Here is a 104,383-nt window from a genome sequence, read left to right as displayed (position 1 = left end):
TGCAGCAGGCAGCGTGCCAACAGTGGCAAGGGCAGCGCAGAGTCGCGCAGCCGTGTGTCGCGGCCGAAGGCCAGTGGTCGTTCCCCATTCATTCAAAGGAAGACGACCCCAGTTTGGGGGGCAGGAGTACTGCTACCATCGTGAGCTCCATGTGTTGGTTTTGTGATGAAGTTCTGAGGTAGGATAATTTGGGGCTTTACCTGCCAGCCTGCCCAAGTGCCACGTGCTGCTTGTCTGCAGATGTTTGTTCATCACTCTAAGCTCCCTCTGCAACTCAACCGCCTACAAGCTGAGGTGTGTTAGACCTGCCACAGGCTTAACTAACCTCTTGCGGCACTTCCAAGCATGTTAGTGGTGTTATCAAACAGGCAACAGAGAAACATCCAGGGCTTTCTGAGGGTTGCTGCCTGCCTCAAGTCTGCTGGTAGCTGGAGCAGCTCCCAGGATCACCTTGGGGAGATCTTGGTAGCTCTTCCATGCCTTGGTTCTTCTGCTCACTGCTCCCAGGATGAAATGTAGGCACACGCTCATGGAGCAGGGAAAGGTGGCATTGCACAGAGTGTCCTGGAGGAGTCACACACATACCATTTTCTCTTCTTGTAGGCCTTTGATGCATTAGGCCCTTCCCAGCACTAACAGAGGGACTGTACAATGCAGCTTGAGGCCAAATGCTCTGCACTCCTCATTTCTGGGCTGGCTTTCTGGGGAACTGCCATCTCCGTTATTTCAGACAGGGAGAAGCTCTTGCCTTCCCCTCCTTCCTTGCAAGGCCACATGGCTCATACGTGCTGAAAGCAAAGAGTGGGGCTGCAAGTAAAAACTGGGGGCTGCAAATTCCCAGCCCCTTCCCTCACTTCTAAACTGCTCGACGTGCTTTCTGGAACAGGGCAAATTAAAATTGAATACTTTACTGCCAGAAAAGGGCTGCACACTATATGCAACACCTTAGACCTTGGAGAAACCCAATCTGCCGCTACTCATGTGATGTTGACTTAAACAGGAGTTTGTTACAAGTCCACATGTTCATGTGTCAAAATGAGGTGCCATCCTCTTACAAGGTGTATAGGATCTTGCTGTAAATGTTATTTTGGTGGCTTATTTTTCTTACCATCTGTAAACTGTGACACCTCTGTTGGTTTCAGAAGGGGATCTGAGCCCCTCCTGTTTCAAACAGAGAAAGACAGTGGTATTTAAATTCAATGTTTAAGCTCTCCTCAGCCCTCATCTCTAAGTGTTTTTCACGATGATTTCTCAGGGGATAGGTCACACTTCATTTTGCTTTTGGTGTCTGCAAATCAGCATGAGGTGGCATCTGAAGAGAAGCCTGCCTCATATCTGACTCTGTCCTTAGACAAATAACTCCATTCTCAGGTTTCTTCCTCTCCTGCCCAGCCCATCACTGTATTTTATAGCTAATTTTCTGCTGCGTAGCCCTGAGTGTGCGTGATGCATCATGATTATACTGACTTTGAACACCTGCCCTACAGGTTAGCAGGTGAAAAGTCTTTTCCCTGTGTTACCTGCTATGGAAAGGAGGATGCAGATACGTTAATGAATGAACTCAGATCAAATCCTGCCACTCCCAAAACAAGTGAACAGTGACAGAAAGCTGTCTCCCAGGTTCATGACCTCTCTGATATTCACACAGAAGGCACCATTTCATTTTCCTGCATTGCCAGCCTGCATTTTCGGGAACGTCATAGGAGTAATGACATGTTTCCAGTTACAGGTCTGGCTCATCTGTCTTCCCTCCCATCATCAAAGAGAAAGAGGACCAAACTGCAGCTGCTTGAGATAGTGCTTCAGGCTCTGCTTTGCACCCGCGGCAGCAGAATCCTTTACCCGAGGCCTTCCCAGAAGCTTTTAAGCTTCCTCCTGTCGTGTCTTTCTGATAATGTAATATTTCCTTTGTTCCTGCCTTGAATTTTTTCCTCTCTGCTAGACTGGTTTTCCAGACAGCACCTGGAAGTCAGTAATTATATTGCAAAGTCAGTCTCAAGCACGCAGGGTCTGCTGTGAGGTCCAGACTCTGGACTGGCTGCCAGGTGACCCTCTAAATCGTGTTGGGGGAGCAGAGGGCGTGCGAGATGGATGGGCAGACTGGCACCCAGCAGGCACCCGCTCATCAATACTATCCCTGTCTGATGCCATGAACTGCTCCTGAGGGTGAAAGCTGCCTACCATGAATTAGAAATATGAAGCAACAGGCAGAATCAGGAACTAATTTTGGACCCTGTGAGAGCTGGGGAAGTACCAGAGCACAGGACCTTTCTCCACAGATTAGCTGGAGCAATTCCACTGAAGTCAACAGTTTAATTGGGGATTAATGCACATACCATGTATGAATGGAAGTATGCAGTATATTGATAAATTAAACCTCTCCCCTCCTGCACACACAGCCTAAGGTAGCTGTTCTCAAGGTGCATTTGTAACCTGTGACACCTCGTAGTGTCAGAGCCAGTCTTCATTTAGGGCAGGCTTTCAAACTGCGCCAAGTTCTGCTGCTCTGTGCAAGAAGCCAGAGATACATGTTTCTGTGTCAAGAAATTTCAGATTCTCAGCACTTCTTTTCAAGGTAAGGTCTAAGTGAACAAGCCCTCTTGCAAAGAGATCTCGCAGTGTCCTTAGAAGATCTCTCTCACCCAGCTGGATGTGGCTCCTCTTGTATTCACTGTGAGGGCTGTAATGTGATTGTGCTGGTTAGCCTAGATCAGTCGGAGATTTCCAATCTTGTAGGCAGCCACCAAGAAGCTTATCTTGGGCAAGTGCTTATCTTCCTGCAGTAACAAGTACTGCATTCCTTTAGCCAGATTATTGTGACTAAAACAAATTCTCAGCATTGTTCATTGAGAGCACATGGCTTCCTCTGATAGTGCTCCACGTGGGTGTTACACCTAGCATCTTCCATGGTCCAGTCATAAAAGGCTACTAGATTTTTTTTTTCGAGGTGAAAGTGCTTCTCATTCCTTTTCCTCTCTGGTGAACATTTTTGACAATAGCCTTGTGCTTGATGGTTCTTCATGCTCCAGCAAAAAAGGAGATTGGAACTCTTGAGATATTTAAGTAGATTTGTGACAACAGAGTGCTTTGAGTGACGAGATGTTGTTGGACCCGGTGTTATAGCAAGCAGGTGGCCAAGCAGCAGGTTCTGCAAGGTAAATAACATAGTGGGAGTATCCTGCCCAAGAGGGAAGCAAGCAGTGGTGCTGCATCATGTGCCAGTGAAACCCGGGTTGTGTCCAAAGTACTGCACTACAACATGGGCCAGTTAGACGTTTATGTGAAATTTATTGTCTGGAAGCCTTTGAAGTAGGTCCATGCCACTTGTTTAACCAAACGTCCACAAAGGAAGGAATTAACCTGAAGAAGCTGCAGGGGGATGAGTAAGGGATGAGGCACTAAATCACGCTGTGGCAGAAGCAGCCAGGTTTAGGTGCAGCTTAGAGAACTCTTAGAATCCTGTTTTTAGGATGCCAGAGAAGTGGCTAGGCTACATCTAGGCAGGTAGAAAAAAAGAGAGAGAGAGAGAGAGAGAGAGAGAGAGATGGCCATTTTTTTGCGGTTCCAGACATCCATGACTCAGTATGTTGGCCCCACTGCTCGGGTACAGAGTGTCTGCGTTTCTCTTGCCCAGTGACTGCGCACCCGGAGATGTGGGTTTCAGGGAGCCGCGCGTCGGGACCAGAGGGACGCGGCTGTGAAGCGAAGCCACGATCCGCAGCAGCATCCCGGATCCCAAGGAAGGAGGCACGGGACCGGGGGCGGGAGTGGTGCCCCACGGCACTGCCCCACAGCTCAGCAAGGGCCAACATGGCCCCCGCTGCCCTGACGGGGGGCTGAGGAGAGCCGTGCCGTGGGCCCCAGGCCGAGGAGAGGCCACCGGCCAGGCCTGGCGGACACCGCGGGGGCCGGGGCAGCTCGCAGCAGGGCTTGGGGCTGGGCGGGGGCCCCTGTCAGGGCTCGGCGGTGATGTGGGGCCTGAGAGAGTCCTGTCGCGGCTGGAGGGCGGCGCAGGGCCGGGGGCCCCCAACGCGATCGCCGCGCCCGGCCGGCGCCTCACGCCCTGAGGGGGCGAGAGCCGGGGCCGGGGCCGGGGCCGGGGCCGGGGCGTCCCCGCCCCCGGGCCCGCCCCGGAGGGAAGGAGCCGGCTTCGCCGGGCGCGGGGCGGCCGGGGCTGTGCGCGCCGCCGCCGCGGCCATGGACGCTTTCTGCGGGTCCCGCTTCTGGGTAGGTGCCGCCGCCGCCGGCTCTGCCCCGCCGCGCCGGGCGGGCCGGGCCGGGCCGGGCCGGGCCGGGCGGGCTTGCGCGGAGGCGCCGGAGCGCGGGGCCGCCTCAGGGCTCGGCTCCGCGGGGCCTCGGCGCCGCGCCGGGAAGCGAAACTTGCCCGCAGCGAGCGCGAGGCAGCGCCGCGGCCCCGGCCCCTTCCCCGGCCCCGGCCCCGGCCCGCAGCTCTGCGCGCCCGCGGGCCGCCGCGCAGCCGGCGCTCGCAGCCTGCCCGGGAGCGGGGCCGGGGGCGGCAGCAACTTTCTCTCTTGGGGGTTCTGCGAATTCGCTCCAGAGTCACCCCCCGCGAGCGCCGGGCCGTGGCAGAGCTCCGGCGCTTAGCGAGGACGCGCGTGCTGCTCCCCTGGCCCCTCGGGAGCAGCCTCGCCGCCCTCGGGCTCCACAGCGGCGGCCCCCGACGCGGGGTGCCGCTCCCTCCGGAGCGGGTGCCGGCGGAGTGAATGGCTGAGCGTTGCTGCTGCTCTTCGGGCTCTGTGTCTGTGAAAGCGCTCCGTACCGCTGCTGCTGAAGAGGAACGGGCTCGGGGCGGCTCGGGGTGGCCACGGGCGTGAGGGGATTGCGGTGACCTAAGTTAGCGTGTGGAGCCGTCAGCCTTGCGGAAGGGCTGCCTGCCGCAGGCACTGGGATCGTACCCGGGAAAGTTTGGAGGTTGCTGCTCTAGTGTGCTCTGATGGCTAAGCCTGTAAACGCGCATCGTTGCAATACAGCGACCCGGCGCAGGATTTCCCCGGAGTGCCTGGTCGGAGCATGCTGTTGCTTCTCCCTGTTCCATGTATGCAGACACTTTACATCATAGGAGGTCACGGGGATTTGAGCGTGTGTGGTTCACTTGGAACTGCCCGCTAATAAATCACGATTTGTGCGTGTTGACTTGATGTCTGGGTTGTGTTCTCTTAGAACATACTGCTTTTACTCAGAAAAGAGTTTTCCAAGAAGAGAATAGCGGGAATGAAAAGGAATGTGTGAAGACAGACCACTTAGGAAATGCTAGAAAGCCATGAAAGTACAACACAAGCAAAGGGCTGTGAGGACTTAGCTGAGCTGCATCTTTATGTGACTAATTATCGATCAAAATCTGTCTCTACATCACTTTCTAAAAAGGACTTAGGTGTCTAAGCACCTTCCTTCCTTTCCTTGTTCTGTCTCAGATTTGATTTCCAAGCACTCTGCACACTCTGTTACAACAGTTGGTGGATAAGCTTGCTCAAACAAGTATTTTCACCTCCTATTGCTATTACAAACACTTACAGAACAGGAACAAGCACAAACAGATCAACGCTGCGTGCTAGTTACTGAGTGCAGAGGTCTTTTTGCTGTGTTGTGTCTGTTGTACACTGTCCTCATGATACTTCTTATTCTATGGCTTTTCAAGCCAGGATTTGTAGGAAGTAACGGTAATTCAGAAAAGGATTTTGATTGATAAAAGTTTATTTCCAGCCTAAATGATGATGAGTTCTAATTGTGTTTAGCAAAACATATACAATAATATACTTTCAGCCTTGCGAGGAATAGTCATGCAAATGTTGTTAATTCCAGCTGTTGGCTGAAACATGGTAGTCTGGGTTAGTGGATGAATGCATTTTTTTATCCAAGTCTGTGAAGGAAGATGTCATGCATATGTTACAGGGATCTCCAGACTTTTTTTATTATTTGTGTACATATTACATCCTTACACCTCAGCATTAAATATCGCTAAAGAATAAATAGAAATTGATTGAAAAGAGCTAAGCACTGTTTCTTAAGCAAGCAGACAGAAGAACCTCCCTCATTTTTGAGGAATGTTATCCACCTGAATGTGGAAACCATCCCTTTATCACTTGCTGCAGGAGCGGGGCCATGGATTATTAGATCAGTGTTGCGCTTTTCCTTTAGATCTCAAGGCTGTCTGGGATCATTCTGAGTAAGTCCGTGTAATGATTCCTGTATCAAGCCCAGCAGTGTGAGATGTGTTGTGTTCCTGCGATAAGAGACTCTGGTGGCTGCTTCCCGGTACTGCTATGCAAGTCACTGTGGTTTCATGCAGTGCTTGGAGACGTGGTCCTTTGTCCCTGGAGAGCATCCTCTGCGGTGATATGAACTTGTTTGTCAGAACCTCTCTTCGGGTTCCCGTCATCTCATTCCATGTATCTTTTGGATGAGGAGAGAGTTTTGGTGGAAAGAGTCTTTTTTTTCTTGTTGTTATCCTGTACCAATAGCCTCTGATATTAAGTATGAGATGGTAAGGCAGTGATGAATAATGGGCAAACTAAGTTCTTAATAAACATAGACCAGTTCTGTTTATTTGGGCTTATTTACTTTGAGAACAACTTTCTGCTTAATCATGTTAAAAATGGTACTTAGTAACTTGATGAAATAGGTATGTGACCACATGGCCAACAGAGTGGGCTTGGTGCCCCGAGAGGCCTGGAGCTCATTTTCAGTAGCCAGTGGTACTTTGTGTGTTAACAGGAGTGTATGCGATGATCAGGTTTTACGAGAGGGATTTTAAGTGATGACCATGAAGATGACAGTGCTGTCGCCTTGGAATGATTTGCTCTGCAAATACACTGTTCTGTAAGAAAACATGGGTAGAGGTTTCTTTCTGAAATATGTTCACAGACACTGGGGTTCCTCTCTCTGCTGCTTTTAGCACTGTAGCATTTAAGTATCCTTGAAGAGGAGAAGGGACCAAGGTGAAAGGCAGTTAAGTGGTCGATGCATGCAGACTAATGGTGTTCAGCCTTGCAACTCAGATCAAGAACTTGATAAAATGCGAACTAGTTTTAATAATCTTCTTCTCATAGCGGATCAACTTAGACTCTTTCCTCATATTTTGTCAAAAAAAAAGCTGAATATTTTTGGAAGCCGGACAACATGTTAGTGTCTATTTTAAAGTTGTTTAGAGGAAAAATAGTGTTCCTTTCAACAGGAAAAATTATATTCCAATTTAAACAATTCTTTGCTTTCGCATTCAAACAAACTATAATACTTTTCTGTTAAAAGATCAGAGTTGAAACAAAACACTTCAGAATTATCACATGAAAATGTTTTCATTTAGCTAAATCAACCTTAAAAAAAATGATTGCTTTAGCTGGGATTTTTTTTTTTTTTTTTTTTTTTTTAGTTTATCAAAAGTTTTAATATTTCAGCTCTTCACCCTGATGCAGAATGGGGAATTTTGCTGGAAATGTCGAAGGGTTGGGTTTTCTGTGTTTGTGCAGAGGCAAGATCGTTTCCTGCTGAGCCTATTTTAGAAGTAAGAAACTAAAGGAAATGCTGTAGGGCACTTTAGAAATTTATAAAAGCCTCTGGCTTCCAGCTCCTGCTTTACCTGTTGAATGTGCTGTCAGCAAATTGTTAGCACAAATCTCAGATGTTTATATGCACATATATATACATATAAAATATATACTATGCACATATGTATACGTGTGTGTGTATGCAACTGGAACATGATTTTTCAAAACACAGTGTGAGTAAGGTAAAAACCTGAATGCTTGGAAATACACAGTTGACTTCACTTGTGAATTAGGAACTAATTATTAATATCTCTTAGCAGCATATCAGTGCTAATTGTCTTCTGGGGAAAGATGAGGTGATAGCATGTACTGGTACAATGCAGTCCCTGGCTGTGTTACTTGCTATTGCCTGCAATTATCTACTGTTTTATCGCGTCGTCTATCTACTACTGGAAGAGTGAGCCAGGTGACGTGATCCACAGGCAGTATACTTAAGAAGCGGACACTACTGTGACGTTGTCTGTGTCTTCTACTGTAGTAAAACAGCTTCCCCAAAGGTGATTAGACCCTCTGCTGGGAGGATCTTCGCTGCAGAACCGCGTTCTGGCCAAGCAGCTGAAGAGCCCAGAAGCCCCAATTGCCTTTGTCTTTCTGGGGCTCAGGTGTTCTGGGCGAGAAGAGGCTGTAGTGAGAATAAAACATGAAGCAGGCAGCAGTACTCGAGTACTGTGACGATGGGTCAGATAAACACCTTAGAAGGACTGTAAGAGTCTCAAGAGGCTTAAGCAGCAGTTTCAGGTTTTTTATCAGCATAAATAGGAAGTGGGACAACAAATGATACAGTGCTTTGAATGAGAGACTGCGGCTTTTAGTCGTTTATAGATGAGATCCAGGCTTGCTCCTTTTGATCTTATTTAGCCCACAGCGCTCGATTTCTTCAGCTGCCCTGTGTCTAGGGATGTTGACAAATGTCCCCTTTTTCCATTGCGTTTGGAGTGCTGATCCATTTTTCATCCAGGGGCTCTTGAGTAATTCAGCAAGAAGTTGCAGCAACTTGCAGAAGGAGTAACACCTCCGTCTTGTCTTCAGCGTAGCCTCATATATAAAAACACACACAAGTAACCTTTTAACCTTTAGATCTGCTAATAGTCCCTCACTTTGAGTTATTCTGTGAAATTTTGGTTGAGTTGAAATAGAGGTCATGCTGCTCTCCAGAAATGCAGCTTCCTGCTTTATTGGCCCAAAGTGCCGCCCTTCTCCCCTCTGTATAATTTTCCATCTTGGTTTCTCATGTATCATGCTTGAATCTTACTTTCAGTTCAAGGTAGCTGTGGGAAGGAAGAAAAGCTTATGTCAGTGAAGATGACAGTGTACTTCTTGTAATGCTTCTACAAGGTTATCTAAAAAAAAAGTAGGTATTTTGGCTTTAAATTAATAATGAAGTATAGAATTTAAATTATTTTGTTACATTTTGAACTAAACTAGTTCCAGCAGAGGAAGAATGAAGAGCAAGGTGGGAGCAGGTCATTTTAAAGTAGAGATTTAGCAGCCGGGCAGTGTTGTCCAGACTGGCCGTTCTTTATATATTAGCTTCCCTTTTCACTGATAAACACAGAATGCTCCATATTCGTAGATACTTACAGATGATACAGATTTCCACATAATCTCTTTTAACTGCATCCACTTTCAGATAACCAGTTCCCACTTCTATAAAGCTCTTCACAATTGTAGAGGAGGAGAATTGTTCTTTTTTTCACAAGCGCACTGCTGCTTTGCGGGAGATGCTTCACAGAGGCTTTTGCCTCAAGAGACCATATAGGTGAACACGGACATGAAAGCTGGCTTGTCCCTCTTTTCCGTGTGCTTTCCTGGGGAAGAGATAGTAACCCTGAGGTTACCTTCAGGTGGAGCAGATGGCATGGGAGCCTCTTGTAGGGAAGCAAGATCCCACACCTACCTTGCCTTAACTGAGGTTTAAAATTCTCCAGGGAGACTCTTTTCCATAGCAAAACTCAAGGTCAAACATGTTCTTCAGCTTTCAACATGACTGTCTCCCTGGTCAAAGTGCTGACTTTTCAGCTTAAGTGGCACAGCTAGTGGGTGTAAAAGCTGAAGTATCTGGGACATAGAAATTCTTTCAACGGTGCCTCCTGCATGAAACAAAATTTGAAAGCAAATAGGAGTCATTTGAGGAGCTCCTTAAGATAGAGCTTATCTAATCACTGCAGGTAAGAATATAGAGCGTTTCAGGGTGAGCCTAAACTACGTGGTAGGCAAGTACCACTGGGGAAATAGCTATTTCCTTTTCATGTGCTTTAATTTATAATATATTAAAATGAAGAGATTCTTACTGGTTAAAATGTAATTTAAGAAAAAATTCATTTGAGAAACATGGTAAATGAGGTCTCTGGGTGTTTTTTTTTTTCTTTTTTTTCCCCCAGTAAACTGAAGTTCCGTTTGTCTCCTGGTAACTGCTGTGGTTGTGATGGGCCTTTACTCAGTCGCGTGTTCTCTGATTGAGCTAAAGGACAAGCCAGCAGGCAAGCAGCCAGAGATCTTCCAAGGACCATATTTGTTGTAGAGCTGATAAAGCCCTGATTCAGTGCTGGGCCTGTGCGGGCTGCCACCTGTCCCCACGCTGAGCTTGCGGCAGCGTGGGGGCCAAAGTCGACATAATAAAACCTGTCACCTTTACCATAATGTCACGTACTGCTGTCATAAAGTTTCAGAACAGAATAAAAACCAGAGGAGGGGTAGAAGAAGAAAAATTATTTCAGAAGGGATGATTCAAATATAAAAGTTGTTTTGTTTCAGATATAAAGCTTTTTTTTTTCCTCTTTCCAAATTTTTGAGAATGCCAAAATACCTCTGACATTTGTGCAGTTTAAAAAATGCTTAATTCTCATTCCTTGCTTACTGTATCTCCATTCCCCGCCCCACAGTTGTATGCGTTAAAAGAAATATCAAGTGGAAAATCGTGGCTCGCAGTAATCTTCATGTGTAGCATTACTGTTCTGGGTCTGGTATTTTCCCTGTTTTTTCCTCCTGCGACGGTGTGGAATCGGTCCCTCTTGTTTATGTGTTGGTGAGCTGCAAAAGTTCTCTTTTCCATATCTACGTCTCTTTGTGGTGAAGTGTGAAAGTGCTGCCTCATTTGGATATTTCAAGCATCATTATTTTAAGCATTTTTGTAACTGGGCCTTTGCTTTCTCATAGAAATTCAGTTGTGATGGCCCTCTGCTCTGTAAACGAGCACGAGCTGAGCAGATCCAGTTGCAGGGTGTGTTTACAGCTCGTAGTGAAATGTGATTCTTTTAGAAATGTGGGGTTTGTGGGGGTTGAAAATCAAGTTTTCAGCTTTCCGTTCACATTGCCTAGTTGGTGTTGTACAAGCTGTGCGTGCAGTTTGCTTGGGGAGAAACAATGTGCCTGCGCTTCCAGAAGCGCTCTGCCTTTGCTCTGTTTTCTGTGATAAGCATATTGCTTTCACAGGCACTCCATCCCATCTGTTTTTTTAAAAATCTCTGAAGTTTTTTGGCTTCCCAACAGTGCAGGCCAACCTTTTGCTTTAGAAGAGGCGAAAGGAAGGGAGAATAGTTGAAAGCATAAGGGAGGGCATAGGAGCCGACGTTTCTTGATTGTGATACCCGTAGCGGTGCTTTGCAAGCTGCTCTTCTCTCTGAAACTACTTTTGTGGATTAGGGCCAGCCTGTGGAGTTTCATCTTCTTTCTGGAAAAAAAAAAAAAAAAAAAGACTGAAATAAGTGGGTTGAAGACAGGTGGGTGAGGTTTGAGCAAAGAGCCCTGAGAACATAGCTAGAGTGTAATGCTCGTCTGCGTTAAGGTGAGCTTGGGGCAATTCTGTGGGTGATAAACCAGGCATAGTCTTGGCATTAATGGTTGCTGAACCCAGAGCCTGTCCTCTTGCCCTGACCTTCTGCTGGATGCGATGGCTCACAGGACTCAGCACTCCTTGATTAACTGCCACTGATCCTGTTTCATTTTTCTCTTAATCCTGCTTTTGATTTGCAAGTGTTATTGTCTCTAGTTTTGCTGTGCCTTCTCTGCAAGTCAATAAATGTCCTTCTATCCCAATGAGAAGATACACTGCTATTAGAACAGTCAAAGTAGTTGGACTTTATTTTTCCTTTAGGTACATGTTTTCTTACATGCAGATGTTTTGTTTTGTGAATTGCTATTTCACTATGTGTTCTTTTTGCTGCTTTTCTGATAGCCCAAGTTCCCAGGATCGTGTGATTCTGGCAGAATGAGAACTTAATTTTTTCCATCCTGCGTCCTTTTTGCTCATGGTGGCGGGGAGGCTCTGAGCTTGTAATCTTAAAATTTAAGAGCTAGAAGGAAAGGAAAGAGAAACTTAACTGTTTTATATAACATCAGTCTCTAAACTCATACCTTGATGTTTTTTTGGAGATCTGGTCCACAGCTGTCAAGTTCATTGTGTCATCAGCACCATTTGTACCATGGAAATTCAACTCAAGCAAAAACCTGTGACTGATTACTCCAAAACCATAAGCTATCTTCTATAGGCCATGAAGTCATGCAAGGTCTTTTTGATCCATTAAAATGAACTACTAAAGATGCTTTTAGTGTTGGAGAAGAAAGTTCAGTGACCTACATGGTGTCCTTCACTGATGTAGGTAATTATTGAGGTGGATTTTGTAAACAGAAAAATACATTTTCTTGTAATCATTTGTGTGGGTCATGCAGTGATATAAACACTCATGTTCTTTCAGCCCCACCTTTTTCTAAGGAATATTGCTACGATGTTGCAGTAGACAGTGTCATTGTCTCTTGCCCTCCTTAAAAAAAAAAAAAAAAAGAAAAGAAAAAAGTGAAATTGGGTGAAGGAATAGAGTTGTGCAACTGTTGCTGTGGGTTAATGAAGCATCTTACTCCTTCTGTGTGTAAGGGTGAAATTGTTCCTCTGGAAACACAAATGAATGATCTTGCTCTGGAAGGGCTACTGGAAGTTAGCAGCCTTCTGGAGCACTTGAGCAGAGCTTAATCTTTTCTTTTTTTTTCTTTTTTAACTTTTAAAAATGATTACTAGAGTTTGTGCTGAAGAGTTTGTTGTGCTGGAGAGGCAGAGAAGGAGGATTTGCAAAACAACTGAGAGAAGACCATCATCATTTTGTTGCCAGGCTGTGCAGTGAAATTTATTGTCAAGATATCTCCCAGCTCTAGAAACAGAAGAAGGGTGGGAAGACTTCTCCTCAGTGTATAAATTCTCACAGTCAAGTTCTTTCACAAGAGAGGCTGTTTCCTTGTGTATATACTGCGGGGAGGAGTTGCTGCTTTCATTTATTCACTTCCCCTGGCTTTTACTCTTCCTGTGGACTTCCCCTGTCTGCTTTCCAGTTTCTTTTAATCTCATATAACCTGTCAGCTGGTGATAATGGGCAGAGAATTAATGGTACGGTATATATTAACTTTGGCTACTGGGTGAACGGCACTTGCGCAGTGGCCTTCACATCCCTGGCAGATAAAGAATGAATTTGTATTTCCTTTGACTTTCACAATTCTTTACACTACTGTATTCTTAGAGGGAAACAGATATTAAGGCATCCATTCAATGAAGATATTGCCCAAGACTGTAGAAGATATTACTAGCCCTCCCCAGGGTTTGGAAGCCCCTTTTCTAGGCTGTACAAGGGAGCAGTTTTGCAGTATCGGCTGTATGCCAAGTGAAAACAGCGTGAGGCACTTTTATTCTGAACTTTTGCAGGAGATGAGGGTTTGGTTAAGATTAAAATCAAAACCAGGACCACAACTGATCTTTCCCAGAGGGGTCTCTTAACATCATCCTTGGGATTTGGGAAAGGGATAGATAGGAATTTCCCTGCTACTGTTTTGCAGCCTGGCTTTGGGTTTGTTTGTTCCTGTTTCTTTGAAGATGTAAGGGATGATGTGCAAGAAACTCGAGTTATATTGTGTTGTCCTCGTTTCCTTTATGGGCATCATCAGTTTTAAGCATGGCTTTTTCAAAGCAGTTTTCTTTTCCACAGGGGAAAGTGTGACATAAAGTCACATCTATTGAATACCTCCCCTTAAATTAAGGTCATGCATTTAAATCTGGTCGTCTAAGCATAAGTCCTACTGCACCCGATGGGTCCTTGCTAGGAGGGCTGTCTTTATCCAAGGATTGGGACTAGAAAGATGGGTATGATTCAAAACTGCTGCAAGGGGCAATGTCAACAATGCTCTGAAATGGTCAGCAGAAATCCCCACTAATCCATAGGCTTCAGTCTCCAGGGGATCCTTGTTCTGTTGTGAAGCTGTAACAAACACTTCTTGTCTCTTTTTCCATGGATGTTTTCATTGCATTTGGGTACTATTCCAAGGCTGAGTAAATCTTGCAGCAGCCTCCCCCATTGCCTGGGTCGCTGCACCCAAAGAGATTCTGCTGTTCATGGATGTTGCCGTGAGCTCTCCTAGCAGTTGGGAGGTGCCAAGAAGCTCAGTGGAGGCCTGGGCTGGGGAGAGGACACAGGGCTTTCTAGCAGGCTCTTGGAGCACCTCTGCAAAAGGCAGCTGTTAATTATCACTCTCTAGACTTCTTTGCTTGCGGGGAAGCAAGCTGTCACTGATGTGGCGAGCCCAAAGAAAACTCTCAAAGGCAGACCAGCCAAGGTCCATGTGTTCATCCTCAGTCACAATGGGATACAGGAAGCATTTAAACCTGTTCTGCCTGCCAGAACCGAATTCAGAGTTTGGGAAGGCAAAGACAGATCAAGCAGGAGCTTTAGAGATATGAATCAAAGAGCTTGGTAGCCCCCGACTATCGCTTCTTGTGTGTGCTCTCAGGGATGGAATTTCATTGCTTTACTGCTGAGTTGAAGGCGATTTAGTAACACTTAACAATGTTGGCTTGGTCCAAAGAGATTGCACTCAGACTTTGCGACGTATCATGACTCAAAATGAGTTATTTAGAATTGGAGCAGATGTTGGAATGTATGTTGTTAATGTGGTGAGCTATAAATGCTGTGAATTGGAACTGCCAGCTCCCTGCAGATAGATCGAGTTCAGTAAAAATGTGATAAGAAACAGCTTTCAGGTTCCCAGATGCAAATTTTGTAGCATAGTTCTTGATACTTGGTGAATGGCACAGAAGCATTGTTCACTGTGGTATCATGGAGAGGTTTTGGGGAGAGAATAGTTTGTATGGAATTACAGTACTAAAAGCCTTAGGCACTGTGCCTTCCAACAGAAGGAGTTTGCTCTCAGAAAACACTGTTGCATTGAAAAGGGACCTTTTTGGAGGAAGGGATTTGTTCCAGGAAAACTTGTTTATCTGGTCCAGGATGGACCTGGACCTGAGAAGACTACCAAAATAGTCAGATCTGTTGCCTTGGGTGTGAGATCTGAGTGCAAGTGTCTGCTTCAGTCCGGACCCCGTTTCCCATGCGGCGTGTGAGTGCCAAAGCAGTGGGCTGTTGTTGGTTGTCAAATGGGTGCCGCTTCTTACACTTTTGCATAATTTTGGAAACATTCCACGTTTATTCTCAGGGATAATTCAGCCATGTTTCAAAATGTTTTTGTGCTTTTGGGGACAAAATTTTTGTTTTCTGGCCAGCTGTATTTGTAAGTAAGTTCAAAACGCAAGTCCTTTGCCTTGTTTAAAAAGAGTTAATGAAAACTTTTAAATGGCTTGGCAGCCGCACAGTCTGCGTTTTGGATACAATAGTCAGCTTGTGTTCGGTCTGAAGTGAATGGACATCTGGGGCAGTCTCTAGGTGGCTGTCAGACAGAAAGCCATTTCTGAACATTTTGGTCTTACAATCATAGGAAAAGTTTAAATTTGGAGTGCTTTTTTCCCATAAGTTAAACAGAATACTCTTATTTTGTGCCTAGTTTTTGCTATTTTTCCTCACCTTTTCCTTTCCCAGTGTTTTCTCCAGCAAGCAAAAGGAGCAGGTGTGTAAACAGGCTCAAGATATCGCTTAACCACATGGAAGGTAAAGAGAAATTGAGCATTTTGTTGAGTAAGTGACAGTAGATAAGTTCCTGCTTTGGAGCTAATGGACTCCACAGCTCCAAATGTCTAGATGGTGTCTCCTGTCCCCAGTAGGGTGGTTGCTGAGGAAGCTGGTCAAGTTGGAGATATTGAAATGTTTTGATGACTAGCCAAGAGTGGGTGCTCTTTAAATATTATCTTCCTTTCAGCTGCCTGAGACATCCTCATTGGAAGAAAACACAGAAATAGTTTGAAAATGAGATTGGCTTAATGTTGATCTTGTACTCAAATTGCAGTGTAATTGCCTTAATACCGTTGATTCATGACTGAAGTTGCCCCTACGTATGGAGAAACCAGTTTAAATCAATGGAGATGTTTTTATCCCCTTGTCCAACACTGCTTGCTAGTGTCATACCTCAAATGGAGGGAGCCTTTTCTCAGCTGGCTGGGTATGAACTCTGTGGCATTAAAGGCTCAGATACAGCTTATGGGCTTGTGCCACCCTTCACCACTTCCAAAGGTCTCTGCCATCCATGTGTCATTTGTGCCACAGCAGGGTGACAGAATTGCTCAGCCAAACCAGATTGCAACTTGCCAAGTCTCTTAGTTTCATTTTACTTCAGAGCAGTGTTGTGTCTTACACAGGCCAGTTCTGTGATGTTTGTCCTTTCTGACAGGTCATAGCTGAGATCAAAAGACTGTAAGTGGATTGTAGCTCCTCAGTTCTCTTAAAATCAACTGTTATTTTCAGCACCCAGTCTTTTAGTCACATTTTCATAAATGCAAAGAAATACTTCTCAAGAATTTCATGTTTAGATGAGTAATCATTAATTTATAAGAGGTGGGGATAAGTGGTCTGGCATAACTGAAACATACTTCTATTGAGAGCTCACATCCAAAAATAATTAGATTCAAGTAAATGATTCTAGTACAGAGATAAAGTATCTGTGGTTCAGCTATGCCGTAGTTTTATCATGTTTGTTAATAATTGTACAACAAGATAATTTTACATTTCCTGCAAGTAAGTACTTATCTGCCACATTTGAGATGACACATCAGATGGTGACATGTAAGTTTTGAATTTCCAGTAGATGTGATAAAAAAAGGCCCCCTTAACTATAATGAAATTTCTATTTTAGTCTGAATTGTGTAACCATATGTTTGCACATGTTGCAGTCAAATCCTTGTGTAGAAGTTGCATGTGAAAGTCCTGGTGTCCAGGGTCGCAGATGGAAAGCATTGCTTGGAATGTTTGCAAAAAAAGCCGTGTTCTTCCGTGCGTGTAAAATGCATTCCTTTAACCTTTGTTTAGAGTAAGGGAGTAATTACAGTTGGGTGCATGTGAGTAAGAAGGTCAAAAATCTTAGTCATAAATGCACTTTTTTTTTTCCAGGTCAACAGATGGTTGATCTAAATCTGATTGTTTTCTCCAATGTTTGACATGGTTGCTGGAGGAGTTCTCAAGTCTAGGATTTTGCCTCGAGAGCTTTGTTTAGCAATTGTACTCCAGGCTGGGAATGTCTGAGAAATGCTGGAGTATCACTGGCTGCAGCTCAGCCCTAGCAAAGACTCAGAAGCAGAATGGGTTCGTCTGCTACAATATGTAGGTCCAGCTCTGAGATATGGGAGTGCAGAAGTCTATTTTAGGTTTTAGGCTTTTGCCCAGTATTTTTTAACTATTCTTAGACCTTTTGTGTTAGCAGGTTAACCACAAGTGGTCAGCATAGGTATTTTCGGTAAGCCCTTACTAAGGCTGAGCAATACTTGCTAACTTCAGCAGAACCTGGATATAACTTCTTCAGGCAGATGTTCCAACTGGCAAAGTTGCTGCCTCTCTACTAATAAATATGTGTCTCATCTCTTTTCCAGGATTCTAATATTTCGATATACACTGATAATCCAGACCTGACGCCATGTTTCCAGAATACCATCCTAGCGTGGATCCCCAGCATTTATTTATGGACTGCCTTACCCTTTTATCTTCTCTATCTAAAGCGCTATAAAAGAGGATACATCATACTTTCTATGCTGAGCAGGTTCAAGACGGTAAGATCTTTCTGCAATTCACAAATAATGTGTAGTTTTGAGTTCATGGATGTTAGTTCAATAGCAAAGCAAGTGCTACACTAGGGGTTAAATGAAATTCCCTCTGGTTTCTGAGGAACTGGAGAGCTTGCTTATAGGGAAGAACAAATGTACATAAAGATTTCTGAAGTACCAAAGGATAGCTCATGTCTCAGGAAATCCATCCTCATTCCGCCAGAACTCGGGTTGATGGGCTTCTTGAACATGCTGTTTTCCTATGATAACAGATATATGTAGCGGTTGAAAGTGTAATGCAAAGGGTAGGGCAGTATGACTTCCCTACAAATTTTCAAAACAATCCTTTCCCTCTTAGTCTGTAATTTTGGAAACAAAGCTGCTGTTAGGAATTTGAAGGCTAGTAGTTAAATCAAGCAATGTTAGAAAACTCATTTAATACGAAATACGATAATGTGCTGGTTAAGTAGCTTTTAATTGAACACTTTGCATACAGATGAGAAACTGCCTTCTGAGCTCCATTAAACCCAATAAGCCCCATCTATCATTTTCCTCTCCTTCTTGTGATAAATATAGGTATTGCCAGCTGTTACTTTCCCTCCTCTTTTGTGTCCCCAACACACACACATGGAGTTTGCATTATGATTTGATACACAAAAGAAGGAAAGGAAAGTAAGAAACAACTGGTGGAGAGAGATTAAGACTTGTGGAAAGCCAGTGCAATGTCAATGATACTGTTATTTTTATGAGTGAGATTGCCACCATTTTTTTGCAATACTTGAGACTGGCAAGGTGCAAAAGACCATACAACCACTCCTCTGCCCCTCAAACAGCAGCTTCCTGTAGGACTGCCTTGAAAATGGTCAGATTTTGGTTTTAATCCTAACAGTTTTATGATTATTTTTACCCATCTCCTTGTTCCGAAGATACTGATGGGTCATACTTCTCAAGCTTTTCTTCTGCAACCACAAAGACTGGGAACATTAAAAGGGATTTTAAACCTGCTGGAATTCTCATGTATTTGAGATGACTTGTGATGCAAAGAAAACCAGATGATGTCAGGAAACTTGCAGTAAATTTTTCTTGATTTGTAAGCACACCTTTCTGGCTCAAGAAAGGAGTTTATTGTTTTGCAGAAGGAAATCTAGCCCTCTTTCAAGCCTATGTCACCCTTAGTTAAGCTTTGGACCACTTAAATCTGCAAAACATAGACTATAAGCTAGCTCTAGTGAGACTTCCATCTCTTTGTAAAAGTAAGCACAGGAAGGTATTTTTTCCAAACCATTCTACTCACCTAATAGCTGTGAGGTTTTATCCCTGTCTTGTCCCTAAGAGATAGTTGGCTCTGGTGTCTAAAAGGATACAGCTGAAGAAAGCAAACAAATCACTTGCTACAGGCCATGAGAGATCTGGCATTATCCTGGAGCAAAATTCCAGGCTTTCACTTCAGAGCATGTCTATCTTTAATCTAGATGCCATCTGTGTTTCAAATTAAAACTCAATAGCATGGAAAAAATGATAGATTGGTCTTTCTCCTGGTTGTGTTTGCAACTCCTTTGCAAAGCAGTCGAGACTTGATCGTTGGTTTGAGAGCAGTGGAATAGTTCCACTAGCCCAAATTCAGATTAATGTAGCAGTGTTGTTCTATTTACACAACTTTGTCTGGCTGGAAATCTGTGAATTGTAACTGTTTCGCTAGCTCTGGTTGCCCTGGAGATGAGTTCACCAAATGCTTTTTCTGTATAACTCCATTCTCAGGTGTTGGGTGTCCTGCTGTGGGGTGTGAGCTGGGCAGATCTCTTCTACTCTTTCCATGAGGTCCTGCAAAGCAGAGCTGTGCCACCAGTCTACTTCATAACTCCCCTGATGGTTGGCATCACAGTGGTTAGTAGCTGTTTCTGTTTATTATGACTAATAGGAATAGCTCTTACTTACATGGGTAAAGGGGGAAACCCACTTCTCTTGCACTCGCTGCTTTATCCTGTACTCTTTTAACTGAATGGTTTGTACTTGGAGAACTGAAACAGATTTTTCTTACTGAAGAGGTCTCAATTAAAAATGTGTCTCTCATGTAGCTTTAGTTATGTAGGTTTTATATTTTTAGGGGTTGTTCTGCCTTCCAACTTACTACTATCCATTTCTCCAGGCTTGTGACCCAGGTGTGGAGAGAATTTGGGTATGGCTTTGCCTAAGCTGGGAGATAGGGTAGAGCACAGCTTGTGCATTGTTCGGTGTTGCACGGGACTTTGTCAAACAGCATCTCTTATCTAGCTGTTGTTCCTCTGTAAAGCAGAAACAAAATTTGCTTTGCCGAAGATGCCAAACAGGCTCAGGGCTGTTGTATGAAAAATTAAATATTAAAACTTGCCCGTTGAGCTTTTATTTCTCTATGTAAGAGTTGTATTTTTTATGCTATTTTCTAGATAACTTGTAATTGTCCATCTGGACAAGAGAACCATCACGTGCTAAAGTCGTTTAAAATGCTTGTAGCTAATATGTCCTGGGAACAAAGTCTGATTTAAAAATGAGTTTCCAAAGCAGATGCTGTGAAAACAGTAAAAACAAATTACCTGCTAAAGCTGTTCCCTGCCTCTCTTAGACAGGAAGTTTTACCATTAGCTTTTGTGAAGGTATGATGGGGCCTTATTTCAAGGTGCTCCTGCTATCAGTGATGACTGTAGCAGCTGCCGATGGAAAGCACGAGTAAGGGGGGCAGCGAGATGGAATTTTGTACATGTGTTCCTGTATTTACTCTCTGCAGCTCTTAGCTACCTTACTTATTCAGTACGAAAGGCTGAGAGGAGTGCAGTCCTCTGGAGTGCTCATTATCTTCTGGTTTTTGTCTGTGCTCTGCGCCGTGGGGCCTCTCCGGTCCAAGATCATGACTACCGCAACACAGGTAACCTCCCATCCCTGTTAGTGTTTGGAGAGCAGGAAATGTAGCATTAACATGACTCTGAAGGGACTGAATCACCCAGTTTGGGGCCAGGTCTGAACTTGGCTTTTGCTGGAGAGAAGGCAAAGCGTGACTACCTTGCCTTGACTCAGACTTGTTTAACTTGAAAGGAGCTGGGATTTCTCATGCAGTGTATAAAAACAGATTTTGCTTAGCCCAAGGCTATACTGAAAACCTGATAGATATCTGAAGGCTTGTAGCAAGGCCATGTAGTAGGATGGACTCCTCAGCTTCCCTTGCTTTGGCTGTCTCCTTCCTACCATGCTTAAATAAAGATGGGCAGTGATCAGAGACAACGTGACCCCTTTCTACCTCAGGTGGATGACCACGTTATACAACTCCGTGGACTCTCCTTAGTCAGTGCCTGATGTGGTGAGGACAGTATTTTGACTCCCACTGGGGCTGTAAATAGAGGAAAGAAAGGTTAGAGGGAGAGAAAATAAACCTGGATGTTTTGATTTCTGTTTGAGAACATGGCAAGTTCTCCCACAGTGAGAAAGCTGTTATGTTTTTCACTGAAAGAAATTTTGCTATTACAAAGTAGGGCAAAGCAAGTTGCTTCACTGATTAGTTCATCAAAGGCTGGGAGTGAAAAACAGTATTTGAAAAACATTAAGGTGATAGCTTTGCATCAGTGAAATCAGTTGGTGATTGCTTTTTAGTTTTTTGGTAACTATTAGCAGCATTATCCTTTTACCACAGATCTTGCTATGCCAGGCTGTTATAAAGGTTCCGACAGAGCCTGAATTAAACCCTAAATGACAGTCTGTGCAGTGCTCCTTCAGAAAATAGCTGCAATCATAATGAGATTGTCTTGTACACTATTTGATGTCAATTTAAAGTACACTAGCAATGAATAAGTACTGATATTATGCTATCAATGATTGAATCCTAAAATAACTTAAAATTACAAGCACAGAGCCTTAGGTCAGGTATGAGCAACACTGTTTTTGCTTTTGCAACTTCCAAGGACCAAATACATTTTCTCCTGCTCGTAAGGATTAAACATTTTTTGTCACCAAAGACAGCATTCACAAATGCATTAGAGTATAAAAGAACCATATAAGGGACACACTCTTCACAGCAAGAAGCTTTAAGTCAACCACAGGCTTAGACAAGTGGGAAAGGAAATCTCTCTAGAGCAGGTTGTACTGTAGTTATACAATGCAATGTTTTCTTGCAGCTTTTTCTGGAAGCATTTCACACTGACTGCTGTCAGTGACAAAGATACTAAACCAAATGGATGTTCTCTGATCTGAGTTGACAATTCCTATGCTAAAGATATGATTTTGCAAGAACCCCTGGAGGTGATTTGAAAGGATGTCATGTAGCCCTGATTCCGGAGGGTGTCTATGTGCAGCAAAGATGCATAAGTGCTTTGATGTTGACAGAATTTAATCAAAAGCTTGGAGATGTTCTTAGGCACTTTACTGAGTACGTGCCTCCATTTGTAAGGTAATTCCAGCTAGCAGCTACTATGCAGTATTGAACTGTAGAGGAAGAAAGGAATTGCCAAAAGGAAGCTGAAAACATCAGAGTGCAGAGGAAGGAAAAAAAAAGAATTATAAAACCAGCCATTTACTCTGTGTATATGTGTGTGTATGTTTTGTTTTTTCTCTCCCCACCCCAGGGCCAGGTAAATGACAGGTTCAGGTTCACCACGTTTTACATCTACTTTGCCTTGATAATCATTGAGTTGATCCTTTCGTGTTTTAAAGAAAAGCCTCCATTTTTTTCTCCAGTTAATACAGATCCTGTGAGTATTTTTACTTTATTTGCATTTTACAGACTTGCCATGTTTTGAGAGCTCTACTGAGAATACCCAACAGTGAAACTAGCTTTGGACTGTCACTGAGACTGCAGCTGTGACAGTGATCCCATTAAGAAACACTGGGGTATGGGGACTAATATTTGGATTTGGAGCCTTTTTGCAATATACGTGCCATCAGCAATGACTGAAAGCTGTGTATTAAAAGCAGCTCTCCTACTTGCTGCTTCACAGCAATTTAAATTGCATTTGTGAAAATTAAAGTGTAATATTAATTATTCCGAGAGTGGTTTTTGGAGGAGGTGGCCTTCTACTTCCTTAACATTCACTTGAAGTTGGCTGAAGTCTGTCAGGGCAGACTCAATAAACCATCCTATCTGTATTGAGAGTAGATATGGAAAAACATTAATAACAGAAGATATCAGTGGTGCCACAATTTAAATTTCTTCTCCAGTTTGTAAAATGATCTTTGTAATTGAATTTATATTTGAATTAGGCTGGGAGAGAAGTCGAGTTCATTTCTTAAATGAGCATTTCAGAAACTTTAGAATGACATTTCACTTTATGTAAGTATGATTTAAAGGCAATATGTGCAGCGATTGTTAAAGAGTAAAGACGGTTCTGTGTGAGATGGGAAATGAAGGAAAAATGTTATGTGCTGTTAGGACACAGGTGCATACATTACTCTCAGTACTATACCCATATGGTCAAAGTAGGCTGTGTTCTTATTAAAGCAATAGTAAATCTCTTGCTCTAAATAATACGTATTTTTCTTCTATCTTTGCCATAGAATCCATGTCCAGAGTTAACTTCAGGCTTTCTCTCAAGATTGACGTTTTGGTGGTTTACAAGGTGAGCTTCCCTTTTCAGGCTGTTGGGCCGCCGACGGTGGGGTACGCGTTGTGCAGGGTTACCGAGACGCGGCGTCTTTCCCTGCGGGTAGTCGATGCTGGATGCTCTTTCGCCCGCAGAGGTGTCAGCACTGTTAGCAGGGGCGTTTTCACAGGCCGCTTTCAGAGCGCTCGTACCACCCAAACTGCCTCTCAGAAAAGTAGTGGCAGCACCTGTGGCAGGACTACCAGGATGTGCAGCCTGGTGGTGCTTGCCGTGGGCTGGAAGATAACCTAAACCCCGATGTAAGAGCGTGCTGCAGAACGAGGTTAATAGTGGCAACCTTTCACCCGCCTGGGGATGCATTTTGTTTCCTGTTGAGGTTTCCTGGGTGAGTGCTTTTTATAAAGAGCTTTTCTGTGCACAGGGCAAAGTGAATTGGATCATTTGGGCAAGTGGTTACCACCACTATTGCGCAGTGCTATTGTACGGTACGTGTATTAAAGTTGTAAGCTTGATAGTGGGTTTTCTTTCACTCTGAAGAAGTGGGACAGCTGTGAAAGGTCATGTTAAGTCTCATTTTTTTTCCCATAATTGTTGAGGGTTTTGAGATCTTCATTCTTGCATCCATGTAACTTTATTACCGTGCTAATAACCCCGTAAAGATCTTTGCAGTGAAAGAGTGAGATTTGCCTGTGCTCCAGTGGTTTTGAATGTTCAGTTTCCACATAGAGACTAATGGCAACTAAGTCTTTGTGTCCCTTGGCAAAATTTCATTTCCTGTTGAGGAATGATAGTTTTCATTTATTTGGGGAGAGAAATCTGCTTTTCCTTTAACCTCTGTGAACTTCATTTTTGTATTTTGTTCAGCTCTGACAATTAGTTCAGATTGGCCTGCTTTCACTTCTAAACACCTCACTGTTTTCATGTAACAACATAGTTTCATTCAAACACTTCTGGAATTTGTTTTTATTGTCCTTTTTTCTTAAGTGATGTTTTCAATAAAATGCATGCAATCTAAACTACATGGCATCTTTTCCTTAATTCCAAACTTGAAGATAAGGAACAAAGAGAAATGGAGATGTAATTATTGTTCTTTCTGTAGAGATGTATGTAATTACTTTTTTTTCTGTAGAGATGTATCTTCTTGCTTTTGTTAGCTAAATAGTTCCAGAGTTACTAGTAGTGCCTTAAGTGCTATTAGCCAAACTGAACTGTGCTATTTTTTTCTGTATGCAGCATGGCAATTCTTGGTTACAAGAGGCCCCTTGAAGATAAAGATTTATGGTCGCTGAATGAAGATGATACTTCAAAAATTATTGTGCAGCAACTGAATAAGGAGTGGAACAGAGAAAAAGCAGAGAGGAAACTGTAAGTGTGTGAACAGCGCAGCAAACAGTGCTTGATCTCCTAGTCGTTTCAACACTAACGAGCTGTTCTTCCCTGAAAATGAGCCAGCTAAAAATGGCACCTACCTCTTTAACCCATCTGTTTTTCATTAGTATTAACAGTTAGATTTGCTTAGTTTAATATGTCTAGGCAGAGACGAGCAGGAGCCCCGTGGGTCTTGTGTACCACCTGCATGCTTTTAGTTAGGTGACGACGGCTTGTCTGCATGGGCAGCTAGTGCCCTTTGCCATGTGCAGAAGGGCTAAAGATGCGGAAACGGAAGGGAATGAGTTGGTTGGGTGGGGGAAAACAAACAGCTTTCACCACTAAGCTGGTAAATGTCTAACCCTGTAGCTGCATACCGCCTGGGCATGTTCAAACACAGCTGTTAGGCTCCGTAAGAAACAAGAAGGAATTCCTGATCATTCCCATCATGAGGTTTTGGCCTGACACTAATTTTAGCTATAAGGTTCTTCGTGTTGAGCAATTCTTCACTTCCTTGCAATAAGGATATGAAACTTCCACCAACGCAGGGGGAGGAGGGGAAAAAAAATTAAGATCATCCAAGTTTAAGAGCTGAGATCTTACTCCTTTGGCCTGGAAGTTTGCAGCAAAATTGCCATAGTCTCCAGTGGGATCTAGGATCAGGGTCAGAATTAGCGTATAGTTAGCGTGCCGGAGAGGATATCCTTTTGATTGTATGTTCTGTCCTAATCTAATCTTAAAAAGTATCTATTGTGCAACTGCATTTCCTCCTCCCACTGGGGAGTGTCCAACACATTTCCAAACAAATAGATACACTAATAGTGCGTTCAAGTGAGAAATGTCCATAAGAAGGAGGCTTGCACTTCTATTTCCTTTCATTGTGGAGAAATTTCTTCTCCATGTGGAGGCTTTCCTCCATTCTATTCTGCACATATCCTTGCCAAATTGGAAAGACCTTATTATTTGATACTGCTAAGAGAGAGTTGTAATGTCTTGGCAAGGCTAAATGTGGAGTGAGTCCCACTTTGCAGCTAAAATCTGAAAGTTTTCCAGCACTAACACCAGCAGCTTGTGCACTAGCTTTGTGTGTGTGTTGTGGTTTTGCTTTGGGTTTTTCTTTATGTTTTCATAATGTCTCTATTTTTGTGGGGTGGAGTAACATGCGTTGTCTGGGTTCTGGTCTTTTGGTGCACAGACATTAATCTTACTCCCTGTGGCATTTATATAATAAGAGCAGAGCCGTTGTGCGGAAGTGTCTGGGGTCCAGGAAAACTTTTGCTAGGAAACCAGAAACTGCATCTGGGGTTTTGTCATGGGCTTCATTGCATTTTGGAAATCATTCATACAGACTGGGGCCCCCGGCAATGTATTTAACCATGAATTCTGGCTTGTGTTAGACCCAGGTAAAACTCTGTGGTGACAGTATTAGTGATTGCGGGAGAGGGGTGAAGCAAAAACAAAGCAAACTGCTGTACTGCAAATTGGTGGGTTTCGTGTATCTCTAAAAGCAATTAATGCTACGTGGTTCTGCTTATTCTGCCGTTATTAGGAGGTACTTTCAGTTACTCTCTGTCAAATAACACCAGTGGTAGTTGCCTGGGAGCCACTGTAAATGCTCTTTTCTTTTTTTTTTTCCCCCCTTTTTTCCTCCCCCTCCCCAGCTCTGTTGATCTGATATGCTCTGAGCAAGCTTTAATGACACTATCTTAAAAATGCCCTGTCAAGCTGTACGTGTGTTTACAGTGACACAGAAAATGTCCCCAGTGTACACAGTGGTGACGGATTTTACCAATCAATAATTTGCGATTCTGGCTTTATTAAAGCTTCAGACATATTTCTTGTAATGAATAACACATTCTTCTTCCTAAACCTGCAGAATTTTTGCATTTTGCCTCACAGCTCTCTCTCTCGAAGCATACTTGTGAGTTACAGTTCAATAATTGATAAGGATTCATTAGCTACAAAGGAATTACAGGAGGAGCAGTGTGGATTTAAGGCAGAGCATTGAAAATAATAATAATAAAGAGCACACAAATCATATTTTCTCCTTTACTTCTGGTCTCTGACTGTGTGAGTGAAGTCCCTGCTCGCTTCTGTGGAAGCTAGAATGATGCAGGCCGGCTGGATGAGCGAGAGCTGGCATCTCTTTCACCCGATCTGTAGCTAGCTTCTAGTTTTTAGACCTTTGCTAATGAAAACGAATTGAAGACGCAGCCTTGTCATCATCAGTGAGGAAGCTATGTGTTTTCCCCAGAAATTATCAGCATTTGTTATCTACCTTACTGTAAATAATGGAAATGGGAACTTGCTTTTTGCTTTGAGAGAAAACTGGGTGTGATGAACCCCGCGCGCTGCTGAAGTCTTGATCTCACCCAGCAACATGTAGTAAACACTAGAAATGTGTTTGATCCCTTTGGAATTTTGCTGCGAGAGAGCTACTGCACTGCTGTTTGCTCAGTAATAAACATTTTTAATAGCACAAAGCCAGGGGCAAGTCGTCTTGTTGCTTCAAATCCTTCACTGAGTTTAACGGCGTAGTAGGCAGAAAATAAAGCTTTGCTCATAAACTGGCCAGGTGTGATCTGGAAGGACAAAGGCAAGGTTGTTTGTTCTCATCTGAAACAATTTTTGTCTGGTTTAGGTTCTTTTCTCCCAGCCCCCAAACTTTACCCCAAAGAAATTGGGATTTTTCACATGTGGATGTGAACAAGTTCCTACCTGTGGACGGATTGCCACAGTGATCATTTGGAATAGCCGTAGGCTGTTGGAGTTATTGGCTTCCACAGCCAGCCAGCTCCAAAGAGTCTGCACAGTCTTTATGAAGAATCATAAATCCAACCCTACTTGGTATTACTTGTAAGACAGCACTGGAAAAATAACTTGTAAGTCTTCACTGTTTCTAGGGTCTCTTTTCCATCTGTCCTTTCTTATAAGGCTTATGTGTCCCAGACTCCAATTTCCTTCCCTCTGCCCCCTCCATACTTTGCCTTCTTGGCTGACATTCAGAGGATTATTCTATAGGTCTCATAGCCCCAAAGAATCAATAGTGAATCAGTGCTTGCTGATAGAAAAGCTACCAGGCTGCTCTCTTAGAGGAATTCATGGAGGAAATAGTTTCTCAGAGCAGCCACTCTTTATTTAAAGGCAACAGAAGTTGGACACCTAAACCCAAGAGGTCCTTCTAGAAAACCCACTGAGAGCCCTGGAGAGTAGCACATATCTGCTGGGGGCAATTTTCATCAGTCAGTCTCAAAGAAGTTTACAGAAGAGGTCATTTTCATTGGCTTATTTTCCAGGTGGAAAAGCAGAAGCATAAAGTAAGAAGGGCTGCAGCCAGACAGGATTTAGCTGCTTAAATTGTGATTTGAGTAAAATTCAGGCACCTAAACCCAAATTTGCTACTCTGGCAGAACTTCAGTCAGCTGCTGTGCAGATCTCAGAGATGGTTCAGCTTTGGTAGTATTACAGCTATGCTCTTTCAAGTCCCCAGGAATGCAAAGCTCTAGCTTTTGAGGGCTCTATCCACTTCCTATCTTAGCCCAGTTGGGAGCCAGAAGGTAGGTGTTATATTGCCTGTCTGTCCTGAGGGATTCAGACTTCTGCTCTGAAAGCAGATATGCTATGAGATAAGGCTAAAGTTTAGTAGGGCTGCTATCTGAGCAACAAATACAATCTCAGAAGGAGTAGGTGAAAGTGCCTTCCGTAATAGCAGGTGATAGGAAATCGGAGATTCAAGTTCAAGTCTGTCCTCTGCCAAAAGGAGTCAAGCCTTCATCTCCTACTCCTTTGGGCCATGCGCTTGTTCCCAGACTATTGGTTTTCTGGGCTATGGGGATGCATCTCATCATTTTGAGTGAAGTATTCAAAAAAAGGGGGGGAAAGGAAAGGAGACTTACCGTGAGAGTGACCCATCCCTGACTTCATTTAGATCTTGTCCAAAATCTTGCTGTTGGTTTAGTAGCAGAGTAAAGAGAAGAGCTGGGCTTTTGGGTGTTACTGTGGTGCCCTACACATAAGGCACTGTCGGTTCTGTCTAATTACTTGGTTCATTTTCCTAGGAAAGAAGATGTGACGTATATGAAGAAATCTAACCATGTGCTGAACCATGTTGGTAATGGCCCAGAGGAAGCAGAAGTTCTGATTAGGGACAAGAAGCACAGTAGAAAGCCCTCCTTTCTCAAAGCGTTGTTGAGGACCTTTGTGCCATACTTCTTAATTGGCTCCTTCTTCAAGCTGATACAAGACCTACTTTCTTTCGTCAACCCTCAGCTGTTAAGGTTGGTTTATAGTATGAGTAGTCTCTATGTGTGGTCCCTGTAGAGGCTTGGCTTTGGCAAGGAGAATTTATTTATCTTTTAAATATTTAACTAGTTTCCTCACAATGCTGCATGTGTAAATCCCTCTGCCTTCCACTCAAATGCCATAAGACAGGCATTCTTTATTGTGGAATAAGCTGTAAATTGAGCAAGCTTCATTTAAATGAAAGACTCATAAATTGCCCATCACCAACAGACAGTTTTGGATTACAAATTACCTATTGCTCCTCAGAGTAGTCCAAAGCAATTTTTCCCCAGTTGTAAAGAATCATTTATGAAATCAGAGCAGAGCACTGCTTGCTCAATTTGGTTGTCTCTGTACATCTGATGCCCACCTGTGTGGGTGATGGCAGCTGTAGCGTGACTCAGTATACAAATGAAGCATGATGCTCAAGTATGTGATGCTTTGGCCGTGCAGCTGTCATCTGGGATAGATTTTGGAGTCTTCAGCTGAGTTGATGCATTCTCAGTGCATAGTGATGAGAATATATGTGGCATGGTTGTAATAAACCTCCATCTGAAAGAAAATAATGGTTATAAATAAAAGCAAGATCTTGACAAAAGTGATATGTCTCAAATTCTCCCTGTATGAGGAAAAAGCTGTGGTACCTTCTGTCTCTCAGAGGACCAGTTGTTCAGCCTAATCCATAAAGGAGTCTGTGTGATGCCCACAGTTTTGTCACTTCTAGGACTTTTAGACCTGCTTCTTTGGGGAAGATACCCCAGGCAGAAGAAGCACTTGGGCTGCTTGAGGAGGACTTGGATAGGGAGCTGGTTTCACCTGCTTTATTGCACCTAGTCTGTCCCGTCATTCACTCCTTGCCACGGGAGGGTGTCTGACAGAGCCCAGGCAGTAAGCCATGCATTTAAAGGCTGATCTCAGGGGAAATGCAGAGTTTCTTGTCATATTTCATTTTCTACAAGCTCATTTGTAAATGGACTTTTTTGCTTGCAAAACCTAAGACTCTGTGTTTTTGCAATGTCGTTTGCCTAAAGTCATAACTCAACTTGTGTCCTGGAGAGGTGTTTGCTTTTTGTGGTTAGAGAGAGGATGTGGCACAGGGCCATGGCTGAGGGAAGCTGCCTTATGTCCCATTAAACTCACTGCATGTTTTTTTCTTTTTTTCTTTTTCCCTTTTGCTCCCCTAATCTTCTGAAAAACAGTGTATTAATCAACTTCATTAAGAGCAAAGATGCCCCAACCTGGTGGGGATTTTTGATTGCAGCGTTGATGTTTGTGTGTGCTGTGCTGCAGACCCTCGTGCTTCACCAGCATTTCCAGTACTGCTTTGTTACAGGGATGAGGCTGAGAACTGGGATCACTGGAATGATATACAGAAAGGTAAGAGGGGAAGCATTTCATGGGCCAGAACATCAGCCTGTAGCCAAGCAAGTGGCCTTAGTCCTTACATATTCAGGGAAGAGCAAACATATTGGAGAAGAATAGCCTCCTGGAAAACAAAAGATGAATTTTTAATGAGTGTTTTAAAGTACCTCTATTATACTTTACAGAATTTTATAGAAATTAGGAACTTTAGTGTGGATATGATAGTTGGTCACCAGACGTATCACAGGCAAATATTGATTTAATTTAAATATTCAAAACAATGGGATCTGGGTGAACACAGAGTGTTTGTGCTAAGAGCTGATGAGAGCAAAATGGGTTTTCTTCAAAAACAAATGCTGCATCCTGCTCAAAATAGAGGTGCTCAGAAGCTAGCCATTTTATAAGGTCTTATTCTTTGGGATTAAGGATTACTGCAGGTGTATGTTATTCTGCTCTTGTGGGTGAAGCACATTCTTGGAGTATCTTGGAAATTTCCTCTCTATGTTTCTCTGTATGTGCCAAGATTGGGGATCTCTAGACTGTCTCTTATTTCTTAGTCCTTAGTCATCACAAACTCAGCAAAGCGCTCATCTACTGTTGGAGAAATTGTCAACCTGATGTCAGTGGATGCCCAGCGTTTCATGGATCTGATGACCTTCCTGAACATGTTGTGGTCTGCACCACTCCAGATATTTCTAGCTTTGTACTTCCTCTGGCAGGTACAGACATTGTCACATTTTTCGGAGTTTAAGTGATGTGTGAGCTTGTTACTTTTTTGTTTGTTTGACCTACCGCTACTTTTTTAGAAACTTGCCGTTCTGTATTGTGATAAAACAACTTTTACCATTGTACAAAATCAATTAATTTCACAGTTATTTTGTCCAGCTAGCAGCCAAGAGATGGCATTTGAAGGAGAAAATAGCATTTATGCCTCCTTTGTCCCTACTATACTTTTGATAGGCGCAGTCTTGGTCTCCTAGTTGTTGATACAAATGAGAGCTTGAAAATAATTGTAAAAAATAATAATCTAGACAAAGGAAGTGTAAGCATTTTTTAAAGATTAGACTATGCCATATAATGAATTTTTGTGCAAGTCAGTATGGAGCAAGTCTCACCTGGAATAAACATATCCTTTCCTTTGCTTCAGTGAAGTTGTTTCTCGTTTATTCCAAGTTCAGTTTGAGCACTGACGTTCATCTTTAAAACATCTCTATGCAACTACTCTGTTTTAGTGTGTCATACAGTAGCACCAAACATAACGCTCGAGCCATTAAGTTACAGCCACTTGTTGATACTGCTGCTGAGTTACTGCCCTGCTGATAAGCTGAACTCCAGTAGCTAGCTGAGTTTTTTTTTGTTGTTGGTGGTATTTTTTTACTTTTACCCACGGTGAGGGTGCTGGATTAGTTGTTGAGTAATTGCAGTTCCTTAGGTCAGAGAGAAGTCAACGGAAAATCCCTCTCTGCAGCTAATCTGTTCCCTTTCTACATTTACTCAATAGCTCTGTATCTGCATTAGTTCAAACTTACTTTCCCCTCCCTCTGGGAACCACTGAAGCTGAATCACAAGCCCTTCGCCATCACTGATACTAGTGTAACCGTTCAAGGTGGATGCCCTCGTATTTTTCTGTCTGCTTGTATAGCAGTTCTGTAGGATCAGAATACTTCGCTGGGAGATGTTCGCCTTGTCTAAGTAAAATACTCACTAGTGAGCCAGTAAGTTTCTGTTTCTGTAGCCTACTGTGGTTTTAGTGCTCACCACAGGAGATTTGCAGCATTCAGGCAACAACTTACTTTTTGTTTGTTTGTTTGTTTTTCTTCCCTTTTTCACTCAAGACTTTAGGGCCTTCTGTGTTGGCAGGAGTTGCTGTGATGGTTTTACTTATCCCATTCAATGCTGCAATAGCAATGAAAACCAGAGCATTCCAGGTAAGATACCAGCTGATAAGGTGGTGGTATCTCAATTGGTAGTTGTGCAATGAAAAATGAAGACACCGTGGATCTCTTGGCCTTTGATAAGGCGCAATGTGCACTGACGTATTTATGAGTAAGATTGTACTAACATCTTTCATATACAGACATCCTCTTAAATATTTGTTCTCTAGTGACTTGAACATCTTTTTTCGGGTGTGATGCAGAGTCAGTAGCTCCTCATACTGTTGGAGCAGCTTCTGGGATTAGCAAGAATTTTCTTTGTCTCCATATCCCCTTACCTGGTAGCTTTTTCCAGGAGTGTCTAGGGAAAGGGCAGATATGCTGTTTCTTCAGCTACAGATGAATATTTTCAGAGATGAGAACTGAAAAACTGCAGTCTGACAGCTTGTTTCTTATGTTAATCATCAATGGAATATGTTCACTTTCATTGCTACCAACCTGGCCTAAATCTGAATTATTATCTTAAGGTAAATTAATCTCTCATTCCTTCTTTTTCTTTTTTCTCTCATTTCAGCCTTAGTCATTTCTAGTCATGAAGGCTGAAAAACCAATATAATAGTGCCCTCTGGCTTTACGCTAGAAAAAATCTAGTAAGTGGTTTGTGCTGTGTAACAAGATATAGAGGCAACCCATCAGTGACTGTTTGGATTTAAAAAAAACAATCCAACCACTGAGATGAAAAGCAAGTATAAATGATGACTCTTTAAGCATAGAGTTAGTAAAAGGATGGTATTATTACATGCCTTAAAGAGCTGAGACATAAAGACTTCCCATTAAATCAACTGGACGCTAACATGTTAGCATTAACATTCCTTTTCTCCCTTGCCATTATAAGGTGGACAGAGCTGCATAACTTGGTGTGCCTATGTGCGTGAATGCAGTTTTTCATTTTTCTCTGTACCGCTGAGCAGGGATTTGATTTTTGAAGTTTCTGAATGAGACACTGTATTCTAGTGTATAGACGAAAAATAAACTAAAAGTTACCACAACTTTCAAGGGATGCTGTAAGAAATACAGCTATACTAATCAGGGAAGAAGATCTGAAGAAATCGAAGGAAGAAATAGGGCAGTATTTTTCTGAAGTGCCTGAATCTTTCTTAAAGCTTGTTTTGAAAATGTAACCCCTAGCAGTAAAACTGAGTAAGAAAGCTTTTCTATACTGCTTTTCAGCCATCTGCTTTGGTTTCTGGTTTCTTTGGGGGTACAGCCTTAGTAACTTGCCAATAATAGGCAAGCTTTGGTTAATGACCTTGTGCATCCTCTTTAGAAACAGCCCAAGGACCATCGCAGCTGTGGGACAACCTGTCTAAACCTCTGTTCTCGTCCTCCGTGTGACACACTGTCTCCTGTATTTACCAATAATCTAGGTGGAACAAATGCGGCATAAAGACTCTCGCATTAAACTAATGAATGAGATTCTGAGTGGCATAAAGGTACTGAAGCTGTATGCTTGGGAACCATCGTTTTCAGCCAAAGTCTTGGAGATACGAAAGAATGAGCTCCGGGTTCTGAAAAAATCTGCCTACCTCAATTCGCTGTCTACCTTTGCGTGGGTCAGCGCACCATTCCTGGTAAATTGAATTTGCATTGCTTTCTAAGTTCTGCAAGTACGTTCTTGAAGGATAAGTGTGAAGTTCTTAAACGGGCTTTCTACTTGCCAACTGTACATAGGAATAAAATGCAAATACTTAAAAAAATACTCATACACTTGGAAGCAATGTTGCTTGTTCTCTAGAGCCCTGTTGTTAACCACTATCAAAGTATTTCTTGATAAAGTCTGCCAGTAGAAGCTGGGTATAGCTGTCCCAAGAGAATTTCCAACTACTTCAAGATATTTCCCATAACAAATTGAGACTAGAATTTGAAACCTCAGTTATTCGTGAATAGCAGTCCTCTCCAAAAGAATGTGAATCAACTCAGTCAAAACAGTGTCTGTCTTAAGTCTTCATATCTACCGTTCTTATTACAGCACTTTGCTTGCTTTAGCGGGTAGAGGGGAGGTGTTAAAGTGCTCTGCAACCTAAAAAAAATTATTGTTAATGTCAAAAATAAAGCCAAAATGACACATTGACAATTCTGAAAAGGTTTTTCCTTGATTTTCTCTTTCTCTCTGTTTTTCACTTTATTGAACTGTGGTGCATAAAGAGTTCTGGTGTGGGTCAGAAATATTCCCAGCCAACTCTACTTGAAATCTAAGGCCAAACCCTGCAAAAATGTTGTAAACTCCCTCAAGGTTCGGCTTCTTTCCTGTTTCCTTCAAGTTTAGCCTAAATGTGCATTCCATGCCTGTTCCCCAGTAGTGCACAACAGAGGACAGTATCTGCGTGGTGTCCCTGTCAGACAATGAATCAGCAAATATCTTGGGTTTTACTCACTCTCCTATTGATCAGTGAGTTTTGTTTGCTGAGCTTGCCCTTTACAATGGGGAAACTCAGTTGGGTGGAGTTGGAAATGGAGCCAAACTCCAGCCAGATAACTGCTTCTCACTTCTATTTACCGGAGCTCTATAGTTAACCATTTTAATTTCCTAGTTCAAATAAATGTCGCTATTAGTAATCAGAAAATTATGCTTTTCTGCATGCTTCTTTTTGTATCTACTTGTTCATACAGTTTGTCATTCTTGAAGCACGTTGAAAAGGTCAGAAGCAGCAGTCAGTTTGCCTGTATCTTGATACTGCTGCCCAGTCGTTGATGGTTTTATTTTAAATATGCCTATCAGACTAGGCTGCTTTTAAAATGTCAATATATTACATACATCTCATGGTAAAATCACTTTCTGGCTTTCAGGTAGCATTGACGACGTTTGCTGTGTACGTCTTAGTGGATGAGAAGAATGTTCTGGATGCAGAAAAGGCTTTTGTCTCCCTCTCCTTGTTTAATATCTTAAGATTTCCCCTCAACATGCTTCCACAAGTCATTAGCAACATTGCACAGGTAAGGAAGTGCCTGAGTTGCTTCAAACCCAAAAGAAGCCCAGGTGTCTCTTCGAGCTCTAAAACGCAGAGGTCCCATGCCTCTGCCTGTAGCTGGTTTCCTTTCTCATGTCCTTTCCTAATGCCTGTGCTGTATTAGAAAGCCAGACATCTTCTGAGAAAGTCTCTCTGTGTGGCGTTTCACACCTGTGAATTTTGCTTCACTTAGGTGAACTTACCTTGATTTAATAAATTTCCCAGCTAACAGCTTGAATTTCAGCATAAGACTGACTGTGGGGAAAGAATGAGTCACTGATCAGGAAGCCCCTGGGGGGAAAGCTTAAGCCATCCTGCCTGCTTTCCTTTTCAGCAGTAAGAGCATTAAGTCCCTATTAAAAGAATGATAGAATAAAGCTGCATTCTTCTCCTAGACGAGCGTCTCCCTAAAGAGAATTGAGCAGTTCCTGTGTCATGATGAGCTTGATCCAAACTGTGTGGAAACAAAAGTGATTGCACCAGGTAAAGAAGTCAGTGTTTTTCTAAACTACACTACTGTGATTAATATCTTACATTTTGTTTTGAACTGTTTGGGTTGCTAAAAAAAAATAAAAATAAAATGACAAAAATAATCTTCAAAAAAAGAAAATTGGAAAGGACGGTTTCTTCCGTAAAAAGTATGTGTCTGTCCTTCAGACCATGTGAAGTTTCTGATTATATTTTTGAGCTTTGCACTGAGTTTGCATTTGCAATGTACTGGATGCTAACAGCACTGAATGCTGCAGTGCATCCTCTGACTCTCACTGGGGTCAGGAAGACTCATGCCTTTTGCTCAGCAGAAATGCTTAGAGGCATATTATAAAGAAAACTTTGATTTTTTAAAAAATTATTTTTGCTTTAGAAACACAGTGTCCCAAAATGGGTGGGCAAACCAGGTGATCTTAAAGCACTCTCTGTGTTTTCTCATACAATGCACTTTGGAGATACCGTGATTCAGAAGCTGTCTAGTGTGCGATGCTGTAGACAGGAGGAGGAGGGATGGCCGGGGGGGGGTCTCTGCAATCGCTGTTACACACCGCTTCACTAGGAGGTGAAGAAAGCCTGGGGATCTGTAACTTATTAGCGTGGCAAGCAAAAAGCGGTGCAGAGGCAGATCTAATCTGATACAGCAGAGTCAGCAGCGTGCTGGTGGTCTCTTACTGCCTCAAAAGGGGTTTCTCGAGTGAGGTTGCGTGAACTGTTGAGATCTGCTCTGAGCTGTTAGAGTCCCACCAGGGCAAGGTGGAGCAGGACGGCTTTTCTGACCTTCTGCAAGCTCACTGTCTATAGTTTAAGTTGCAACTGGTTATTTTCGTGCTGAAGAGCTCTGTCCCGTGACCCCACGCGATCACGAGACCATGCTTCCCGCGCCGGGAGGAAAGGGAACTGCAGCGTACGTGGAACACCCACAGACTCTCCTCCAGCTGCCTGCCTCCGAGGCACGCTCCTCTGTTCGTACTTCTCTGACCGTCTCTCCCGTTGTGTTTTTGTCGTACAGGCTATGCCATCACTGTAAGAAACGGGACGTTCAGCTGGGGAAAGGAGCTCAAGCCGTCTCTGAAAGAGTAAGATTTCTGTGTGCAATTGTGATAGAGCATCTACCTGTTTGCTGGAGACTGTTCGAAAGATATCTAGTAATGTCTGCAGGCCCACTTTAGAAAAGCTTGTTGTTCCACATCCCAGGTGCGTGTCTCTTCTGTATTTAAAGCACCCAGCTAATCTGCACTTCTCGTATAGGTGGCGTTACAGAGCAGTGCTGTAAAGCCTCAACTACACAGCGACTGGCATAAAATAAAAATAATATTCTTAAGTAGATGAACCGAAGCTGCGGACAAATCAAATTGATTTAATGGATGGTGAAGATTAATAGAGATGCGTGGATTTGGACTTGATAATTTTAGCACATAGACATGCAAGCAGCGCTCCGTTCTTTTAAGGTTCTCGTGGCAGGCTCATCCCTGTGGCTGTGAATGGGCCATTTCTGGTGTATGTTTCACTCATACATTAGCAAAGCGGTTTGACAGTTTTTAGATGGTATGTATTCACTCATCTCTTCAGTATGGTAGCTCTTGGTTTTAAAACGAAAAACCAAGAATCAAGAACCTTATCTGCCTCCAAAATGCTTGTTAACCCTGTCTGACTCACTGGCTCAGCTGACATGACACAGAAAAGGGTCTTACAAGCTTGTGATCTTACTGATTTAACAACTGAGAGACTAGATTCATGCTGGGGAACGTTGCTCTAGTTTTTCATGTGCTCCTACCATTGTGGTTGTGGTTGGCTGTACAGAAGAAAGTAGGGAGGAGGAAACCAGTGACCAAGCTGTGCTTACGGTATCCCTCTGCAAGGGCTGCTTGGGTTGAGTTCGGGCTGATTTGTCACTGTGTAGTTCAGCCCTGGTTTAAAGACCCATCATGTCTTTAGCAAACTAATGTTTAATTAATTTCCAGCCTGTTTCCTCCACAGTATAAATCTGTTGGTCCCCAGTGGTTCTTTGGTTGCCATCGTTGGCCATGTTGGCTGTGGGAAGTCTTCCTTGGTGTCCGCTCTCCTGGGTGAAATGGAAAAGCTGGAAGGAGAAGTGGCGGTGAAGGTTGGTTTTGTTTATGGTGCCACTTAACGACCGCGTGGGAATACGCCTCTCCTGCCTGCGTTGCTGTGAGGCACAGCAGGCTGGAAAGGCAACGCTGTTTCTTCCTATGCCAGCTTGTCTGCATGTTTGTTGGGTTTTGCCCACACCTGTTTAATCGTGTTTCACATGAAATGGCTTTCCTGATTCTATCAACTATACCTCAGCAATTAACACATACGTACACATAATGTGAATGTGTATGTAACAGGAGCTATACAGGGGTTGCAGTTTTTAGTCTTAGTAATGAGCATGAATTCCTGCTTATTGCAAGCCATAGGTTTCCTTTCTCCATCCCTGTTGCAGGGTTCTGTTGCTTATGTGCCTCAGCAAGCCTGGATCCAGAATGCCACGCTGAAAGACAACATTTTGTTTGGCCAAGCACCTAATGAACAAAAATACCAAAATGTCCTGGAGGCCTGTGCTTTAAAAACTGACCTGGAGGTGCTGCCAGGAGGAGATCAGATTGAGATAGGAGAGAAGGTAACTTTTTTACTTTTTTTTCCTCCAAAAGTCAGGCATGGTTGATGATTCCTGTTCTGTCTGGCTAAAGCAAAAATGCTCTAGCATTGGGCCTTGATTCAGTTTGGTCCTTAATATGGCATCCCTGCTGCAGTCAACACTGAAATACATGGGGCAATTTTGTGGAAGACTGTTGGACTTCAGCTTGGTCCTAATTTTAAGCATATGTTTGTACTGTGATGCCTGATTGTACATCTAGCTCTGGAAGATGAGAGGATCCTCTGTCCCAGTTGTAAACTTTAATCTGTCCAGAGTACTTAGAGGCCTTCCCTTCCCTGTAGGGGCACAAAGGGAGGAACATATGGCGTGCTTCGAGTGAAAAAGTAATGTGATCGTCCCTTAACACCTCATTTCAATGAGAAATTTTTACATCAGTGGTTACCAACAAAGACAGTTTTTGGAGGCTAGTGAATTTGAGAAGCATTGCATGACGCTGGGTGGATTTGTGTGCAAGATGAGAGATGGGAAAGATGCTGCAGGTGCAGCTTTGAACGTTTGCATTTTATATCCTCGTGGATAGCCTTCCTTTTCTAGTGTTTTGCGTTTTAACGGCTCCCTTCAGGAGCTTATTGAGCAAGAGGCTTATTCTGTCTCCAGATTGCTGGGCAGGCGGAAGCTTGGCAGGGAACAAATGCATATAGAGGCGCCGTGTTCCTGTCTCCGGCTCCGAGGGGATTATTCTAGCCAGGGGCTCATATTGCATTCAGCATCCCTGTGTTTGACCAGGCAGGAGCTGTAAAAGGGCCCAGCCATCCTTTGGGCTGAATTGTGTTTTGTTCTCTCTTCCTTCCCTTCAGGGCATCAACCTCTCGGGTGGCCAGAGGCAGCGAGTGAGCCTCGCTCGAGCGGTGTTCAGTAACTCGGACATTTACCTATTAGACGATCCCCTTTCTGCGGTGGACTCCCATGTTGCAAAGCACATCTTTGACCAAGTTATTGGGCCAGATGGGGTACTTAAAGGAAAAGTAAGCTGGCATTTAGATGCTCTTTCTACAAATGTGTGCACATGCAAAGGCAGTAGTGGGAACAGGGAAGCTTTTTCACCACTTAGGCTCCCGCGCTGAATCACCGCTGAATTTGCATTGAACTGGCAATGTGGACACCTCTCCCTCGCAGCACAGACTCTGGGGTGAGCTGTTATATCTGAGAGCTTTGCATCCAAAGTGATGTGATCTAGTCAGAACACGCAGAGACAGAAACCTGTTCTGCCTTTTAAAAAACTATTTGTCATCTTCGAAAATATGCCATTTGCAGGAACTTGCTAAGGTTGTCAGCTTAGCATTGCTTGCTGTTACTTGGAAGCAGCACAGTGAGGAAGTTGTAACAACTTACTGATTTTGCAAAAGTTGGCAGTCTGAGACCAAGTTACAACCTCTTTCTTCCCCTTCTACGCCTGTTATGATCTTCTCTGACTGTCTCAGAGCTCAAGAGAGAGCGACCACAAAGAAAATCGTCAGATAGGAGGAGAGGGTGATGATTCAGCAGCGGTTTTTACTTCCCTCTGTGGCTGTATCTGCATGCAGTAGAGAGCATAGCTAAGTTCATGTTGATATTTCCAATCTGGCTTGGCTACCAGAAGCAGTGTATTTCTCCTGGCATTGTACACTGACATGAGAATTCACTCTTTATCCCCAAAATGTGTTATTATTTGGCCTGTTAACTAATGTTAGCATGGTGCAACATTTAGTCCCCACAGCGACAACAGAGAGAGATGTGAGCTTTTCTTTTTCCCTATCTAGACCCGAATTCTGGTGACCCATGGCATCAGCTTCCTCCCTCAAGTGGACCATATAGTTGTCCTGGTAGATGGCAAAGTGTCTGAAATGGGATCTTACCAAGACCTTCTGAAACAAAACAAGGCCTTCTCAGAATTCCTGCGAAATTATGCACTTGACGAGGACATTGAAGAGGATGAGCCAACAAGTACAGTACTGCTTTTTCATAAATCATGGCTTTCTCTCTCAAGCAGATTATGGACATTCTCTCCATAGAAATTGTCACCTGCTTTTTCATGACAACCTTGCCTTTGCCTTCCCTTTCTGCTCTGCCATCGAAAATATTGTGCATTGCCAGTTCTGTAATACTGATAGCCACTTCCCAAACAAATGTCTTTTAAAGCTCTACCTCATTAGTCATTGATTTATATTTGGAAAAAAACAATTCCATTGTTAGAAAATATTTTTAATTTGAGAATTTCTTTTACAATTGGCAAGGTCTAGCTCAGCAGGAAAATGGAGTAGGAAAGAACAAACTGGGTTCTGCTATCATAATAGGTTACTCACAGCCTGGTATTTTTCTTTGTTTATGTATTTTTTTTGTATAGCAAAGTTCAAATGACATTTTAATCTGGGTTATTTTTAAGATCAGTCTGACTGCGATAAAATGCTAGAAGATTAAGTCATTTTGGTAAATGTTTGCTTTTGAGATAGTGTTCCCCCACTCTTGGTTGCAGTGCTGTTCGCTCCCAGCAGACAGGCAGGGAGCAATGTACATGACATCTTCAAGCAACAGCAGAGGCTTGCAACGGTTCCTAACATGGGTTCCCCCATCCCAATATCATTCCTAGGATGTGCTCTCTGTGTGAATTTTCCTAGAACTGTAATGCTATTATTTAGCATTTCTGATGCACTAGGGAAATGGAGTGTAAATGCATTTAGCAGCCCATTTGCCCCACAAGATCTTTACAGTTTAGCTACGAAAAGTGATGCATAGAGATCTAACCAAAGCCATGGTGGGATGGGGACATTAAACATCACAGTTATCACTAGGCCATAAGCTCTTATGATGGACAGTGACTTTGGCCATGAAAGCGTTACCTGCATGTAGTTAAATAGTACCATGATTTTCCTGCAGTGGCATCCATCCCCATGACACTCACGCTTCATTTGGCAGTCTGCCTCTGTGCTTTGTGCTTTATTCGGGAGAAAATCTGAGCTGTGATCTTGTCTTGCAGTAGTGGAGGAAGAGGAGGTCCTTCTAGCTGAGGACACTGTCAGCATCCACACTGATCTGGCGGATAACGAACCAGTGACAAACGAGGTCCGCAAACAGTTCCTTAGGTAAACAGGAAGCCCTCTTGTGTTTATAGTCTGTCTGGGGTAAAACGCATCTGAAAGATAGCGGCAAATAACATTGCTGTCTGTTATCGCGTATTGCTGCTCGTTCCGGGCTTTAGTTTCTCCTCGCAAATAAATTGTTTTAGTGCTATTTGGAAAGTAAACTAAAGCAACTGGCGAAGAAGATAAGGCACCTATTTCTGCAATCCTCTTTTTAATCCAAAGTGAACCAATTCTTAAAGCAACTTTCTGGTTCTCAAGAAACACTGCTGTATGCGTTTATGCACACAGCACTGAACCGCTACCAGTTAGGTGATGAATAATCCTTTGCACTGTAAATTTCCACTGAGAATCTTAGGAATGGTTAAATGTTTTCGTAACGATACCTTCAGACCCTCCCCAGCTACTGCTGGTGTGAGAACAGAGAAGCTCAGGAATCAGCTTTGAAACGTCTGTCTTGCCAAGGGGCCCCCAAAGCCCGGATGGAAGTGTGCAGACCTTGCCCTGGCCGTTGTTAAAAATGATGTTTCTGGCATCACTGTACATCCCCGAGGAGCTGCCAGCACCCATACCCGAATGCGATTGGCGTGGGAAGTGAGCAGAAGAGCTGGGAGTATATCCAGTCTGCTGCTCCTCAGCCTTGCCTTGGCGCTGCCACGGTGTGCCCTCTTTCTCCTAATGACTCTGTTGTTTTGACTAGGCAACTTAGCGTAATATCTTCTGAGGGAGGAGAATATCCCAACAAGATGTCAACGAGACGAAGAGTCTGTGAAAAGAAGCCAGCAGAGCCACCTCTGCCAAGAAAAAATCATAACGAGAAGCTTATTCAGGCAGAAAGCTCTGAAACAGGAACGGTATGGTCTCATTTCCCCCCTCCCTCTTCTACATTTTTTTTTTTTTTGATTTGAAAAAAAATATTTTTATTTTTACATTCAATCCAGTTCTGTTAAATGTGTTGTTTAAAGTATGACTGTGGGTTTTAGGCATTAATCTGGTGGCCACTGATCCTTCCAATCTGGACTTTTGGCAGAGGTTTCTGCACCTGGCAAGGGTTATATACTTAGAAGGGGGGGGGGAAGAAAATCCCTTCCTGCTCCTGCCAGTCACCTGATACCCTGAAGCGCTGTTCCCCATCAATCCTGTCTTTGCCATGCAGAGCTTTCAGCGCTATTGGTCTTTAAATTACGTGGCTGCTTTGTGAGTCCAGCTGCAGTGCTGGCTGCTTGAGGACCTGCAGCAGCGGAGTCGAGAAGCCAGCGCTGCCTGCTGCGTGCCAGTGGGTCTGTTCGGTCCGAGCGCTACCTTCCGGCCCGTCTTGGAGAGCGCTGTGTGCCCGTGGCACGGCACTGCGTGTGCTTCATCGGGCAGGGCAAGGCGGGGAAATGGGAAGGGAGAAAAAGAGAGAAGAAGGGGGTGGGGAGGGAGAGGGTGGGAATACAGAAAAGAGAGCGGAACAAGACCGGAGAGGGAGAGCCCCTTCCCACCATTCCAGAAGGCTCAGGGCGTCCTGCTTGCTCTCTAAATGGTGCACATGCTCCATAGCAGAGACACATCATTAACTCTTGCTGTGGACTATTTTAGCTTTCAAAGCCTCTAATCAGCAACACTTGTTCTCCTAATTGTTCTTCCTTATGCTTTTTTTGGAGACTGAGTTTTGTCCTGATCCTCTGTCTCGGAGTTCTGCCTTTTTGCACTGCCTCTTAGATGTCTTCGTTACTTTTTGCCCACAAGCATCATCTTTGCATGTTCCCATTGGGGTTTGCCAGCATTTGGTGCTTATTTAACGGAGGCACGTTCAGCACGTTCAGCACTTCCCCTTAATTAGGCCATCTAAAGTAATCGTGAGCTGGACACCCCAAGTTACTTCTCTCTGCTGAAAATCTTGGCATCCTGTACCTGTTATTCACCCTTTGCTGATATTTGATCAGCCTCTTTTCTTTCTTTCTCTGGCACAGTCTTAAACTAAAACAAAAACACCCACAGAACTAATAGAACACAATTCCTCAAAATGGATGGAAAGAGAGTATTTCAGAACAGTTTCTGAGCTGTTTGGAAGTCATCTCCCAGCCATGGAGCTTGCACAGATGAATTGTTCTCTGTGGTATTATAAAGTTTGGGTAGTTCTGAGCTTAGCAGTTCCTCTGCTGGAGAATTTTTTCTTCTTCTTCTTGTCTCTGAGCTCAAGATTAAGTTGTACAAACTAGTTCTGGTGTATGATTTTGCAGGTAAAGTTGTCAGTGTTCTGGCAATACATGAAGGCTGTGAACCCTGTCATTTCTTTAGTTATATGTTTCCTATATTGCTGTCAAAATGCTGCTGCTATTGGGGCCAACGTGTGGCTCAGTGACTGGACCAATGAGCCAGTGGTAAATGGCACTCAGCTCAACACAACCATGCGAATTGGAGTCTATGCTGCCTTGGGCCTCTTGCAAGGTAAGACCAGATAAAATAATATCATCTTAATGTTTGGCAGGAGGAACTAGGCAGGAAAACTGTGGCAATAGTTGCGTGTGGCTCCAGGTGACCTCGAAAGTCCTATCTCTAAGCAAGGAAGCAGAGTAACACAGAGCTGGAAAATCTAGGCTGGGCCAACCCTCTTTTACTTTTGCCATGAAGCTTTTGGGTCGGGTTTGGATATGGCAATAGGTGGGAAGGAAGCTTGAGAAATGCATTGTGGAGTGAAAACATGAAAATATGGATACAGAAAAGATAGTGGACAGGAGCAAAGTTGCAGCAGTAGGACTTCATGGAGGCTTGCAGAAAGCAGAGGGAAGATATTGTGCATCAGCCTCTTGTGAACAGCATGGTAAAATCCTACAGCAGTAGTTCCTGTATGTTGGCAGCAGTGACCGTGGTACTAACGGGCATGATAGCAAAGGGGTGGACAGGGATATAGTAAGGGAAAAAAGCCTTGAGCACGATGGAAACTACTGAACATCAAACAGCTGCACGTCAAGAAGATCAGGTTTGCTGGTTAATGCATGTCCTCTTCTCTTGTTAGGCACCTTAGTACTCACCTCCTCTTTTACGCTGGCGATGGGAGGCATTAATGCAGCGCGGACACTCCATGCTGGCCTTCTAGAGAACAAATTTCATACCCCGCAGTCCTTCTATGACACCACTCCAACTGGCCGCATCATCAACCGCTTTTCAAAGGACATCTATGTGATCGATGAAGTAATCCCACCCACCATCTTGATGTTCCTTGGAACGTTCTTCACCTCTTTGTCAACAATGATTGTAATTATATCAAGTACTCCGCTCTTCGCCGTGGTTATAGTTCCCCTTGCAATTCTGTACTTCTTTGTTCAGGTAACTAGGGAAAACTTGGGACCACAACCATTGCAAAGACTGCTCTGCCATTTTGCATGTTGCTTTTCAGGGAAAAAGAAGGGGAAATTTGAGGGAAATTTGAAATTTCTGAAGTAATTACGTGTTTATTTGAACAAAGCATTTACTTCGCTCAGAGAAATGTCCTGTGAGATGTAGTCATGAAATAAATATAACCTTTTTTGCTTATAAGTAATAACAAGTAAGCCTACTACTAGAGATAGAACTGTAGTGCACTTCAATATATTAAGTATGTATATATTTGACATCCTGACAAGTTTTTAAGGTGGAGAAGACTTAAAAGTTGAAAATAAGTAGTGTCAATTTTATTGACTTTAAGAAAAAAAAAAGAAAAAAAAAAAAAGCTTATGTAAATTGAGACCTGTTGATGAAGATACAGGCTCAGATTTCATTTTCCTGGAAAATGAGCTTGAGGTTCCTACAAATGCAGTTATTATGTTAGACTGTGTTAACTGAACTTAAAAGGTCATAGATTAATTCAGTTTGTAGTCTACAGAAATTGCAGTTGCCCAGTACTCTATTTTGAAAAGAAACAAAGGTAACTTCACTTGAAATAACTATAACTTAACTATAAAGAATTTTTTGAGGGATTGAAGTGCATATTGGTAAGAACCTCCTCTGAACCCTTAATCTAAAAATTACATCACTATTAACTGAAAGAAGAAAATACTTCATGTGCCTCATCCATTTTCTCCCCCAAAATGGCAGCGGTTCTATGTCGCTACCTCCCGCCAGCTGAAGCGTCTGGAGTCAGTGAGCAGATCTCCCATCTACTCACACTTCTCAGAAACAATCACAGGGGCCAGTGTCATCAGAGCCTATGGAAGAGAGAAGTCCTTTGTAGACATAAGTGATCTAAAAGTGGATGAAAATCAGAAGAGTTATTATCCTGGCATTGTGTCAAACAGGTAAAAAGGCAGATAACTTCTTGTTTCCACTTAGATAAGCTTTTGTTTGCATAACTAGTGCAAGCAACCTTTTACCACTACACTTATGCCTGCTCTTCTTTCACCAGGTGGCTCGGCATTCGGGTGGAATTTGTGGGGAACTGTATTGTTCTTTTTGCTGCACTCTTTGCTGTAATTGGTAAAAACAGCCTGAATGCTGGCCTAGTCGGACTCTCGGTATCGTATGCATTACAGGTATGTATTACAGCTGTCTGCTCATTGCTGTTTTTGCAGTTTTTACAGATGGCATGGATATATTAGATGCTTGTCAAAGCCAGAATCAATAAACAAATGGTAAAAGGGGATCTGGAAACCATAGAGATGTCCACTGAATACTGACAAATTGTCAGTATTGCTCACATATGGTAGGACTTCAGGACACTTCAACAGCGCTAGGAATATGCTGCACCTCCGTAGGTTGTCAGGCTGCTTGTGGCCTGCAAGATGCTTGGGAGGTGTTGGGTACCCAAACCAAGAATGGGTCACTTGAACAGCGTAGACTCAGCACGTCCCATATGATGCGTACTGCATAGCTCACGCGCCTGTATGTCTGTCCATGCACAGGCAGATCAGTAGGTTTCATAAACATGCAAAGTAAACTATACTCACCTGAACTGTACAATTTGGCTGATTTAATGGCCTTACTCTTGTCAGAGGCTTTTTAGAGACCATGAATGTGCAGGACTGATGTTAGCAGTGTTGCAGTGAGACCTATGACTAAGAGAGTGACTCCAAACCAACCTTACAGAGAGGGCCATTAAATCACCAAGGGAGGCATATGCTCCTTTACATGAGCACCTCATGATCCATAGATTTCTTGTCCCAGGATCTTTATCAATGTCAATACAAAGGTAATTATTCTAGTTGTAGTTTCAGTATGAATTCTTTCTCTTAACATCTTAACATACTGCAGCAGTCCCTTTAATTGTATTTTTTTAATTTGTTGTTTCTCTGTGGCAATATTTTGTTCTGTATCTTCTCCAGGTGACCATGTCTCTGAACTGGATGGTCCGTATGACTTCTGATCTTGAAACCAATATTGTGGCTGTTGAAAGAATAAAAGAGTATTCAGAAACTGAAACAGAGGTCAGCTACCAAGCATCAAGCTTGCACAACATGCACATTTACATGGTCTTGCTTTAGACACTTGAGAGGCAGTTCCTGCTCTGAGAACGTTACCATCTAACCTAAACAAACGTCATGCACTAAACTGCAATTTGTGCTATCACAGCTCAAAAATATTACTGCTGTCATGCAGTCTTGCCTTAGTATCTCACTTTCTGCTAGTGTGAGTGCCCATAGCATGACCGAGATAATTCTCATCACTGCATTACTACCTGCAAGTGTACGGAGTATGTTTGATGCATAGTCCTAGCTGCGTGGATGGTGCTGTGATCCTGCTAGTAGGCACAGCTGCAGTTCAGTTATCAGGCTGTGCATAGGTCTTCAACGGTATTTCTGTTTAATCAGCTTAGTTCCTGGCTCCCGTAAGAGAAGAACATCTCCAGGAGCACTGCATTATCTCATCCAGAAAAATCATCCGGTTGTCTTCCTTTGCTGCCAAATACATTTCAGTGTGGCAGAGAGCGCTGTGCTGGAAAATCTGCTACTCTGCAGACACGTTAGAATTGGGAAAGGGTGGAGAAGTGGAGGAAATTCAAGGAGACCTGCACTGCACAGTTCTGGAGATCAAGTGTTTGATCTGGAAGAGAAAAGAAAATCACATGGATACACAATAAGTGTTACAAGCCAGAGCTTGAGCTGGCACGGAACAAGCACTGTTCTGTTAAAGTTAATGACAAAATGCTAATTTATACCAGTTGAGGATTTGGCCTTATGTGCTGAGATTTTTTTTATGAACTTAACACAAAAGAAAACCAAAATGTGTTATGTTTAGGAATCTTCATTTTCCTCCTATTATTATGAATTTGTTCAATAACTGAAATTTATCAGATATGCTTCTAGTAATTGCAAGTGTTCATGTTTGTATCTAAGATTGATTTAGTTTTTTGTATCTAAGTTTGAATTATTTTTTTTTTTAACTTCTGTGCAACATTTTTGACTACTGTTTTCCTTAGGCTCCCTGGATCATAGAGGACAGGCGTCCCCCAGAAGACTGGCCATCGAAGGGTGAGCTGGAGTTTGTGAATTACTCTGTGAGGTACAGAAAGGGTCTGGACCTAGTGCTGCAAGATCTAAACCTCCAAGTGCATGGTGGAGAAAAGGTAGGTTACCAGCCAAATGTCTGTTAAGACTTTGTTCTCAGTCTCCAGTGACAACCGTGGAGCAGAGGACAGGTACCACGGGCATACCTGCTCCAGTGGTGGAGACCTGCTCGAGCTGGTGCCACTAAAACCAGCAAGGCTGAGGAGAGTGGCACAGATATGACCATGCTGTTGGTGTGCTAATGTTCTCTGGGCTGGAAGCAGTAGAACCAGTTGCTTGGTGCTGTCGGGACTTTCCAAGTTGATGTGAGGCTCCTCTACATAGTGTAGGAGGCACCAGCAATTGCAATGGTGCTTTTCTGAAGTTATGCAGAGGGGAGAAGGATTCTGGCTTTTTCCTTTCTCTGGCTTTCCCTGGGAAACTTCTGGCATAGAAGGAAATGTTATTCTTTGCTTCCTTAATCAGAGAATTGTCTTTGTGGGAGAGTCCCTTCATGCCTCAGTTGCAAGTACTGGGTTGTGTGTACTGTAATCAGAACAATTACCCTGTGACAGTTCTCCAGTTAAGAGACTGTGATTAAAAAGGGAAGATAATTATCCTTGTGCTAAGCGTACAGGATGGGACCTGCCTTCTGGAATGGAGATATCTGGAATGGAAATGGGCGTGCTTACCCTAAAGTCTGAATTGTCCTCTAAAGAGCCTTATCTCTTGTTGTTGAGTGATTGGGCTCCTAACATGGGTACGCCAGCTAATCACTCAAAGATATGTAGGATGGCTCCGGGCCTAGATACGCATTTGTATGTAATATCATACGTATTTTTATGTAATATCATATGTATTTTTATGTAATATCATTCCAATTAGGGGAATGGCAACGCCTGTGTATTGTACTGCGTGACATGGTTTCTAGGGAAGGATAGTTACGTTCCTTCTTAGATTGAGATCTTGCATGAAACCTCTCGGAGAAATGGTCTGAGGTTTTTGCTGGGGTTTTTTGTTTGGTTGTTTTTTAACTATATGCTTTGTTCTTAATTCTGTAATTTGTTTGTAGATTGGAATTGTTGGCAGAACCGGAGCAGGAAAATCCTCCATGACACTCTGTCTCTTTAGGATCCTGGAAGCTGTAAAAGGGGAAATTAAAATTGATGGTGTGAAAATTTCAGACATTGGCCTCCACGATCTTCGATCAAAGCTGACAATTATTCCTCAGGTACATCTTCTGTGTATCACAATAAACAAAGGATCTCTAATAGCTTAGCAAACACTAAGTAAACATGGGTTTTTGCACAGAAGAAAATTCTTTGTATAATATTCACAAAATTGATTCACTAAAACAAATTGTGTTTTTTCTTTAAGTAGCCCTGTCCTTTCACCTTATAAGCTGACACTTGGTGAAAAAAAACAAGGTTTAGGATAAAACATCTTTAGAGTAGGAACTTGAGATTTTACCATGTATTTTATATATATGTGTATATAAGTGTGTGTGTGTGTATATATATATAAAATATATATTTATTTATGTATGTGTATATATGTATAAAACACTTTCATGGTGGGTAAGACTGGGAGGTGGCCGACCTTCAATACAGTGGACATATCAAAGCAATAACTCTAATTTTAATATCTGCACTTAAAACAACTAAAGCACTTATCTAATGAAAGTTAGTTTCCTGTCCAGGATCCTGTTCTCTTTTCTGGAACGCTGAGGATGAACCTGGATCCATTTAATAAGTATTCAGATGAAGAAATATGGAAAGCTCTTGAACTGTCTCACTTGAAGAGGTTTGTCAGCAGTCAGCCCTCCACACTGGACTATGAATGTTCAGAAGGAGGAGAAAATCTTAGGTGAGGAGGTTTGGGGTTAGAAATATACACTGAGCTTTCATTCAGCCCTAACAGCGAGTAACGTTCGCATATAGGTTTACACTGCAGCCTGTTGCATATACGGGGATTTAGCCACCCCTTCCTATTGAAAGGAAACCACTAATCCTTGAATGTTTGCCTACACTCTTGCCTCTGCTGAGGATGGTCTGATTCTTCTTCTCTGCTGGGAAGGATTTCTCCCAAACAGTAAAGAAACAAGTTCCAGGATGACAGGGTGTTAGGAAAAGGAAGTCCCTTAAGCATGGTTTGGTGGGAAGGGAAATGCCACAGTGACATACGTGAATGCAGTGCTGCACAAACATCCGGGCCTCCGCCGCTGTTATTTACCTGCACTCCATGTAGGAGACCCAGGAAGCCGTGACCGGGAGGATAAAGCGTCATGCTTTGGTCTGCTCTGTCGGCTTCCGACAGCGCGGTGTAACCAGACCACGGCGGGTGATGAAAGTTCAGCTCCGGCTCCTCCTGCAGAGACACTTGGATAAAAGTTGTGTCCAGGGTGCTGGGGGCAGAAGGGAGAGCACTGGGTCATGGGCTGCCCCGTTATTTTTTTTTGATAGTACAGTCAGAAGGATTTCAACTTTTTTTTTTTTTTTTTTTTTTAAAAAAAAAAGCATGTATGAGAATTTTCTATTTTCCCTTGACTAGCCAACCCTTGTGAACTGACTTGATAAGCAAAAGCAAACCTGGGAGCAAATGCTCAGTGGTGTCGCAGCTGAGTGTGTTTTGAAATCTTGGACAGAAGCTCTGCAGTCGTAAGCTTCCCTGGCTCTCGTCACCATGACGGGCAGGGTGCACTGGGTGCCCCTGTCGGCGCTGGATCAGGCAGTAAATGAACACAAGCTCTCTTGAGTAGTGCCGCAGCGCTTATTTTGTTAGCTCTAGGGCTGACACACTGGGCTGTTTGCTAAATACCATTTTATTTTGTTCGGTAACTTATCTGATCAGTAATCTGCTCTAGCAGAAGTGGCTCTGAACAGAGGAGAGCTGAAGGGCCGGGGGTCCTCTGCTTATGAAAGCCCTGTCTCTGTTGCAGTGTTGGCCAAAGGCAGCTCGTCTGCCTAGCAAGGGCACTGCTTCGCAAGACGAGAATCTTGGTCCTAGATGAAGCGACAGCGGCTATCGATCTTGAGACGGACGATCTTATCCAGATGACAATTAGGACTCAGTTTGAAGACTGCACGGTGCTGACAATAGCGCACAGGCTGAACACAATTATGGATTACACAAGGTAAAAACCGCGCAGTGGTGCGTGTGTACGGGCTCACCGGTGTGCCGGGCGCAGGAAGTGGCACGTCAGGCGTGCTGTGTAAGCAGCGATGCTGAGGCTGCATAATCCTAGAATATCCAGACCTGGTTTTGCTTTTGTGGGCTTAAGAAACAAGTTCTGTGTTCATTAACCAGGGCTGCACAAAAGATGCTGCTCAGTTGCATTAATATCACTGTCACCAAGCTCACGGAGCTATTTTTAACCAGTATCTGCTGTAACATTTTCACTAACGTTGTGGCATGTTTTTTGAAACACATTAAAACACTCTTTTCTCGTTGGCTCTGTAGTGTCACATTTTCAATTCCAGAGCTAGCAGTCTCCCCAATTTAACTCTTCTTTTCTGGGAGACTGTGAGCATTCTGGACCTTTGAAAATCAGACAACACTTCAGGGATAGTGTCTCTTTTTTGTGCTTCATCAGGTGAAGGTAATTGAGCAAAACAAAAGCAAGGGACATTTTAGAACAGTACTTTTATTTTGTGATTGAAAGAGAACATCACATTTCCTGGAAGGAGTTCTCTGATATGTTTTTCTCCCCACCTTTTGTTTTGCACAGGGTCCTTGTTCTAGACAAAGGAGCCATAGCTGAATTTGATACACCTGCCAGCCTTATAGCATCAAAGGGTATTTTCTACAGTATGGCCAAAGATGCTGGACTAGCATTATAAGAAGACCTCTTTTTTTTTTTTAATATTACTGACTCGCCACAGAAGTGACTTGTGAATGTACTGTAATTTACGAAACAGTCTTTGTAGTAGACTAAACTTTTGATATGTGAACATAGTATTTACAAGCATACGGACCAGAAAGTGAATTTTATATTTTTAAAATATTTTCTATATACATAAAGTATTTTATTAAGTGTTTTTTTCCCAAAGAATGCCAAAAATTCTGCTCAGAAAATGTATGTATCACAAGGCACTATGTACTGTATTCTGGTTTATAATTGGTAAATTATAGCAATGATAGAAAATATACCCGTTTTGTGTGTCTTCTGTATAAGGATACCTTAGTTTTGAAATGGAAAGATAGGCATAGTTAAGCAGTAACTCAGCTGAGAAGTACTGAAGTAAGGTGACACTTCTGAGCGGTTCTAACCTGCAATATTTCCACCAGGGCAAGAGAGTTGAAGGTTACAGTTCTAGGCTGTGAACTATCCCAGTATGTTTGGTTGTTCCCAGCCTAGAGCAACTTCAGGTTGGTAATGTTCCTCTTCAAGATAGAATTTGTGAATAACTTTTATTTAAAACTAAACCTATAGGTATAGCCTAATTAAATCATTAACTAGGCAATTGCTGCCAACTTTGTAGACTACACATAAGCCTGCAGAGACATGACTTATGCAAAAATGTTACCCTTTTGCTATACCTCTCTTCTGTGTGAGGTCACCATGAACAAGTCTCTACTTGAGCTGAGCATGCATGTGGAGCAGATGACACTATTATTTATCATCTCATTCAACACTTGACCACCTGAAATTGTACATATGTGATTTGTTTCATAGAAATAAATATCTAAATATCCATTATTGATAGCCAAGCCTCCTCAGATAAAGGGAGTACTGTGTTTAGCAGTGTTTGCTGCTAGAATATGATAGGCTGTCCCTTACTTTAGTCATTCACTTCCTACACCAAGTAGTATGGAAACCTACCTAACAAGAAAACATTCCTATGTTTTTTTAATAAGTAAAGTTCTGAAAAACTTTGAGAAGACAAAAATAATCATTTATTAATTTTTACAAATGACACTTCTTAAATAGAAACAATAATCTGCAGCCAAGCATTTGTTTGACACCAAGTTCACATAGCAATGCACAAACTAATGAATTATTATCATACACAGTAATGTAGTGATTACACTTACTAGATTAATTCAAATTAGCAAGGTTAATAGTATCTTCTGTTTATAAACTGCATAATATATAAAAATATTTGTCTGAATGCATAGATAGCTATCAGTATCTGTGCACAACAGTCAATTAACAATGAAATCAATCAACCCAACAGCTGAGATTCTCTGGTAGGTCTGACTGGTTAATCAGTAACAGTTTGGTACCTGCATGGATTAAGTTAGCATTTAGCCAGCTGACACCTAAACCGTATCATCTGTTTCGTATACCAAAAACAATGCAATAGGAAATCGCATTATTCCATTATACAGAAGTTAATATACCACCACCAATTTGGTATAAGAAACAGCTATTGCCACTGACTCGGACTGCATTTGCCCTCTTAACACTTCAGCAGAGGATACCTGGTTGTGACAAAAGGTTTTTACTAATATTATCGTTAGGAGACGGAAATTCAGTCTAACTAATTGATGCATAAGAAATCTGGGTGTTTGCATGGATCTGTGCTTCCAGGTGGACACTGGAGCGCCAGAAGCTAAGGTGGTTTGGGCGAGGGCTCCCTCTGGTGTGCTCAGTCACTCCTGCTAAAGCTGCTTCCTTTTGCATAAAGTATTACTCACGGGATGCGAAAGAGAGATGATGGGTAAACCTGGTTACCAGTTCCTCTTATGTTAGCTATAATACAGGTGACTGCCCTGACTGCAGAGGCAGAGGGACATTTCTCCTGTCGTAGCCCCTGGGAAAGGGGGAAAAAAAGGCTGTAGCAGATACCCAATGCCCGTCCGAGAAAGTCGTCATTTTCTGTGAGAAGAGTGCTAGGAGTTTAAGACGCAGTTCTCTCCTCAGTTAGTTTGGTGGCTTCCTGCTCAGTGTGCTACTTCTGCAAAGCCCATTGATAAGTCCACGTACAATGTACAGCTAACCTGGGCTGTAAATACTGTTAGACAATAAGAAGATAAAAATCCTTTGGTTGCTGTAGTTTCCACAGAAACTAGAGGGAAGGGGGGGGGGAGATCTTAAAAAAAAAGAAAAAGGGGGGGGGGGGAACTCAGTCCAGGTCGATAATGTTCTGGCTGCCTATTACATCTAGTACTTCAGTCATCTGCTTCGTAGCATGTACTTACACAGTTATGTTACCAGATTATAGTGCTTGCTCAAATACAGATGACTGTGTAAATATTAAGATCCTAAAATGTTAGATAAAATCCAGCTCACTATTGTCTTAAATACTTTTCAATTTACTTATTCCAGGATTTCACAGTAAAGTAGTCTAATTCTGAATTTTAAGTAACAGGAATAGGAAAAGTGACTTTTCGGTAAGCAATACAGGTAAATGCAAAACACTGGCAGGAGGAGAAGAAAATATGCTGCATAGAAACATCAAGATTTTAATATCGGCCCAGAAAACCCTGGTTTCCTTTTATATAGGAAACTTAAAAGTTTCCAGACTGGCTCTTTCTCTGGAATGTAGGGGGTAAAAGGACAACAGTTCTACAATATTTGTGCTTTAAAAGGGGAAATTAAAGCAGCATTGGAGAAATGTGTTTTCAATACAGTAACAAAAATAGTATTTTAAATTGCATATGTCAATACTGTATATTGACAAACAACAATAAAAGGGACATATGATTTTGGTTGAGAGCATACTTATGATTTAGATGATTACTACAATTTTCTTTGTTTTCAACCTGAGAAATAGGGAAATGTGTAAATAGGGATTAAGAAATCACAGATAATAAGTCACTTAGGAGTATTTAAACTAGACAGTTTTGTGCTTCTTTCACAGATTTAACCCTTCTGGTTTTTTTCCTTCTAAGTAAGAGATGATGTAAAATACATGATCTGAATGGTGAACATGTCAATAGTAATGGACTCGATACAAATATTATGTGGGTTTCATGGCAGGTTCTTTAACATGAGTACCTCTGCTATTTTATAGCAAACAAATTATTAGAACAGTTGAAGATAAGCCTTTCCCTGAGAGCTTCTATAACTCTACAATATTTCAAGATTACCTTTTTGTAAGTAAAAGAGTACTGCATAAACAGATAGTTCTACCAGTACTTTCTTTGCATAAGCTACGTTCATATCAGACTAGTTACTCTTAGATTAAATACAAGCTATAACTGCATAACATCTTTAGTTTATTTCAAGGTTAACAAAATAGAACTTTTCCACATCATTAGCCCTTATAGATAATATATTTCAAATATGTAATTTTAAAATGCAATACAAATATTTTGTTTTATTCTTCTTTAAACAATTAGTATGTCAGTTCTGATGCTTTCTTGTTATAACCACTCCGTTCAGAAAGTGTTGGTACTCTGAAAAGTAAGTTTTTGTCGCTTACTGTTAGAACAAGCTCCAGTTCTTGGAAATCCTGTAGTCTTGCCACATCTTTGTCCTTTAAATAAATACAGTATGTTGTTAGGTGATAAAACGTATGTTCAGTTTTTCAGAGGTAAATTGAAGTAACAGGCTGACACTAACACAAGGTATGTATTGCATAAATATAACAGTTCTTTACAGTAAACAAGATGTCTGCTTTCCAGTTACATATTATATTTATTCTAGGATCCTATTCAGCTACTCACTTAAGTCTATTTTTAGAAGGAATGCAATACTTGGCACTGAGTGCAAGTGATTAGTGGAGCTGGACTTGTAGAGGTCTACTGCATGCTATTTAGAAAATCCATGAGTATACTTTTCTGAGCCCCTCCCCCCTTTTGTTTTCCTCAATTGGTAATTTTTTAAAAAACACAGAAATTGATTCTTGGCATCTATTCAAGATAGGCTGCTCTAGAGGAAGATGTATGCAGGACTATCAACATCAATCCTGAGCCAGCTTAGGTAGGGTCTTTAGAGAGCAATGGAAGAAACCCTGTCACAGTACGGACTCAAGCTTGAGCACTTTGCTGCCAGGTAGCATTAAGTAGAATAAATTTTGTATCGTCTCAGAGAACAGTAAGTGTCGTGCAGTCTGACCAAGAGAATCTGAAGAAATTAGAGCTGGAGATAAAAAGAGTGCTTTCAACTTGCTTTTGCAAGGTAAGCTGGCAAGTTTCAGAGCTGCTTATTTTTTTCCACTTCTGGACTAACAAAGAATAGGTCTTCATATATTCAGTGAAGATGCAGTACACAGAAGTCTATTAATCTAGCACTAATCAGATTAGCTCCACCATTTGATGCCAACAATGCTCTAGTGGGATTTGAGAATGAAAGAGAAGTCAATGGTGAATCAGTAAAGCAGGTCAGCAGGTCCCAGTTTTCTGTATGCTGCACAGGTAAATGTCACTGACATGAAGAGACAGTTACCTTCAGACCTTCACTGAGAATATTTTTGAAACCGTTTCCTCGAGTCAAGCTGCTTTTAAAAGAACTGCATATAGTCCTTATTAAACTAGCAAGGCTCACTTGAGTACTGTAGCCTATTAAACATCGATGACAGGTCACAATGGTATGGTATTGCATTGAATTTCACAATGTTGTATAGAACCACATATAAATTGGCCTAAATGCCAAATGCTTATGAAAGGAAATGATCAAGAAACTTCAGAACTTTTTTCTTTATATAGAAGAAAAACCCTACTAAGTGGTAGAAGTGGGAGTTCCTTAGGGACTGCTCAGCAGCCCAGTTCCCAGTGAATAATCATGGAACAGTTAGAATATGAATAATGATTAAAAAAAAAAAAATCAGTGACAAGTTAACACACAATTTCTGTAAACACTGCAGTCGAGTGTTACAGAAGTATGGCCAGAACATTACCTATGCTGAAGGAATCTTAAACACTGTAAAAACAATACAGTACTGAGCGGATGGGGTCATGCATGGCTCAATCTCCAAATGAAAAATATGCTAGTGGGCCCAACTAATTGCATGACTTCTCCTTTTCAGTATTACTCCAAGACAGTGAGTGTTATTAAAAACTAATACTGTCACTTTTTTTGTGACATGAGAATATTGCAGGTGACCACCAAATTACTCCTTTTTAATACTAAGCTACGATTCTGTTTTACAAGTTATTTACAAGTTATTTAAAATGATGAGTTCTTACCTTTCTTAGCACTGTATTTGGCAATTTTCTGATCTTCTCTACGTGTTCAGGGTTAACACCCAGCTCACAGCAACTAACTCGGAGCAATTCCTTATAGGTCAGTTCTTGTCTGTCCAGTTCAATTTCAATGAAGTCATTTTCTCTAAGGCTAGGGTTTTGTATTCTAACTTTAAGCACCAGTTCTATTAGAAATAAAAAAAATGCACATCAACATGCAAATGAATAAAAGAATTGGAGAAGTTATCTTTATACTAATTTCAAACTATTTCTACTTCCTATTAACACTTTTTGTATCATTTGTGACAACACAAGAATCCTCAGAAAGCAGTCCAACCTGGACTCATGACTGAGTTTTTCATTAGACTGACTCCGTTCAATCTACATGAAAAAAATCATCACTAATGTAATTCAATATGTATGTATGTATGAATCTTTGGAAGAGGACTCATCTTACTGGATTTAAACTAACAGTAAAGCCTATGACATTTGTTATCAATGTCCTGAGCAATCCAATATTACTTTTTTTTGTTGTTTTGATGATCACTCACTACAATTCAAATGGATACTCTTAACCTCTCTTTGCTAAATCATGGCATCAGAACAGCTTTTATTTCAAGAATAAAATCCTGAACTGAAATTGAAATTCCTTTTTTCGTATTTGAGCAGGCAGAATATTTACCCGGAGAAATGGCAGATCATAATAATAATAGTTCACCTCAGTACTCAGGTCTTTCTGCAAATTAAGACCTCTGAGATTACCCCTTGAGCTCACTGATGATTTACTCACGTTCTGTATTTGAAGTCTGGAGTATACTGTTCAGAGAATTCGATCACCCTGGTATCTGGCTAGTTTTAAAGCATTTGAGACAAATAGAAAATGTTTTCATCAACATTTTAATAACAGTATTTCTGCTCCAGCAGAAATGGGCTGTCTGTCTCTTTTTAACTGCCTTCAAATGTTTCCTGAATGCCTAATACAGGAGATCCTGAAAATCTCTGGAACTATGATAAATATGTGTAACACTGATAATATGTGTAACACTTTCACTGTCCAAGATGACAGGAGCTCTAAGTATAGGTGAGTTTTCCTGTTACCTTGCATATTAAGTGGAAAAGCTCCCGTGAAGAAGACTGGCTGAAATGTTGGCACAGGCCCAGTGCAGGAGCCGTTCTGCTGCTGAGGTACGGCCGATTTTGATCCAACAGGAGAAGGGGAACTTCTGCTCCAAGACACAGACGTCTGGTAAACCGGGCCGTTCTGACCAACGGGTTTGGGGCATCGTGGTGCAGTACAGCCACCTGGCAGTGACGGCCTCTCTCCAGGACCGATCACCTCCGAGGCAGCATTTTCCTGCAGTAATGATGCATGTGTGCACGTTTCCACATGAGGTAAGGAAGAAGAGTCGCTGTCTTGTGGCTCTAAGGGCGAGACACTTCCATTCACAGAGGCATCTGGAATACTGTTACTCATGGTGTTATAAACATATGGGAAAGGTGGGTTAGCCAGGTAATTAGGGATGATTGGCAAATCCAAATCTTTCTTTAAGTCTGGAAGTTCATCATCTTCCACTGTAAAACCAAAAAGAACAATATTCTCCAAGACCGGTTTTAGGAAAAACAAAACCAAAAACAAATAGCTATTGTATTTTATGTTTGGGGGGAGAGGAGACTAAAAGCATCAGGGTAAAAGATGAATATAGAAGCTCTACCCCTTTTTTTCTACAGTGAACAACTGTGCTCAGGTGTTGCAATACAGTAAACAAAAGCAGAGTCTGATTCAAATAACTCTGGGATGCTATCCTACTAAACACTGTAATCCCAGTTTTCTTAAATCTGTAGCCAGCATGTTGTGCCACAGTCTCTGGCAGTGTAATGCTATCATCTTCATAATGTATAAGGCAATGAAAAACAAATCGTAACATGTTGTTCGATATTAAGGTAGGGGATAAAGGGAAAAGAACACCCAGTACTGGGAGAACTGAAAGATTATCAGTCAGTGGGAAAAAAAACAGGCTAGGGAATACAAAAGGCAGGAAAGAGGCTATTGACCATATTTCAAACTATTTCTCACCTCTAGCAGCAAAGGCTGCTCCATTCCAGCAGTTACAACACATGATAAAAATGTTCTACCAACACACTTTATTGAGCTTCTGCTCCAGGATGCTGATTTTCCATTTACTCAACGCTGTCTAAACTCCATAAAACACCAGGAAAATTAGGTATTGGTCATATTCTGCAAAAATTTCACATAAATTTGAGAGATTTTCCTCTATTTGCTCTTTCTGAAAATATCAAGCTGCATCTACTGGTTTTTCAAAGTATTTTTTTTTCCCTAGGTTTAGAAAAAAGGTTTTACTACCTGGGTATGGAATGTTTTGGTAATCGTCTTTTCTTAAATTGTGATGTCTCACTAAGTAAACATTTTAAAGATCAAGTCTCCCAAAAAAAATCACAGTATCATCACACACAAAACAATGCAGGAGCACAATTGCTCTAAACAGTCTTTTACTGTAGTCTTTAAAGATTGTATATCATATGGGCAATAGCTTTACCTCCCAACATCTTCCAAATCTCCCTCTTCGATGTCAACTGGACAGGTCGTTCTCCTTTCCTTGTAAGAATTTCCTTGTCAGCCCCCGAACGCAGCAGGTAGGACACCACTTGAGCATGGTTCCTTTTACATGCCCAGTGCAAACAAGTCCTGCACAAAGACAATATTATCACTCTTTGAAATACTCAGTTATGACACATTAATTTCATTCATTCCCATTGCATCTAGGAAGCACAAGACTTAATGCATGTCTAGGATAAAAAAGTTTTTAACAGCTAGGGTCCTTGCAAATTTACACCATTTCTGGAGCCTGCAGTGACACCTGCTGATCTCGTTTTTCCTTGCGATAATGCTCTTTATACAAAGTTACTATAGCAGTATTTTTGAAGTTCAGGATCTGATTTAATTTTTCTTGTATTAGGCTATTAACTTTTATTGAAAATAAGTGTATAAAGAAGGCTTACTTATGTTTATAAATCTTTGAAAGAATAAGTTATACTTCAAATACTTTTGTGTGAATGTGAGCTAATATGCTGCTTCTCAAGGGTACTTTTTTTTTCCACTTTAATCAATGCAGTCAGTACACTGATGTGTACCTTTTTACAAGTAAATTACTTGTAAAATAGTCTAGTTCTTTGCCTAGTTGCTATTCACTGGACCCAGATCCAACACAGGTCAAAATACAAGTATCCAGCACCTCTTAGCATCAGATGTATGGAAAAGGTCATTCTAGCAATTTAAATTCTACAAGCAAACCTAAATAACAGACTAGATAATTATTGCTGAAAATAATCGTAATTATTTTTATTGTTTCTTCCATCAATGCTGGTTTTAGATAAAACCTCATTTGGATGGCAAGCAGCTGCTTCTCTTGCACATTAACATAATTTACTATCTTATGAATCACTTCTTATAAATTAATACAAGCTGTGATTTTAATCACAATTCGAACCCAAATTTGCAAGTGTTCCATGCTTCTGAAAACTACTAGTAGAGCTCTAATCTTCAGAATACCAGCTTCTTTCCTAATTTTATTCTTCCTATTTTTAATTAAAACCTCAAGCATGGTACAGTGCGGTAAATACACACTGATTTCAACTTAAGGGAAAACCAGTCTTCAAAAATGCCTGCGCATTCCCTGCAGATCCTGCTTCAAACAGTGAAGCGTGTGCACACGCTCATGTGTGCTGTCCCACTTGTACGAATGCCTGTTACAGAAAGGACGTGGTTTTAGTGTTGCTGGGTGGTATCTGAATGAGATGTCAAAATCAAAAGTATTTTAGATATATCACTGAAACAGCCTGCAAGTTCCTTGCTGAAAATTAAGTCATTTTAGAATCGGATTTAGAAGTTAACGCAAAATAAGTCTGGTTATAAATTAACATATTTTGGCAAGCAGCAGTTTTTTGATAGCTATTTTATGGTGCTGTCGTAGGCTGCGAGCACTCGCTTTACAAAAAATAAACAATATAAAGTAACAACCTAAGGACCCGAAGAAGGATCAAACACCAAAAGGAACAAAAAGAGTGTGCAGAAAGAGAGTGCAAATTTATAAAGCAATTATCAGCTCCATCACCCCCCCACCACCACCTTTTCTAGGGTATTTAAAGGTAGCTGCATGGAAGAGTATTTGGCAAGGGGGTGAAAAAGAAAATTTTAACGTCATTCCCAATTCACACCGATCGCGATTTGTGCGTTTCGTCTGAAGGAAAATTGCGGAGTCGAGGGGACCCGCGCAGGTCCCCCCGCCGCCCCAGCGGCCGCCCCCGCGCCAGGCCCTACCAGCCGTTGACGTCGTTCTGGGAGTTGGGGTTCACCCCGAACTCCACCAGCCGCCGAACCTCCTCCGCGTCCCCCAGCGCCGCCGCTTCCCTCAGCCGCTCCTGCAGCTCCCTCTCCTCCGCCACGCTTGTCATCTCGCCAGCGCCCGGGCCCAGGGCTGCCTTCGGCCGGGGCTCGCTAGCCACGGCGGCCTCGCATCCCTGCGGCTCTCCCGGAGCCAGGCCCCGGCCGGGCAGCCGGCGGCAACTCCGGCGGCACCGTCCCGTGCGCTTTTCCACTGGAAACTCCAGCACAGCGTGCGAGTTGCGGCAGGCTTCGCCTAAATCAAGCCCGGGGACACGGTGCCCAGCGGCATTACAGAACACGCACGCTCGCAGGGCGCCCCACAGCCCCGCTGCCTAAACTCTTCCAGGGGGACTCTATTATCTGTGACAACTCTGACCTAGATACTTGGTTCCTACAAACAGTCTTGCACGCGAACCGTGGCTGCTGCGGTTTTACTGTCAGGGTGATTTATTAGCCGCGTACGTGGCAATTTCAAGGTGGCAAAATATTATCTAAAAATACGGGTAATTGTATCATGCACAGTATCCCCTACTCTGTTATTTGTGCTTACATGCTCCAGGATCCTACGATAGTTCTGCCTAGGAAATGCTCATCATCTCTGAGAATGCTCGCTGAAATTAATTAATCCCTTAATAACTCAAAGTCAGCCTGCGAAGCATTTTGAGAGATTGCAGGCAGTTTCTGCAATTCACACGATTTGCTTTAAAAAGCTGGTTTGGATCGTTGTGGATTTGTCCTAAACCAAGTTATGAAAGAGAGAAGAGCTAGTAAAAACTTCCCAGCTGTAAGAAGTCAAAATAATAATTTCTGTCTCCAGCCAGACATCTAGCCAAACTGCACTGTTTCTATTCTAATCTACTCTATGAGAGCACACTGGGGAAACATGCAAGGCTTAGGCTGATCCCAGTTCAGCAGCTAAGGTACCCGATTGGTTTCTTGGTGCTACTGGAGCAATTTCAGCTACACTCTTACTTACAACAATTCAAATGAGTAATTATATCATCATAAAATTGCAAAGTTTGAAAAAAAAATATAGTGCCTTACACTGCTGCATATGGTGGTTTTATAGACATAGTTCTGAAAGGAAACTCTATGGACAACCCTTGAGTTTGCATGAAGCCCTCAGTTATTGCAACAGAGGCCTGAGCAAGACCAGCCATGTTCAGATCAGCACTAATAGAGACTTCAAACTCTTAAAAAATATAAACACAATCAAGTTAAACATTTTTTAAAATAATACATACTACTTATTACGTCTTTTTTACTTCTTTCAGTATGAATGATGAAAATGGACTGATAGCACAGGAGTAATTGAAATCCAAACAAACACAAAATGTTAATGTACTAAATTTTTCTGGTACCTAAAAATGTCCATTATCTGTGAAACTATATCAAACCTCCGAAAGCACCAAGATACCTCGCATGAGCGTACTTACTCATGCACAAGTCTTTCCAAGGCTGCTAGAACCTTCTTTTTATTACAGGATAAAGCAGCATTATTTTGGTTCTAAAATGGGGCCAACAGAAACTAATAAAGCAAGTGAGATGCACAGTTCCTCCTCCTGTATTAGAAATAGAGAGGAGTGTCTCTATCTGACATGATTTTAAGGGGATCCTTCTTAGATCTGTTTTGTGACACTTCATTAGTATCAATGGCTCATACTTTTCACAAGTAGAAAAATGCTTGGAATGAATGACTAAATGACCTATAAGCAGGTAGAGGATAACACTTACAGGGAAAAAAAAAAAAAAAAAAAAAAAAAAAAAACATGGATTTGTCACGAGCAGGTAGACTGACCCACTGTATCTTTCTTTTAGTAGGAAAATTGGTATAGAGCCTAAGAGCAAAGTTGCAGGAGCGCTATGTGCTACGAATGATAGATGTGCTGATGAAGTCTACATCAATAATATTCTCATTATCGAGTTCAGGGCTGACAGTACACAAGAAATTTCTGTAAAACAGAGTAGCAGACGTTTGAGAAAGCATGCTCCGAGAGTGGACAAAAGGGGTCTGTCCCAGCCTGGTGGTACTAAATAATTTCATAAACTTCGGACAATCAAAATGATTTTAAGAAAATGGATAGTGTATAATCAGTAAGGTGAAGTTAATAAAGACAAGGTCCAAGGTCTAGGAAAGAAAATACACACAGAAACGAGCTGGTTGGCCATTAAAATGGGAGGAACTGCTGCACCAGCATAGCACTGCTGCAGAACAAGGAGGCCGTTCCCGTTTGTGCGGTAACCAAGCCTGAACATACCCGCACTTGCAGGCCTTTGTAGGTGACCTGCAGCGAATCGAAAAGTAGGCAATAAAAATTAGAGATGAGTTATTATTAAAAAAAAAGACCCACGAGAAAAAGTTTTACAGAATCGGGCTCGTTTACTGTAGGAAAAAGCAACGTTGAAGGAGACATGTGCCTTCAAATATGCAAGATGTCTTTATACTGTAAGTGGTTATTGACGGAGTTATTCTCCGTCGCTGACCGGACAAGCAGTAACAGCCTGACCCAGCAGCGAGCAAGGCTCAGGTCACACGCGCGCCGTCACTTTTCCCCTCAGGTTTCGGCTCGGTGGGCGCCCGGTCAGGCCTGGCGCCGCGCCGCGCAGGACGGCCCGCAGCCGCGGCCCGCTCCCAGCGGCGCCGCCGCCTCTCCGGACGAGGCCCCTGACTTTTGGCAGCGCTCGTGCGGGTCATCGCCGCCTCCGCCGCCATCCCGGCCCGACGGCGAGGGGAGCGGCGGCCGCGGCCCTCCCCCGTGCAGCGCCGCCGGGCCGGGCCCGCGCTCACGCTCCGCCAGGCCCCAGAGGCGGTTAGGAGGCGCGCGGTGCATTGTGGGCAGGGCGAGGAGCGGCGCCGCCATTTTGTCTCTGTCACTCCAGGCGCGGCGCGGTCTCGTCGGGGAGGAGAGGCGGCGGAGCGGTATTCGGCCAGGAGGACACCATGATATCGGCCGCCCAGCTCCTGGATGAGCTTATGGGCCGGGATAGAAACCTGGCCCCGGATGAGAAGCGCAGCAACGTGCGGTGGGACCATGAGAGCGTGAGTGTAGCGGAGCCGCCTCTCTGCCTCGCTCCCTCCCCTCGCTCCCATCCCCCGCTGAGGGCTCGGGCTTTGTCGGCGCGCCAGGCGCCGCGGGTGGGGGCCCGCGGCCTCCCCCGGCCCTCGGAGGGGGAGCAGGGGGGCGCCGGGGTCTCGGCGGGTGGGGGTTCCGCGGAGCTTCAGCGGGGGGAGCGGGCGGAGGCCCCTGTGGGGCCCTTGGTGCGGGGCCCGAGGCTGCGGGGCTCCTGCATGGCGGCCGCGGGGCGGGCGAGGCCCGCGCTTGCTGCGCGGGAACCTCGCTGAGCCTCCAGGCGAGGAGGAGGAACTGGGTGGCCGGGAGGGAGGAGGATCCCGCCATGGCTTAGCTGTGCGGGAGGGCTCGCGCTGTTATCTGGGCTGATGGGAGAGGAGAGGCCTTGTGTTTGGGTTTCCGCGTTAAGGGGGAGAGGCCGCGCTCGCCTTGGCGTGCGCTCCGTGTGGCGTCGACAAATGGTAGTAAGGGTTTCTCATGGCCGAGATCTCCCGCAGCGGGGGAGAGGGGGGAGTTTGGGGGAGTTTTAGTGGAAGTTAGGTTTTATTCTGAGTAGAAGGAAAATTTCTTGAGACTTGGTGGCTTTTAGGAAGGGAGATGAGACAGATGGTGGTGGTTTGGAAGACAAGTTATCTCTGGATCCTTACCTATCTATGGTATTTGTGGAGGAGATGGGAGAATACATTCACACTGACTTAAACTACCTGAAGATTGTATCACAGTGAAGAACCAGAAGACTTTTGAAACTGAGGATTTTGTGAAGTAAAAACTCTATTCCTTATGTACTTTTGCAAAGTTTACCTACTATGCTTTTTTTGGGGGGGGGGGGTGAGCCTAAACAATATTGCCGTTATTTTATATTTGGGTATTTTTTGTCAGTGTTGTGATAACATCCATGCTCTGCGTTAAACTGCTCAAAAAGAAGGGGATTTTCTTACATTGAGTGGTGTTTCTCCCCAAGAATGGTTAAATTTTAGTGAATATTCTAGTGACATCCATTCTAGTGATACTGAAACTTATTTCACCGCGGAAAAAAAAACAGTAGTAGTAACAAAGTTCCCATAGCTGGCCCCTTTGGGGGAGCTGAAAACTCTGAAAACACTCCCTCCCCCCATGTATTTTTGTTCTATGTTATGTTAAATGAGAGTGTCATAGTTCAGATAAGACAGTTCATTTGTTTCTTGTGTGATAGGAATTGTTGTGGCTAAAGCTGCAGAAGGCATTTAGTTTAAATGTGTAGTGCACCTCCTTTCACATTTTCTTCATGTTGTTAAGTTGGGAGGCAGGAGAAATGCTTGCTTTTTGGCTTTTTCAAGTTGTCTGAATCACCAGCTTGGAATTTTCTGATTTTTTGGACAAGAGTTACTTTATTTTAGAGCTGGCTAAAGCAAATTTTAGTTTGTCTTGGAATACAACCTGTAAGGACAAATAAATGTCTTGGTCTAAACTTTGTAAATCTAAGCAATTTTTAATTCTTAAAAATGCTGTTACATAGATAAGTTGTATATGTCAAGAGAAATTAATGAACTCAGGAATTTTTAATGAATTTCTTAGTGTCTTTTCAGAATTTTCTTAAATAAGATTATTCAGTTAGGTGTTCAGCTGCACATTTCCATTTGATCATGAGCTCTAAATAGGAATGAGTTGTTTAACCCTGAAAATAGGAAGTAAATTGCTTCAGCTATGTCTGTGCAGGTAGAGGAGACAAGGGATTTGTTTTGTTCTATTTCTTAAGGTGAGAAAGAATTTTTACTTCATTTTCTTTAATCAAGTTAAGATGACTTAATCTTTAACCTAAAATTGAAAAATAAGCTCTTTTAAACTCTGTGACTAAAGACATAGAAATCTGTCTCTAAGATGCTGTTGAATTTTGTTGTTTCCGAAATAGTGCCCTGTCTCTTCTTCCCATTCCTCACTTGAGGATTTAGAAAGGGGAGAGCTGTCTCGGTCCCTGTTGAGCCCAGTAGGGGCTTAAGAGTTGATTCTTCAGGCTAGGAGGAAGTGTTGCTATGTTCATTCCATGCTTGCGTGCATTTATGAGGTTTATATAAGCATCACTAAATGCAATCTTTCTGAAAGGAATGTCGTTATAAATTTCTATAGTTAGATGACTAGTTCAAAACAAAAACTTTCCCCTGTTTAAACACAGAAATGTGTTTTACTTTAGGCGTAAATTTGTGAATCGACTAAGGGTTAAATTTGTAATGCTAATATGTTTTAGAAGTCAGGAAATGCAGATACAGCTCAAATAGCAATATTAATTCATCTGTTTATTATTTTGTTTCTCTGGTTAAACATACACAGAAGTGTTGTCAAATGTGAAATTATATCTATTACCAGCACAAAGCCTTTTTCAACATGAGCCTGTTGTATTCTCATACCAAAATATAAGATTTGTCAGCATTTCATAAATTTTAGATGTGGACAGTTATCAAAAGAAGCTAATTTCTGGTTATCATCATTTGTAGATAACATTTAGGTACTTCATAACTAAAGGAGCTGGCCAGCCCCTACTTATTTGTCAACTCTAAATGGGGAAATACTACTTGACCACCTCAAATTTTTGAGGATTAGTAAATTCCGGATGATGAAATGGAAAGTGCCAAGTGTCTAGCTATATTCCTGTCTAGTGTCTTACTGAAATGTGAGCTGTAAGGGCTTTGACACACAAGCTATGGCTAATCCTGCTGTAACAATTTCACAGTAACATCCCTCTCTGTCCCATCTTTTGGTAGCAGAGTAATCAGAATAATTTGGCAGAAAAGAATGAGGTTGCTTACCTACATGTGTAAATGCCCATCCTAAATTGCCTGTTGCTCTGTTTCTGAGAGTATAGAATGTATTTCTGTTACTTCTGACTTGTGCTAAGTGCAGAGTCTGATAAGCTATGTGTGATACATACTGTTTGAAGCACATTACCTCTGTTTCAGTTCTTTAATGGCTCTGTGATTCTTCAGCCATTTCTTCACTCCTTCCTAGTCTTACTCATTACTGACAACCTAAGACGAACTGTAAGTGCAGCTGACTACAAGCTGTCAGGGCAGATTACCACAAGGTGAAACTAATTGAGAAGAGTAACTTTTGGAATAGGTGCAAGAGTCTCTCAAGTAATGCTTTTCTGTTGCAGCAAAATCAGTTTAAGAAATAAGTGGGAGAGGGAAGAAATTGCTCCAGAAACAATATTCCAAACCACTCTTAAGCATTTCTCTGCAGACTGCCTCTTAGAAGAGAATGTTAAGGAATTCACTAGATACCCATTGTATTCTGAGTTGGCCAGGAGAGAATTATTGCAACTTCTTAGTGATTTTTTTTAAAGGGAATGTGATGTACGCAAACACAAGCTGCATAATGTATTATGTTTATTACTGTATATGTATTGATAAATTTTAGCTGCAGCAGTTAGCTGATAAGTGGCTTTTCCTAGCAGTTCTACTTCATAAAATCATTTTAATTATTTTTGTGTTTTTCATTGTCATTCTTTTGTCTGTGATAACTTTCCCTTTGCTCCTTTGTTGTTACCTATTGCAAAGCCTTTGCTGTCCATTATACACACATTTCGAGCTAATAGCTACACATGGAAGCTTTCTACAACTTTCTTTCAGCGTAATATGGTCAAACTATTGTTACTGTGATTTCTGTCAAAGTACAGTGTCTTAGATAATTCTTGAATCTATCCTTGCAATTTCTCTTGGGAAATGTGTTTTTATTCACCGTAATACTTGGATGTAAGGATGAGAAATGGAAAGAGGAGACAAATGATGTAGAAGGAAATAAAAATTACTATTCCTATTGACTGGCACAGGAGTTTGTCCCAGAAACTGGTCCCTTGAAATGATTAGATGTTAAGACAAGAGATGCTGCAGCTTTCTGAGACAGAGGGAGAATCTGAAACTGGACTTTGCCAATCACTCTCTCCTTATTTCCTGAAAAGAAAAAATGCTCTGATCTTGTTTTTCACAAATGTATGTAAATAAACTGTTTTTGCTTCAAGGTAAGTGATAAGTTTAGCCAAGCCACTGATACTCTTCTTCCTCAAATAGTTAATTACTTCAGGACTCCTAGTAATGACTGATTGCTTTTTGAGAAAAGTTCATTTTAGTTATCTCACTGAAGATGCACATGTTCTTCATTTCCCTTGACTCTGAAGAAGGACAAGGCTTTACATCTGATGCATTAATTCATAAAAAGAGCAGCTGTTAGGTGTGGGAGAGAGTAGCTGAATTTTGTTTTGTAAAAAAAAATTATTAAATGATTAAAATGGCCATTTTTTTGAATCAAGGTATTGCTAGATTCCTTCATTTAGACAGGTGATACTTCTTAACCTACTAGGAGTTTTTGATTATAAAATACTTACATAGTAAAGGAAGGTGTGTGTGTGTGGGGGGGGGTTCCTCTCTTGCCAATATCTTGCAACTCCTAATGCACGAAAATCTGAAGTGCAGTGCTAGAATAAAGACAAGGCTTCCAGAGCAAGCAACTCCTAACTTGAAAAGTCTCAAAGGGGAAAGGTTGTCTTGATCCCTCAAATGAGGGGTTAAAGAAATGTATTCCTTTTTTTTTCCCCCTGTAAAACTCCTGAATGTATGATAGCATCATAATCAGAAATGCACTTTGTTGAATATAGATGAGCTCAAGACTCATTTTCTGAGGAGCTGAAGACCCTGTTAGTAAACAGATAAAGCTTCTGAAACTTGTCAGCTTCAGACACATTCAATCAGGATGTTACTTGTTTGTTATGAACTACTTACTTGAAGCAAAGTTTTCCTTAAGTCATTTTTCTCTTGCTCTGTCTACACCTAACTTAGTTTATTGAGCTACTTTCAGATGAGTGCTTACTTTGGTGGTCTTGTTTTGTATATATTCTTGGTAGATTCCTTAGGAGGGTGAGCTTGGGTGTTCTTAAGGCCTGCTGCCGAGCACCTTGTAATTACCTTGTAGGTAATTCTGAATGCCTGTAAAGAAGGCTAAGTAAGCCTGTCCCTAAGCACCTTTCACTGAGAGGTCAAACTCATTATAAGGCGTTGAATTTTTCTCAATTGTTCTGGAGAGCTCTGGCACTTGAGAATTGGTTTTGGAACTGTAGGGCTTAATTTTCCTCACTACAGGTGAAAGCTGCATAGTTAGATGTTGTACCATTACACTTGCAGTGATGCCTGATTGTAGGGAGACCCAAGTCAGCTTTGCTTGTGTAACTTGTCAAGAGGCTTCTTGTTTTGGATCATTGACTCTAGTATAGCATCCATTGTCACTGTAGCTCATTTCAGTAAGTTTATACTGTCATTTGGGGGGGTTTGGGGTTCTCTCTGGGAATTCAGTGTTTTCTGCAGGCAGAACTTGAAGCAGCTGAAAAGAAAAGTCAGGCAGCTGCAGAGTTTTGAATCTGCCTTTTTAATTCTACGGTCCATCAGTTTTATTTGTGCTACAGATATTCCCAGTGTACGTTCATATTTTTCAGATAAGTGCCTTTTTCTCTCATCTGATAGTATTATTGTTTATGCTCTATAAAACTTTTATATGGTACAAAGATACTAAAATTTTAATTACTGGTTGTTGACGTATGCAAAACTGTAGTTCTAGGTTTCTTTTTTGCTATGCTATGCACCATAGAAATGGTATGGTGACGTCACAGGAACACAACGTCTGAATTATAACCTTTTGTTTTTTTCTCTCCTTGTTTTCAAAATGAGTTGAGACAATGTGATCACACTACATTTAATACAAAATGTTTGTCAGAGTTGTAATTTAACTGACTTGAAAATAAATCCAAACTGATTTCTTTTAAACAGCTCTTTTCTCAAAAACCTGTAGTTCATGTTCCAATCTTCTATTGTGTTTGCCCTTTTTGATTCTACAATAGGATTTCTGGATAAAATTAGGTGGATGAAAGAGGAAAAAGGACAGAAAGGAGGATTTTTTTTTAAGAATTATGCATACATTTTCTTTCAAAATGACTTAGTTTGAGAAACTTAAGATGAAACTGGAGTTGCTTCAGAAAAATCAGTTGTAAACTAAGATAGATGAACATGGATCACATGTGCTGCATCCATCTTTATCTTTCCTCATTACAATGGGAAAGTGGCAAAAGTACTGAAAAATAAAGACAGCAAATGTGGGAAAACTAGCCTCATCCCAGACAAAAAGTGTTTACCCTGGAAATGCAGAAGGACTTGTGGAAGTAACCAAATCATTCCACTCTTGATACAGCAATTGTGTTGGATAAGATACCAGTGTATGCTTAAAGCTTGTTTTCTATGGATTATTACTTCCACACATAGCCTTGATGTTCCTTTCCTGAGATTCTTTTCATTCATGAAAATCTCTAGAGCAAAGTGGTGTTTAATCCCAGCTTAATCTCATTTTAAAATGGCTGCCTCTCAAAGATATGATTTGAAGTTTGACTACTTCTGACATTCAAGCTAGTAATGTAGTAGTAATAGAATTATTGTGCTAATTTGGATGTGCTGATCCAGGTTTTTATTCTTCATATCCATAAAGTAGTCAGTCAGTCTCATTTTAACTTCCATAGTCTGTTTTGCAGTCTGGCAGTTAGAATGGAAAAAAAATAAATTGGACTGAGCTAATTTGAACAGTTGGTGTCACTGTCATTTTACTGAGGTGGTTCGTGTGGGGTATGTTTTGGCTGTCTTTTCCCCTCCCTTGTTTGTTAAATACTTCTGAAGTGTATTTTAGAAAATAGTATGTGTATTAGAATTACAATGATTGTGGAAGTTATATTCCTTTTTAGAATGTGTTATTTTCCAGTAACTGTTTGCTTCTATTAGAATAATTTTAGGGACTAGGCTGAAACATACAGGAGCAATTATTGTAACTGATTTGTCAAATATATTAAAAATCTGTGTAACATAAAACAGATGTCAGAAGAACGTACAAGCTAGTCTTTGATTAACGTTTAAGCTATTTTAAGAAAACGACAACTTCAGGAGAAGGGTCTAGTGAAGAATTGCTTGTGAAATTAGGGAAGGATGTATTTCCAATTTTATCCTTTGGCTCTTCTGATGACTAAAGAGACTGGAGATATTTCTGTGTTCATGAGCTTCAAGAACGGACCAACTTGATTAGCTTAAACAGTATTCGTGGGTGAGGGAAAATAACCTTGTTAATAAAAGCTATCTTTATATTATACATTAACTAGCTCTTGGCTAGATTACTATTGTTTTGTTTTTTTTCTATTATCCTAATGTTTTCCTGTTGTTAAATCTGAATTGCTACTGTAAAAATGGGATATGTAGAAATGAAACAAACCCTTTCCTGTTGGCAGGAAATGAGTCTACTTTAAGAAGTAAACAACACCTCTTTACACATCATTCTTAAACTAGTAATTAAAAAAAAATATAAAAAAAAATAATGAGATATGCAAAAACTTTTGGATAATGTCTTGTGTATTCTGAAATCTTTTAACTGATAACAGAATCTTCCCCCCTTGAGACAGTACTTTTAGGTGTAAATTCTGATGTCTCCTTTTCTCCAAACCAACAGCATTGAAGGAGTGGAAGCTGAACACAGTCATTATAGACAAGCAGACAAGCTAAGAACAATTTGTTTTAATGGGTCCATGGCAGAGATTCTCACCTCTCATAGGTTCACTGAGAATTTTTTTAACTGTGGAAATGTTCTTAAATGAACCAATTAGGTTATGTTTCTTTGGGAAACATCAGGTAGGGTATTGGAGTATTAAGCAGATGACATGTTACTGCAATCTTAAATGATTAACGGCAAAACACAGAAATATCATGTATTGCAGTGGAAAGTAAGATTTTTTGGTGTTCTGTCATTAGGGTGTGCTGTAACACAGTGACAGCGAATGCTTTACAACACACAGATTAGGGGTGTATGTGCATAAAATTTCCAGAAAATTTGCGGACAGTGTTTTATGCTGTATTTCAGAAGATAAAGCGATTACCTACAATTGCCAGTTCACAAGGAGAAAAATGATGCCTGTTTTCTTTTCTTTTTTTTCTTCTCCTCTGTCAGGTTTGTAAATACTACCTTTGTGGGTTTTGTCCAGCTGAATTATTTACAAATACCCGTTCTGATTTAGGTAAGTATGTAAATTTTGCATTTTTTATTCACTTACATATGATCCTAATTGAGATTTTATTTTATAAACTGCGTTGTTACTGTTTTATGCTCTTTCATAACACTTCAAAAACAGGCATTTTTAGGATTGTCAGTAATTAAATAAATAAAATGTTATTCCAAATCCTACTTCCTCTAAGTTAAAAAAAAAAAAAAATCTAAGAAAAGTGAGCTGAATTATTTGGGCATGGGTGGTGTCTTCCTGCAAAAATGTTGTCTTCTGGTTTGCTTTACGTTGCCTGGCTGGGTTTTAAGTGGAAAAAAAGAAAAAAAAAAAAAAAAAAAAGCTCATGCTAAAATAAATTAATAACAATTACAATAAAAGAGGGTCTAATTTAATTACTTAAGGCCTTTCCTAAATTCCTAGTAGTTTTCAAGCTTTGGTATGTGGTCAACTTAAGTTACTTGTTTTGAAAAAGTAACTAGGAAAAACAGGCTTATTGTTTTAGTGTTAAATCCCTAGTCCATAGAAGAGTTTTATAGATAGCAAAGGCGGGAGAGTTTTAGCAGGACTGTCCTTAATGAGTACAGAGCACGTACCTCCTAATTTTACTCTTAAGTTAACATTTTAATTAACCAGTTACAAAAAAGATTTGGAACTTACAAAGTGCTTGTTGAATCTACCGCCTCTGCCTTGCAGAAATGCAGGCACAGAAGCCCCGACTTAATGTATGTTAGTTTCACCCTTGAAGTTGTTCTCTAGGAAGTGTTAAAAACTCTGCTCAATCATAATGCACAAGCAAATGCTGATGGAGCATGTATATGACATTCCAGGATGTCAAACTTGTGTTGTCATTTTAGGTCCTTGTGAAAAAATTCATGATGAAAATCTACGTAAACAGTAAGTATTTTGATTGCTATGTTAATGCAGATAGTGTTTCTAGTATGTTTGAAATTTCCTAAACCCACAAAAAACATGGAAACGATGAGAAATTAATTGCTTTATTGATGTACATAGAAGTTTAACTTATAATGCTCTGCTGCCTTAAGCAGTAATTTATAACACTGTAATTTTCACATTACTTATTTTTGTGTATTATGTAGCCATATAGCTTTCACTTTTAAAAAAATAAATTCTTTTACCAGGTATGAGAAAAGCTCTCGTTTTATGAAAGTGGGCTATGAAAGAGACTTCTTACGCTATTTACAAAGCTTACTTGCAGAAGTTGAACGCAGAATTCGAAGAGGCCATGCTCGTTTGGCACTGTCACAGAATCAACAGTCCTCAGGGGTGAGTCTAGAAGAATCACTAAGGCAAATAATTTTTTTCTCTAGATAGCATCTTCATGTTCTCTTTACCTAATCTCATCAGGTAAAATACATTGATCTGTCTAACAGGAATCTTCTGGAAGACTCTTCATTGATAGCCAGCAGATTGTATTTAGCCCTAATGGACAAGCCAAATGGCCACACATTTAACAAAATTTCCTCCCTCCTCTCCCCATCCCAGTCTCAGAATAAGTATGTGCTCACCTCTCTAGAACCATTAATTCTGTCCAGTGCTGTCCATCCCCTATTACTTCAGTTAAGCTCTGTTTCTTCAGTTGCAATTCTTCTTTCTCTCTAGTATTAAAGAATAGTACAGTGATGTTACTGAAGTAGGTACTGGGTCTTTCAGCAGTTGATGTAGCTGAATCCCACAAGCAGCTGCCACACTAACACAGCAGCCTGCTTCTGCTTCAGCACCATTGCTGACAGGCATGCTGTGAGGCAGATGACAGTAGAATCACAAAGGTTTAAGAAAGGAAGGAGTATCTTTATGCAGCTTTTCTCAGTTCAGTGCTGCACTCTAGACAGCTGTTAACGAAAGTTTCACCTGACTGGGAGAAACTTTTTAACTCTTCATTCCACCTGCTTTTTCTTGTCCCAGGATTGATTAATCTTTGGAGCAGTGACTGTAGCCTATGCTGTGCAGGTTTCCTGATTGACAGTGTAGTCTTTCTCCTCTTCTTTGTCCCAATTACTATTCTGTGCAAAGTGCAGTTCGTTCAGAAGGAGCTGTGGAAAGTAGCTTCAGTCAAAAGCTGTAGAGTAGGGCACTTAAACTGTCGATTCAGGCAGTGTGTGGAGAGGATACCACTAACAGATGTGCTCAAAAGAAATGAGTCTTCAGGCATTTATTCTCAGAAGCTAGATTTCTGTGCCTGAGGAGCTTCCAAATCATACTTGAGCATCTGTAAAGATGTGTGATGATGAATGGCAGCTTCAGAGTCTAAGTCTGGGACTTGGAGTTCAGACACCTCATCTTTTGTGGATCAGGGACTTGGATGTTTTTGTTGGTTTAGACTGAGTTAGTGTGAATGGAATTTACTTCATTCAGCAAAAGTAGAGTAGACTGCTGAGGGATGTTTTATGGTAGCTAGACTACTAGTAGGTATTTATAGAGGAGGAGGCAGGAGGAGGTTATTCCCAAAGTGTCTCTGTTACTATTAGCGTTTCAGGAGGTTGGAGGCAGGCATCTATCTGATTTTGATAGCTTCAAAAGCTGAAGCAAACATTTTAAGTAGCAAGTTTCTGGCAACAAAAAGGCACTGGAATCATTTATATATGAAATCTGTGTTTAATAGTATGTTCAAGCTGTTTGTTTTTTCTTTTTGTTGCAAACAAGAATGTCTCTTTTGTGGCAGGTGATTACTGAACATTGCATAGCAGTGATCGCTTGGGTGTAGATTGTGATTGCAGTGTGTTTCTCAGTATGTCTGTTTCAACAGTCAACTACTTTTACCACTGTCGTTTTAAATGGAAGCCTGGTGTTCCTTGTGTGCATATATGTGAAAGCTATTGTAATTTTTTAAAAAAATGTGGCGTTCTGATAATGTTCCACAGGCTGCTGGACCAACTGGTAAAAATGAAGAGAAGATTCAAGTGTTAACGGACAAAATTGATGTACTTCTACAACAGGTAAGTTTTACCTGCTGTATCATTGAGATTTCTTCCTTTCATTACCTGATTAAAAGTTATAATAGCTTTTTTTTATTGCTCTTTAGATTGAGGAGCTAGGTTCAGAAGGGAAGGTGGAAGAGGCACAAGGAATGATGAAACTTGTTGAACAGTTAAAAGAGGAGAGAGAATTGCTGAGGTCTACAACTTCAGTGAGTAACATGTTTGCAGTTCTGTTAAGTCTTATCTCAGAACTTAGCGCAGCAGTACTCTTAATCGCTTTGTCCTTACATTGAAGGCACGCATGTTTATGCAGAATTTATTGGAAAATAGTGATGCTTAAATGTGTTAATCTAATGTGCCAGTGGAGTGTGTGTGAACCACTGTAGTGGTTCACACAGAAATTACAGAATTATTTATACAGCAGTCTTGGAGGTGGGTTTGCAGTTTATTTTATTTTAGGTCCTGATTACTTTTTGTAGTGTAGTCTCCACAATATATTATTTCATTGAATTGCAAATCTGACTGTGATACAGAAAGCCCTTGTTAGAACTAGTGCTCTGCAATATCAGAGTTATCCTGGAATATTTCAGGCATTTAACTATACTACTAGTACCACAAGCTTTTCCTCCATCAGATTGAATTACAGTTTTTAATTTTCAAAATTGCTTACAGATGCTAATTATTACTTAGTGTTTCAAGAGGTTGGAGGCAGGCATCTGTCTGACTTCGATAGCTTCAAAAGCTGAAACAAGCACTTTAAGTAGCAAGTTCCTGATAATAGAAAGGAGCTCATGTTTAAATATGGAATCTTGTGTTTAATAGTATATTCAGACTGGGTTTTTTTTGTTGTTTTGTGTTGCAAGCAAGAGTCTCTTTCATGCCAGATGATTAATGAACATTGCATAGCAGTGATCACCTGGGTATAGATTATGATTTCAGTGTATTTCTTAGTATGTCTGTTTTAACAGTCAGCTACTTTCACCACTGTTCTTTTAAGTGAAAGTCTGATGTTTCTTTCATATTTCATCATGGGATATTGTAGGATTTTCATCCTTCCATTTTTGCTCTGTGGACATTTCAGTTGTCAGAGAACCGTCTTAAGAAGAAACTGATTTTTATTTCCTTTGATCCTTAAGCCAAAAGGAAATTGCAGATACAGCTAGATATGCATTGAACTGTGTTCTTCACTGTAAAAGATTATTCTGCGTTTTCTAAATGACTTTTCAATAATTACTTGTGGTTTACATAAAAAAGGCTACGCATGCCTATTCTTCCATTTTTGTCAGTGGGTGTGATGTTCCAAAGTCAAAGCATGCAATTACAAATTTCAGCTTTCAGTAGTGGCCTAGGATTTGACAACAGTAACAGGAAAACTCAAACCTCTCTGCTGACGTCTGTTTGAAACTTATTTCTTGGTTTGTTTTACCTAATACTTTCTTTTGCAGACAATTGAGAGCTTTGCAGCTCAAGAAAAGCAAATGGAAGTTTGTGAAGTTTGTGGAGCCTTTTTAATTGTAGGAGATGCACAGTCCAGGGTAGATGACCACTTGATGGGAAAGCAGCACATGGGTTATGCCAAAATAAAAGCTACTGTAGAAGATTTGAAAGTAAGTATTTGATTATTGAACATAAAAATTGTTTGGTGTTTTTCTTTGGTAAATAGAAGGCTGACCAGCAGGCTCTTCTCAAATGCGTTAAATATTCCAAAGATAGTATATAAAAATCAGATTGTGCATTTAGCATTATGCTTGCACTGACATTTGTTATTGTATATGTTTATAATGGGTTTAAGATCAGGTAGGAATTTTTTGTGGCATTTGTAAAGAACTGTAATATGGCCTGCGTTCATATGAAAATTAGAGGAAAGAAGTGTTTTCTAAGACAAAGGACTCCAGTCATGTCAAACCAGGGCAGCTCCAAGGGATTTCTGAAAACGCTTTTATGTAGGCTGTCCTTTGTTTGAGTATTAGGAAAAAACATGTAATCTGAGGATGTGGAAGCTTAAGATTTTTAAAAACTAAGTTATATTGAATGATTTACCTTGAATAATACTAATTTGTTCCCGTGAATTTTCTTATTTTTAAGGAAAAGTTACGAAAAAGAACAGAAGAGCCTGACCGTGATGACAGGTTAAAAAAAGAGAAACAAGAACGAGAAGAGAGAGAGAAAGAGAGGGAGCGGGAAAGAGAAGAGCGGGAAAGGAAGAGACGGCGTGAAGAAGAAGAGAAGGAAAAAGAAAGGGCTCGTGATAGAGAGAGACGTAAAAGGAGTCGTTCTCGTAGTAGACATTCAAGCAGAACATCTGACAGAAGATGCAGCCGTTCACGAGACCACAAAAGATCAAGAAGTAGAGAAAGAAGGCGAAGCAGGTGTGTGAGAAAGTATTTTCATACAACTTTTTCAAAATGCAAAAATGCTGGGAGGACTTGATCTGTCAGTCACATCACTGATTTGTTAGCTCCACTGTTGTTTTTCCAAGTGTGAACATACTTTACTGGTTGAAGGATAAGCAGGATTTGCTGCATACTCATTCTTTTCTTTCCGTTTCTGGAAGTAGATGAGAACACTGTGGTGGAAGTGGCAGTATGAAGTAGCTTTGAGTAGACAAATGTTCCCAAAGAACAGGGTTGTGTCCTTCCCTCTCCCCCCCCCCCCCCACCCCCGAGTGCTGGGCTTTAATTCATAGCAGTAACTACTTTTAAACTGTATAGTTGAGTGCTTGAATAAATGAAGAATGGAAAGTTATGCTGGATCTTATGTCCAGAGAGATGCTCACATGCAGTATGCTAAGCCTTGTTTTAAATATTTAGTCCTTCTCCAATTGATCATTGTATTAAAACTTTAAATCAGTAGCAATTTCTGTCTGCTGAGTTAGACAGTATCAGCTGACACTTTGCATATTTTGATTTTCTGTAAATGTTAGGAGTCGTGACCGAAGAAGAAGCAGAAGCCATGATAGATCAGAAAGAAAACATAGGTCTCGCAGTAGGGACAGAAGACGGTCAAAAAGTCGGGATCGAAAGTCCTACAAGCACAGAAGCAAAAGCAGAGAGAGAGAACAAGACAGGAAGTCAAAAGAAAAAGGTATGTTTGTGTGAAGACTGTTCATACTAAGTTCTGTAACTTACCTTTCCGTAAAGTCTCAAATGCTCCTAGGCTTTCTGTCAGGGACTGAAAGTTCTTAGCATCAGTTCAGAACTGATCATATAAGCTGTACATGTTGCTATTAACTGATTTGAAGCAGTTCAGTCTTTCCTGTCATTGTTAATGCACACATACAAATGTCTACCTTTTTATTTGTTACAGTAGTTATTAAAAGCTTACTACTCTGTCTTCAAAGTAAGTGTACAAGGACTTTGTATTTTAATACCTTTTTGACTGTTACCTTTAGAAGAACATAGGAACTGTAATCATTTTCCTTCTTCTTTTTTTAATGAATTAGTATCTTCTACTATTAGCATTATTTCTGTTACTACCTTTTGCTCATATGTATTCTATAGCACCTGTTACTTCTCTGCGCTATCATGTTTCCTTTATTTTCCTTTAACAGTGCCTTAATTTTTCTTAACCTACAAATACAGACCAGGAAAAGAAGTATTGCAGAAATTCTGTAATGTTTTAGGTTATAATTACATGCATTCCTCCATTCCCACCCTTTTTTCCCCCTTGTTTTAAATGAAGTGAGATTTGCTTTGTCAGTGTTCATGTGAGATCTCATAGGAATGCTGTATTAGTCCTTGAGACTTTTATAGCAGTACATACAATGTACAAAAACATTGATGTGACTTAGTGTTTCATCAGACTGGTGTTCAGATGCTTTACACTTAAGTAGGAATAAATAGCTGGAGAAAGAACGCTACTGACTCGCATTCTGTGAAAAGACAGTAATACTATTGTCATTGCTTAGTTCCTACTTTAAAAGTCTTTATGAAACTTCTGAATGAATATTATGTTGGTTTTTGACCTAAAAACTGTTGGCTTTGCGGGGGTGCTGAGCAATGTGCAGTCTGAAACAGCTGCCCCACTTCATAATTAGAGCTGACTTTCAGTAATGGGGGAAATAATTCCTTTATGTTTCTAAGGTATTTTTGAGGTTCTCTGGGATGAAAGGTGTTACGTGCATGTTTCTTGATTGTATGAGTCTGTTTGCCCTACCTTTACTTTTCCCATGTTTCTCCAGCAGATTAGTTCCCGAAATGTAGGTAATACTTCATGTGTTTTTCTTGCCTGACTTCCTTGGACCACTTCAATTTTTCTGGTTTATACTATGGTGCATCCTCAGTGTTCATTCTTTTCTTGTTTTGCTTTCGAGGCAAGCGGGTTTTTTTGCTGCTTGCTTGTTGGCTGCAGCACTGATGTGTAGTATTAAATTCAGACCCAGTATTATAGCCTGTATTTGTCCTGGTGTTACTTTCTTGCTATCTGATACTGTGTCTTTTTTGCCTACTTTATGAATAGATTTCTGGTACTCTAGTGAAAGAGTGTTCTCTTCTATATTCTTTGTGTATCTGTGCATATAAATAATTGATTTCTTCAAATTTGGTCTATTTATTGAGCTTATGGGTTCTCAGTTCTTTTCTGAATCCTTCCATAAATGCAGGATCTAGTGAACTTGAACCTGACTAATTTCCCTGCTGGTCCTTTTTGCTGCTTGCTACCTTCTCTCTCCAGAAATGAGAACAGTGAGGTGATACTATGATCTATGACAAAACTTCAGTCTGAGAAAAAGTTACTTTTTTGACTAATTATATCTAAAAATATAAATAGGCCTTGGAGCAGGATGCTAATGCTGAAGATGTATGTGTTTCTTCCTTCAGTGGGAAAATTAAAAAAAAAAAGGGGGGGGGGGAGTCAGTATTTACCAAGCAAACATTGAATTTCTATGATGAAGCTGTAAATGCCATTTCATCCTTATATTTGCCACATGACATTGTACAGTTATTACAGTTACAGGTAGCTTTAGAGGTTCATACCTTTGAGAAGTTATGTGACTGGCTACCCAGTCTGCTGTTTGCACAGAAAGAAGTAATGTGGAGGTTTAAGATTTAACTTGAGTTAAATTTACTGCTCCATTGGGAATATTTACTTCAGAATCTAATTATCTTTATATCCATGATTGATCTGCAGTTATAAAAGTAAGCAGTAAAGGCCTGGCTGTAACCACTCGTGGTAGTGCCTTTCATCTTGAGATCTCAAACTGCTTTATGAACATGGATCTAACAGGAATAAGCAGGGCCCAGTTGCCCACAGTTGCCTAAGACTTGCTCACTGTTACACATTAAATCAGTGCCATGCTTTGAAATACAATTCAGATGTCCTGGCTTCTTTTCTAAATCCTGTGAAATTCAGTGACCTTTAAGATTGTAAGAAAAAAAAATATATGTAAAAATAGAGAGACTTATTTTCTGACTCAGATTTCAGGAGCAGAGAGATACTGCAAACCCATATACCAGCTGAATATTAGCTTAACAGAAATCAACAGTATGCAACTACAGTTCAAGTGAACTAAATTTAGAATAGGTGGAATAAATAGTTGTAAAAAGAAATGATTGAAAATGTCTGTTTTGCATGTTCCTTCATTTCATGAAGGATTAATACTGAAACCGACCACCAGGCCCCTTTGACTTGGCTCTTTACTTCGCTTAATCTGGATTCATGTGCTTACTTAAAAATAATTATATTTGTGGATGTGTTTTCATGTTAGTGATTAAACCTCAGCAAATGCTGTCAGAACACCCAAACCCAAAGTAATATTTGATACTATGTTTAATTTACTGATTTTGCATTCTCTGAACAGTAAAATCATTTGCATTATCTTAATCAGAATTTTTATAGAATATATCTATTGCCCACATACACTCAGTCATAAAAATGTACATGTGTTTATTACTCAGGATGCACAGTCAATGTTATGTGATTGCACCTAATATAATATATCATAGCTAAAATAATGTAAGCAGAGTGTCATCAGCAAGCTAATTGCATGTACTTCTAAAGAAATAATTGTTGAATGAACATATAGTGAAGGAACTTAACTGCTTGCAAACAGTCCGGGAGTTGAAAGAAGTTCAGATCGTTAGACTGTTTTGTTAATTACACTTGCTCAGTTCTGCATGGCAAACTCAAGGTTTGCTGTGGTAAAACTGTTTTTTTATTGAGGTTTTTCATACCACAGGTTAATAGTAGTTTTTTTAATCTTCACAAAATTATCCTTCCTGCCCAAATTCAAGAAACAAACAAGACAAAACAAAATCCTGCACACTGCACATCCATAGGGCTATTAAGATCTACCATATCTACATAGGACAGAAGATAAGATTATTGGACTGACTACTAGTCCTCTGCGGGGAAACAAGACTACTATTCCTCAGTGGATCTACGTGTGCATCGGAGATACCTATAAGGCACAAAAAGAAGACTTTTTAACAAGGTTAGTTAGAGTGCAATCTACCTGCGGAGTTTAAAAAAAAAAATGAGGGCAGACAGATACAAAACTATTAGTGCTGCAGTTAGCTTTTTGGCATCGCTGCGTGCTATGTCCAAGCACGATGTACTGGATGTGCTGCTTCTGATGAAACCTCAGTATTAGTGTTCTTTAGGCAGTTGCCCTGATTCCTGTTTGGGGGCTTCACTCCTCCCTTTGCTGATCTGTATTAATAAAGTTGGGATGTTGCTTCCGTTTTTGAAGCTTAATTTCGACTTTCTGTCTTCTGAAGTAAAGAGGTGTGTTATACCAGTCTAGGTGATGTGTTATTTAAAATAGCTAATTTTCAGAGTGTTTGATTTGTGTGCTTCTGTTCTGGGGATTTCTTTTTTTTTTTTTTTTTTTTAATTGCCCAGATAGCAGGGAATTATCAGAGAAAGAGCGTGAATGTTGTTCTGTATGCTGACATCCAAGAGGTTGGTTTTTTTGTTTTTTTTTGTCTCCCAGATCTCTGTGATGGTAGGTTGAATATTGAGGTGTGAAATAACATAGGAAGAATTGATATTTTTATTACGTTTGCAGTTACTGAATTTACAGATGAGACACACAGCTATAATACTGAGTATTTTCTTTTCCGTGGAAATATTTTTACTTCTGGCTTGCTTCCTTCTTTGAAGACTGTTGAGGAAAAGATCAGTTTTTCAGCAATGTAACCAACTCTTCAGTCACCAGACAGCTTTCTAGTGCATGATGAAATTGTGGGATCCTTCCCATCTTACTGTTCCTTTGCCTTTGGAAAACAGTGTTTTTATGCATCTTCCAAAACACTCTTCACCAAGCTTTTTTTTTGAGTGAATTATAAATGACTACAATTATTAAAACTCTCAATTATAAAATTGAGAGTTAATAGTATTGACAAACACATACCTCAACCAGCTTTTGCTACACTCTGTCCCAGTAATGTCAATTTTGATAGTTACCTTGCTACCTACATTTAAGACTAACTGGTTTAATATTGTTCATTTTCTGAGTATTTGATTGTTTGGAGTTAGGTTATTTTGAGGTTGTTTTTTGTTTGTTTTTACTTGGCAAAGATTGATTTATTTGATAATGCACTGATGCATTGTCCATTACTCCTTTCTGAGTCTCTTTTCAAGAACCATGTTTAACGAGAATTGTATACCAAAGATGGCCATACACTTCACAAAATAAACTTGAGGACAAAGAGAGTCCTAAGATGAGTAAGGAAGCCAGTAGCCATTCATCATTTATATATTTGCTTAACCTGTTTTTGACTGCCTTCCCTCTGCTCCCCGTTTACGTATTTCAGCAAACAGCTGAGTAGCTGACACTGTTAGGTCTGTACTTTCACCTCTTTTCCCCACCCTGTACTGTTCTTTTTGAGTATTTTTGTTCTCTGCCCATTTCAACATGGTGGTCTGAAGCCTATTTCTGTAACCTTTTGACGCTTGCTATTTCTAATTATAGAAAATAATTGTCCCATTTTGTATGCTGTATATCTCATGTGCAATGTTTGTTTTTACTTTGAAATCCATGGTCAATGTCTTCTTTCATGGCAGAAAAGAGGGGCTCTGATGATAAAAAAAGTAGTATGAAGTCCAGTAGTCGAGAAAAACAGAGTGAAGACACAAATACAGACTCGAAGGAGAGTGATACTAAGAATGAGGTCAATGGGACCAGTGAAGACATTAAATCTGAAGGTGACACTCAGTCCAATTAAAACTGATCTGATATGACCTCAGATCAGACAGAGGTAAGTGCAGTATTTCAAACTTTGATTAGGGCTTTTTGTTACTGTTTAACAGTGCAGCGTAAGTATGCACAGATGAAGATGGAACTAAGCCAAGTAAGAAGACATACTAAAGCACCTTCTGAAGGAAAAGACAGTGTAGTCCTGCAAAACATTTTGAGGTACATTGTTTTGTCTCAGCTATTTTGTAGCAGACTCGTGCCCCCAATTAGTGTGCCTCTTTGGGACATATTTGTAATATAGTCACCATAGAAAAATTAATTATCCTTTTTTTTATTTTTAGGGATTTTGTTATCGTTTTTTAAAAAGTTGAACTGTTTTTGTATTTAAGTCCATATTGTGTTGGTACATCAGCAGAAACTTTTGCTTTAATACTTAATATTTGAGGCACATGTTGGACTACTTTGTTTTTATATAAACTGCTAGTATTTCTTTGTCAAGGATGTTTCTAGTTTTTTTGCTTTATTGCCTTGCATTCTAATGCAGTTTGTTCTGTAACTCGAGAGCCAGTAGCATTGGATTGATGGAAGTGTAGGGTTTATGAATTATTGCAGCTGACTACCATACCTCACACAGCGTTGGTGTTGTGAGCGGCCCATGAAAAGCCAAATTAAAAATCAAGGATTCAGTCAAACTAAGCAGGTACTCATGCCAGGTACTCCTTTCTCTACCCACATCCATGTTTGAATGCTGTTGCCTGTAATCTTTAAGCTTACTGTTGTGTTTTTGATTTACAAGATAGTGAAAAGGACTTTTTGTGTATTGTGTGAATACTGTAAATCTGATGTTAACAGAATGGAATTTTCTTTCAACTGTATGTAGGGATGCAGTGCTGCCCAGAATTAGATATCTTTAAAGAGTTTAAAATGCAATAAACACTACATAATAATCGCCTTGTTACATTCAATGCAATTCAAGTCTTTAAGAGGTATGTGTTTAATATTTCCTACTGTGTAGGAGAATTTACAGTCAGCCATAGTACACAAGTGGAATGGCTGATAACAGACAGACTTCTAAGGCAAATGTAAATACAAAGGCAGATGCTACCAAATGTTCATGGCAAGAGTTTATGCTGGAAAATGATTTATTGGAAATAAAAGCTAAACATTAGGAAATACAAATACTGTATTAAAAAGAAAATTTTAAAAGTTTTTTTTTCCCCTCACTCTCGACCTAGCTTTCTTGCACAAATTGCTTAGTTGTATTCCTGAAATAAGGAACTAACAATGGAGAGTACGGCTGATAAATGAACTTGGAACGTGTAAAGTACTTTTATAGTTTCATTATTTATGCTAGGAATTCTTAAACACTTGATGTTGATCGTTAAACCATTAATACCACATTATTGCTTCTAAAGCCAGTAATGTTCAATGTTGACATTTTTGTAGAGTTAAGATGACAGCTAACAACTGGGCCAGTATATAGGAATGGTAAATGAAATGCTCTTTACGTTGTCTAATTGTCTGTTTTCCCAAAATTTTGCATTATAGGACTACTACGTGAAGAGTCTGCGAAGACAGCGGAAGACAGCTTAAAATGAAGATCTGCTTTAAAATGAGGTGAAAGAAAGCTGTAGTGGCGTAGAAACATATAAAGTTCAGTTAGATTTTTTTTTTTTTTATAAAAAAGTAATTCAGGACTGGTGTTTCCTCCCAGAGTTCATAAAGATGTGTTGAAAGCACACATGCTACTGAGAATAAAAGTCCTGTATCTTTTTTTTTCTTTAAGACTTTTTAAGATAAGAAACCAACATAACCTGAACACATGGCTTGCTCAGTGTTTAATTGCAAGTTTTCATTCTTGGACTTTAAAATACAAGAATAAATGTTTAGTATTTGTGTGAATCAAACTAAAATGAATCCCATTTTTACAACTAGGCTTATTCCTAGCTTCTTGGTATATGAGAAATGGAAATAAAGTATCTTTGAATTTCTGTTACAAATTTGATTGTCTCTGTCATTGAACATTTAATATTAAATAAGTTTCTTTCCTAATAAATCTATTCATGTCTTCAAACTTAGTCCATTAATTTGAATGTTTAGTTTTTCTGTGGTGTTTGTTTTTTGGTGCCATCAATTAGTATTACATTTGAAGCTCACTTTTCAGTAGTTGACTGTCAGTGTCCCCTCCCCTTTCTGTTGCCCAGTTTAGGCTGCAATCAAACAAATTTCTGTAATTTCACAGTAGAAACATAAGCCTTAGGCTTTTTAAAACCAGTTAAACTTACAGAGTATTATTGAACAGATGATGCCTGAGGTTCGCTGTCAGACTGCACTTATTTGCATCCTACTATCAGTTTCTAATATTTATTAACAATTGTGTGTAACAGCTAAGCACGCACAATTTTCCTGCTACAACATATAAAAGGGAAAAAAAATGTTATGCTTGTGTGAAGCTATACTGCAAGCAAATGTAATTTTGCTGCAGATGACATTTCTTGTTAGTACACTTAAGTGCTGTAGCCCTAAGGCATTGAATTTGCGTTAAAGAAACATCCTTCATATTAGCACTTAGGACTTGACTGCCTATGTAGCTGAGACATATGTGGACAAAGCACTATTGTAATGTGTTTTTGCTAAGTTTAGTGTGTGTTTTGTCATCTGTGGAAGTGCGTTCATAGAAGGGAGCAAGCTGCAACTCTTCTAAAGTGGAGTGCTGCTTTCTTGATTAGCAGAGAAATTGCATGCCAACAGCCATGCCGCCTTTTGGCTGGGGAGGCTGGGGTTTTTTGCTGGGGGGGGGGTGTGTGGTTGGGAAACTAAGATGAAAAATTCATGCAGATAGAGCAGGTAAAATTGTAACCAAGTTCTGATAACAATAGTACACAATCATTTTTTCTTCAAGCTTCAGTAGAAGACATAATGAGATATGGTTTGAATGTATTGCTTCTTTCAGTGGCCAGAATGTTTATCTTGCATATTCTGTTGTACATAGTATTTGTTATAGTAGTAGCAGCATTTTTCCTTCTTGTTCATTGTGCACAGGTATGAATGATCAAACAAGGTACCTTGCAGTAGAGTTGGGCCAGGATTCAGATTGTCTGACACATCTAGTATTGGAGTCTAGTGCTTGGGAGATGAAGGAAAACCTGATGTGAAGTACTGTATTTCAAAACATAGGAAACAGTGCCTTTCTAGTAATTACTTTCAGATTTGACCACAACAAGCATGTCCCTGACAGATTTATCTATCTGAAGTGTCCTCTTTAGAGTTCAGGACCTTTTCTGGGTATACTGTGCAAAAAGCAAGGTACCTTACTTAAGCAAGCATCTCCCATCTGCATTCTTTATACCTGTTTTTTACTCTAACACTGTTTTATTTGGTGTTAAAAATGTATTACTGAATGATTTTTTCCCCCAATGTTGTGATAAAGTTTTAAGTAGCTTAACTGTTTCACAGCAACCCATCCCCACCTCTGCAAAAAAGGGAAGAAATTTACATACTTGAAACAACTGATACTTTAATACAGGTGAAAAGTAGCAATGTCAGTTCAATAGAAGACTGTAGGCAAACAAAAGTTGTCCTTGGAAAAATACTAAGTTCTGTAAACTTATTTTCAGTGGTCACACCAACAGTTTATTGTTCAAAGAAAAAAGTTAGCTAGTGTGCCTTAGAGTTTATCAAACGGCATAAAACATACAAAAATATTTCTCTGAATGCATAGACTTACTGTTATTAGTACTATTAGTCAGATCATAACTGAAGTTAACAGTTCTATTTGCTGTAGTTTCCACAAAGAACAAAACTTTTTAAAAATCAGCTGCTGCTATAGCTGAACTTTCAGTAACTAGTAGAAGCAGTCTTTACACTGATTTCCTAAACACAGCAACTGCAAAATTAAATACTACTTGAGATTTTTTCCAAGCAGTTATTGCACGTCATCTGAACTAGCCTTCCAGCTATGCTGAAAGGATAGATATCCCAAGTGTTATGATGAAAGCCCCTTTCTTGTCCTACAAGAAAAATAGGCTGGTGGTGCTATGAAATTTTACTTCATGCTGTGTCAGGCTTGAGCTTAGCAGAGTTGAGCCACACTTAACACTAGCACACCTCCTGGATGCAGGAAAAGGGAGAGGAGCGGGTACTTAAACAGTTACGTAGGGAATGATGCAAGACTTCACGTCAACTAATAAAAGTTCAATTTTGTGCACTTAAGATTCCTTAAATAGCAGCATTGCAATAGTTGGCAGAGTTCAACTGATGAAATGTTAAGTTGCATTCATTGTAATACGGAGCAGCTGGAAAAGGGTAATGATTGGTTATTTTGAATCCACTATGCAAAAATTTTGAGCTGAAGAAAGTGCAGGTAAGTTAGTAAAATCGTGAACATTGAAACATGCATCTAGTTTGTTGGCAAAAGGGATGTCCCTATTCTTCTGACATGCATGCCTGTACTAAACTCAAAACTAGCCCCTGGAGGAGCTGATTCAAGGATAAAGCGGCTTCTGTACGGGATGCTAAGAAATTGTGGCAGGCATGCTGCTCTGACCAAAACAGGTCAATTGTACTATTTGTGGTCTGACCATTGACACTACAGTCCAGATCAGCGAAGAAACACTCTTCCAGCTATGCATAAAGACTCTGCTCTTTCACAGCTTAATAAACCAGAGGTAGAAGTAGTAGATTTTCAGTGGTGGTGTGTGTGTTTTTTGTGTTTTTCTTTTTTTTTTTTAAGTAAATAACTCTTGTCCAGAAAGAAAACAAATGAGTACCCAATTAAAGTTTTTGCTGCAAAAGTTATTACTGTAGGTATTTTTTTTTTTTTTTCTCCTTAACAAAGCCTCTTAAGGTATAGGTTTGCAGACTACCATGTTAGCTGGAAAAACTTTCCGGCAATGCCACTACTTAAGTACATTAAAAGAATTTGCTTGGGATGAAGAAGAATGATTTCAGATTTTGTTTTGATGACTTTCACCATTCATAAAACCACAGATGAATATTTTCATTTTTTATTTGCTTATATGAAAACTAATCAGTTTGCATCTTAACTAAAATCTTTGTATTTTGTTTTGTTTAATGAAAGCACCTGGGGGCATTCAGCCCTCTGCAGTACTTACCTGGCTAAAAAATTTTGACATTATGTAAATGTGAGAACAGGCTTATGTAAACTGTGCAGTGGAAAGTTATAGCTTATTTAGTCTTTTGGGGGGGGGGGTGGTGTGCAGTGCTAATTGCCATTTCTTCTAGTTTATGTTTGTTCCCTGTTTAGTATAGCTAAGCAAGAGCATAGTATGTTTCTTAAGCCTGTGATACCTCAAAAGTATACTATCGTGCTTCTCCTGCTCCCCTTACAGCAGAAACTAGCCATGCAAGTTAAGCTTGTCTACAAAGTTACCTGACTTTCAGTACTGGGTTTTGGTGCAAGTAATGCAGAGTCTTCTCAACAGACTGGGAAAAAATGACAGCCTCAGCTTTGTGCTCACTTCCTTAGCTCCTGAAACACAACAAGCTTTCTTTTGAATTGGCACGTTAACTTACTTTTCTGCTTTTATTACTTTGCAGTTAAGAGATGCTTCCAGCTTTTTTGGGGGAAGGTGGAAGCACCCCCATCATTTAAGTTACAGTTATAGGGGAAAGCTACAGCCAGTTTACATGTGGACAGTATTACTCCACTATTCTTATTTTCAGCCTAGTGAAAAATCATTTCTCCTGTCACTTGTGGGTATTAAATATTTCTACCCTCTGCAGACAGAATGGCATACTGCTAATGGGCTGTGTTTAGGTGGAGAGTAAGACCATCTATCTGCATCATGCAGTGCAGTGTGGTGCAGAGCCATTACACAGTATTTTACATATATACAGGCTTCTGTCTAGCAGCAACACAGCCAGGATAACATTGTGCTGCAGGAAAATAAGAGTTTTGTGCACTTGAAGTATGGATCTGAAGCAGATACGGACCTGCTTCAGATGCAGTTCTGGGGTTAGCTTGCAGAGAGGCAGTCTGTGCCCATGATACAGACATAGCTCAAACAATAAGGAACGTCTGTTGCACTTAACTCACTGCTATTGCACTTCAGTGCTTCCGAGGCCTATATGTGAAATTTAAAAGCCATGTCTCAAATGGAAATAAAAAAGTCAAATTCTTGAAGATGCTCCTCTGTTGACTCCTACTAGTGCAAGCCTCCAACTTGCCAGTTCTCAGTTTACATAACATTTTGTAGTGAAGTGAAAAAAAGACACTGAATCTTGTTAAGACTTCAGGAAGAAATTGAGGAATTGTAAGCAGGAATTATAGAGAGCAACAGTTCATTATATGCCAAAAAACTCTTAATTGGATGTTTGAAAAGAATATGTACTATTTCCTGACTCTCTTTTCCACAATGCTGTAACTTGATCAAGAGTGCAAGTACTCAACATACTTTTCATACCAACAGTTAAGTTCGTTCTTCCCTCTGTTGCCAAATAAAACTAATAAACTTTATTGAACTGCATCAGAATCATGTGATTTTAGTAGACAAATGAGGTATCCTTTATCTGAATACAGCATCAAGTGAAAAAATAAAAGCAAAGCAGAATATCAAAGATAAACTATTAGTTAAAATATTAACCCTAACAATAACTTAAGGTTTCACACACACTTAATTCACTGCCTTCAAAAGGCACTAGCATGTAATTACCAGGTTTTCATACTCTAGATTCATCTAGAAGAGTCAGTAAGTCAGCTTTGATGCTCTACTGTTGTAGCATGGTCTTTCGGTCAAAGTTGATACAGCATTTCTGAAAGGAGAGTTGTCACTTTTTGTAAGAACTAATTCCAGTTCTTGAAAGTCCTGAAGTCTGGCAACATCCTTGTCCTTTTAAAGATGGAGAGAAAAACAAATCACTTCTAAACACATCTACTTTTATTTTGTAAATAATTAGAATAGCTAAAGGAAGCAAAAATCAAAATCATGCAGTGTTCACACCCAATAATATGAAAAAATAATGCCAAAGATCATGTCAGCATATACTCTTTCTTTAAAATCTTTGACTATGTTTGTGTATGACACTTTACTGAGACTTGTGACAACATATTTCACTAAAGGACTCGAGAACAAGTATTTTTAAACCTAAGAAGCATGTTCTTCTGATAATGGCATACCTTTAAATTATTCATATGCCAATTTGTGGCTTTTTTTCCCCCTTACTATTTGTTCTTTTTAGTCAAGCAAGTGCTTAAGCAACGTGGCAATTATGCTAGAAGCACACTAATGCATTCTGTAGTCATTTCATATGCTTCAGGAGCTGAAATTCTCTACGCTTAATTTGACAAAAAATGCTTTTAAATACACTATGGTAAAGGTAGAAGAAGAAAAGCCCAGTATTCTTTTGACTTTGTGAACTTACTTTTTTATATATAAACACAATGCCATGTTTTGCTGATCTTTCTACAGAAGTATCTTCTCTGATGTCTACAGTATCAAATTAATCTGTGATTTGAAAACTCTTACCTTTCTTACCAGCGTATTTGGTAATTTCCTGATCTTCTCTACTTGTTCTGGATTAACACCCAATTCACAGCAACTCACTCGGAGCAGATCTTGATAAGTCAGTTCTTGTCTGTCTAGTTCAATTTCAATGAAATCATTGTCTCTGAGGTTCTGGACTCTTACCTTAAGTACAAGTTCTAGTTGGAAGAAAAAAAAAAGAAATAAAGGGGTTTTTTTACCCCCTTCAAAAAAAGTCAAAACCTAACACTAAAGTATTTACAGTTGTCTTTTGAATTCAGGTTTTGTAAGTGCAAGACCCATTATCTCACTAATAAGTACTGTGCAATTAATGGAAGGTTGGTGGTTGAGACAACAGAAGTGTACAGGAAAAGCATGTTTACAATGTTAAAAATTGGATCCATCCAGTTATAAAGTCGTTACCAAACTGAGATGCACTTTATGCTACAGATGTTTTGCAAAATTTGGATTTTTATGTTGCTTGAGCATAACGAGTGATCCTTCTATGGGAGGAAAAAAAAAAGCTTGCAAAGGTTTACTATGCTTAAAATACTGTATAACCAATTATTTTATTTAGGAGTGGGGAAAAAAAAAGTCCTAGATACCATCTGAGGCTTTTTAAAACGAAAAAATTAACATTTCTGCTTCCATTCCGAATTAGTCTGAAAGCCAAATGAATCATTTTTAACTTCAGCTTTCAACAAGTAGCCAAAATACAGAACAGTATAGAATAGAAAGATGGGAAATTATACTTCATTACCTTGCATGTTATATGGAAAAGTTCCAGTAAAGAAAAAGGGCTGAAACGTTGGTGCAGGACCAGTAGGTGAACCATTCACTTGCTGAGGTATAGCCTGTTTTGATGCTACTGGAGAAAACAGGCCTCTACTATGACACAAGGATGGTTGACAAATAGGGCCATTCTGTACGTTCGGTATTACGCGTTTTGGTGCAGCGATAGTTGCCGACGGGATGGGCAGTTGTTCTGCAGTATCTAATGCAGGAAAATCATCTTCACCGTTCAATGATGTAGATGTGCAAATGCTTTCAACCTGAGTTGCTAACGAACAAGGGCTGGTTTCACACTGAGAACCGGAAGACGTGGAAACACTTTCATTCTGGGATTCCGTCAAATTACCTGGAATGCTTTCTTTAGTGTAAATATAAGGGAATGGCGGATTAGCCAAATAGTTTGCAACTATTGGCAAATTTAAATCTTTCACTTCTTGACATTCATTTTCTTCTTCTATCCGTGCAGTTCAAGAATGGAGGGATAGAAATTGGAGAGAGGGAAAAAAAAACCACATGCATTAGATCTTTCTCATTTTGAATATAAAGTTTTCTTAGTGCATCTTAAAACTACAGTATCTTATTTTGAGGTAATCAGAAGGATGATACTAATTTATCATAACCTGTAAAGCAAGCAAGTATAAAATGAAAGAAAAAGTTAGAAATTTATACAATGAGCTTTTAAAAGCAAAGCAGAAGAATATATTTAAAGCAATGTCTTTTCTATCATTGCTGTTTCAGCATTTTCAAAGGAACTGACCAGTAGTTCTTGGCTAAATCTCACTTTGTAATGCTTTTAATACACTGCTGTGCATAGTTTATTATGACTCATACCAACAAATTAAACAGAATTACTTATTTGGGTTCGCGAATATTTGGTAAGACCCAAGCCGCCTCTTCTCTGCTTAAAGTACTGCAGTAAATTAAATTCTTGCCTGAGTGAGAATTTTATGACATTTATACTAATGTCAAGGCAGTTTAGAAAGATCTGGTCAGCGGCTTTGCACTCCCAGAATGAAAACCGTTTAGAAAAATGTAAGTGTGTTTATTCCACAGAAATCACGTGACAGCTTAATAACTAGGTATATATAAAGTAACAATGAACAGGGTATTCATTCACTCAGACCTTTCAGTTTAGAGAAAAACAACACTCAAGTCATTCGCTCTGAATGAAGTTGAAGAAACGAGCACCTTGCTCAATAGAAGACAAAACTCTGCAGAGAATATGCCATTCCTTCAGTTGCAACTCTTGCAACCTTAGCAATGATTTAGCTGCTGCTTCCTTTAAGATGTATACCATTAATGTAAGATCGTATCTTTAGAGAGAGCTATTCACATATAAGAACAATTAGCAGAAGATAAACATCAAGATTTGTAAAGGTGAAACACTTTTAAACAATCTCAAGTCCATAGTACAGTGGTGTTGATGGAAATAGGCACCTGCAGGGTTCAAGAGTGGTGCAGATGCAAAGTTTACATGAAATATATCAGTGGGACTTGGTGGGTTTATAGACAGAATCATGAAGCAAAAATTAGTACTACAGCAAGTCCCGGTGTAACAAAATTCTTAGAAACCATCAATTCCGAAATTCAGCAGTTGCTTTAATTGTACGACAGTTCTTATGGTCAAGCAATGGTCAAATTGTACAACTGTGAAAGCCTCCAGCTACAGCCTACATGCTAGCTCTGTTTGGTCAGAGAAAACAGGATTGCAGCAGTTCATTTCCCAAGTGTGCAACTCTCCAGTCTCTTGATGACAGAGCTCTGAACACCTAGCTTTCCAACTGAAGTGCCCAAGTCTACCTGCGTGCGTATGGATTACAGTTATAACTCAGGGCTGTGTAACTACATACTGACAAAACGTTGACTGGTATAATCTAGTGGCCAAGACAAAAGCATTAAAACCACAAAACACCTAGAGAATTTTTTTTTTTTTTTTTTTTAAAAAGGAATGGTACCTCCCAAAATCTTCCTGATGTCTGGCTTCGAAGTCAGCTGGGCGGCCAGCTCTCCTTTGGCCGTGAGGACGGCCTTGTCGGCCCCCGCGTCCAGCAGGCAGGACACCACGCGGGCATGGTTCCGCTTGCAGGCCCAGTGCAAGCACGTCCTGCGGGAAGCAAGTCCGCGTTGGAGCGGCACCTCGCCGAGCTCGCGCCGCGGGTCGGCTCTCGCGGGCCCGTAACCGCCTGCCTGGATTGCACGGGGAGTTAACGCAGCGGGGAGTAAAGTTCCTTCGCTGGACGACTTATTTTGAGTTACGATTTGGTTACACGCTCTTTGGGGCGAGGACCTTCGCCGCCACGCGGGGCGAGCCGCCGGCGCGGTCCCGCGCGGGAGAGGGCGGCCGGGCGGGTGGAAAGGCCGTGGCCTCCTTTCGGCGCGATCCTCTTTACAGCTCGAAGCCCGTCGGGATTAGCATTTCCTTTCCTGTAAGCGGGCAAAGCCAAGAGCCGGGTGCTAAGACCTCAGGAGGGTGCATGGGGGAGGGGGGGGGGGCAGCGCCGCCATCCCGGCCCCGACGCCCGCCGGGCCCCCCGGGGCGCTGCGGGCCCCCGCGCACGGCACCGCCCCGCCGCGCTTCTCCCCGCCCCGCCCGCTACGAGCCGGGAGCCGCCGGCGGCTCCCCCCGCCGCCGCCGCCGCCGCCGCCGCCGCGGGGGCCCCGCACCCACCAGCCGTTGATCTCGTTGCGGGAGTTGATGTCCGCGCCCGCGCGCAGCAGCCGCCGCACCTCCTCCACGTCCCCCAGCGCCGCCGCCTCCCGCAGCCGCTCCGGCAGCTCCCGCGCCTCCGAGGGGCCGCTCATCGCCAGCGGCCGCCTCGGCCCGGCTGCGCCCGACAACGCGCCGCGCCGCCCCTCCCCGCCACCGCCTCCTCCCGGCGCGGCGGGGCCGAGCGAGCCCGTCCCCCGGCCGGGAGGGGACGGCGAGGCGGGCGGCTCCCTCAGCGCCCCGCCGCCGCCGCCGCCGCCGGGCCCTGCCCGCTCGGGCGCCGCCGCGCCGCCGCCGCCATTTTGTGCCGCGGCGCTGAGGCGGCGGCCGGCGCGGCCCCTTCGCCCGGCCGCGGCCGGCGCCGCCAGCTCCTCACCGGCTCGCCCGGCGCGTAGCCCGCAGCCCTGCTCGCCCGCGCCGAGGCGAAGGTAACCCCGCTGCGATGGGGGCCGAGGACAACAGCCGGGCCGGCAAGGGCTCACCTCGCTGCGCTGCCCCCGCTCCTCCTTTCTGCCCGGTTTGGGAGCATTTTCCACCGGCTGCTCCGCGGCGCGGCGCGGCGAGGCGGCGGCACGGTCCCCGCTTCGCGCCGGCGAAGCCCTCAGGGCTTCTGCGTTAGCATCGGAGTCTGCCATCAGCGAGGGATCTGCTGTGAGCTTCTTAACTCTTTTTTTTTTTCATTACTTTTCTGATTGAGGATATTTTCTTTAATCTGCTCTTTAATTTAGCGCTCGCGTTGTTGCTTTCGACCGCCGCGTTCCTGCTACGGCAGTTGCGACAACTGTTAAGGCGGAGACGGCGCCTGCAGCCCGTTACCAGTATTTACCCGCAGAAATTCGGCTTCGAAGGACAGAGAAAGGAGAGCGGTCGCTTTCATTTTAAGCGGTCTGTAGCGAGACCGATGCCCAAGAGGTGAGACCTTTCCGCTTCCCCAGGTGGGCAGCGTCCCCCGGGGGCCGCGGCCCGGGGAGATGTGGAATCGCGGCGTCCCCCCCGACAGCCCCGTGAGCTCCAGAGGAGCGTGCACAAGCCATGATGGCAGTTAAAAATGCCTGAAATAGTGTGACAAAGGTTACACAGTGACTCAATGGCATTAAAAAGAAAACAAAACCAGATCGCGTGCCTTTGATCAAGCCCTTTACCACACCACCACCACCAGGCCTAGCAGAAATTTTGCCTAGCTCCTACTGAAACACACAAGGGAGGAAGCGGATGTGTGAAGAGCACTATATTTGACTTGGAGAATGGTTTCCAAAGAAGACTTCACCTCTTCTCATCGTGTTTTAGCAACAACTGCAAATTGAAATCTTAAGGGTCCAGCCTTCAGCCTGACTGCTGTCATCTAAATCTTTTTAACTTCCCTTTTCCAGTACAATTTGTCTTTTCAAGTGATTACAGTTCTTAGCCCGTATCGCTGCCAGATTGTCACCCACCATGCCATTTATCTCTCTTTAGCATCCATTGCATAAAGTTTTAAAATACAAACACAATATTCACACATTCAGAGAAGTGATGATGTGGTTTAGGAAATAGAATGCTCTTTTAAGCACTGTGAAAACTTTAACCAATCCAACTTACTTAGATCTGGAAAAATCCAACAGGATAAAGGGACAAAACAGCCCATAGTCTTCCTTCTAAGCAGCACATGACCTCTTTCTGAAGACCAATGGGGAAAATCTATTCAGGAGACGGGTGCAAGGGTAGATTAAAAAAAAAAAAAAAAAAGAAAAAAAGTCCTAGTTCGTTAGTAAAACTATGCTGTGCCACTAGATGTCACACTGGAACAGCAAGAAGAGACCAAAGCCCAGTTTTGCACTTCTTGCTGTAATTGTGAAATGCCTTTAAATTTATTCTAACCACATCCATAGTGTTTCTATACAGCTTAGACTCTCAGATTTCAACTGTCTGCACAGTGCAAAGGGCATTATGTGGTTTCTTAACACCAAGGGAAGGGAAGCTGCATTCAACAAGCTGATTTGTTAAGGGTTTGGGGGCTTGCTTTTGCTGTCCTGGAGCTCTCCTGAAGGCATCAGGGCTTTTGAGGTCTCAAAGTTGGCAGGTGATGTACTGAGACAGTCGCACTTGTGCTCTCTCGGGATGAGTATCCTACTCTTGGGTGGTCATGCCAAGCCCTGCTAAATGCGACTCGGGTTCACCACTGCTTAGTTACACAATGTGCTTCTGCCTGGAGTCATAAGATTTCCTCTCTCAAGAAGGACTGTGTAGAAGAGGATTAGCCACGAGTTTGTTTGCCTCGGTCCCTGCCCCCAGCTGCCACCATTAGCCTTCCTGCGGGCGCCTTGCACGCTGGAGCACCTGAGCACTGCCTGTCCTCCCCTGCCCCCTTCACTGGCACTGCGGCTGCACACACCAAAAATAAAGTTGAGAACATGTTCTTTCCTCTGCCCCGTCCCTCCCCTTTTCCCTATGGCCCCGGCTCTCCGCATGCCGGGCAAGCCCCCGTGCTGCTGGGCCACCGACACCTGTGCAGAGCACATGCAAATACACTTCCCGCTGAGAGCAGCGGGGTTTGCCCCCGGCTCGTTGCGTGCCAGGGTAAAGGACAGCCGTGCTTTTGCAGAGATGCAGGTGCTGGCCACGGCCTTCGGAAGCCGCTGGGAACTGCACCCTGTACTGCGTGCTCATGGCTCAGCTGCACGAAAACTAGAAGCCAGTTTGCCTCCTAGATGTGCCTCCTCGATGTCCTCGGGCTTCGGCAGTAACACGCCGAGCCGCTGCGCATGTATGTGTTTGGGGAGCCCAAACAGGCGGTATTTTGTTAGTGATTCACAGGCCCCCAGCACTCCCTGGACGTTCATGGCCGGAGAGACAGCCGCGTCCATCAGAAGTCCTCAGCACCTCCGGGTAGCAGCAGGAGCACAGCCCAGACCCACACGCTGCTGCAGCCCAGAGCACCACAGGAGAGAGACTTGTGCAGAGCTGGGCCGTTCTGTGTCCTGGGAACAAGTTTTACAGTTTTTGTTGGTTGAGTTTTAATATCTGCATTTCTATAAGCTTCTGATGGTGGCTGAACCTCTGTATTGGTTCTCCTCTCTTTTTTTTTTTTTTTTTTTTTTTGGAGAAATAGTGATCTGGCCTCTCTCCCCCTGCCTTTTTTTTAAGGTTTGTGAATTCTTTCCTTCCCTTTACATTTCACATTTAATTCTTCATCTCCTTTAACCAAGTTCTCAATAACTTAAAATTATTATTAAACATCTTTTTAGAGGCTTATGATTGTTTTATTCCCAGTAACACAGTGAATGTAGATATAGCTGTATAATCGTATTTGAAACACCTAATCCCCACCCAACCCACCAAAAATAATGTTTCTAACAATTTGAACCAATCATGGACTTGAGTAAGGGGATTAGAAAAAAGATTTAGGGGTGGCCAGAAGCCTTAAAATTTTTACTTAAGCACACACACACACAAATTTAAAGCTCTTAGCAGCGTTAAGACCCAGGGAGATGGCAGAACTGATGGAGAATGACGGTCAAATGAATTAAAAGTCCAGCCCAATATTAAACTAGCATTTAACTTAACTTACGGTGCTCACATGGGGCCTCTCACTTGAGTGTTTGAATGAGGAGGAGGAGGTAACAGAGAAGGAACTCAAGAACACATGGAAAAAGCTATGTCCGTTACACTTGGGTTTTGTGCTGGCCCCATAGTTGTCCCTGTGTGAGAGTTTCCGGGAGAACTAGGTTAAATTCTGAGCGCTGCTTTATCCAGCCAAGGCTGAGTCACCCGGCACTCGCTCTGTGCCGGTGGGAAGAACCATGCACCCTCAGCGGCTGATTCATCTCATCTGGGGTGGGCTCCTAAGAATAGCACAGACAAATCCTCCTCTGGAGATGCCTGTTGTCTGCTGCTGCCTGTCAAGGGAGCCCAGGGTGATGGGCTTTGAACCACTCACTAATTTCCAGCTGACCAACGATGTCAGGCAAGAGGAGCACCTGAGGCAGCATGGCTGGGGCCCTTCCTTTGCCTCCTCTATTCTTGTGGGAAAAATAAAAAAATCCTGCTCTGAGCTGGCTTTTAGGGCAGCTCTCAGCCCTGTGGCACATCCCTGAATCTCAGGGCAGCTGACTGTCTGGTGGATTTTCGGTCCCATCAAGTGTCCTCGCAGGGACTCGAGGGGAAGCTGAGTGCCTAAAAAAGAGATTTTTCAGCAGAAAGCAGAGTGGAGAGCTAATCCAGCTAGTCAGGAAGGAAATATGGAAGAGAGGGAAAGGGAAAAGAAAGGATTTAGGGACCTCAGCCACTGACCTCGTTGGGTTATGAGCATAAACTGTGAATGCTCTCTTGGAGAGAAGACACAACTTCATTAACTACGGAGGTGCAAGCTGCTTTGAAAGAGCAGCTGGGCACATGCGCACACACACACGGCTGTACAAGTGTGCAGCATGGAGTGAACATCGATGGAGGTTTGAAAAATGCTGCTGGTATTTGGGGGATGGTTTTCCATGGGAAAAGGATCTGTTCAGGCCCCTAAATCCCTTTAAAAATTAGGCACCATGTGCAGCTGATTTTTTCATTTATCAACTTAACATTGTTCCTACTTGTAGGACAAATAAGTCATTTCTGAACAAACAAGTTGGAGAATTGGAACCTGAAGGGGGTGGTACATCAGCTCAGAGACTCGTGGTTAAGCAGTCCAATAGATTTTGATAACAACTGGAAATTGTTCAGTGGATTAGTGTCTAAAGCCAGTTTGGCTTCAAGTAATGACAAGCCTGAGCTGCAGTGTGTGGATCCAGACTTCTCCCCTGAGGGCTGTTGTTTGTATTGCAGTCATGGGGAGGGTCTCCAACTGCAAGCCAAGAACCCTCTGAGCTCAGGGATGTCCCCAACATTTCTCTTGGTTCTGTTTGCATTCCCTTCTGCCAGACCTGTAGTCCCTCACTCAGTTCTCCCAAGCCATGAAACAGGGTCATCCTGGTGACAAAGGGCCAACTCAAAAATACACGCAGTTGCCTCCTGCTTAGCCCCTTGCCATTACCTAGGGGTTGGGAGGCAAAAGGCTCCTGTGGATCTGGTCCCAGGATATCTCCAGCATGAGCTGACGCTTGTGGGAGGTGCACGTGCTGTTAACAAGGCTACGGAGATGGTTCGCCAGCATTCCTAAGCAAAAAACTAAAAGTGTTTTGCTGAGGCAAGGTCTAAACTTGTTTCTGTGTTTTTCTTCAGGAGACACTGGCCCCAGTGCAGAAGAGTGGATCAAGGCCTGGATTCTCCTCAGGCTGTGTTTTGGCCATCAGGGAAAACACCACAAATGCAAATCATAATCAGCTACCCTTAGGGGCTATGCCCTGTAAACTCTTCATGGTCCTGAGTCATGGCCAGTTTAAACTACGAATCAGTTAGAAACTCTCCATTGACTTGGATGGGCTTTCAACCAGACGCTATACAATTCAACAGAGTGATTAGCAAAGTTGTAACTAAAGAGGTCTCCATGGAGATTGACAGCATCACCTTCCAGCTGGTACATTCTCTGCCTCCTATTCTAAATTTGTTCTCGCTGTCTTCCTGGCTCTGATCCATAAGGTTAGCTAAATCTTCCAACATTTGTGATACATCAAAGCAATGGAGAAACGGACAAAATGAGCTGTGAGGGGACAGAGAAAGAAATAACCTAATGCCTTAAGTAAAGCAGCAAAAACTGTATAGTCAGAGTTTTGAGAATGGGATTAGGCAGAACAGCACCTCTGCCTGCCTGTCACTTGCAAATTCTTGCTAATACTTTAGGAGCTTATTGGAGGTCAGCACCAAACACCCAAACAGACTAATCTGTATTATAGACACATAATCAAAGTCACAAGGTTTTACATAATATATATTGGTGACACAAGAAGTGTTTGTTTGAATAATTTTGTCATCAAGATTAGTGGCCGTGAAAGCCTCTCCTGTGCACTAACCTTGTTTTTTATGGCCACCCCATTTGTACACCAGAAATTCCTCAAAGAAATCAGGAAGTAGTTGAGAAAGTAGAAACTAAATGTATGTTCTGAAACACTGATGCTATTTATTTTCTAGTTGTGGCAAAATAAAAAAGGGTGTTTGAGTGCACGTGCGAGCTAGAGAGGGTTGTGCTGTATTGTTTCCCCCTCCAGATGTGCAGCAGCAATTCTGGGGAAGTGCTGACCTGCAGCTCTCAGCTGTATGGCTTCCTTTCACGTAACCAAAAGGTATCAGGGTCTCACTGCAAAGCTGCAGGTTAAGACACGCAAGCAAATGGCTGTAGCTACTGTTTTTGTGTGCTTCATTTTTTTCGGACCGTTCTGAGGTTGCAGTAAATCACACCATCATGATCACACACCACTTCTACAGCAATGACAAGAGGTGGGGATTTAAAACACCAAATGATGTCACTGTATGCCTGTGAACTTTGCATTCCCTTCTGGAGAGGTGAAAACTATAGCACAGAAGAATGGTCTAGGCTTATAGAATAAGTCAGGGGATGAGATGGGAATGGGACTTGTGTAGATAATAATTCCATATTTACAAATCTAATTGGTTTAAAAAATAAATTAATTTATGGTAGTATTTAGAAATATATGGAAAAAATGATGTTTCCACCCTATATAGAACTTTGTAATTAGTGTTACAGAAACACAACAGAAACATCTGTAAAAATACAAAAGAAAAAACATAAGATAGAAATGCATTCGAGATTGCTTTGTCTGTGATGGGAAGAGACAAAGTCACAGTTCAAATCATGGGTTGTTGAGACAACGTAGATGCTTTCCATGCAAAAAAGCCAACTTGTTCTTGTGACTGAGGTCCAACAAAGATGAGGGTATTGTCAAGGTACCCCAAAACTTTCTAGCCCACTACAGCATCAGGCATTCTGGCCTGAGTTCACCCCACCTGACAAGCACCTAACTAGCAAACCCACTGCCCCAAACCCCTCCGCAGTCAGCAAAGAGGAAGAGCAAAAGCGATGCCAGCCAGATGTCTGCAGAAGAGAAAGCAGATCCTGGGAGGGGTGAATCGTCCTCTAGATTTGCAGCAATTCACGTGCTGCTAGCATGTGAACCCAGGGCTAAAACCTCTCTAGCAGCTTTTACAGGACTCCTGAAAGCCTCTTTATAGAAGCAGAGCTGGCTAAACTGGACCTTAGGTCAAGAAAAATCAAGCTCTGGATTGGACTTCCAAGAGCGTTTGGCTGTAACCTCTCCTTGCTCCCCTTTGAAGTCAATAGAATATTTACCACTGACTTCAACAGCAGAAATACCAGGCTGTTACTGAGTTGCCTATAATGATACTATGATTTCTTTTACCTCACTACTAAAAGAACGCCCACTGCTTCCAGCATTAAAATACAGTCATAGCAATTGGTTAGATAACACGATGAGCCCAATGTGCAGGCCTTAGAGGCCCAGGAAAACTAAAACGATTAACCTGCATGAATCTCAAACCTTACCTCAGTAGCTCTGCTGGCCACGTTCATATCAGGCTTTCCAAAGGACTGGTTATCTTCAAAACTGCCATGGAGAAGAAAATGCTGCATCTCATTGAATACTGCTGCCATGTAGTCTGCAGGTGGACTCGTCATGCTACAAACAACAAAAGGTCAAAATAAAAATGCACATTTAAGTAGCTGAAAATCAAAAAGAGCAAAAAAGAAAAAGGTTATTCAATGCAGACAAATATCGCATTGCCAAAGCATACAGGATTATCTTGCTACTATAACGATCAATTATCTCTAGCCCATGTTCAGATCTGTTGTCAAATGAATGTTAGGAAAGATGCACCCTCTTTATACTAGTTTTAGTCTTCTTTGGGTGTTTTTACTAAAGGTGTTAGGGGCTCAAAGGAGAGTTACTACCTAATTCTGATGGCCTTGATCTAGGTTCAAGTTAGTGCAGAGAATATGATGTCTTGGATCTGGCTGTAAAAGGGCACATGGGGCACTGCAGACAGAAACAAAATTGTTCATCTCTTGGAAAGGCTGTTAATATGTCCAACTTAGCAGGTAGGGGACCTGCTACTGGCAGAGGTTGTATGGCGAGCATGATCAGAAGAGCTTAGTGTGTGCTGTGTGACAGCCAGAGCCACTAAAAAACAGCAAAGCCAAATGAAGGCAGTAACTCTTCAGTTAAAAATAATTTTGTCCTAATTTAGATTTAAATTCTAAGGAGACAGAGTTGTGGCTAAAAGGATTTTATGGTATTTGCAGAAACGGAAATATTTCCATTTTGTGAAAATTAATTACTGTTTATAGCTAAGTTTTGGATACTAAACCCTCTGAGGAGCTCTGGAAACCCGCATGGCTCATCCGTCTCTGTGGATTTCCACGTGTGCTCAGTGTTCAGCAGGCGGCAGTGCTCTAGCCTGTACGCTGGGCAAGTAATAACTGGGGGGCCTAACCTGAAAAGCTCCGACCCTGCACTGATGCTGTTGCTGCTGTGATTTCTCCTTCTTGGCTTTCCAGGTTTGTTTTACAGAGTTTAGTTTTCTTCTAACTCAAAGCTTAACTGAAGGAGCAGGTCTTGCCCTGTGTTGAGGGATCACAGAAAATAGGGCTGGAAGGGACTTTGGGAAGTCGCCTTCGTGTTCTAAGGTAGGATCCATTCACTCCCTACATTTGATCTTTGCAATTTTACAATATCAGAAGAAACTGGTTCTCTGGCTTCCCCATACTGCCCATGGGTTACCTGAGGCTTTGCCTCAAAAAGAGCGCGAGTGAGATGGCCAGGGAAAGGAAAGCTGAGCCCAGCTTCTCCAAATATCTCATTGATAACTGCTTGATTATCGTCCTTTGTACCCTCTTTGCCTCTTGCTGTGCAGTTTCAGACAGAATAAACCTAGCAGTAATGAACCATCATCAAACTGGCAATTGCTTCCTGCCCGGCTTACGTTAGCAGAGAAAGAGAAAGCAAATGATGATTAGTCGTATGTCTGCACTCAAAGATAAAACCCCCAAGCAGAAGCCATCTGCCGAGGCATAAAATAATAATTCTGGCGCTAGCCTTGTCTGAGTGCAGTGCCATCAGCTCTCACCGAAACGTAACGTAATGCAGGCCTAATGCTGAGCTCTAGCAGGTGGCCCATAACCCTGTAATAAACTCCCTGACATTATTGATTTTCCCCACCAAACTGAGCCCTTTTGTCTAACTACATTAACTTCTGCTTACTGAGCATCTGCGCATGAGGCAGAATGCACATAAACAGCAGCTCATTTCGGTGAGCAATCGCAGCTCTAAGTATGCCCTCGGTTCCCCTTGCCTGTCTTTACATGTCGTTATCTGCTCAGATGGGTTATTGCAGAATTCAGAAATGGCCCTTGTTAGTTATGGGAGCTCACAGGGAACACTGACAAAAATCTTAACTAGGGGGAATCTGAAATATGCTTCTACCACTAATTATGCATACAAATAGCCCTGAAAATAGGGCCTGGGAACACTGTTACCATTGCATACATTCAGCCCAAACCTGCCTCTGTTCACATGCGTGCAATTGCAAAGCTCTGTGTGTCTAACACGTTTTGCCATTGCTTTGATACTCTGAAGGGTATCACACAGTGCTGAAAATCCCGCTTGCTTGGCTTATCTCATACCCAAAATGATGTGCACACCCTTCTGATGCATGGCAGAGCCAAGCTGAGGAAAAGGAGGGCAGCACAGCATGCTGTTTGTCTGGGGTGCTTGCTACCCTTTGCACCCCGCTACGCAGAGGTGAACTGCAGGCTCAGTCTGCAGGTCGTTTAGAAAAGTAGAAAGGCTCTCAAGACCTGAAGTGATTGCATGCAGGGATCAACCAGACTGGGCTTTCTGGCCATCTCCCAGAGCTCAAACCCTGAGCAGGTCACAGTGAGCTTAACGGGAACAGAGCATCACTCCAAGGGGAAGATTTCATCCTTTACAGGCCAAAGGATGCCAAAGCTAGAGACCTGCGGGGGTCTGGAGGCAATGTTACTGCTTGAGGCAAATGGTAGGCACCTGTGCTCCAGAAAAGATCTGGCACTGATGCTCCCGCTAAAATGTTTGACTCTCAGCTTTACATGCAACAGGCTTTGTATACAAAAGGGAACATAGTTACTTTTTCAATGAGACAGAGGTTTTAAGAAGTACTTTTCTGTTCAAATGTTACATTTTCATCTGTTCAGTGACAC

General features: G+C 41.7%; 4 protein-coding genes across 13 annotated transcripts; 2 read left to right on the top strand and 2 right to left on the bottom strand.

Annotated features, from left to right (window-relative positions):
• Positions 1–4,150: 4,150 nt before the first annotated feature.
• On the top strand, positions 4,151–51,622 carry ABCC3 (ATP binding cassette subfamily C member 3). 2 transcript variants are annotated; one of them, XM_062592136.1, is made up of 31 exons: positions 4,151–4,227; positions 17,347–17,523; positions 19,276–19,401; positions 20,279–20,416; positions 22,104–22,229; positions 23,032–23,093; positions 24,312–24,443; positions 28,505–28,723; positions 29,927–30,104; positions 30,647–30,808; positions 31,925–32,017; positions 33,391–33,594; positions 34,811–34,957; positions 35,367–35,454; positions 36,470–36,536; positions 37,438–37,564; positions 37,907–38,083; positions 38,920–39,087; positions 39,862–40,045; positions 41,079–41,181; positions 41,879–42,032; positions 43,404–43,611; positions 44,180–44,490; positions 45,238–45,437; positions 45,545–45,671; positions 46,461–46,562; positions 47,555–47,701; positions 48,694–48,852; positions 49,321–49,487; positions 50,560–50,754; positions 51,349–51,622. In XM_062592136.1, the coding sequence occupies exons 1-31, from the start codon at positions 4,198–4,200 to the stop codon at positions 51,458–51,460; spliced, it is 4,590 nt and encodes a 1,529-aa protein (XP_062448120.1). In that variant the 5' UTR covers positions 4,151–4,197; the 3' UTR covers positions 51,461–51,622. The 2 variants fall into 2 exon arrangements, with proteins under 2 accessions (XP_062448120.1, XP_062448119.1); XM_062592135.1 differs by having other exon boundaries at positions 41,076–41,181.
• An 872-nt stretch (positions 51,623–52,494) lies between these two features.
• ANKRD40 (ankyrin repeat domain 40) lies at positions 52,495–61,435 on the bottom strand. The gene is made up of 5 exons (XM_062591578.1): positions 61,030–61,435; positions 59,249–59,397; positions 57,792–58,265; positions 56,697–56,878; positions 52,495–55,045 (listed from the first exon to the last, which is right to left on the bottom strand). Exons 1-5 carry the CDS (start codon positions 61,161–61,163, stop codon positions 54,905–54,907), a joined length of 1,080 nt encoding a protein of 359 aa, XP_062447562.1. The 5' UTR covers positions 61,164–61,435; the 3' UTR covers positions 52,495–54,904.
• A 2,504-nt stretch (positions 61,436–63,939) lies between these two features.
• On the top strand, positions 63,940–85,283 carry LUC7L3 (LUC7 like 3 pre-mRNA splicing factor). Of its 9 annotated transcripts, none has more exons than XR_009960310.1 (13): positions 63,940–64,135; positions 72,159–72,225; positions 73,065–73,104; positions 73,350–73,494; positions 75,090–75,164; positions 75,251–75,355; positions 76,592–76,753; positions 77,232–77,515; positions 78,070–78,230; positions 83,151–83,291; positions 83,397–83,502; positions 83,918–83,996; positions 84,832–85,283. XR_009960310.1 is itself a non-coding variant. In XM_062591643.1 (13 exons), exons 1-12 carry the CDS (start codon positions 64,037–64,039, stop codon positions 83,940–83,942), a joined length of 1,410 nt encoding a protein of 469 aa, XP_062447627.1. In that variant the 5' UTR covers positions 63,940–64,036; the 3' UTR covers positions 83,943–83,983; positions 84,832–85,283. The 9 variants fall into 9 exon arrangements, 6 of the variants coding, with proteins under 6 accessions (XP_062447627.1, XP_062447628.1, XP_062447625.1 ...); XM_062591643.1 differs by having other exon boundaries at positions 83,918–83,983; XR_009960309.1 differs by having other exon boundaries at positions 83,397–83,983.
• A 1,497-nt stretch (positions 85,284–86,780) lies between these two features.
• Positions 86,781–94,379, bottom strand: LOC134149058 (ankyrin repeat domain-containing protein 40-like). Its single transcript, XM_062591838.1, has 5 exons — positions 94,228–94,379; positions 93,515–93,663; positions 91,528–92,013; positions 90,771–90,946; positions 86,781–90,134 (listed from the first exon to the last, which is right to left on the bottom strand). The coding sequence occupies exons 1-5, from the start codon at positions 94,359–94,361 to the stop codon at positions 89,991–89,993; spliced, it is 1,089 nt and encodes a 362-aa protein (XP_062447822.1). The 5' UTR covers positions 94,362–94,379; the 3' UTR covers positions 86,781–89,990.
• Positions 94,380–104,383: the final 10,004 nt, after the last annotated feature.

This window comes from Rhea pennata, chromosome 19, assembly GCF_028389875.1.
Source record: "Rhea pennata isolate bPtePen1 chromosome 19, bPtePen1.pri, whole genome shotgun sequence".
Classification (NCBI taxonomy): Eukaryota; Metazoa; Chordata; class Aves; order Rheiformes; family Rheidae; genus Rhea; species Rhea pennata.
Note: the sequence above shows the minus strand (reverse complement) of the source record. Positions and strands in the feature narration are given on the sequence as shown.

Excerpts from the sequence above, each read along its gene's own strand:
- LOC134149058 (XM_062591838.1), bottom strand. The coding sequence starts at position 94,361 with ATGAGCGGCCCCTCGGAGGCGCGGGAGCTGCCGGAGCGGCTGCGGGAG. Across the intron at positions 90,947-91,527 it reads TTTTCCATATAACATGCAAG|AACTTGTACTTAAGGTAAGA; the intron begins GTAATGAAGTAT and ends TCTTCCAACTAG. Across the intron at positions 90,135-90,770 it reads CAAATACGCTGGTAAGAAAG|GACAAGGATGTTGCCAGACT; the intron begins GTAAGAGTTTTC and ends CATCTTTAAAAG.
- LUC7L3 (XM_062591640.1), top strand. The coding sequence starts at position 64,037 with ATGATATCGGCCGCCCAGCTCCTGGATGAGCTTATGGGCCGGGATAGA. Across the intron at positions 75,356-76,591 it reads TGCTGAGGTCTACAACTTCA|ACAATTGAGAGCTTTGCAGC; the intron begins GTGAGTAACATG and ends TTTCTTTTGCAG. Across the intron at positions 78,231-83,150 it reads CAGGAAGTCAAAAGAAAAAG|AAAAGAGGGGCTCTGATGAT; the intron begins GTATGTTTGTGT and ends CTTTCATGGCAG.
- ABCC3 (XM_062592135.1), top strand. The coding sequence starts at position 4,198 with ATGGACGCTTTCTGCGGGTCCCGCTTCTGG. Across the intron at positions 41,182-41,878 it reads GTCCGCAAACAGTTCCTTAG|GCAACTTAGCGTAATATCTT; the intron begins GTAAACAGGAAG and ends TGTTTTGACTAG. Across the intron at positions 49,488-50,559 it reads GAAGGAGGAGAAAATCTTAG|TGTTGGCCAAAGGCAGCTCG; the intron begins GTGAGGAGGTTT and ends TCTCTGTTGCAG.
- ANKRD40 (XM_062591578.1), bottom strand. The coding sequence starts at position 61,163 with ATGACAAGCGTGGCGGAGGAGAGGGAGCTGCAGGAGCGGCTGAGGGAA. Across the intron at positions 59,398-61,029 it reads CAGAACGACGTCAACGGCTG|GACTTGTTTGCACTGGGCAT; the intron begins GTAGGGCCTGGC and ends GTCTTTGTGCAG. Across the intron at positions 56,879-57,791 it reads TTTTCCACTTAATATGCAAG|AACTGGTGCTTAAAGTTAGA; the intron begins GTAACAGGAAAA and ends TATTTCTAATAG.